This window comes from Ascaphus truei, chromosome 13, assembly GCF_040206685.1.
Source record: "Ascaphus truei isolate aAscTru1 chromosome 13, aAscTru1.hap1, whole genome shotgun sequence".
NCBI lineage: Eukaryota > Metazoa > Chordata > Amphibia > Anura > Ascaphidae > Ascaphus > Ascaphus truei.
The window spans coordinates 13,370,630-13,497,695 of NC_134495.1; the positions used below are offsets into that span (position 1 = coordinate 13,370,630).

Genomic DNA, 127,066 nt, shown 5'->3' on the forward strand with positions numbered 1-127,066 from the left:
ATTCCATGAGAAATATATAAAATAATATATATATATATATATATATATATATATATATATATATATATATATATATATATATATATATATATATATATATATATATATATATATATATATATATATATATATATATATATACACACACACACACACAAACAATTCCATGAGAGCGCATATGTACAGTATATGTAGATAGACAGCAGGGAATTAGCTGGAGCCACCTTAAGAAGCTGCAGTTCTGCTCACAGAGGGCTGGGTTATGTGGGGTGGGATTTCCTGTGCTTGCAGGTCAGCTGTTCTCTCTCTGTCTCTCTCTCACTCTCTCTCTCTCCCCCATTCACTCTCTTTCTCTCCCTCCTCTGTGGATCGTGCGGTCACTACCCCTCTCTCTCCCCTGGTGCCTCTCTCTTGGGATCTGATTAGTGATGTGTAACCTACAGAATGCCCAGCAGCACTGGAAAAAGATTTAAACCTACAAAATACATCCCTGTCTCCACTGCAGCTGCCTTATTGGTTGGATCAACCACTTTGTTTTTTGTTTTCACGTAAGTACAGCAGATTTGCCTCGGGTGGGGGGGGCCCTATGGGTGCAAACAGCTTGGGGTGGCACCATGCCTGGAGTTGGATGTATAAGGTGGCAAGAGTACACATCCCTGCAAGCCTAAAGGGCCACAGGCCTGGATTTTAGGATCAGTCCTATGTCCTAATGAAGCTGTGATTAGTACAATTTGCTGAGGTTGCTACAATGTGTCTTACAATCCTGGTCTGCTTATGGCTTTTTAATGTTCTATGCCTGTAGGGTCGGGCCTTCAATCCTCTTATATTTGAATTAGGCCAAATGCAATTAAAAGGGAATGATGAAATCATTTTTTTGTTTTTGTTTTAAGCTGCCCTTTGTTCCTCCTGGGTATTTGAAGGCCCTGTTTTGGGGGGGAGCACAGGGTGTCCTAATGTTTTTGTGGGACAGGGTTGCTATGTATAAAGGGCCTTCAGCCTGACCCTGTGCTGTAGTTCTTCTGTATAGGTGATGGTTTCTTATTGCAGAAAGGTTTTCCTGGGTTTATTCTACATTTCAGGTGGGCAGGATGGATTTGCATGGGGTTTTGAGCAGCTGTCACCTTTTTTTTTTACTTTCTGGGATAAACAACTGGCACCCTGAATTCTTACAATTGTTAGTAAATGAGTCTGTACCTTCTGAAGTGTCTCTGTTCAGGTGGGAGAACCACAAATATGTTTTTGTTGTTGCAGGTTTGTGGTTGTGTGATGTGTTGTAGGTACAGATGGGGTCAAACACGAGTGCGATTTGTTGATTGTGCTCATTGGACCTCTTTGTGTACCATTCCTGGTAAAATGCTTTTATGGCTGTGGGAGGGGACCTGGTGTAGTGGCTAAAGTGTTGGCTTTAAATACACAAGTGGTCTTGGTCCAATCATGTTATCTCCCTGTAAGTGTTTCTCACTTTGGACACAGCCATGGGTTTCACCTATGTGGTGGCTGCATGCATGTTTGGGATGTATTTCGGAATGTTCTGCGTTGCACAAGTTTTACTTTTGAATAGAATCCGGTTCCATTGAACTAATCTGTACGTTGACTTTTTCAAATGTGATTGTATCATTAACTCCCTGTATTCTGTCCTGTGAATTCACGTGGACGTCATAGACACCATTCATTAGATTGTAAGCTCTTCGGGGCAGGGACTCCTTTTCCTAAATGTTACTTTTATGCCTGAAAGCGCTAATTCCCATTATGTGTTATTTGTATTATTTGTTATTTATGATTATCACGTTTATTACTGCTGTGCAGCGCTATGTACATTAATGGCGCTATATAAATAAAGATATACATACATACTCAATATATTTATTTATAAAATGTTTTACCAAGGAGTAATACATTGAGTGTTACTTCTCGTTATCAAGTATGTCCTGTGCACAGAATTATGATGACAGATACACTAAATGAACAGGATTCATATAAAAGTTACATAATATCTGTAATCTGCTTTTTAGAAAGTACAGAGAAGTTCTGTGGTTTTCGGCCACTAAGTATATTATGAAGAATTATTTCACTTTCTGAACTCTGCAGCTACAATACCACTAACTTAGACCAGAAATTATCTCTTTTTATTAACTAGCTGTCATTCTTGTGCTTGTATTGTCCCTGGCACATTCGGTATATATTGTGAAATCGTTCCGTTTTTTGTTTCTTTAATATTTAAAGCCGCAATCTTTCCTAAAACCCAGATATTTTTCCGCATTCCGTGCTGTTTTTAGGAAACACGCGCACTCCGTGTTCCCCCAGATCCGGGAATATTCATCAAATAAAAAAAGAAGTCTGTCGGGGGGATCAGAACCGCGGTGCTTGTTAATTGCCGCGTTGATGGCGGGCATTGTTGTGGGACAGTGGTGGTCCGTGGCCTTGCAGTGCTATAGGACTGGCGTGGTCCTTATTACTGAGAACACCTCGCTTCAGATAATTGCAAAACAAATGTTTCATTTCTGCTTCAAATATCGTTGAGTGACGCCTGAGCCCCTTCCCCCCTAACCATATTATTCAACTGTTCAACGGACCATTTTAGGTATACAGATTAAAAACAGAATTGCAAAATACTCCTGTGCAATGCTACTGGAGGGAAAAAAGTGTTAATGCATATAAAAGCTGCCATCATGTACATAATTTTGGTGTGCCAATCCCTTTGTTATTTTTGTACAATACGTTATAGATAGCAGCACCCTCTCCATATACATGGAATGCCCTTCCCCTCAATATCCGACTAGCACCCTCTCTATCCACCTTTAAGACCCACCTTAAAACAAACCTCTGTAACGAAGCATATGATTAGGTCCGTGCAGACACACTTACCAGAACACCCTCCTACTGTCTCTGTGCGTTCTTCCTACTGTCTCTGTGCGTTCTTCCTACTTACCAAGTAGATTGTAAGCTCTTCGGGGCAGCGGCTCCTTTTCCTAAATGTTACTTTTATGTCTGAAGCAATTCTTCCCATTATGTGTTATTTGTATTATTTGTTATTTATATGATTGTCACGTGTATTACTGCTGTGAAGCGCTATGTACATTAATGGCGCTATATATACACACACATACATATACATATATACACACACACACAGAATTTGCTCCCGGGGTCTTCTGCCGTTGAACTGCACTATACATTTATCTCTGGAGACCCCCTGACTCCAGAGATACTTACAAATTCAGTTGCAGCCGTCCCTTCCGGAATTTGCAAAGATGGCGCCCGCGGTTATCCTGTAGGAAGCCGCCGGCTCAGCCCTCCGATGTTGCACCTTTTATATTGCCCCACAAAACCGGCAGCGGGGGCCATTTTAATTTCCCTAATGGGGGAGAAAAGCTGCTGACTACTACACAGTGGTGACCCCCTGGAAGCTAAAAACACCCTCCCCCCCGCCCCATCCGAAATATGTAATAAAAACACCAGGGGGAGTGGGGGGGGGCTGGGGAAGGATTTCTGCTTTAACAATGTAAGGGTTCAGCCCAATCAAAGTCTATTTCACATATTGTTGCCCTCGTGTTTCGGTTTCGGGGCCACAACTTGGAAAAACTTTTTAGCACATCTAGGATTCGGAAACGGCCGTTAAACGCGGTCGAAGGTGTTTTATTAAAGGGATGAGCGCTTTCACCTGACCTTGCTGAGAAGCCGGGGGGCTTGGGGGGGCAGAGTGACCTGGAATCAGTCTGCAGTGAGTGGGGTTATCTGGGGGTACGCCTGCCGCTGATCCAAGAATTACTTCCTTTTGTTTTACAGCGTTGTGTTGCTGAACATACAGGCAGTGAAAGGGTTAAAATGTGTTGCAGGTTATCGTTGAGAACCTAAAGTAAGCATCGAGGTACCTGCCCCCCTTCCGCAAGATGCTGCCTCCCCCCACCCCCCCAGCTCGAATGGATGGGGATAACAAGGCCTGCCTAGTGAGGGAGGGCTGCCATTTTAAAAGTGGTCCGTTGCCGCTCCATTTTTTTAGAATCGGGTATCTCCCGAGTAGTGAGGGAATCACTGCGGAAAGCATGAAATGCTGACTTTTTTTACGTTGGTTTCTGGCTTGAGAGCAGAGACCCTGGAAATGGCTGCAGTTGGCCGGTGGGGATTTTTTCCCGCGCTGCCTTTCCTTGCTTTTGTGCGGTGATGTGTGCCTTTTTTGGTGATGATAAATACTTCCTCGGACTGTGCCGTGCCAAAACATCGAGAGGTATTTTTGTTGTTCCGTTTACGTTTCCGCTTCTCCCTGATTTCGACCCCCCCCCCCCTGTCTCTTCCCGTCTCTTGATCTTATAATTACATCAACATCTCCCCATACAATAAACCCCTAAAGAGCTAATCCCGTCCCGTGGCCGATAAGACGATCACCCGGCTTTTTATAGAACATGCAACTGGATTTCTGCAGCTTGGACCGATGTTCGCAGAGAAACCTTCCGTGGGGGGACGTTTCAATGGAAGTGTTTTGTTGCAGGTATAAAGGAAGGAATAATTCCATTAGGAAGAATTTGTTACATAGTAGATGAGGCTGAAAAAGTACACACGTCCATCAAGTTCAACCTATGCTACATTTTAGACGCCAGATACTTTATCCTATATCTATACTTACTTATTGATCCAGAGGAAGGCAAACAGAAAACCCCAGTGACATATCATCCAATGATATCTCATAAGGTGAAAAATAAATTCCTTCCTGACTCCAAGAATTGGCAATTAGATTACTCCCTGGATCAACATCCTTCCCATGTATACTTATTTGGTATATCCCTGTATACCTTTCCTTTCTAAAAAATGGTGTCCAAACTTTATTGAACATATCTATTGTATCTGCCATCCCAGTCTCCATGGGTAAGTCAATGTGAATCCCACATTGTAACTGCCCTTACTGTAAAGAACCCTTTGCTGAGGGTGAAATTTGTGATTTGATTACGATTCGGGACAGGTTTTTAGGAAGAGCTGTAACCTACACCCAGCGGTTTTATTGCTGTCTTCCTCCCTCTTTTTCACAAAACGGGTTCTGTATATTTGTATATATTCATTATTTTCAATACTCTCTCTATAAGATTTCACTTGGGTTTCGAGTATCGCCCTCCTGTTACATATTCGTGATAAGGAAGCACTGGTCCGTTTTGTGCGTTCTCGATATGTAGAATTTCCGAGGAACGCAACTTGGAAAATAAATGCACTTTGTTTTGACTAAACTTTGGTACTTGGTAGCAGTTTTTAGTCAGCTGGTATTTGCTAAGTTTTAATTTTAAACAAAGGGGATGAAAAATGAATTTGTGGTTTTTTTTGTTTCTTAACCCTTTTTGGTGGGATTGTCCATTTTAATGTGTGTTTGCACTGGTTCCCATGCATTGCCGAGGTGTATTTGGTAAATCTTCATATTTGGTCTCAGTGATGTTTACACCTAGGATTAGTTCTGTTCCCCGTCGCTCTTATAAAAAATATACAATGGTGAACCAGTTTATAAACCGTGGCCTCCAAGAACCCGTGAAGTGGATCTCAGACTTTTTTTTTCCCCGGGCAGCGAGACACGTTGTTTACACGCGGGCCCACACGCGTGTTGTGTGTATTCCTTGTGTGCAGGAGGAAGCTATAATTGTTTGTTACTGGGTTTCATTCAAGTTTGTTTAATCGGTCTCCCTGTTCAGTGACGTTTGCAGAGTTCTGTTCCTCTCTGAGCTTTCAGCCAATTCGTGTGTGTGTGTGTGTGTGTGTGTGTGTGTGTGTGTGTGTGTGTTGATAAATGAACACCTCGTACATAATAAACCTTGGCCCCTTGCAGGCGCACTTACCAGAATACCACCCCAATGTCTCTCTACGTTCTACCTACCAATTAGATTGTAAGCTCTTCGGAGCAGGGACTCCTTTTCCTAAATGTTACTTCTATGCCTGAAGCGCTTCTTCTCATTATGTGTTATTTATATTATTTGTTATTTATGATTGTCACGTGTATTACTGCTGTGAAGCGCTATATAAATAAATCATACATACATAATGTGTGTGTGTGTGTGTGTGTATATATATATATATTTATATCTATATCCCTGCATAACAATATAATCTGTGTGTAGAGAGATTGTATTAATATATATTTCTATGATAGGAAGAGGTTACATTGTTACAGTAATGAGGCCGTTTCCTTAGGTATTTGTTGAGGTAACAATCTGCTGGATGGCTGCTAGTTTCTTTTAGTGGGTATAACCGGCTGCGAGTCTGCGAGTGACCGGCACTGGGCTCCGTCCCACTGTTGTCCAGCTTCTACTGGTCTACCAAGCACATCTGGGCCTCCCCTCCCCGCTCACTATCTGCCTCCCTCACAGGCCCCCGCTGTCCAATCACAGACCAGGAAAAGGGGATTGGGGGAGTCACAGGTGACCCCCTCACATGTGGGGTTAATCGTTCCCAGCTGTGCTCAGAGTAACCAAGAGTTTCACTAAACACCCAGTTACCCTGCAGCATCAACCTTCCTGGGAATCATTTCTATGCTACCATGCTACTCACGTCATCTGCATCACCGCCCGTGTTTGGAGCAAGATGGTACCGTGTGCGATGGAGTATCGCTGCTTTTTAATTACACACCGACAACAACCCTACTTTGTATGTACACGCTTACCGTTCCACTTTTAAATGACATTATTCTACACCGCTTTGGACTTTCCTTCTCTTAGGCTGCGCTTATAGTGCCTGGCCACATGTGACTTTCTCTAAACCAATCGCAGAGCGCCTACTGCACTCTGCCCCGCCCCCTTCGTGATGTCACTGGCCTTGTCGCCAGCGACGTTGCTCAAAACTAAAGTTCAACTTTCGCCGGTGGCGACGAGTGACGTCATCGGTCGTGTCGCCGGCACTGTAAACGCAGCCTTATAGACTAAGAATGATATATATTCTTAAATAAGCTTTTGCTCCCATTTTTAATAAATGTATTTATTTTTCTTTGTCTGGTACATTATCACTACTTTTTCTATACACACTTACAATTCCACGTTCATTTTAACACTAGACTATTACTCTGGAGTGTTTCTCCCTCTCCTATTTTTCTAGCACAGGAATGATATAAATGTCTTAAATACAGTCTATTTAGCCTTGCCCCAATGTTTAATAAATGGCATTTTTTGTTAATCCCGCACAGCACCAGTAAATATTGTACCCCTGTTTGATATCATCTGGTACTGCTCATTAATTAGTGTGTTATATGGCAGAGTTTTCGGTACCTGCACCGCTTGTAATTGCAAAATGAGATTGCACCTTTTTAATGTATGAAGTAGAAAGATTTTGACAATCGCTCCTTTTATTCCCCTAGATAAATCTGAGGCTGGCAGGATATGAATGTCTTGCCCAGGAGGAAATGATCGGTGTGTTTTCTCGTTTTAATCAGATATAGAAAGGTCAGGGGAATATTTAATATGGTTGTGGGGCGATGGTGGACTCCGTGTTCTAGGGAGAAATAATTGTAATAATAAATCGTTCTTGCTCTTCCCAAAAAGAATTATATATGTGTAACAGGCGCTCTTATAGTGTGTCTGTGCGAGGATATATGGACAGGCACTTATATTGTATGTATGTGTATGTATGGATAGGCACTTACATATAGTGTGTATGTGTATGTATGGATAGGCACTTATATATAGTGTGTATGTATGGATAGGCACTTATATATAGTGTGTGGGGACAGGCACTTATATAATGAGAATGCGCCCATCGTGGACGAAAAACGTTGGTTCTGCTTTAATAAATCTTTCTCACCATATAAGTGCCCGTCCATCCAACTGTATGCGTCCTTATTACCGTGCACCCAGACATGTTTTATCTCTTATTACCGTGCACCCAGACATGCGGTGTACATGAGACACAAATACAGGAATATATATTATATCTCTTATTATAATTATTCTCCGTGTCCTGTAACATTGCTGCTTTTTCACGCTGTGTGGGGGGGGGGGGGCTTTTTACTTTTATGATCGCCCCAATAAATAATACATAGGTCTGCATCCTGACAATTACACCAAGTGTCCAGTTTATTCCTTTGCATAGTCACACTGACCTTTTTTCGGTAGTTGGCTGCAGAAGATGAGGTGTGTGTGTGTGTCTTTCTCCCCCCCACCTCATTTTCTTTCTGTCCGCCCCACTATTCCTCTTCTGCCTCATACAGGAGAAACACACACACACACACACGTCTCCGTGGGGTGTGGGAGCCTGACTGCGATTTCAGGGAGCGTTGGCAGCCATGGAGCTTATCGGTCGTGTAACAGACGTCCCGGATTCTTCCTTAATCACCTGGATACTTACTAGCGCACACTTTGTTCTGATTTTGTCTTGTGTAACTTGGCTGTTATACCCAGTACAGCAGGCGGTTCTCCTCTCCAGTCCCCAAGACACCCCCGTCTCCCCCAACAGGTCAGGTTTTCAGGATATCCCAGCTTCAGCACAGGTGGCTCAATCACTGAGCCTCTGATTTGAGCCACCTGTGCTGAAGCAGGGACTTATTGAGCCACCTGTGCTAAAGCAGGGATATCCTGAAAACCTGTCCTGTTGGTGGGTCTTGTGGACTGCAGTTGGCCCACCCCTGCAACACTGTAATATAATTTTCACATTACGATGACTCCCCCCCCCCCCCCCTTAACCCTGTATGGTTTTAATAGATTTGTGAACAATTCTACACTGGACGATGTTAGTATTCGTTCTTTTAATCCGAGTCCCCATTATCACATCGTTTTTGTCATTATCTCATTTTCATGCTGCACGTCGTGGCTTCTGCTCGACCTCCGATGGTATCGCGGGGTTAGAAGACGCTGATTTCAAATGACAAAAATGGCCACTTCCCCACTTTTTTTTTTTTCCCCAAGTTTTTTTTTCTTTTCTTTCTCTCCTGACAAACCAAATTCTAAATCATATTAAAAACCAAGAACGTGCGCTGTTCTCATTAATAGTCACAATCACTTTGCCAAAATCCCCAAGTTTTTGCAATTTGTATCTTTTTTGTGTACGGCAACTAGGACATTAAGAAAATAAATCTGTCTTTCCCAGTAAATATTTATTAAATACAATACAGACAGCGCGTTCCAAGCTATTCTGGAACGTTACTATCCCGTGCTCCGTCTCCAGGGGATATTATTCTGTAGCAGATGTGTTGCTGACGCAACTTTTACAGCAACACGATGATTTTCGGTCGCCTGCAGCAGTGTGCTGAGCTGAAGCGTGGCGATGAGATGCACACTGCTCTGGCACTGCAGGCGTTACGTTATACTGAAGGGATAGTGATGCCGTATAAGCCTTGAGATTGTTATTGACCTTGCTGCATCTCCCCTTTGAGACTCTCGCTCCGTTTGACCTTGATTTAATCACTTAGGGCCATTTTACTAAGCGGTGCTAACCTGTCGTGTCTTAACACCGCCCCCTGTGCTAATAGCAAAGATTGTAAGGAGCGTGGAGCAGGTTTCTTCTGTCTGTATTGTTCTAAGTGGATGGCAGCTTTAGCAGGCTGCCCCAAGTACAAATAAAGTGTTATCTAGTTAATGACAGATCTGTATAGGACGGAATATCCGCTTACGTTCCAGGGTGACTGTGTTGAACTTGATTCCACACTGGGCAGTGCCTGTGTATATATAGCAGCTGCATTGCTACAGAGGATGCCAATAATGATTTTTACTCCGGAGCGAGACTTCAGCGCCCGCCCTCCGCCTGCCTCCTACCCGGCACCACGTACGGGACCCTTCTGAATTAAAGCAGCGGTCCGCGACGATCGCCATTTTTGTATTTCTTCTTTTTCTTGCCCTTTCCAAGACGGATAATGCGTGATGGGCTTTGATGGAACCTCGACGCGTTTTGCACGTATTGCGTGCTTCATCAGGGGCCCCCCTGATTTTAAGCACGTTATGTGCGAAACGCACTGAAGTTCCATCACAGCCTATCACGCGTCACCCGGGCCGCAGACAGACTTCCCGGGGCCCGGGACTACAGTTCTGACCGGGCCTCCCCTGTCAGCAGTGTTGCGAGCCCCATTTCAGACCTTGCGAGCCCCATTTCAGACCTTGCGAGCCCCCCATTATATCCTTCCCTCTTCCCATATATTTATCTCCGTCTCACCCCTCACTCTACCCCCGTCCATCAATTACCCCACGCTCACTCAATCCCTGCCCTCCCGCCTGGCATGTATTTCTCTCCCCTGCGTCTCACTCTTTCTCCCTCTTTTCCTCACTCGCCCCCTCTCTCCTCTCCCTCCGTCAATTACCCCAACACTCACTCATTCCCTCCCCCCCCCCACTATTCCCCCACCCACTATTCCCCCCCCCCACTATTCCCCCATAACAAAAAACTTCCCATCCCCAATGCAAAAAACTTCCCACCCCTAAACACATACAAAAAAAATCCCCCCCCCCCAATATATACAACCTCCCCCCCAATATATACAACCTCCACCACCCCCGCAGATACATACAAAAACCCCACCTACCCAATACATATAAATAAAAACAGTACATATAACCCCCACAGATAGATAGATAGATGTAGAGGTATCTGTACCGTGTTAGCCGAGCTTAATAATCAAAAACGAATAGGCCCAAACCATCACACACGGAACAGGAGACGGTCCTGTCGGCGGTTATTTCTGACTGGCCATAAGATGAACGAATTGAAGGTGGCCGTACTCAAAGGTAATCTTAGAACACCGAAAGAGAGACGGTTGCATGAATACAAATGTTTGCAACTGTTCGGGACACTTGGCGGCACACCCCCAGGAAGAAGATCACTCGGGGATCGAAACGCCTGATGTTTTGTGTCTGTTTCAATACATTATTTTGCTGACTTACCTCGGAGTGCTGTCTTTTTTCGCTTCATTGCATCGCCAGTTAACCAACCCCACACTGATGAGACCCATTAAGGTCGAAACGGCTGTCTGTGGGTGAGTTTTCTGGCTATGCATCTTAACCCTGGCTGTGCTCAAAGCTGTGACCATGCAGCAAGCTTAAGCCTATAGGGAACCATATATAAAATGGTTTTTGAAGCAAAAAGTGGCACTGTGTGCTCATTTGCATGTCATTTCCCAGAATCCCTTGCTGCAGTGGAAGTGCTGTGTGCTGGGTGATAATGGTGAAAGGCGGAGTTGCAGACCTGCCTAAGACATGCAAATGAGCATACAGTATATTTACATTTGCTATATGCTTTGCTGTGGAGGGTTTTTGTCACTTTTTTTACTCACCATAACTTAACTGTGTGTGTGTGTGTGTGTGTGTGTGTGTGTGTGTGTGTGTCACATGTATTATGCTACATCTGGTACATATAGTCACATGAAATTTCTTTGTGATTTTTTTTTCTATATGTCTTACAGTGTTGGTATTTAAGAGTTTAGTGTTTCTCTTATTGTTTTATTTATATTTTAATTGTTTATTGTTTTTTCTGTGTTACTAATAAAGTCCATCCCATTTTTCTCCAACTTGAGTGCTTTGTAAAGGACCTCATGTTTCTCTTCTGTGGTTCTGTATTATTCTGGTCCTTTAGCTCCACCAGAGACTATACTTATACCTGACCACGGGTCTTTTGTTTTACTTTAAGATTTTAAATAGTGATTCGATTGTGTGTGTGTGTGTGTGTGTGTGTGTGTGTATATATCTATATCAATATCACACACCTACAAAAGACCCCAATCGATTAAAATAAATAAAACTATACATATAAAAAAAAACCTCCCCAATACATATAAAAAATACCCCAACCCATATAAAAATACAGACTTACCTTGGGTCAGGCCGGGCCTGGTGTCTGCGGGGGTCCGCTGGCTGGGGGTGGGGGCCCGCCCGGTGCTGAAAATTTCCCCCGACCTCTGGCCAGGCCCTGCTGCCGGTTGTGGCCGGGCCCCAACTCTCAGCTGCCTGCAGGACCTTTCCTCTCCCTGTCCCACGCCGCCGAGCTTCCACTGCCGGCGCGCGCTCCGACGTCAAGCTTACTTCCGGCGCGCAGCTGAGAGACGGCCCAGCACATCACCACGTTAACACATTCTGACACTTCCAAGTTCTCGCTTTCGTAGTGCTGCGCGGTATCGATCAGGGCACCGCTGCACCTGCTCCTTGCTCTATACCATCCACGGGCCTACTCTCACTGGAAGAACGTGGAGCCTACTTTTACAGTTCTAATTGTAAGGTTATGCTACTCGTTGCATGGTTGCATAGTAGATAAGGTTGAAAAAATACATTGTGTGTGTGTGTGTGTGTGTGTGTGTGTGTGTGTGTGTGTTTTTAATGCATTATCTGCTATCCACTGCTGCTGTGCTGTGTCTTCTTGTTGCATTTCACTGAAGATCTGGTTGGGTTTTCCGTGTGGGCGAACGGAGCGCCCATTCCTGACTTATGCTGCAAAGAAGGGATTCTACCCCCAGTACCATGCTCGCGTTCATTCGAATTTTGTGATGGTCTCCGTGATTTGGGACTTTCTTCTCTATGTATGTATATAGATTTATTTATTTTAGATTGTAAGCTCTTCGGGCTGGGCCTTTATCATATGTTGCCATTTATTTGCTGCTCATCTATTGTTTTTGTACTTTTTTTTTTTTTTTCCCTGCATCCTGTCCCAGCCTCCAGGTCAGATTGTACCAGCGATCCAGTCCTGGTTTTGTACTCCCCTACGCTGGTCTGCTGGTATTCTGTAGGGTAAGGTCCCAAAGAAAGACCGGCATGGATCCTCACCCTCATCCCACTGCTGAGCGGCAGTCAGCGGGCACTTTGAGGGACTTTTTCTCGGTCTTTTGGCAGCGCGGCTGTTCCCTGCTGCCTGATAAATTCATTATCTCTCTCTCCGACTGGCTTCTCTTTCCTGTGCACGGCGTCTGCCAAATGAAACACCCGCCCCGCCCCGAGCACTGGGTGCAATCAAGGCCTTCAGGTCTCGTCCAAAAACAAATCATTTATTTATTTATTTTGCAACTCATTCCTCATTCTCCTTTTTTGCGCCTTTATATTCCAGTGGGGGATAAATTGACACTTCCACGCGTTCTTTATCTGCGGGGCCTAGCGCGATGACGCAGAGCGGCTAACCTTCCTTGTAAGGGCTCGCTCGGACAGGCTGCTACGGCAGCGTGCTAGCGTTCGCGCCCCCGCCGCGTGCTACTGCAGCACAGAGATCTCTGCTCAAACTGCAGGAGGCAGATTGCGGCGTTGGGGGCATTGGGGGGGGGGGGGGCGTGCGTCACGGAGCTGGTTCGCCTTTATTGGCTGAACCAGCTCGCGTCACGCGACCGTAGCACCAAATTTCAATTTGGGTTGTGCCGGCAAAATGTCGCAGCGTCAACGCTGTACTTTGCCGCCGGTGGAGTTTTCAGTTTGAAAACTCCCACCGCACAGCCCAAAATTGCGACGGACGGTTGTGCGCGCACACGGCGCATCGCCTTCTGTCTGAGCTAAGGCTAAGATCTCTGATCACAGCGCGGCTCGCTGTGTATCCTTCCGACACGTGAAATGATGTTCATTTCGTGGAATTAACCCCTTCGGTGCTGGAGGGAGCAGCCATGCCTTTTCCCTGCTCACGGTAGAGCAGGGGTCGGCAACTCCAGTTCTCAACCCCTTCTCCCCCCCGCAAACAGGTCGGGTTTTAAGGATATCACTGCTTCAGCACAGGTGGCTCAGTCGAAGACTGCACCACCTGTGCTGAAGCAGGAATATTCTGAAAACCTCACCTGTTGGGAGGGAGAGGGGGGGGGGGAGTCTTGAGAACAGAATGTAAGAACCTCTGCTGTATTCTATCCGTAACTCTCGGAGGGTCCCCCAGCCTCCCCTCCCCTCCCCCCCCCTTCACTGAAATATTGTACAATTACAGGTATCTTGGGTGTCACTTTTTGCTTCCCCTGCCAGTGGGATCTGCAGATCCTTGTTGCAGCTTAAAGGGGCAATCGCTCCTAGGAGCCAACGTGAGCGAATTCCAGTGACCTGTTTAGGGGGTCTCACCTGGGTGACCAATAACTTTGTTTTACCCAAATCCAACACCTATAAGTCATTTCAATGTATTTGATTAAAGTGAGACTTGAGACTTGGGAGGGGGTTTGATTCCCTCTGGCGGCTCCCCTCGGTGTGATGTCACGGTGTGATGCCATGGTGTGATGTCACAGGGTGATCAGTGAGGCTTGTACAGCCAGACTCCCCCCCCCCCCCCCTCCTTTATCTCTATTGGCTCTCAGATAAGGACAGGGGGAGATAAGGGGAAAGACAACACTTGATTGACAAACACTTCCCCATTCAGAGGCCCCTTAGAAATTGAATTGATCGACTATGTGGAATTGCACCTTTTAACAGTTTGGACCACTAAAGCTAGGATCATGCAGCCAGTATATCCTGTTAAGGTGGTGGTGCTGGATTTTTTTGGGGGGGGGGGGGGGGCGCGGCGCGGGTGCTTGCAGAGGCCCCGTGCGCTTCCCCCGAGGCATTTAAATTAAATGCCGGGGGGATCGCGTGAGGCCTCTGCAACAATACAACTTACGCTGTCAAATGACGCCGCGGTCTCATACGGGGTGACGTCATGCGGCCGTCTCCAATGAAACGGGGTCACGTGACGCCACGACACAAGCGAAAGGGGGGCGCGAGAGCGAGGGGGGAGCTGGCAGAGGGGCGCAGCTCAAGTTTGCGCTCCCCTGTGTTAAGGGACAGCAGTTCCTTCTCTTGGATGCCCCAGCCTGAGCTTGGCTGCTGGTTCTGCATTGTGAGCCTATTACATATTGCATGTTTGTTTTGTGGTTTTTCTTTTATAAACATGGGATTGGAGCAGTGGGTCTCCGGAGCTGAACCCCATTCATTTCAGCTGCGTGGACCCCCTTCTTCGGGCGATACTTGCCTCCCGTAGGGGCTTGCCGGTAGTCGCGCCGCTCGGCTACCAGGGTTCACATAATGGCCGCTTTTCAAAAGCTCCCGCTCCCTACGGGCCAATATGAAGCCGCGATGTCGTCATCCGGTGCGGCTTCTTCTTGGCCCTGTGGTGCTTTAAACATCTCCTGATGAAGCACGTTGTTGCGAAACGCGTTGAGGTCACGGGGAGCCATTCAACGTGTTGAGGTCACGGGGAGCCATTCAACGTGTTGAGGTCACGGGGAGCCATTCAACGCGTTTACTGATTGGCTGGGGCGGTGTGTTCCAGGAAGTGTCTGCTGTGATTCCTTCTCCGTGGCTGGCGCTGTCCGGACTTCAGTGCGCCTGCCAGCGGTTCCAGCTTCCTCTATCTGGGTCAGTACTGCCTCCCCCTTTCAGCTCACTCTTCCGTGCAGCGGGGGCATTTTATTATTATTAGATGCACTCTTAAGTCTGATGGTCTTGGGAGACTGTTAAGTCTGTTATTACTAATTTTTGTTATTTTTATATGATATATATATATATTTTGTGTTTGCATTTATGTATTTATTGTGCTAGCCAAGCGGTTTTGGAACCGCATGTGTGTGTGTTTTTTAATTGTGACTGGAGTTCAGACCTTTTTATTAATAAATTACCAGTACACCTATTGATAGTTTTGATTTTGATCATTTTAGAGTGTTTCTGTTTTGCTCCTTTAAAGTGTGTGTGTGTGTGTGTGTGTGTGTGTGTGTGTGTGTGGGCCCCTACCCAGCGAGGGGACGCGGGTATCCGTCACATGCAAACACAGAGCATCTGTCTGCTGTCGTTAAAAATAGAAGCCAGCGGGAGAGCGGTCAGCCTGTCACAGGACATCAGGCGGGGGCCCCCCTGTTTGGCGAGGGTGCCCCCCGGTGTTTGCTAATGCGGCCCCTTTAAATCAGCTGAGGGCATCTCCTGCCAGGGAATTGGCTCGAGCTGCTGGGGGTCCTGCGTTTCTCTCTCTCTTGTCTTTCTGCCTTGTGACCGCGCTTTGTTAGCAGGAAACCTCAGCAGTAGGTCAGTGGGATATGTAACAGTCGCTGTGTGTATAAGGGTGTCGCTCTCCCGACCTGTGACGTATTCGGGGGGGCAGATGCGATGCACAGGCAGGATTGTTGCAGAGGAGTTAATCTGTGCTATACAGCTGCTAGTCTCTATTGATATTGGGTATTTAGTCGTGTGTCTGTAAAGCTATTGTGGCTAATAATAAGTTTAATTTAAACCTGAACCCAATGACTGCCAGAGGCGTCTGGTTCTTGTATATATATATATATATATATATATATATATATATATATATATATATATATATATATATATATATATATATATATATATATATATATATATATATATATATATATATATATATATATATATATATATATATATATATATATATATATATATATATATATATATATCAAAAAATAAATAGATGATACCGTTCTGTGGCTAATGAAATGCTTTTATTTGTGCGAGCTTTATACACTGATCTCTTCTACCGGCGATGTTACAAAAGCTCGCACAAATAAAAGCATTTCGTTAGCCACAGAACGGTATCATCTATTTATTTTTGATTATTGAAGCTCGGCTAACACGGTACTGATACCTCTACATAGATAGAGATTATATATATATATATCAAAGCGTGTGCACGTCTCATAAGCCAGTCCTCAAGCCCCAACAGGTCAGGTTTTCAGGATATCCCAGCTTCAGCACAGGTGGATCAATCAGAGGCTCAGTCGAAGACTGAGCCACCTGTGCTGAAGCAGGACTGACACACCTCTGCTGCCAGGACCGTTCTAGCACTTAAGTGGTTTAAAAGGGGACCAGCCTGCTCCCCTTTCTCCTGAAGAGCTAGCGGCTCTCGGCACAGAAGGGGTTAATAGTGGCAGAGCGGCCTCCCCATTTCTGTTTTAACAAGCTGTGAAATATTCCAGACAGGGTCAGGATTGGGTTTCAATGAGATCACAGCAGCTGCTGGAGGCACTTTAACCCTTCACTGCCAGTGGAGGGGGGGGGGGCGGCGGCGGCATCGCGCCTCCTGCCAATCCGCAGGCCTACGGCGCAGTGCCACTTTAGCGGCGTCCGTTCAACGCAGCCAAGTCCCTGCCACGGGACACGTGCAGCAAGCAGGCCTCGTGTGGCCAAAGCCTGATGATACTTGGGTGGGGGGGAGGGGATCGGAAGGTGGGGAGACGAGGGGGCTATGGGGGGGGGTGAGGGGGGTATGGTGGGTGAGAGGGGATATGGGGGGAGAAGAGGGTGTATGGGGGGGAGAGAGGGGGTATAGGGTATCGCTGCTTTCATTTTCTTTAAAAACTCGCAGTTCCGCTTTTTTTTTTTGTAACTTAAGTTTTTATTGAAGTTATTTGGGGGGGGGGTACAGAAAAGAATAAGGAATATGAGGGGGGGAGCAGAAATCATAAGGGGGGGGTGTACATATTGCATTCATCACAAGATATGGATTACATATGTTACATAGCTGATCTCTCGTATTTGACCTTTACCCTTGGGCGCTCAGAAATGAGGTCTCGCACTGTGGGTCGCGTTTGTCTCTTGGTACCGTGTTGTGTGGTAGCTTGGATTGGACCGGCCCCCTCAATGGTCAGTTCCACTTTCAATGTTGGTGATTTTGCTGCTGACCTTCAGGGCCGGGCAACACCTGTCCTCAAGGGCCACCAACCGGCCAGGTTTTCAGCATATCCCTGCTTCAGCACAGGTGGCTCGATACGTGTTTCAGTCAACGACTGCACCACCTGTGCTGAAGCAGGGATATCCTGAAAACCTGACCTGTTGGTGGCCCCTGAGGACTGGAGCGGGTAACCCCTGCCCTAAAGTAATGAAGCTGCCATCATTACCCGAGAGACACGTGAGCGAGGGAAGACTCTGGGGGGATAATCTCCCTGCAGTATACAGGGATTTACCATATGGGAGGTGTGGTTGTATAGGCGGCAGGGGGTCCCCACAGGTGACCCGCGTTAATGTCGGCTCTAGGGACCCCCTGCCTGCGGTACTGTCCCCCTAAGGGGCAAACAAAGTTAGAGGTTGAAAGCTCACTCCAAGACTGCACCAGCTGTGCTGAAGTATATCCTGAAAACCTGACCTGTTGAGGGGCCTGGAGGGCCGGTGTCGCCCACCCCTGCGTCCTATTATTAGCAGAAATCTCGCTGGCGGGCAGCTTTTACCCATTTACATTGTGGCTCTCGTTAAGGGATCCGGTTTTGTATGTGCCGGCCGCGGCGGCTCCAACGATGCAGGGATTGCAGAACCGGACATTAACCCCCTGTTGTCGCTCCCGGGCGGGCATGGGGCCCTAACAAGTTGCACCAAGGCTAAGTGCTTTTATTAGTGTGGCTCTGCCGCTTTAAGACGCTGTAGTGTGCTGGTACGGTCAGATGTTGGCGTACGCCGGCGAGATCAGATCAGACTAATCATTCCATAGGAACCGGATATTATCCAAATCTTCGCTTCTCCGCATAGTTTCCATATTATTCACCGGTTTAGTAGGCAAGGGGGAAAAAACTTTCCATTACTCTTAGAAACACAAAAAGTCATATATACCCACTATAGAGAGAGCCGGGGACGGGGGAGAATCCTGTTGGGAGGAGGGGGGTCCATTCTGTGTTTGTGGCTTTCTCCCCCCCCCCCCCCCCATTGGGTTTGACTCCGTTTCCTGCACTTTCGGTTATTCTCGGCTGGAAACGCGGGGAATGGTTTTTTTCCTGGGCTCTCATTGGTTGAGGCTTGGAGCCTTCAGCTGGGGGAAGGGCCACTTTGTGTATAAATTACAGTACATTGACATTATCAAATCTATATGCACAGTATGTCTGGAATGTGTTTACCAGAAGGCATTTCTCAGGAGTTTCCTCACTTAAACTGAATAGTTACACGTGTGTTTGTGCCCCACAATCCCCCTCCCCCCCCACACACACACACAATCTCCCCCCCCCCCACACACACACAATCTCCCCCCCCACACACACACACACAATCTCCCCCCCTCCACACACACACACACACACACACAATCTCCCTCTCCACACACACACACACACACACACACAATCTCCCCCCCTCCACACACACAATCCCCCCCACACACACACACAATATCTCCCTCTCCACACACACACACACACACACACACACACACACACACACACACACACACACACACACACACACACAGTCCTCCCCGCACACAATACACCCACACAAAATCCCCCCTCCACACAATACACACACACAACCCCCCTCCACAATATATATATATATATATATATATATATATATATATATATATATATATATATATATATATATATATATATATATATATATATATAAAAACAATCCAAGGATAGGAGACGGTGCACAGCTGAAAAAACGGGGCCAGCACCAATGCTATGCTATGAAAGTTAAAATTTAATTTATTGGAACAACATAGTAACGGGGAACAAAAAAAACACCCTTTAACGCGTTTCAGGCAAACACCCTTTCTCAAAGAGTACATCCGCATCTGATCGCACTCCCTGTCTTATAGGGAGTCCCCCGCCTTCAAGCGCTGATGTCACAGTATGAATTTGGCGCGAGCAGCCTATACAGCAATCCTTTTGGTGGAGCTCCCTTCCAATCGGCTATCTCCAATGGAAGGCGCGTCCTGTGTGGACGGGGGAAGAAACTAAAGACACAATGAGAGCGGATCTATGGCTCTAACACAAAATAATGATACACACATAGCCATAAAATAAGCACAGTAACATACATAACAAAACCACATGATATAAACTAGCGAAATCGGTTTCCTAAATAGGTCAAGGACACAGATAAATGGAATAAACAATTACACTGGATATATAATAACCAGTGAGTAATAAATATTCAAAGTATGTGCATACAGTACAATTTACATATATAGAAAAACTAACCATATACATAGTATGTAATTAAGAGAGTCTAATGATAGCCAGTTTATCAAAAAAAATGCATTATAATAGAGAGTAAACAATGGAGTGACGCAATATTATGAATAGCAACATTATAATAATATTAAGCAATAATAATATATATACACTCACACACAAAATCTCCCCCACCACTTGGGTGGAGCTGGGGCCCAGCAGCCAACAGAGGCCCGCGGAAAGCCGAACTAGGCCCCGCAGCCTCTGGGACAGTAATCCCAGCTCCCCCTGAAAATTATTCAACAGGGGTGTGTGGGGAAAAAGGTGTGTGTGTGTGTGTGGGGGGGGGGGGGGGGGTCCTGTGTGTGTGTGTGTGTGTGTGTGTGTGTGTGTGTGGGGCCTGTGTGTGTGTGTGTGGGGGGGGGGGGCCTGTGTGTGTGTGTGTGGGGGGGGGGCCTGTGTGTGTGTGTGTGTGTGTGTGTGTGTGTGTGTGTGTGTGTGTGTTCAACAAAACATTCGCAGATCTTTAAAAAGTAAAGCAAAAAAGTTTTTAAGGCAAACAATTGATTTATTTCCTTTACTTTTTAAGACCTGTTTATTCTCATTTTGTATGACCTATTTTTACATAGTGCATGGAGGCACGACATTTCTGTCTGTGGATCGCCGCTTTTTCTCTCTTGTATTGTATGTCTTTATTTATATAGCGCCATTTAGGTACATAGCGCTTCACAGTAATAATACACGTGACAATCATATAAATAACAGATCAGGGGAATAAGTGCTTCAGACATAAAAGTAACATTTAGGAAGAGGAGTCCCTGCTCTGAGGAGCTTACAATCTTTTGTGATATACAGCGGTGAGAGCGTTTGTGAACCCTAATGATAATTACGGGAATTCCATAGTTTTTTCCATGATAACCTTCTTGAATCAAAATCGGTCTCTTCTTATATATCCAATAGGGTTTATATTAACCAATTCCATGTCTTTTGAAACAAAATGATGTATGAATACGACAAATAATGAGTAAGAGACAAGTGCAAAAGTAAGGAAAACCCTGTTTTTTTAAGCTAATTAAAGGGGATAATTAGAATGGGGTGTTTAAATAATGAGATAGATCTTCAGGGGTGATTTTGGGAGTTCCCCACCCTATATAATGATTAGAAACTTTGTGCATTTGGTCTTCACCAGACAGGTGTGTGAAACCACGTCAAGCTACTACCAAAATATATTTCTGGGGACCTCCAAAAAGCAGTTATTGATGCTCATCAGTCTAGAAAGAGTTACAAAACCATTTCTAAGGATTTGTGGCTCCACCAATCCACTGTCGGACAGTCTACAAATGGAGAAAGTTAAAGACCATTGTCTCTCTACCCAAGAGCGGTCGTCCTACCAAAATCTCTCCAAGAACAAACCGGAAAATCATCCAGGAAGTCACAAGGAACCTCAGAGTAACATCCAAGGATCTACAGGTCACTCTCGCCTTGGCTAATGTGAGTATTCAACTCAACTGTCAGAAAAAGACTGAACAAGAATGGTGTTCATGGAAGGATAGCCAGGAGGAAACCACTGCTCTCTAAAAAGAATATTGCTGAAGATCGCCAAAGAGCACATAGATGATCCACAAGACTTCTGGATTAATGTTCTCTGGACAGGTGATTTAAAGGTAGAACTTTATGGCCTTAATAAGAATCGTTACATTTGGCAAAAACCAAACGCTGGGTTCAAATAGAAGAACCTCATACCTACCGTCAAGCATGATGGTGAGAGTGTGATGGTTTGGGGCTGCTTTGCTGCCTTAGAACCTGAACGACTCGCCATCATTGACTATGAATTCTGGATTGTAACAGAAGATAATGGAGGAGGTCAGGCTGTCCGTAAACTTAACCAAAAGTGGGTCATGCATCAAGTCCATGATCCTAAACATACAAGCAGATCTACAAAAGAATGGCTGCAGAAGAAGAAATTCCATGTTTTTCGAATGGCCTAGTCAAAGTCCGGACCGAAACCCCATTGAAATGTTGTGGCAGGACCTGAAGTGAGCTGTGCATGCAAGGAAGCTCTCAAAACCGAGACACTGACCAGCAGTTACAGGAAACGCTTAGTTGAAGTCATTGTTCTCAAGGGGGCGCCACCAGGTACTGAATGTAAAGGGTCACATACTTTTTCACACATTGATATTGAATGTTGAATCATTTGTGGATAAATGAATGTTGAAAACGTTGTGACATTTGTTTATCTGTTATTAGGACTTGGATTAAAATCGAATAATATTTTAGGTTTTAAATATGTGGAAATCCTAAGGGGTTCCCAAACTTTTTTTCTTGCCAATGTGTATACAGGCATACCCCGGTTTAAGGACACTCACTTTAAGTACACTCGCGAGTAAGGACATATCGCCCAATAGGCAAACGGCAGCTCACGCATGCGCCTGTCAGCACGTCCTGAACAGCAATACCGGCTCTCTACCTGTACCGAAGCTGTGCGCAAGCAGGGAGACTATAGAGCCTGTTACAAATGCATTATTTACATCAGTTATGCACGTATATAATGATTGCAGTACAGTACATGCATCAATAAGTGGGAAAAGGTAGTGCTTCACTTTAAGTACATTTTCGCTTTACATACATGCTCCGGTCCCATTGCGTAGGTTAATGCGGGGTATGCCTGTATACACCTTTTTTTATAAATGAATCACGGAGTGTAAGCTCTTCGGGGCAGGGTATTCTTTAGGCTCATGTTGTCATTCACCTGTCACACTTTTTATCCCATTGTGTGTAATGTATTTACCTCCTATTGTAATGTTGTAAAGCGCTGTGTATGGGTAACGCTATATAAATTAAATTGTGTGTAATATTTATATGTATACAAACGCAGCACTAATTATGTGTGTATAATTTTATATAGAGGTATCAGTACCGTGTTAGCCGAGCTTCAATAATCAAAAAATAAATAGATGATACCGTTCTGTGGCTAACGAAATGCTTTTATTTGTGCGAGCTTTCGAGATACACTGATCTCTTCTTCCGGCGATGTTACAATGAATGAAGCAAAAGGTATACTTAAAAACAATGTCTCTTGGAATGGTTATTGAGGCAAAAAGTGACACTGTGTGCTCATTTGCATGTCATTTCCCAGAATCCCTTGCTGCAGTGGAAGTGCTGTATGCTGGGTGATAATGGGGAAAGGCGGGGTTGCAGACCTGCCTAAGACATGCAGATGAGCATACAGCTATATTTGCATATATATATATATATATATATATATATATATATATATCACTTCTGTAGTATTAGATCATACTTACTGCAAAACAATTTTTTATTCAGCCCTTAATGCCATTTTTAATGAGTTTTAATACTGAGCATCCTTTGATTTCTATAGCAGGTTTCAGCACATCTCTCCAGCAGTGCAAGATCTTTGTAACACTTTCCTGTTTGTGATCATGTGCTGCCAATATTCCCAGCAGTTTGAGCTGCAAACTGTAACACTAGATAGTGTTACCTTCGTAATATAAGAATACATTGTAGCTGCTGAGTTGCACTGACTGAAGGATTGATTGAAACTGAAAGGCAGACATTCTGGGAAGCAGGATTTTGCTGATCGATCATGGGAGAATTAATCGATCGGCTGCTTAAGTATTAGTTTTCAATAAAGGTAATCAAAGGCTGCATATATTAATAGTTTTTTTTTTGTTTTAACTGCCGCTTGGATTGTTTCTTTAAGCAAAGGCAGGTGGCTCCCACTTCAGAGGACAGCAACTAATCCTTTCACAGCCACGGGCCTGCAACGCATTGCAAGCTCGTCACACCAGAAACCCAATGTGTTAGTACAGGGGTGCGAAAAGTTTTGGAGCTGCGCCCACCCCACCCCCCCTGTGTGGCAGCCCAAGCGCTCGCGCCCCCCCTTCTCTGTGACCCGGCATCAAATGACGCCGCGGGTCATGTGATGTCACGTGACCCCCACAGCGACATTTGACGCGCGTTACAACGGCAACGAGTACGTCACATGACCCCGCGGCGTCATTTGACTCCGCATTGTCATGGCAACGCGTCCAGAAGACTACATAACACCGGTATGTTGAGGTTGCAATGGCCTCACGCAGACCCTCTGCAATTAACTTAAATGTATGTGACTTTATTTATATAGCGCCATCAATGCACATAGCGCTTCACAGCAGTAATACACGTGACAATCGTATAAATAACAAATAATAGAAATAACAGATCATGGGAATAAGTGCTTCAGACATAAATAACATTTAGGAAAAGCTCTGAAGAGTTTACAATCTAATTTGTAGGAGGAACATACAGAGACCAGTAGGAGGGAGTTCTGGTAAGGGGCCAAGGTTTATGTAACAGGTGTATAGTGTTAGAAACGGAGCTACCCATATGCTTCATTAAGCAGGTGTGTTTAAAGGTGGATAGAGAGGGTGCTAGTCGGGTATTGAGGGGAAGGGCATTCCAGAGGTGTGGGGCAGTCAGTGAGAAAAGTTTAAGGCGGGAGAGGGCTTTAGATACACGGGGTAGAGAGAAGACATCCTTGTGCAGAACGCAAGAGTCTGGATGGTGCATACAGTGAAATTAGGGCTGAGATGTAAGGAGGGGCAGAAGAGTGTAAAGCTTTAAAAGTGAGGAGGAGAATTGAGTGTGAGATGCGGGATTTGATAGGAAGTCAGGAGAGGGATTTCAGCAGGGGAGACGTGGAGACAGATTTAGGAAAGAGCAGAGTGATTCTGGTAGCAGCATTTAGGATAGATTGTATTGACAGGGAGAGGCAGGAAGGCTGGACAGCAGGAGCTTACAGTAGTCGAGACGGGAGAGAATGAGGGCCTGAGTCAGAGTTTTAGCAGTCGAGTAACAGAGGAAAGGGCGTATCTTTGTAATATTGCGGAGGAAAAAGCGACAGGTTTTAGATACATCTTGAATGTGAGATGGGAGTCGAGTGTGACCCCTAAGCAGCGTGCTTGGGCTACTGGGTGAATGATGGTACTTCCAACAGTAATGTGGAAGGAGGTAGTAGGGCCAGGTTTGGGAGGAAGTATGAGGAGCTCTGTTTTTGCCTCTGGGAAGAGCGCGCGGCTGCTGCAACCGCCGAACCCCCCAACAAAATCCTGCGCACCCCATTTTGCGCACCCCTGTGTTAGTACATGGTAGGATAACTTTTATTCATTCGGGCTGATGTCACTGCTGGGCCCTATGACATTACTGGGATATACAAATATACAAAGCAGCACATTGCACTGGATAATCCTCTTAAATTGAAAAATGTTGACATTTTCACTCTTCCCCCATGGGGTTCAGCTAAAATGTATGTATGTATTCCCCCACTTGCCCTTCTAAATAAAACAGATAATTGTGTAAAAAAAAAAAATAATAGATTAATTAAAGTTGCAGTTCATTCAAGCTGCTGTTTTTTTTTTTTTGTTTCTCCCCCCCCCCCATTCAATATGTGCATCAATACAATCTGCACACTGATAAGTGATTAGCTAAGCTGCCGATCGACCCGTTCTCCTGTGATCGATCGCTTTGCTCTGGGTTATTTCATTCACTGATATTGCTGCCACAAAGTGGGGAAGATCATGTGACCAGGCAGTTACTAGATACAATTGGTGCACTGCTAGAGAGAGAGAGAGGGCGGGGCTCAAGAGCCAGGCCCTGTCAGAAGGGGAAGGGGATGTGACTTTCTAAATGGTTTCTATAGAAACAAAAATGCCTGTTAAATTACAATACATCAGTGTTTTTTTTTTTTGTTTGTTTTTTAATAAATGCTACAAGTATTTTCTCATAGTACAGAACTGATTTATTTAAAAATACTCACATGTAGGATATTGCTTGGACTGCAGTTTTAATGGGGAAAAAAAGTCTCCTTATGAATTCCTATAAAAAAAAGAGTTGCATGAGGTAAAGGGCGCAGGGGATAATGTGCCACAGAGAGACGATGATGCTGCTGCTGCAGGGAAGCGATTTATTCTGTAATTTCCTTGTGTTCCCCCTTCCAGAAGTGGCACAACCTCGCACACCCCACCCCCCCTCACCCCCCCTCACCCCCCTCTCCACCCGCCAGCTCTTATCTAACAAACAACGTAGCAGCTTAGGGGGGGGGGGGTGGACAATGTGACCCTTGTTTAGCTGGTTAAGGGCTATTGACCTCTTCCAGGCCAGAGGCGCAATGCGTTGCAGACCCCTCTGGCGCTGAAGGGGTTACGATCTCCCCATAAGAGGTGGGGCATGATCTACACAGGAGTAAATTGCCGCGTCCGTTGTAAGGAACCCACCTACCTTTTTTATTTTGAATTCTCCTTAAACCCCCCCCCCCGTATCTGCGGGCGAGATGGAGTGTAACAGTTGCATGTATATCTTCATTTATATACAGTGCCCACCCGTGTCCTCCGCACTGCACAAAATAATGCAGGGAATTGCAGCGCAATAAGTAGAGCAAAAGAAATCCCTGCCCCGCAGAGCTTACAATCAAAGTGAAAAAGTTCCCGACGAGCATGGGATAGTTCCAGCAAAATGGTATCCTTTTTCATCCCTATTTAGAGCAGCACAGACCATATTGAAAACGCCAACATCGTACGCATTCTAATTTTACAGCGTGAACCATCGCGTACGTTCTCCCGGCCTACTGTGGAATATGAGCTCCTAAATCACTTCCTGTCTTATCTGCCACTACTTGGGGTTTATTTGGCCCTTATTTAGTATGCCGTCTTCACACCGCTCAGGAAGATTTCAGCCCCCATTCGTTTGAATTCTTTTGAACAGAGCTGCGATCTCTTTTTTTGGGGGGGGGGGGGAAAGCGGCTTTGCCGCACTTCAATCCGGCTGGATTCACTAGGCCAGGAGTAGCGAAATCCAGTCCTCCAAGGGCCACCATCAGGCCAGGTTTTCAGGATATCCCTGCTTCAGCACAGGTGGCTCAGTCATTCTGACTGGTTTAGCCACTCCTGTACTAGGCCATCAATACCAGATCATGCCGAATCAGGGGGTTCAGTACCCCGCATCGCGACTTGGTGAACCTGGGCCCTTGCGCGTCTTCACTGCGTTCGCGGAAATAAAGCAGTGCGTCCCCAGCGCCTGCATGCAAAGCCTTTTTCTACATTGTCCAGTTTTGTTGGTCAAAATTACACAGGTAAAAATGAAAGAAAATGGAAACGGCCGATGCTACTTTCTTAGAGATTAAAATTCCAGACGTGCAGTCTCACTGGTTTTTAGTACGTGCATCTCACACCGACGTGATGTCTCGCGGATGCACTTGTCTGGCAACATGCAGTTTCCCCCCTGTCACCCTCCCCCCCCCCCGGGAAACCCCCACATTCTGCTGATTGCAAATCACACTGCAATTTGCCCATGAAATGGAAGGCTTTTTGCATGAACTCGCTTACATTTGGCGGGTTTGATAAAGTTCTAAAACACAGCGAATGTCACTTGGCGTTATATAAAATAATAATGCACCGCAAATAAAATTTTCTGACAACTTGGCAACCCTGCTTTTCCCCATCATCTCCTAGCATACAGTGTTTCCACTGCAGCCAGGGATTCTGGGAAATGACATGCAAAAGAGCACACAGTGTCACCTTTATAAGCTTATGCCTGCCGTATTCGTGGCCCGCATACGCTTATAGGCAGGGCTCGACAAATGCACTCGCCCACTCACCTGGGGCGAGTGCCTTTGGCCCGCTGTCGAGTGCTTACCAGCGACGGGTTCAGCATTCTCCTGGCATTCTTCTGAAAGTCCTGTGTCTCCCCATCCAAGTCCCGGCAAAATGGCTGCCGCCATTGGGAGCAGGCGGGGTCTGGGAAGGCTGAAATGGTGATGCTTGACAATTAATGTTTTATTGTTTTGGGAAGGCGGCCATTTTGTTAGCGGCCGGTAAGGCTGAAATTTTGAACGGTGAGCTACATTTTGTTGCATGAAGAGTGTTAATGAAGGGGTACAGTTGTGCGGGAAGGCGGCCATTTTTGTGAGAGCGTGGACGGGTAACAGGGGGGGTGGACAGAGAGGTGGGTTAAACTTACCAAGGTGGGTGTCTGTTTCCGCAGTGGTGATCCCAGGTGTGTAGGGTGAGTCTGCAGGGAGAGAGTCTCCGAGGCTATTAGGCTTCAGAGTCTCGGGTGACAGTCTCAGGGGGTATGGTGAGTCTGCAGGGGTGAGACTCTGTGGCAGTGTGTGTGTCTGTGTGTGTCACAGTGGAGTAGGTGTGTCCGTGATGTTAGCGTACCTCTTGGCCAATGAGACCCGTGGGGGAGGCGGGGCATGGGCGGGCGGACCGAGGGACCAATGAGAATCCCCACATCTACTAACAATCAAGCAAATTTCATTTTGATGTAGATATAGATATAATACATACATTATACATATATAATATGCGGTTGAAAAATAATAGCACATTTAGAATTTGAGACTTTTGAATTTTCTTAAAAGGGGTAAAAAAAAAAACGTATCCTACTTTTTGACCGTGAATTCCCACGCAGATTTGCAGTGCAAACTTATTTAGTCTTGCGTCGCCCACTTCAAAGATAACGAGGCCCTGTCTTTCTTTTCATGTGTTGGTATTTGCTGAGCCGTGCTGGGATGACGGTCGCCCCTTTGTGTTCCATGAGGTCAGAGTACCCTGTCGTCTGTCTGCCCGTCGGTATTAATAATAACGTTCTCGGGATCTGCGGGCCACTTGCACTGCCTCCTTGGGCTCCGTGTGGCATTTCTCCTGCGATGAGAAGGTTACAATTGTCACAATCCATTTAATTCACCAGCCGGCCTCCCGAGTAACATTTTGTACGGGGTTTGATTGCCTCGGTTTATTCTCCTAAGCACTATTTCCCCCCCCCCCCCCTGCGTCCTTTTCTTGTAATTACCTGAAAAGCCACGGATATCTCTCAAACAATATGGGGAACATATTGAAAGACGGGGGTGGTGGGGGGAGAGGAGAGGTTTCGTAACCCTTTCTCTGCCAGAAAGTCCTCTGCCGCGTCGACGAGCCCAAAGCAGTGAAGAGCTAATGGGAGTTAAAGGGTTAAGTGCATGCAAGACGATGCCTACCCCGCGGGCATTGAATGGGTTAATGTAAAGGTTTTGGATACCTTGCCCCCCTGATGCGCAACAACAAACAGAACCCCAGCAAGCTCTTTTTGGGAACCCCTGAGCCCCCCACAAAATATATATGTATATGTGTCAAAAAGGAGAGCTATTGAGCGTGGCAAATGTAGCAATAAACTAGACTGCAAGCTCTTTGTTCTAGAGATTTTGTATCTGTGCAATTGTGCAAGTTAGGGCTGGCGTTCTTAAAACCGCCACGCAGTGATTCAGCGGAGCTTGCCGCTTCTGTTCGAGGCTGTGCATGCGTTTCCATAGAGCCCTCGGTCAGCAAGGCTCACCCATCTCTTCATCTGCCTCCCTGGGTAATTCCACGTCTGGATTCATTAGGCTGCTCTGTGATCTGTAATTGAGGCCTCCCCTTGGGATCAAAGCTGCAACTCGTGTTCAGGGAGGAAATGTTCCCTTCTTGAGAATGAACATGCTGCTCCGTATAATGACACCAAGTATGACTAAGCCCATCGGAACACCGCCATTTATAGCAGCAGGCATAAAGGTACAATTTTTTGGGAGGAGGGTGAGCCCTTCCCTGGGGAGCTTCACCGTCGAATTGTCACGCTGGGAACCCACTTGGAGAATGTTGTGATCTCGTTTATTTGAACGAAGCTGAGATCTTTTCCAGCACTGGGAAGGGGCCAGTAAACAGAAGTAAAGTTTAAACCTGTGCAGTGATTTTAAACGGGTTCCTAGGATCCCTAAAGGGTTCCCTGCAATTATCAGGTCATTTGTAAAATAGAGAAGAATTTACAATGCATCTGATCTCAGACGCGCTATTAGAGAGGGTTGGGGTTCCTTGCAGTGCATCTGATCTCAGACGCGCTATTAGAGAGGGTTGGGGTTCCTTACAATGCATCTGATCCCAGACGCGCTATTAGAGTGGGTTGGGGTTCCTTACAATGCATCTGATCTCAGACGCGCTATTAGAGAGGGTTGAGGTTTCTCAGAATTTCACAATATAATTATAGTGTTCCTTAACCAAACAAAGGTTGAAAAACACTGAACTAGTGTGATGATTTTTAAATCTGCATCCGGTGCAATTAACTTCACTCGCCGGCTTCCCCCAATTAACCGTGCGCAGAACGCGGTGACTGTTCCTTCCTGTTTCACCTCTGCTTATTATGAGGCTGGGAGCGGGGTTCATTCCCCCTGCACGGGGTGATTTCACGCTCCGCTCACCCGGCGCCCTTCTCTTTCATTGCAGGTGTCCCTGGCTGACCAGAGAGATCTCCCCAGCGATCCCGGTGTACAATGGGCTCGTGTTCCTGTTCGTGTTGGCAAACTTCAGTATGGCAACTTTTATGGATCCCGGAATCTTTCCACGAGGTAAGACGCCCCCTCCCCACGGTCGTCCTGCGTCTATTTTATCCGACTTCCACATTGGATGTATTTCAGTCCCCAAGGGACACAAAGGGGTCAGGTTTTAAGGACAGCCCTGCTTCAGCACAGGTGGCTCAGTCATTTTGGCTGAGGCTTGGGGTGCCTTACACTGCATCTGATCGCAGACGTGCTATTAGAGAGGGTTGGGGTTCCTTACACTACATCTGATCTCAGACGCACTATTAGAGAGGGTTGGGGTTCCTTACACTGTATCTGATCTCAGACGCACTATTAGAGAGGGTTGGGGTTCCTTACACTGCATCTGATCTCAGACGCGCTATTAGAGAGGGTTGGGGTTCCTTACACTGCATCTGATCTCAGACGCGCTATTAGAGAGGGTTGGGGTTCCTTACAATGCATCTGATCTCAGACGCGCTATTAGAGAGGGTTGGGGTTCCTTACAATGCATCTGATCTCAGACGCGCTATTAGAGAGGGTTGGGGTTCCTTACACTGCATCTGATCTCAGACGCGCTGTTAGAGAGGGTTGGGGTTCCTTACACTGCATCTGATCTCAGACGCGCTATTAGAGAGGGTTGGGGTTCCTTACAATGCATCTGATCTCAGACGCGCTATTAGAGAGGGTTGGGGTTCCTTACACTGCATCTGATCTCAGACGCGCTATCAGAGAGGGTCGGGGTTCCTTACAATGTATCTGATCTCAGACGCGCTATTAGAGAGGGTCGGGGTTCCTTACAATGTATCTGATCTCAGACGCGCTATTAGAGAGGGTTGGGGTTCCTTACAATGTATCTGATCTCAGACGCGCTATTAGAGAGGGTCGGGTTCCTTACAATGCAACATAGGATTCCTTAACCAAAAAAAGGTTGGAATCCACTGGCCTAGACTTTCCAGAGGTAGAAAGTGTTAAACTATTACAATGGTAGAAAGTGTTCCATGGCTGGATGCTTTCACATTAAGGCAGAACCCCAACTAGTACTAAGTGAGGCTACACTGTATTTATATTTCAAACACCAGCGAGTGCCTCGAAGAGCTAAACGGAAATCACTGTGAGATCCCTAATGTATCCGCGGATTGAGCCATCTTGCACTTCTTTCCTTGTGTGTTTTTACTTTAATATGCTGTTTTATAGAAAATAAAGGACGTGGGAATTACTCTAGATCAGGGGGCTCAACTCCAGTCCACAAGACCCACCAACAGGTCAGGTTTTCAGGATATCCCAGCTTCAGCACAGGTGGCTCAATCTTCGACTGGGCCTCTGTTTGAGCCACCTGTGCTGAAGCTGGATAGCCTGAAAACCTGACCTGTTGGGGGGTCTTGAGTTAAGCTCCCCTGTTCTAGACCAGGAACGCGCAAACTTTTTACGCAGCGCGTCCCGCACGGTTACACCAGCGCGCCCCGCGCGGTTTACGCGTCGCATCTGCTGTGGCTCTGGCAGCATCTGTTGCAATTGATTTCCATCGCCCGCTAAGACAAGTTTTTAAGCTGCACGAACATCCCAGGGAGACCTCGCTATGATCTGCACACTTACATCATCCGATCAATATTAATATGACGGGGGGGGGGGGTCCGCGGGGTCTGGAGCGATGGTGCTAGGCAGCTGTCCTTTTACACATCACAAAAATCACTTTTCTGCAGATCCTTGTGACTGTATGTGTGTATATATCCTTTATTTATACATAGCGCCAACTATGTACACGGCGCTTCACAGCAGTAATACACGTGACATAATGTAACACATCATGGGAATAAGCGCTTGACGTAAAAGTAACATTAGGACAAATGAGTCCCTGCCCCGAAGAGCTTACGATCTATGTGAATGCATTAGCTCTTTTGTAGTCCGCAAGCAGTTAAAGTTACATCTTGTGTTTGTATTAAAATAAAAATTAAAATGAATGGAACATATTGTAACCCTTAATTCCAATCAAATGAAAAGATATTTTGTTTTTGTTGGGCCCTTTTAGAATGGGGCAGATCTTGTTGTCAGTACAAGTGTTTAATAAGGATAGGGGGCTTTGCCCGTGCAAACTCCTGTTCATCACCTAGGGACCTCACACAAAAGGTGGGTTGGGGGGGGGGGGAGGAAATCCAGCTCCTGCCAGGTGTCCACTCCTGCCCCTCGCTTCTCCGCCAGAATGCGTCCCGCAAACCGCCGTCGGATTGCCGGTCCATGTTAATCGGCGGCGGTGATCGTCGGATAAGCGGTGCCCGACGTGGGTTAATGCGCCCGGCAGACTGCATTACGCGGCGGCAGATAAGGCGTCCGTCGGTGAGCGGGATGTCGGACACCGAGGACTCGCTGCGCTTGTCTGACTTTGTTGGAGAGAAAAAAAAAAAAAACTTGGGTTTTACCTGATAAACTTGTCACTTTGGTGCCTGTAACGCCTGGGAGGGACTAGACCGGGGGGGGCTAACGTCAGTCCTCAAGGGCCACCAACAATGGAGCTTTTCGACATATCCCTGCTTCAGCACAGGCGGAGCTGCAATTATGACTGAGCCACCTGTGCTGAAGCGGGGATATCCTGAAAACCTGACCTGTTGGTGGCCCTTGCCGACTGAAGTTGGCCACCCCTGGACAACACCCTTTAAAAGTATAATGTACGCGTCGCATCTTCTGTTGGGAAACCGTCGCCGTTGGCGTTTTCTCTCCGTGCTATGATGACGATCTGTTCGAGATGGAAACGTTGGTTCTGCGTTGACACCTTTTTTTTTAATCTTGGTTATTTCCCCCCCCCCCCCCCCTTCCTCCTCCCCGACAGCTGATGAAGACGAAGATAAGGACGACGACTTCCGAGCTCCCCTGTACAAGAACGTGGAAATCAAAAGAATACAAGTACGGATGAAATGGTGCGCCACGTGCCACTTCTACCGCCCGCCACGCTGCTCGCACTGCAGCGTCTGTGACAACTGTGTGGAGGTGAGTGTGACGCTGAAGCCCCCGGACACGGGGTGGGGGGGGGGAGGAGGGGGGCAAGCGAGGAGGGTTTTTGCCCTGAACTTGATGCGCTCGGCTGTAAACCATCCAGTGACTGTAAGAGAGCGGTGTACCAAGCAAATACCGGACCAGGCCATATACCGGACCAGGCCATAAACCGGACCAGGCCATATACCGGACCAGGCCATATACCGGACCAGGCCATAAACCGGACCAGGCCATATACCGGACCAGGCCATAAACCGGACCAGGCCATAAACCGGACCAGGCCATATACCGGACCAGGCCATATACCGGACCAGGCCATATACCGGACCAGGCCATATACCGGACCAGGCCATATACCGGACCAGGCCATATACCGGACCAGGCCATATACCGGACCAGGCCATATACCGGACCAGGCCATATACCGGGCCAGGCCATATACCGGACCAAGCAAATACCGGACCAGGCCATATACCGGGCCAGGCCATAAACCGGACCAGGCCATATACCGGACCAGGCCATATACCGGACCAGGCCATATACCGGACCAGGCCATATACCGGGCCAGGCCATATACCGGGCCAGGCCATATACCGGACCAAGCAAATACCGGACCAGGCCATATACCGGACCAGGCCATATACCGGACCAGGCGGATTCCACAGCCGTCTGTGACATCACGATGGGGGATGGGTGGGAGAATCAGAATTCTGCATATCCAAACTTTTACCCCAGCTGGGGCAATTGCACAAACATGAGGGGGGTTTTTTGTTCCTTTTTTTTTTTTTTCCAAATGACCCTTTCTCATAATGTTTACTCTTCTCATTCTTGGTGTCCCCTAATCTGTATTCTTATTCTCTCTTTACAAGTGATCGTTTAAATTTGCTGTATGCTGTACGGTGGGGGTGGGGGGGGGGGGTGTATTCGACACTTTTGTACCCACCATTACTTATTTAATGTGTAGTTGACATTTATCGCAGCTTCACAGTGCAAAAGCCAGTATAGCCAGCCTCACACGGACGAGAACCATAAGGTCGAAAAAGCTGTCTGTGGGTAGGGTTGCTGGCTCTGCACTTCTATAACCCAGGCTGTGGTGAAAAGCTGTGTAATGCAGAAGCTTATAGGGGCCCCTGTTTAAAAATGGTTAGAAGCAAAAGGTGACACACTGTGTGCTCATTTGCATGTCGTTACCCAGAATCCCTGGCTGCAGTGGACGCACTGTATGCTGGGAGATAATGGGGAAGGGCAGGGTTGCAGACCCGTCTGAGACGTGTGACTGTACTCACATGCGGGATTTTTATTTGCTGTTCTCTCTTATACACACACGCACACATCTTTCTTCTCTCCCTATAGGATTTTGACCATCACTGTCCCTGGGTGAATAATTGCATCGGGCGCAGGAATTACCGTTACTTCTTCCTCTTCCTGCTGTCCCTCAGCACCCACATGGTGGGGGTCTTTTCCTTCGGGTTGATATTTGTCCTGAACCATCTGGAGATGCTGGGAGAGACCCACTGCAGCATCACGTATCCTTTCCACGGGGGGGGGGGGGGGGCGTGGGAGGCGAGCGGCTCATTGGTTTACTACGAGTCCTTCCAATCTCCGCAGAGTCTGCAACACTTTGAGCAAACCCGGAGCATACGATTGGTTGGCGCCTTTCCTGGCACACGTTCACGGTCTTGCTTTACTCAACCCATTTGAATGTGTTTTCATTTGACCTCTGCCAACAGCCAGCAGTTTAATTGGCCGTGCCATGCATGCGTACACAGGCATTGCAATCTCTCTCCTTCAGGGAATAGAAGTGAGACGTGCTGTAGGAGGTGCGTGCGGAGGTGAAAACAGGAGACCGTTTGGGGGGGGGGGGGGAAATCGGTGTAGGCCTTTATTCAGCCAAAATGCCGTGAACAAAATCTCTGGCTGTTCCTCAGCTCAGATGCAGCAAAAACCGCTTACGTTTAGCCTAAGGGAGCAGCAAAAACAAACATGCCTAGCTCCTATCTGGATCAGAGAGCCCTCAGACTGCTCTGATCCAGGCTTACAAACCCCCTTACGAACCAGGTAAGCCGGTTAATTACCTCGGCCTGTTCTCGGGGCTGAGATTAACCGGCTCACCACTGGACTCCATAGCTACACCCATGCTTTAGAAATCTTCAGAAAGCTTGGGGAGCGCAGGTACCGAAAGGGGGAAAGAAAGTTAACACAATAGTGCAATTTTGTTTCTTCCGTGTAGGTAGATGGAGTGTGTAGCAGTATAGGAATTGCACTCACATTTTGGATAGATTAATCGAGCATGTATCCATCGCGGCGGGGAACAAGAGACAAGAAAACATACAATGGTGCAGATGGTCAAAAAGGTCGGTTTATAAGTCAAACGGAATGACAGACGGCTACCGACGAATGCGAAACGCCTTGTGGTTCTTTTGGCGATGTTCTAAGAGGAAGGAGCAGGCTGTGTGATCTCTGCGCTGTATCTTCCTGCATCCGGGTGCCATCTGCCGGTAGTGACGCGGTGATGTCACAGGTGAGACGCCGAGACCAGTGAGGCGGTGAGATTGTGGAGAGACTGTCTCCTTCCACCTCCCCCTGTTTTCTCATTTCTTAGATATTTGTGTACTAAAGCTGTCCTACTTCTTGGAGAGTGTGAGTGTGCACTCTTGTCATTGTGAGTGTGCACTCTTGTCATTCCGATTTGCTTATAAACCGACCTTTTTGACAATCTGCACTATTGTATGTTTCCTTGTCTCTTGTTCCCCGCCGCGATGGATACATGCTCGATTAATCTATTCAAAATGTGAGTGCAATTCCTATACTGCTACACGCCGTCTACCTACACGGAAGAAACAAAATTGCACTATTGTGTTAATTTCTTTCCCCTTTCGTTACCTGCGCTCCCCAAGTTTTCTGAAGATATGTACATTATATATTAAAAATGATTTTGAGCTGCATGTTTCTTTTAATTGGAGATCACTTGTTGTGCACCAATTTAAATCGAATAGCTATTGTACCACTATTATTCACGTATAAATCGCAAATTATGTATCACTTGTTTTTATTATAATATATCACTTAGACTAGAAGAGCCGGTCTACACTTTTTTTTTGCTTTTTACACCAATACTTTCCCGTGCATAGCTATTGGGCTGGGAAACCACCGTATCACACATACTGAGTGAGTGTGTGTGTGTTGCATAAATATATCACATTATACAACGTGTAGACCGTGCTTCACAACACGGACATTAGAATTCCCGGAGCTACAATGCAAGCCGTGAGTCAGGCAGAAGATCGCGCATGGCTCCCCGCGGTGGAGAGTTGAAGAAGAGATGTTGGGAGGCCACAGGAGTGGGTGTGGGTGCAGTGGGCTTGTAGTTCCCTACGATCTTTAGATACATGGGTGGGTTTCTCTCTTGGGTTGATTCGGAGGCTACGAGTCTTCACTGGCGTCGGTGTCCTTAGCGCTGCTGTGCAGGATATCGGTGATGTGCGTGGCTGGGCTATTTTTCATCCCGGTCATCGGCCTGACTGGTTTCCATATGGTTCTAGTGGTACGAGGACGAACGACCAATGAGCAGGTAAGAACGACGGAGGGACTTTTAGTACGGGAACTAAAGATAAAGTGACTTGCTCGGGGTCACAAGGCGTGGACACTGGGGTTTAAACCAAGCTGTGCGGGAATTCGTAGTTCTCTGAGGTGTGGATTAAACGTAATGAGCTACTTATGATGGGATTCTGTTCCATGCAACAAAGATGTACATTTCCCTCGAACTATACCATCCTCCAGCCTCCAAACATAGAAGTATTTCTTTTACACCCCAAATTATTTTTGCTGCCATTTTCGTTTTACCATCAAAGAATCCACCAGAATAGGTAACCAAACTCTTGCAGTGCCTTTATTACCATGCTAACATTCTACAAATACTTGGAAGTCGATTTTTGTTTTTCCCCAATGCCAGAAATATGCGAAATTTGGTTACAACTGCAATCCGTAGTACAACAAATTCTACAAATATCGACGCATTATTTCTATTTTCTACATTTTTATTCGTTCAACTTTTTTTTTTTTTTTTTAAACTTTAGAATACATTAAATATGATAAAGTTGGCAGATTCTTGGTGGAGGCAGCCATCTTAAATGGGACACCTGAGGTTTTGTTTGAATTTTGGCTCGGTGAGTAAAGGCACAGGAGGAAACGGTGACCGTGTCTTTGGAGCAGGGGGACTTGGTATCAATCCCAGTGTCCACTCTGTTTGACCCAGGGCAAGTCACTTGATCTCTCTGTGCCTCGGGCACCAAACATAGATGGGGCAGGGATGCATTTTGAAGGCAAAATTCCATGTGCACTGTTGCGTACCGCTCACTATGCAGGTGGTACCGCTCACTATGCAGGTGGTACCGCTCACTATGCAGGTGGTACCGCTCACTATGCAGGTGGTACCGCTCACTATGCAGGTGGTACCGCTCACTATGCAGGTGGTACCGCTCACTATGCAGGTGGTACCGCTCACTATGCAGGTGGTACCGCTCACTATGCAGGTGGTACCGCTCACTATGCAGGTGGTACCGCTCACTATGCAGGTGGTACCGCTCACTATGCAGGTGGTACCGCTCACTATGCAGGTGGTACCGCTCACTATGCAGGTGGTACCGCTCACTATGCAGGTGGTACCGCTCACTATGCAGGTGGTACCGCTCACTATGCAGGTGGTCCTTGCTTACCGATGGATGCCTTATCTGACGCCGCATTATCCGACGCCGGACCCGCTTTTCCGACGGTCACCGCTGCCGATTAACATGGGACCCGCAATCCGACGGTCCGTTAACCGACGGCGGTTGGCCGGACGCATTCCATCGGAAAAGCGAGGACCGCCTGTAATTGTAATTCTGCGCTTTGAGTCCCATTGAGAGAAAAGAGCCATATGAAATCGTTTTATTATTATTCTTCAGGGTCCATGTTAAAATGGACAAGAAGTGAAAGGTCACTCGGTGCTCATTTGCATGTCATTACCCAGAATCCCTGGCTGCACTGTTTGCTAAGTGGTAATGGGGAAAGACAGGGTTGCAGACTTGTCTGGGACATTGGGATGCACCACACGTGGTATTTTTATGTATTATTATTAGAATGATAGAGTTAATAATTGTACTATTTTGCACAGGTTACTGGGAAGTTCCGCGGGGGGGTGAATCCCTTCACCCGGGGGTGCTGCGGGAATATACAGCATGTGCTTTGCAGTCCCCTGTCTCCCAGGTAAGTGAGGAGAAAGGCTAAATAGGTAGGTGGCTGTGAATATCAGTGTGCAGCTGTGTAGCTCATGATCTCCTAACTGCTACACAAACATAGGTGTGCGTTCCCTGTACGTGTTGCTAAGTGGGACCGGCGCTGTTGCAGAGGTTCACAGGGGGGGTTACGGAGACGGACAGCAGGATGACCTCTCGGGGGCCAGTTCTCAGGGCTCCTCTCTCTTGCCCCCCAGGTATGTGGTTGAACCAAAGAAAAAGCAGCCGGTCATGCTGAAGCCTCCATTTATCCGGCCGGACGTGTCTGAGCGACAGATCACGGTCAAGATCAGTGACAACGGGATCCAAGCCAATCTGCACCGCTCCAAGGTACTGTCTTCGGGCAGCACTACAGGTGTTGGGTTACTGCCAGTGTGGGAGGAGGAGACCTCCGTCTGAGACCCTGTGTAGGATTCTTGTCTTTCTCTGTACCTCAAGGTGTTGGACACCAATTCCAAATTGCATTAATAATCTATTGTGTACTCCGTGCTACATAACACATTCTAAGCCACTCGTGCACACACTCGTGCACACACTCGTGCACACACTCGTGCACACACTATACATTTTGTTGTGGCGATATGGTGCTCAAAAGTACTAGGACCTATGAACCAGATAATGAAGGGAGAATGGGGTCTACTGGGGAATAATCAATAGAAAGTACTAAACCTATAATGGGGCTCTAGTCACCCTGAAGGTAGGGGTAGGTGCACGGAGACACCCTCCTTTACCTCATTGGGCTGGCCCCAGGTAAACGTACTCACAGCTCAATGCCTCCAGTAGCTTTCTCCATCAGCGTGCTGCTGTATCCTTGTCAGGGAAATCCAATGCAGTGTGTGTGCAGCGCACAGCCAAGAAGGGGGATAAGGAGCAGGTCTGGCAAAAAAATCTTTATTCTGAGTCCATAAAATAGAGGGTTGCAAACCTTCTACGCGTTTTGTGCAACGCAGGCACTTTAATAAAGATTTTTTTGCCAGACCTGCTCCTTATCCCCCTTCTTGGCTGTGCGCTGCACACACACTACACTATACATTTTGGGCTGTTGCGTTCCCAACTTCTCGTCACAAATCCTTGCTGATCTTGGGTAAATCACGAATGGTGGAGCAAAGCAAAAGCCACAACTGGTTTAGTGGGCAGGAATGAAGATGGCGTGGTTTATACAGTGGCACTGCTGTCTGTGGTGATCAGACATTTCTGTGTTTTGTTGCCATTCTTCATGGTCTCAGCCGGATGGCGGCGCAGACCGATGAGAGAATTCTTGTCTGCCGCCCCCCTCCACAGCTCGGATCACAGGGGGCTTGTTAGAGCAGCCGGTCTGGTGTATTGATGGCATAATTACTACATGTATGCTCTCTCTATAGCTGAGATCAGTGTATTGTCAGAAGCCAGTGTATTCTCTGCGCACTCTCTCTGCGCACTCTCTCTGCGCACTCTCTCTGCACTCTCTCTCTCTGCACTCTCTCTGCACTCTCTCTCTCTGCACTCTCTCTCTCTCTGCACTCTCTCTCTCTCTGCACTCTCTCTCTCTGCACTCTCTCTCTCTGCACTCTCTCTCTCTCTGCACTCTCTATTATTTGAAGGCAGCAGTTGAGGCTGATGTTCTTCTCCTTTCAGTCCAAGGGGAGCCTGGAGAGACTGGATGAGAAGTGCATGGATATCCAGCCGCCTCTGCCCCCCAAAGGAGATCCCATCAAATACTCCGACATGAAGGGGCCCCTGGGAGCCACTGAAGGTAATCACAGCTGGGGCAGTGACCACACCCCTGGATATTGCACCTAAAACTTGGGAGGGTTCCATGAAAGTCTAAGGAGGCAAATTTATTTTTACTGTTGGGGGACAATCTGAGATAATTGGTCCCAATTACTTCCATTTGAACCTGTTACATAGTTACACAGTAGATGAGGTTGAAAAAAGACTTCCGTCCATCAAGTTCAACCTATGCTAAATTTAGACAACAGATATTTTATCATATACAGTATCTATACTTATTGATACAGAGGAAGGCAAACAGAAAACCCCAGTGACATATCATCCAATGATATCTCATAAGGGGAAAAATAAATTCCTTCCTGACTCCAAGAATTGGAAATCGGATTAATCCCTGGATCAACATCCTTCCCATGTATACTTATTTGGTATATCCCTGTAAAGGCATACCCCGCATTTACGTACGCAATGGGACCGGAGCATGTATGTAAAGCGAAAATGTACTTAAAGTGAAGCACTACCTTTTCCCCACTTATTGATGCATGTACTGTACTGCAATCGTCATATACGTGCATTTACTGATGTAAATAACGCATTTGTAACAGGCTCTATAGTCTCCCCGCTTGCGCACAGCTTCGGTACAGGTAGGGAGCCGGTATTGCTGTTCAGGACGTTCTGACTGACGCATGCATGAGCTGCCTTTTGCCTATTGAGCTAGATGTACTTACTCGCGAGTGTACTTAAAGTGAGTGTACTTAAACCGGGGTATGCCTGTATTCCTATCTAAAAAGGCATCCAACCTTTTTTTTAAACAAATCTATTGTATCTGCCATCACAGTCTCCAGTCTGTTGCCATTAGTTCACTTTGATCTTCTCCTTAAATACAATGCGGATACAGTTTCTGTCTCCGTGCAGTTTAGTAAGTGTGTGAAGCCTCTTACAGTGAGTATGATCAGATGGCTGGCTATGAAATGACATTGAGTGGTGGACCCTCCAGTTATGCGAGGGAAGATGGAGAGATCAGGGCTGATTTCATTGCTCTGCTAGGAAGATTTTCTATCGGAAGGCATAAGGGAGATTTGTTTAGAAGCAGTGGGATATTTGTTATTCCTTTCTCACATTTGTGATGTTATCTGCACATTGTGTTAACCAATTAAATGCTGGGCTACAGAATTCTCACACTATAAAAGTATCATCATCATAGCATCCTTTTTTTTTTTTTTTTTACATTTTATTATTTGATTTTGTCATCCCCTTAGACGGCGGCCTGTCTCCGAAAATAATGAGCCCCTCCACGCCAGCCATGTACAAGTATCGACCGGTGTTTAGCGCCAACCCCAAAGTGCACTACCATCCTGCATCAGAACAGGTGAGATTGAGAGAGGTCCTCTCTCTGAGCTGGACATTTGTGGCTGATGAAACTTGTAATGCTGCCAGGTTGAAGTTTGACTTTACGATTACACTTTAAATCCTTGCACCATGCAGGAAAACCTATGTATGCCTCCGGAGTTGGCCTGCTGACCCAATACTTTGTCAGCGTAAGATACCTCGAGTTTGGGGCTTTACAAATAATTGGTGCATAACTCTAAATGGCTGTTTAAGTGTCCAGCTGTAATGGGGGGGGGGGGGGCTGAAACGACTTGTGTAGGGAGTTCTTACGATACTCGGGGAGGTTTGGCACTCAGGGATAGCAAGGGAATCACCCCAACCCACACATTTGGAAGCTGTTACATTTAAAGCGCTAATTAGGTTTTCTACGTTTGTATTTTGTTTCTATCAAAATCATTAAACAGTTATAATTTTATATCTAGTGGAGGTAGAGATTACCCAATGGGGACTCCACCTCTTTCCAGTTTATTGATTACATTTCCTACATGCAGTGGAGGTTGAGTGCATTGCTAAGGGATCTTTTCCTTCTTTCTGCCACCAACATTAGATTGTAAGCTCTTTGGGGCAGGGGAAGCATTGTGGCTGCAAAATTCTGCATCCACTCTCGGCGCTAAACAAGAAAATCAATCAATCGATTTAATTGTTACTATTCCGATGCATTACAAATCCTGTATTGTATATTTGCTTTTCAGATTGCTATTCAGGAAGGTCTTAAGGACAGCAGGTACCTGGAAGAAGATTGTCGGAGTCACGATTACCAGTCGGAACCCAACCTGGACCTCCCCGAGTATCGTAAGAACTCCCTACACAAGTCGTACCAGTCCTCCCCTCTACAGCTAGACGCCTTCACTGCCAACTCGCGCTCCCTCAGCCTGAAGAACTCCGGCCACCGGGAGTGTGAGAAGGTGCCTCTCCAGCTTGTAAAATCGGATGGCGCCACCCCCGCGGCTTTCAAGAGTGTCTTCTCCCCCAACGCGTTGTCCAACCGCAACGGGAGCCTGTCTTACGACAGCCTGCTCAACCCCATGTCGCCGGCAGCTGGTAAATGTGTGGCGCACACAACAGCCGGCTCGGTGGGCTACCACTCGCCCTACATGTCCGCCAAGATGTGCCACATGCGGGGCGGCGAGCGTCAGCCCGCGCAGGGATTCAGCCCCGTGCTGGGCAGGGTGGCGGCGCACCCGCGGGAACCCTCTCCGGTGCGCTATGACAACCTCTCCAAATCCATCATGGCGTCGATACAGGAGAGAAAGGAGATGGAGGAACGGGAGAAGCTGCTGCATTCTCACACGGACTCTGTGTTTGCAGACTCTGGGGTCTACGATACCCCCAGCACATACAGCCTGCAGCAGGTGAGCTCGCTCTCCGAAAACCCGCGTGCCGCATCTGGCCGTTACGGGTCCAGGGACAATCTGCTGGCAGGACCCCCCAGCTTCAGCTCCAGAAATCCTGTCCTACAGTCCTCCGTGTCCTCTCTTTCCAGCGCGGTAACCCGAGCCCCTAGGACTTCCACCACCTCCTTGCAGGCCGACCTGGCCAATAACAATATCCACAGCCACCAGCCCCTACAAGGGAGGGTGAGCAATGGGTCCTACAAGTCTCCCGGCCACCAGGCCCCATCTTCACCCTTGGCAATGCCCAGGTCGCCCTCTTACGGGGGAGTGAAGGCCGTCACGTTCCTCAACACCATGGAGTTTGTGGAAGGGCCATCTATGGGAGTCCAGAGGTAAGAGGATCTGTATTCATTGTGATACATTGAGGCTGTGGGACTAAGCAATGTGACCTCCAGTGACACTTGGTATTTGGTGCAGTCCTATTTGTATGTGATGCAACCTGTTGCAGTGCAGAATGATACACATTTCAAATGGTAACAAGATTTCAACACATCAGAGTGTCTGTCTGTCTGTCTTTATTTACATGGCATAAAGAGAGGTTTAATAGGCGGTGCAGCTGCCTTGGAGGGAAAAGTAGAGACCGGACTGCTATCTCCTCGGTACAAAAAGATTTATTGAAGGCACATAAAGTAGCAAGAGAGAACTCCTACGCGTTTCGTGCGGTTCACCGCACTTTATCGAAGATAAACTTTGATAAAGTGCGGCGAAACGCGTAGGAGTTTTCTCTTGCTACTTTTTTATGTGCCTTCAATAAATCTTTTTGTACCGAGGAGATAGCAGTCCGGTCTCTACTTTTCCCTCCAAGGCAGCTGCACCGCCTATTAAACCTCTCTTTATGCTGAATTCTCCTGGTAGGAGCACGCCGACAGCACCCGAAGTCCCGCGGCGCAATGAGTAAGTAACCACTACACCAATGTACACCTGTTATGTGTTTAGCTATACATTGCAACCAAGCTACACGTACACTGCAAGTTCATAGAAGATCTACCTGACATACAAGGCTATCGAACCTGCATATGAAGTGGTGTGATGTGAGTGGTGAGCAACGTGGGATTATACCTCAACGGGTTAAATCATGCTGTTTATCGAGTGGGATCAAGACTTTCATGTGCTACACTTTGCACACCTGTGCATCGACATTTCTGGTTAGTGTTGCAGGGGGTTTGTTCTCCCACTTTTCTCTATTTATATAGCGCCATTAATGTACATAGCGCTTCACAGCCATAATACACGTGACAATCATATAAATAACAAATAATACAAATAACACAAAATGGGAATTAGCGCTTTCAGACATACAAGTAACATTTAGGAAAAGGAGTCCCTGCCCCGAAGAGCTTACAGTCTAATTGGTAGGTAGGAAGAACGTACAGCGACAGTGGGAGGGCGTTCTGGTAACTGCGTCGGCAAGGGGCCAAACTTTAGGTATCAGGTGTATAGTATTAGCCACGAGCTACTCATGCTTCCTTAAGCAGGTGTGTCTTAAAGGTGGATAGAGAGGGTGCTAGTCGGGTATTGAGGGGAAGGGCATTCCAGAGGTGCGGGGCAGTCAGTGAGAGGTTTAAGGCGGGAGAGGGCTTTAGATACAAAGGGGGTAGAGAGAAGACATCCTTGATCAGTACGCAAGTGTCTGGATGGTGCATAGCGAGAGATTAGGGCTGAGATGTAAGGAGGGGCAGAAGAGTGTAAAGCTTTAAAAGTGAGGATGAGAATATAGCGAGATGCGGGATTTGATAGAAAGTCAGGAGAGGGATTTCAGCAGAGGAGACGCGGAGACAGATTTAGGAAAGAGTAGAGCGATTCTGGCAGCAGCGTTTAGGATAGATTGTAGGGGAGACAGGTGAGAGGCAGGAAGGCCGGACAGCAGGAGGTTGCAGTAATCGAGACAGGAGAGAATGAGGGCCTGAGTCAGTTTTAGCAGTCGAGCAACAGAGGAAAGGGCGTTAATGTATGTGTTGTTAACATTAATATTTTTGGTATAACTTAAAAACATTACAAATAGACAGAAGAAATACTTCAGAAATGTAGAGTGTGTTTGTCTTCATTTGATAAGTTTATGAAAAGGAGTGTTATTATTATATTGTCCAGGTTTGGTTTTTAAGTCCTATCCGTTGGCATTCTGAAATGTGTAGTCTTGCTTTTCTATATATGATGGACTGGACGACGCATTGGCTGCAATTTGTGGGAAGTCCAAATTACATTTTAATAATACACATTTCGCAAGATTTATTCATTTATGAACAAGGTGCTGATTTTACTAGCAATAACTACACAATATCACAATACACCAGTTGCAAGGAACAGGGTTTCTCCTTCGTGCACAAAATACCCTCTTATTAATTAAAAAGTAGGTGCCAGTAACCTTGCTCTCTAATTGTGGATTATGTAGGCAGATAACAAGGGAACCAAAACTACTCCTAGGTCTTAATGTAAATGATCAAACATATGCAAGAAGACATAAAAATACAGTTTGAAAACTTGATGATTTTTTATTTTTTTATTTTTTTTATTAATATTTGAAATTGGCAAGATTTCCCACTGAAATCTCACACCTGCCAGGACTTCATTAAGCTCCTAAGCAGCACTGCACTTTTATACTTTATACCTGCTTGGGACAGGGAAGGCCACTTTATAGCAACAGTTCAAGCTGCCGTTTAAAAAAAAAAAAAAATCCTTTAATATGTGCATCAATACAATCCACACAATAAGTAATTAGCTAAGTTGCCGATCGATCCGTTCTCCTGTGATCGATCGGCGAAGAATCGGCTCGGGGGTTCACTAAATGGCTGTCGGTGCAGCAGAAGAGAACCAAAGATGCAAAGTTCTGTGGGGAAGATCATGTGACCAGGCAGTCACTAGATACAGTTGGTGCGCTGCTAGAGAGAGGGCAGGGCTCAAAAAGGGGTGTGCCAGAGCCTGTTTCATAAGAGGAAGGGACGTTGTAAATGGTTGCTATAGAAACAAAAAAATGCTTGTTACTTTATAATACTTTAAAAATGTCTTTCAGAGTCGTTTGAGAAAATACCTGCAGCATTTTTTTTTTTAATAGTACAGAATTGATTTATTAAAAAAAAAAAAAGAACACACATTTAGGATATTGCTTGGTCTGCAGCTTTAACACCTCTGTCTTTTGCCTTGCAGGGAGGAGCTGCAGTTGAAGGCACCTCACGGTAAAATAAATGGACAGCCAAAGGTGTTATCCAGGGCCGAATGTCGCCTGGGATCCACTTCCAGCTCCCAGGGCGCCACTGTGAGCCCCTCCAGGCATTCTAGTGTAAAGAAGGTTTCCGGAGTGGGAGGCACAACATACGAGATATCGGTGTAGAAGAGAGAACAGCCCCAGTGCCTTGGGCACTGTGAGGACTGCAGGCTATGAACCAACAAAGAACAAGAGTACAAGGCATATTTGTTTTGGCCAATCAGCTGCAGTGTTTATTCCTAGGATTGGAATGCACGAGCAGCCAATGGGGGGGAGTCTTCAGTTTGGCGACCGAAAAAGAACCTCCGTTTCTCAGCAACCGCGGAGACCAATGGGACACGAGAGGAAGTGCTCAAAATAATAAGCCATTGTACGTATGTCTGTCCAAACAACAAGAAAAAAAAAAAACACCTCATTGTTTTAGAAGTTGTGATGTGAGAGCAGTTGGGACAGCCGTTTTTACATTATTTTTTTTAATGTTATTTTTATTTTGGTTGGGAAGCCGCAGGGTGCGTGAGGAACGCGCCATGTTGGAAATGTGCAGCCCAGGAACGACAAATCAGGACTGAAAAAACGATTGCAAAAAAACACTAAAAAAAAAAACCTGCCGGCTTTCATCAATTGTGGTGCTGGCTCGGCCTTCCCCGTGCGGGACTGGCTCGGCCTTCCCCCGTGCGGGACTAGCCTCTTCCTTCGCCACATAGTACCCGATTTTGCCTAGAGCTGCGTGGTGTATCTGTCTGCGTGCGTGCGTGTATGTGTTGGCATCGTTGCAAGAATCTAACGGGCACTGTTCTACATTTTGCTCCGATACTTTTAACCCCTTTCGCTGCCGGAGGGGCCCGCGATGCCGGGCCGAGCTCCGCTAACCGCTTTTATAGGCAAACTGAAACCCTCCTACAAAGTAACTTCCGTGTTCTCTCTCGCTCTCTGTCTCTCTCTGTCTCTCTCTCTCGCTCTCCAATAAACCGCTATTTAGCAGCTGATCAACTATTTGTAAAAAGTAGCATTAAAATGTTGTGATCCTTTTACACCAGCAGAAACGTGTGAGATTCAGGGTAAAGTATTTGCTACATAGCATAGAGGCAGAAGAACATCAAGGCCCCTTTATTCTGTAGAAAGCGGGCATTCAGGACCAGAGCCCCATTCATTTCTGGCTGAAAATGGCCTGACCAGACTCTTTGGACAATATAGAATAAGGCCCTCTGGGATTACATGTGAATCTCCGTGTGCTGCAGCCTCTTGACATCCCTACAGGGCCCCCAAATGATATCACAAACGATTAACTGCACCCGGCAGAACATCGTGGGGATGTCACTCTGATTTTAATGCTGTAATGGGTATCCTGCTGTAACCCCCTTGCAGTGAGGGGGGCAGCACTGCATTGCAGGGGGTGCGGGGGGGGGGGGGGTACGTTCAGCGTTTTACTTGCCTTAAATAACACCTCCAGCCTCCTTGAAATGTTTGTCCCAGGACCAGCAGCTGAGAGATTTCTAAAGGATGGTAAAATATATATATAGTGAAGGCAAATGTGCTGGTGCTTTCTACACTTCCCCTTCTGCAAAGAAGGGATTAAGCTAAGAGGTGCAAGATTTTTTTATCTCTCTCTATGTAATGGGGGTTTATTTAAAAACCCTTTTTCTGCCAGAGGGGCCTGCAAACGGGAGATAAAAATGGCAGCCACGGAGCCTCAATGCGGCCAACTACTGTGCATCGTAGAACTTACCTGTGCTGCAGTCACTGGGTCCAGCAGTCTTAAAAAGAGTAAGTGGTACCGAGTCTGGTTTCAGGGGATGCTAATCGGGCATAAATCCACAGACCTGAATGGAAAGCTTAAACGGAGGGAGACAATCGGATCAACCTCCTCCTTGCAGTTAATGCTCCTTGTAGTAATCCCTTTGCTGCTGTTGGGTGCACTGTTGTTTCCTCCAGCAATATAGGGGTTAAATATGCGGGGACAATGTAACCTGCTGCAGTATAAAGCAAGCCTGGGTATGACCATACCAGTGGTGGCCAATTCCAGTCCTCAAGGGCCACCAACCGGTCAGATTTTAAGGATATCCCTGCTTCAGCACAGGTGGCTCAGTCAATGACTGTGCCACCTGTGCTGAAGCAGGGATATCCCAAATACCTAGCCTGGTGGCGGGGACTGGAGCTGGCCAGCCCTGGTCTATACCCTTCCAACTCTTTGGATATAAAACCTGACGATCTCTTGTTATTACAGTGGCCGAGCTCTGCTCCCCGCCCCTCCCGGCCCTGCTAAAGTGGGATCTGTAAACCAATGTAGGGGATTTGTAAACCTTTTTATGGGATTCCCCATTGTAGGCCTTTTACAGAGGTAGACACTACACAAAATAAAGGTGACAGAGGGGACAAGTTAAATGTCACAGCGCTGCAGAGAGAGAGAGAGAGAGGTCCTGGGAGAGTATAGTGATACTCGATATGGTTATACACTGCAGCATGTTAATTTTTTTTTATTTTTATTCAACATGAAACCGTTCTTTAAAGGAGAAAAGTAAATGTTAACACACAAACCTATTTGAAATGCTGCTGTGTTTCTATGTGGTTACGCGTTTCAGTATTACCTTGCACAGCTCTATATATGAGAAGCTCCCCTGGTCTGTTTTTTTATTTGCTCTGGTTTTAATTTTGTTTAATCAATGTGTCCCTGGATTTGTCCAACGTGATCTTTTAGACAGGAGAAAGAAAAAGGATGTTAAAGATTATATGTACTGTGTGACATCAGGGGTTATAAATTGATTAAAGAAAGATGACCCGCCCCCCCCCCCCCCACCCTTTCAGCAGAGGGGCCCACTTGCAAAAAAAAAACCTGAAACAAACAAATAAAACAATTTGGTGACGCACCTTTTTGTGATTTCGTTTTATCACGCAGGAGATTTCAGTTGTTTTTTTTTTTTTTTTTCCGGGCGGTAAAAACAAAAGATGGCTTTCGTTTTCCTTTTTCGTAGAGAAAATAGGAACGAGGCTTGCACGGATGAATTGAAATGAGAAGGGGAAAAATAATTGGTCAATATTTTGGAGGTTTCCTCCACTTGGGGGTGGGGGGGCTGCTTTTTTTTTTTTTTTTTTTTTTTTTTTGGGAAGCAGAAATTGCTTTGGGATTATTTGCTTCCCCCATTCTCACTGGGAAAATAGTCACGCAGCCCCTGTCTTTATTCCATAATATACAACCGTGTCTGCGAGTGAAACACCTGGATTTGTGTCTGCAACGAACGGGTTAAAAATAGTGACCATGACCGACCCAGTCCTGGTTCACATACATACATACATACATACATACATACATACATACATACATACATACATACATACATACATAGCAATGCAGATGCATTCCTGGCCCCTCCAGGAGCAAAGGGGTTAACATTCGAAATTTCTGGACAGGCAAGAACGACTCATTTTGCGTAGCGTGAACGCTCGTTATTAGACAACAGTTTTAGTAAGTGAATCGTGCCCGGCTATAGGGGTTTCTTCTGAGGTGTGTGTGTGTGTGTGTGCGCGTGTGTGCGCGCGTGTGTGCGTGTGTGCGTGTGTGTAAATACGAATTTGCATGAGCTAATTTAACTGTTTTAAAGCAAAAATATTTATTTTCTCTCGTATTAAAGTGCAAATATGCTTCTTTGTTTTCAGATACCTGTAATTAACCTGACAATGTAACTTTGTTTTTCTTTTTCTTTTTTATTTCGCTGTATCTTTTCCCTGTAATTTGTTTTATTTTTTAAGAAATGTTTGTTCTCTGTATATTTTCAGTTACGCCCATCAATAAATTGTTTTTTTTTTTTTTCTTCCTTGTTTTATTCATGAAGTGTTTTTAAGTTGCCATTAAAAAGTTTACAAAGGGCCCATGATTTTTAAACCGCGACGACGACGCCCCCCGCCCCCTCCCCCTCCCGAAAGCCTGTAGGAGTTTGACTCCTCTGTTATCTTGAGAGAGGAGTACTGGCGCACAGTCAGCTCCTTGATAAAGTGTACGGGTGTACACGAAACGCGTAGGAGGGTGCTCACCTCCGTTTGCTTTATGGATTAAATAAAGGATTATTCTTCATCAACCTTGGGACCCACTTTTTTGACTGTGCGCCTGTTCTCTCTCTACATTGCACCAACATTTCTACTTAATAATAATAGCATGTTCTTGTATAGCGCTGCTAGTTTTACGTAGCGCTTTACAGAGACATTTTGCAGACACAGCCCCTGCCCCGTGGAGCTTACAATCTATGTTTTTGGTGCCTGAGGCACAGGGAGATAAAGTGACTTACCCAAGGTCACAAGGAGTCGACACCGGGAATTGAACCAGGCTCCCCTGCTTCAAACTCTCAGTGCCAGTCAGCGTCTTTACTCACTGAGACGCTCCCTCTCCTTAGGGAGTACTTGGCAGTACGCTTTTCAGGACATCAGATCGGGCAATAGGTGAGTAATGTAATGTTTATCTATTATTTTGTCATATTGTGAACCAAGGGACCATCCCTATGAGGATTACATAGGGGCTTCATTGCTAACCCCATCTTCAGGGATATTTTGGCCCCACAGAGGACAATATTTTCATTATCTCACTAGCCCTATTCTCTGTACCTATTTGTATTTTATGAACAAAATTGGATCCAGAGCTGGAGCGCGTTAGTCACTATCTCTCCTCTGTTATCTTGCCTCCTGCCCAAAATAAAACTGTTAAAAAGAATGGCCAGCTGTGGCTTTTGATTCCATGTTAACCTTTTTAGACTTCACTGAACTCTGCGGAGAATGTAGTTTTAAATTCTGGACGCTTTTTTTTTTTTAGGGACCTATTCTCGTCGCTCCAAAGTTGTTAATGCCAAACCGCGCGGTTTGGCATTTTCCGAAGTAGCGGAAAACCCTATTCACTATTGCAACCCGCATCTCCTAAACCGCGTGTATAACAAGCGCCAAACCGCCAAACCGCTCGGATTGTACGCGCTCTAGAAGCGGAATGACCGGAGCTGCTAACTTTTATCCCCAGTCTGATTCATGGGTTTTGTTCTCGCAGCCAAACCCACATTTCAGGCTCTGGATGTAACGCGCAATATCGATCTCGCCCCCCTTGAGGTGGCGTGAATTTTTTTATTTTTTTTTAGCAGTTTGCATAACGGAGCTACTACTATTTGGTTAAAAATAAATAAATATGCAAGTTGGAGGCTTTTGTGCCGATCGGAAACCGCTGCTAAAAGGATTTTTTTGGGGACGCGGATTGGACATGCGAGAAGGGTTTATAGAATAGCAAAGCGTGCTAATCTGCTTCAAAGGGGCACTCTAGGCCGTGATTATACTAGAAATTGATGGTGGAGCTGTGCGGCTGGAAAACAAATAGCTGAAAGCTGATGAAGGGTCACACACCAGCGCGCCGCCTGGAGCTGCAGGGCGGCAGTCTCCTGAAGAGATTTTCCTAATTGTTTTTGGCAGGCGACGGCCGCGTCACGTGAGCGGTTCAGCCAATGAGGGTGAAACCGCTCACACCTTCGCGCCTCCACTGTATCTCTTCTCTCATGTCTCCCCTGTATGATCAAGATGCCGCTCGGCGGCGGCGCAGGGTGACGTCACCGGATCGCACTGCCGCTCAGCGGCATCTGGTATAATCGAGCCCTCGGATGCGGGTTGTCACACTTCTGATCTACTAGAATTGGGCCCCAATGTATTTCATACGTTCATATCTACTTAACGAACCATCAGATTTTTAAAATAAAAACAGCGTTGGAAAGAGCTAGAAGGCAGCTATTAAAGTAAAATAAGAAATAATGGCGATCCGTGCGGGCTGCTGCTTTAATATATAAAGATGTAAGAAGCACTTTTGTTTCTGTAGCAACCATTTACAAAGTCACATCTCCTTCCTCTTCTGAGACAGGCTCTGGCACACCCCTTTTGCCCTCTCTCTAGTAGGTAGTGCACCAATTGTATCTAGTGACTGCCTGGTCACGTGATCTTCCCCATAGAACTTTGCGTCTTGGGTAATCTTCTGCAGCACAGACAGTGATATAAAGAACCCTGATCCGAATGTTCGCCGATCTATCACATGAGAACGGATCGATCGGCAACTTGGCTAATCACTTGTCAGTGTGCAGATTGTATTGATGCACATATTGAATGGAAATATATATATATATTTTTTAAAACTGCAGCTTTAAGCGCCAGTCCAAAATATATTGAATTTAACCTTTATGCTGCCTTTGAAAATGTTTTCTTTCCAACAGGGCCACAAAATTACCATCTTCTCAATCAATGATGACATCATAGGAAATTCCCAAAGTAATCAAGAATAGATAGGGAGGTGACATTACTTTAGGCAGGGGTGCTCAACCCCAGTCCTCAAGACCCTATCCCCCCTCCCCCCCAAGTCAAGTTTTCAGGATATCCCGGCTATAGCACAGATGATTCAATCAGTTGCTCAGTGCCTGTGCTGAAGCAGGGATATCCTGAAAACCTGACCTGTTGGGCGGGGGGAGTGTCTTCAGTACTGGCGTTAAGAACCCCCCTGCTGTAGAACATTTCCATAAAGATCTTACTATGTACATGGAGAATCTTTAAATAATTAAACGTAACATTAGAACAGATTTTAGTTTTATTCGTTTTTTTTTTGTTTGTTTTTTTTAAACGTTTGATCACCCCAATGCAAATTGGTGATGTGCTTGAGACCCCCACGTATCGGGTAACATTCAAAAAGATTTAAAACATTTACTCATCGGAAGCAAACTAGGAAAACAATTACTTTTAAGGTGATAGAATTTAGCTGAGACGACAATTCTCTATACATTATTTAGTTGTGCTGGTTATGTGCGTCTGGCTGTAAAATTACAATTATGTGCAACCCCCTGAGGCCTATATATGAGTTTAACTACTATAATGTTATTATCTTCTTCCCTGCGTGTTAAAAATCATGGCTGACTTAAGCTCTAAATTCTGGGGTTGCCATGGTAACCTATAGACTGTAATGAGTTCCTGGGGGCGAGGGACTCCATTTTAACATCCCGGACACGTAATATTTCAAACGCTTCCATCTCCTGAATGAAGCGCCGGATTTAAAAAAAAAAAAAAAAATTGCGGTGGGAAATGTAAATTAATATGGCAATTCGCGTGCACTGCTGCTTTAAAAGCCGTGCTGTCTGTCAGACCCAGGACAGAGCAAAATACACACATGCACGAGAAGCCCGACAGTAATGAGACTAATTGCGGGCGTCTCGCTGCACATTGAGACGGATTTCCTGCAGTACAGAGCTATAATCAGCGGTCAGGAGCCGCCTGCGTCCTGCGTCCTTGTCATTCCGCCGTGGGTAATGGGTAATTTAATAGCATAATTAGACCTGTCCTCAAAATCTCCAAAGCAGACAGTAAATTGGTCCCTACTTCTGCTGACTCGGCCTCCTGTAATATTAACCCCTTTCATTTTCTGCTGTGCAGCCACAAAGCGTTTTCGCTTCTGTTTTGCAGTTAAATGTTGCACTGCATGTACAGTGCTGTGCTATATTCCAGAAAGAAACCAGTACATTACAGGGTTGCCTGCAGCTGACATGAGCCCAGGGCCCAAGAGATTGCCATACAGAGCTGCTGAACCACAAATGGCACTTTGGTACTGGAATGGCCCATTAAAATGGAGTACATTGCATGAAATCTGTATTGTACTTCTCTACGGCTGCCAAATCTTTGCACAATAACTTTTGATTTTAGAAATGTTTTTTTTTTTTTAATTATTATTATTGAATTATCTTTTTCGATTCAAAATGCCTAATAAAAGCTTAACAAATATATTTATTAAAAAAAAAACACAAAATGAGTGTTTAGCAGAATAGCTCAATGGTAATATCGCAGATCCACCAAAGTTTTGTACACACAAATACTCCGTACTCGTGCTGGGTGGAGGTACTTTCAATCGATTCCCATGGAAGTCTCCTGTCCGCTGCAGCTTACCACACGCAAAAACGTTCCTTACATGCAGGGGTGCGCAAACTTTTCCCTCTGCGCTCCCCCCCTGCTTGCACCCCTCCCACCTTACCTTGTCTCCGGCGTTCTGACATAACGACGTCACATTCCCATGGCAACACGACATCGTGTGACCCGTCGCGTTGCCATTTGACACTGCGTTGCCATGGCGATGCGTCGCCAGAGACAAGATAAGGGAATTCACAGAGGCCTTGCATGCGATCCCCGACATTTAATTTAAATGCTTCGGGGAAGAGCGCATGACCTCTGTAAACGCCACGCCTCCCCACCTCCCCCACGAAAATATTGTGCGCCTCCCAGTTTGGGCACCTTTGTCTTACAGGACCAAAACACATGTAGTGTACCTGCAAAAAAGGCTATGATAGCACTGCTTCGTAAATGGGTGCACTTAGTTTGATCCCAGTGTCAGCTCCATGTGAACTTGGGCAAGACCCATCTTAAAACACACCTCTGTAATGAAGCATACGAGTAGCTCCGTGGCTGATACTACACACCTCATGCATAAACCGTGGCCCCTTGCAGACGCACTTACCAGAACACCCTCCCTTCTCTGTGCGTTCTTCCTACCTACCAATTCGATTGTAAGCTCTTCGGGACAGGGACTCCTTTTCCTAAATGTTACTTTTATGTCTGAAGGCGCTTCTTCCCATTATGTATTATTTGTTATTTATATGATTATGTCACGTGTATTCCTGCTTTGAAGAGCTATATACATTAATGGCGCTATATAAATAAAGATATACATACATACATACATACATACATACATACATACATACATACAAGTCCCTTTGTCTCCCTGTGACTGCAAAATCATATGTATATTCTGCAATAAAAAGTATATTAGTATGATAAGTCTAGTATGATAAGTGTATCTGACCTTATTTCTGCCCTATCTCAGTGCCCCCGTGTCAAACTAGATTTATTTAAAGAGATTTATTGTTAAAAGCAATTACATCACTTAGTTACAAAAAGCTCATAAAGTCTGCCCCTGGCATTAAAACACTTGGTGGGACTACTGCTGCACCCATGTGTGCTGTGACCTGGGGGGAACTACAACTCCCAGCATGCCATGCGGGCGCAGTGTTTCCTCTCGGGCCGCCGTACCCTGCCTGTGCGCTCACTCCCCCAGTTTATGGAACTACAACCCCCGGCATGCCATGCGGGCGCAGTGTTTCCTCTCGGGCCGCCGTACCTCACCCCAGTTGATTGTATGTCCGTCATGTCTCTCCGCCGAGTCTTGCTGGCCGGGGGCTCGGCCGCCGCCGCTGCTCTTCTCGCCGCCGTGGCCGTGGGCAAAGCTCGGGGAGACCGCAGCCCTGCTCCTCGGATCGAGGCCCCGCCGAGCAATGGGAGCTGGAACCGGAACTGGGACCGGTGAGGCGCATGCGTGGGAGGAAGGGGACACTGCAGGAGTTGGGTAACCCTTTTTCATCTCTTCGCTGCCAGAGAGGTCTGGCAGCAAAGGGGTTAAACAAACCAAATGAGCCGGTTCCTTTTTTTTAAATATATTTGTAATTATTTTCTTGGGAGGAAGGGGCATATTTTCTATATAATCATCAAATGCTTATATAGGGGGGACGTGAGACCACTGCTTGTGATCCTTCAGAGTGCGTACGTACATTGTGTGTGTGCACGCGCGCATGCACAGTGTGTGCGTGTGCACGCGCGCATGCACAGTGTGTGCGTGTGCACGCGCGCATGCACAGTGTGTGCGTGTGCACGCGTGCATGCACAGTGTGTGTGTGCACATGTGTAGGTACACACTATGTATGTACATAGGGTGTACCTACACACACACCCTATGTACGTACGTACACACCGTATGTACGTACACACCGTATGTACTGAATCACCACTCTCGATTAAATATCAAGTGTAAAAGCTTGAGGGGAATCCCTCTCCATAAATGTATTTCTATTTGTTTGTGTATATCTATATACAGTGGTCGACAAATCACCAAAAAATCTACTTGCCGAACAAAAAAATCTACTCGCCACCTAGTACCACACATGTGCTGCTTGGGCCAATAGGAGCTCGCCATGATGTTAAATCCACTCGCCTGGGGCGTGCAAATGTATAGGTTTGTCGAACACTGTCTATATCAGATAGTCGTGACACTCCACCAATGTTAAATTAAGTGCTTGGGTGCAGACTGCAGCAAAGGTAATAACTACAAAAAGATGTCTTGCTGACGGGTGTGCCAGCGCCTCCTAACACCCCCCCATGTTAAAGTTGTAAAATTTGCAATGAATATAGAACATTTAAATATCCCTTGTATGCACATTCCCACGTCTGACAGGTCTGCAACCCTGCCTTTCCCCATTATCCCTCAGCATACAGTGCTTCCACTGCTTCCTGGGATTCTGGGTAGTGGCATGCAAATGAGCGCACAATGTGTCATCATAAATATTTATAAAAAAAATAATAATACTTGTCCATATAGTGGAATGGAGGTTGCGACACTTCCCTAGTTCATCTATGTGTATCTAGTGCCGTGCGTTACTCTTGTGTTTCCACGGGTACCGACATTAGGTACACTTACAGAAGGTCCTTTGTTTCGCACTGGACGGAAGACGACGTTGAACAAGACTGCTACTTTTGTCACTGAGAGTAGAGAGACTACTTCCATTCTACTATATGGATAGGCATATTTGAATATACTTCTTACTAGCTGAAAGTGCCCCACGTTGCTCAGGAGTTCTAAGTAACCAACCTCATCCCTCCTCCTCACCCCCTCTTCTCTACCCCTCATCTCTCTCCCCCATCACATTCCTTTAAAGCTGCAGTTCAGTCTTTTTTTTTTTTCTTTTTAATTTATTTTTTTACTTCAATAGTTTCATGTGGGCAATCTCTAATTACCTAAAGAACTGCATAGCTGCCGGTCAATTCGTTCTCCGTCTATTGATCGGCAAAGTTTGGCGACATCTTTAAATATGGGGAATGGAAATCGTTGCTATTGGAACAAGCATGCTTGTTAAAATAGAATACAAGAAAATTGGTCTTTCAAATGTGTTTTTTTTTAAAACAGAAAATGCTAAAAGTATTTTTTCTTACTACAGAACTGATTTATTAAAAAAAACACACATGCAGGATATTGCCTGAACTGCAGCTTTAATACCTTACGATGTCCCCAACTCGTTCCGCCTCTCTCGTTCTCCAGCATTCTTACTTTCTCCTCACGCGCCAACTGACTTCCTCTTTCTTTCTTCGTCTGCTTTCTGTGCAAACTTTGTAGCTATCTGACTTGTCATTATCTGCCACCAGGCTATGCGCATTATGTGAGGAAAAAAAAACAGAATAAATAAGGTGCGCTACTAAAATAAATAAATAAAAACGGTGAAAACCGTGATTAAGTGACAACAACCCAAAAATCTCAACATTGAATATGTGAAAAAAATGACACGTAAATCAATGTGATGTTGAGAAACTATACATGACCTGAATCAGGTAACCGTGAAAGTGTCTGCAGCTGTTAACAAAGGGGTGGCTCAACACCCCCAACATCTAGAGAAGAAAAAAGACAAACAGCGCCGACGCTCATAGTGTAGTATTTAGTAAAAATATGTAAAAATAAAAATGTAATAAGTTCTGCGTACATCAATGCATGAAAGCATTCCATGTAACGAGACCTGGATTACCACATGCCGAGCCAGCGGGTAGATGGAAGCGTTGACGTCTCGATCGCCCTCAATGGATTTGGGGAGATGTCGTCCGCCTGGAGGTAAGTGGCCCCTCACGTGGCATCACGGAAGATCTTCCTTGGAGTTGAGTCCCGTTGAGTGTTTTTATATAAAGAAGCACTGAATGTGTGTGAATGGGACTCAGGAAAGTACCGTGGTATTGCCAGAAAGAGCCTTTCCCTCCAGCACAAACCAGCGTCGCAGTAAAACCGCGACCTGTATGAATCAGAGCGGGGGAAGGTTCCGATGGAACGGCCTACACAAATAGATCCCGGATGTACACTGGCGCATCAGTTCGAAGACCCTACAGCTCAAAGAATACACCGATGGTGTAGGGACTGGGTGGTGACGTCACTGCATGGGCGCCACTATGTGGCGATTAGCGCTGGAAGGTTTATCAGCCAGGCCAAACACATATGTTGGTGCTAGAGCTTCACAGGTTAAAATATCAATAAAACAACTGAACTTAGTATACTCTCTTAAAACACTCAACGGGACTCTCAACTCCAAGGAGGATCTTCCGTGATGCCACGTGAGGGGCCACTTACCTCCAGGCGGACGACATCTCCCCAAATCCATTCTGAGGGCGATCGAGATGTCAACGCTTCCATCTACCCGCTGGCTCGGCGTGTGGTAATCCAGGTCTCGTTACATTAAATGCTTTCATGCATTGATGTACGCAGAACTTATTACCTTTTTTTACATATTTTTACTAAATAATAATACACTATGAGCGTTGTGCGCTGTTTTTTTGTTTTGTTTTTTTTTGTGTCTTTTTTCTTCTCCATGTGCATTATGATGTCGCCAGTATGCTGCCACGTGCCCGATACATAGAATGTGTCCAATTTCCAAATATACCCAGAAACCTGCTGCTGGATCTCTGGAACCATCGTGCAAAATTGGGTTAGGATATCTTAAGAGGTGTCCAAATGCCAAGTGAACAGGCACACAACTTTCCAAAGTGTGTAGCAGATGTGTGTGTTAATTACCTTTGCATCATCTGAAAGTTGTGAATACGCGATTACTGTTTTTTGGGGGGGGGCTTGTTGTTTTTTCCATTTCATTTACTACAGAGTGGGGGAGTAAGGCATTCCCTATCAAGAGAAGCAGCAAGTAAATGTGTTTCCTTTATAAGAGGAACAGTCCCTGGGAACCTACATCGCTGACATTTGTTTCCTGGAACAATAACATTGTGTGACAAGTATATTTATGTCAAGACAATAGGGAGGGGATCCCTGCCCCCAGGAGCTGACAATCTCTGTATTTCTACATGAAGTGTGGCTGTAATAGTGCAGACCACATGCCCAGTGTTTCAGCGAGTCTCAGATATGCTCTACCACGTGATGTCGTTGCGGTCACATCTGGATCTGACCCAGACACACACACACGCAGGTGAAATGTTCTGTGTTCCTGAGCCAAAATGAATAAGCTGTAGAGCCAAGCGCGGCTTCAGACTCCTCCAGCCGTGACTCACTTGCCTCACAGTGTTATTTTCCTGCCGGGTTTTGGCAGCCGCAGCGTCTCGCACGAGGGATCATTGTCCTGTGCGCTGCTTAATCAGCGCAAGGTGTCTGCCCTGAGTCTTGGATTCCCTGTGTCTGTCTGAGTACAGCTTGTGTTTACACAGCACGTCCGCACTTCCTCCGGGGTCTGACCCGCAGGTCTGCGCTGGCCCTGTAATCTCGGCGGAAAGCACCGGTGCTAACAACTAATACAGCCGAGTTAGCTTAGACAGAGGCTGATGCTGATTTACAAAATATTAGAGCAGGGTTATTCAGATTTTCCAAATCCCCCAATATTTACGAGCAGAAGGACCGCGAACGTCTAGTAATTTGTGATACATTAAGAATGATGCTTTTTAAACATCTGTACCATATGCATTTAAATTACAAGGGAGTTTCAGTGTGACAAACTGCACTTGGCTGCTTAAGCGACTGGTATGAAATTATCAGGGACAGAGTCCAAGGGCCACAATAACCCCCTTTGGGGCTGGATTTGGCCTGTGGGAGATGCCAGCTGAAGAGCCCTGACATTGTGTCAATGGCAGGAACTGAAACTACATGCACACCGCCGACCCTTATGGCAATCACAAAAACCAGAGCAATAAAGCAATGTCTTCAGATCTGGAATCACAGGCCCCAAAAATAACTTGCCTTTAAAGGAGCAATTTGTGATTTTGTAAAAAAAGAATATTTTTTTTTTTAATTGACTGTTTTTATCATAGGTTAGAAGCAGGGGGTCTATGGAGCAGAACCCCCTTAGTTATCAGCTCCAGGACCCCCCCTGCTTCCCGAGATACCTCCACAGGGGGTGCCGATATCTCTGCAAAGTTTAAAGCTCCCGCGTCACGTGGGCCAATAGGAAGCCGCACCGGATGACATCACTGATTCCTATTGGCCCGCAGGGCGCGGGAGCTTTGAAACGCCGCATTTACGTGAACCCTGCTAGCCGAGCAGTTATTGGCACCCATTTACAGAGGTCTGTATCTCCGGAAGCAGGGCGTCCTCGCAGTTGAAACTAATGGGGTTCAGCTCCGGAGACCCCCTGCTTCAATCCTGGTATAAAAAAAAAATCCCTTAGTCTGCGTCCATAGCAGGGGAAGCCGCGCAGACGCTCCGCGCTGAGCCCCTGCATCCTCACTGAGGATGTCTTTAGAGGGGGCTCACGCGAGCGTCCGCAGGCGTGCTGAGGCGTTGGGATTTTCAGCCGACAGCAGAGCCTGTTTCTCAGCGCGCTGTCGGCTGAAAACCTCCAATCACAGCAAAGCAGCGTCAACGTCACGGGCTATTGGCCCAGCGACGTCACTGCCCCGCCTCCCGATCGCGCACGCTGGCTCGTCTGCCAGTCCATGGGATCGCTCCTGACCGGGCAGGAAAGCGTCAGCGCGGAGGAGCGCGGGCTGAGGCTCTATGGACGCAGCCTTAGGGCTCGAGCGCTCTCTTTATTAAGTCCACACAATAAGCAAAATGTTTCTAAGTTGTACAGTGAAACGGTTAGTGATGCCTCGCCCCATTACCTGCCACCTTACCCCATCGCTATAAATAAGTGAATGAGAGCTGTGACGGCTTTCTTCTTAGTACCTCTGGAATTTTGATTCATTGATTTTTTTTGTTTTGAAGGCGAGAGCCGATGTCCCTCATCAACCTGCGGAAAGTGAATACGGAAACGGGGGAGGAAGAGCTGGGGCTGCAGCTGAGCAAGCACAAAGCCAAAGCAACCCGGCACATTTTCCTGATCCGGCACTCCCAGTACAACCTAGAGGGCCGCACCGACGCAGAGCGGACCCTCACCTCCCTCGGTGTGTATGTTTACGAAAACGTTTACCCCCTGGCGTGCTGCAGGGGACGGCCACTCGTTGCCGCGGATGGGGTTGTTAATATTACTCCCAGCACGTGCTGTGGTTTAGATTGAAGCACGCCCCCAGTGAGACCCCATGCGTTGACCTCTCTTCTGCTTTGAAGGTCGGGAGCAGGCGGAGATGACAGGGCAGCGCCTGGCAACTTTAGGGTTGAAATACAGCGAGATCGTTCACTCGTCCATGACCCGAGCTACAGAGACGGCGGATATCATCAGCAAATACCTGCCAGGTGAGATCTTACCGCAGCGGTGAGAAGAGAGTGGGTCTGCGGTTGGCTGTTTATTTGCCCTCAGTTCTACCTGCAGCCGGGTTCCCCAATCCAGGAATGATTACATACACCTGGTTGTAATTCAGTGTAAAAACAAGTAAAGGGTTTGCGAGGACACTTTTCCCATAAGGTTATCACTGATGAGCATTTGTTATGGTGTTGAATTTGTCTGCTCACATTATACGGTGCATTTTCGTGTTCTGTTTGTCGTTCTCGGACAGCGTAGAGACTTGGGAGGACGGGATGACCTAACTCTGTGCTTTGTATGACCTCCTGTGCGTAGCAGAGAAAATCTCACTTTAAGGGGTGGCAAACTCCAGTCCTCAAGGGCCACCAACAGGTCAGGTTTTCAGGAAATCCCTGCTTCAGCACAGGTGGCTCAGTCAATGACTGATGCACCGAGCCACCTGTGCTGAAGCAGGGATGTCCTGAGAGCCTGACCTGTTGGTGGCCCTTGAGGATTGGAGTTGTCCACTCCTGCTCTACACCGCTGTAATCATGAAGAACTACTTAGTGTAACCCAGTTAGTTACTTATCTATTCCTCTGTTCTAACGCACAACGTTACTGAGCAGTATTACTGCAGTCTCTGTATTCACCTCATGCCAGGGCTTTTGTTACAATGCTCCTGTGGTCCCTTTATCCAGATGTGAAGAAATCCAGCACTGATCTGCTGCGGGAAGGAGCCCCCACCCAACCGGATCCCCCAATCTCTCACTGGAAGCCGGAGGCCGTGGTAAGAGGAGTGTACTCCCGGTGCTGTAATGCTGGGTCAGGGGGCGTTGGGTGGTGCTGGGTGTGGTTGGTACTGCACAGGTTACGTTCCCGATGTGTCATGTACATGCCTCCAGCAGTATTACGAGGACGGCGCGCGCATCGAAGCCGCCTTCAGGCGTTACATTCACCGCGCGGATGCCAAGCAGGATGAGGACAGCTACGAGATCCTGATCTGCCACGCCAATGTCATTCGCTACATTGTATGCAGGTGAGGGTAATGGTAAACGGTGCATTCCACTCCCCCCCGCCCCCCTCTCTCTTCATGGCTAAGCAGGGGGGTCCCTGGAGGTGAAAGGTAGCGCCAGTACGTCTGCATGTTTAAATCTCCCATGTCAGGCAGTCCAATAGGAAGAAAAAATTCCTTTCGAGGAGCTACTGTGCAGAGCAGGGACGTGCTGCCTGTATCGCCCCCCATGTGCGGTTAGATATGGGCATAAGAAGGGTGCACTTAATAGCATGTTGCGGGGATCGCGACACAACTGCTTTATGTGCACAGAAAAGTACCAGCTGAGGAAAGGCCCCTTTAACATGTTGGCGGTTCTGATTTGTAATGTTTGATGTGGGTGCTTTTCTTTCATACCCAGACTGAAGGTTTGCAGAGGGTGAGAGTAAAGTGCACTGGTATTATAAATTTAAAACCAGAGACAGAACATGAAACACAGACAGAGCTCAGTGCACATCCAGTGAAACCTATACACCGTACAGTGCCTAAATATATATGTATAGATATCTATTAAATAAAATGGTCTTTTAGTTTAACATTTTGGCCAAAGTGTTGTAAGCCCCTGAGCCACTACACGGCAGACCACATCTCAAGGGTCCCTAACACTAATATAAATTCTTAATAACCTGTGCATTGCCAGGAAGAATGATTTATAATAAATCTGTCAAAATGAGTTGCATAGTTCTAAGTCTGATTGAAGCTTTTATTAACCTGTACATTACCAGGAAAAGCACTCTGTATTAGATTTGTCACAATCAAACTGCAAGCAGGCAAGTTCCCCTGAGAGTGGGAGATGCAATGGAGTGAGCTTTTAACCATTTAAATGTGGGAGGGGGTGAGCTTCAACTAGGTAGGAGGAGCCACCCTCCAATCAGCTAAGACCAGCTGAACAAGAATTGTAAAACATACAGGACACCTATAAGCTCATATTGAACCCCCAAAATAACCACAACATATGTACAGTATAAGCATATAAGTGTCACAGAGGAGTGCTACTGAGCATGGCTATATATATTTAAAACCAGAGACAGAACATAAAACACAGACAGCTCAGTGCAGATCCAGTGAAACTTATACACGGTACAGTGCCTAAATATATATGTATAGATATCTATTAAATAAAATGGTCTTTTAGTTTAAGATTTTGACCAAAGTGTTGTAAGCCCTTGAGCCACTACACGGCAGACCACGTTTCAAGGGTCCCTAACACTAATATAAATTCTTAATAACCTGTGTATAAGTTTCACTGGATGTGCACTGAGCTCTCTGTGTTTCATGTTCTGTCTCTGGTTTTAAATATATATTGCCATGCCCAGTAGCACTTCTCTGTGACACTTTATATGCTTATATACAGTGTTCGACAAACCTATACATTTGCTCGCCCCGGGCGAGTGGATTTAACCTCCGGGCGAGTAAATATTGGCCCAAGCAGCACACGTTTGGTACTAGGTGGCGAGTAGATTTTTTTGTGTGGCGAGTAGATTTTTTGGTGATTTGTCAACCACTGTATATATATATGTTGTGGTTATTTTGGGGGTTCAATATGAGCTTATAGGTGTCCTGTATGTTCCGGTATTATAAATACAGGAATTATTGTAAGAACCTCAGCGTGGTCATGAAAGAGTTAAGACGGTTAATGATGGCGTTTAACGCGGCAGTCCGCTCCGATTTGCTATTTTGTTCTTTCATGTAATCTTCTTAGTTCAGGGGGATTTCCTCTTGCCATTTCCAAAGATGTTTTTTGGGGGATTCATTCAGGACATAGAATTCTTGGTCTGGGAGGTTAAAATGGAGTTCGCTGCAGTCTCACGGTCACCATGTTAACATCGGGCGCCAGAGATTAAGAAAATAATTTTTTTCAAGAGCACATTATGCTCAGGGGAGAAAGATACTAACATTGAGTTAAACGCCTAAAGGCCTCCGGGGTATAAGTGGTGCATTGTGCACGCTCCATGCTGTTCCAATCAATGCTCTTATCTCTGCGCAGGGCATTACAGTTTCCCCCGGAAGGCTGGCTACGCATGTCGCTCAACAATGGCAGCATCAGCTACCTGGTGATCCGTCCCAGCGGCGGCGTGGCGCTGAGGGCGCTCGGCGATAGCGGCTTCATGCCCCCGAGCAAAATAACCCGGACGTGAGAGTTCAGTTACCATCCCCCCCCCCTCCACCGCCCCTGACGAAGCTTCCTCACTGTCAGCCATAAAGATGCTGCACCGTACGATGTCACCAGCATCCTGCCCTCTCTGTGCCACCTCCTGGGGGGGCGGGCAGGGGTAATACTCTTCCACTCCCTTTAACCCTTTCGGTGCTGGATGGGACATACAGCAGAGAATGTTAAGACAACTCCAGCAGTGAAGGGGCTAGAAGCAGTTTGTGTGGGACCTGTGCTGCAGTATAGAGTGTTACTGATGCTGAATACACACAGCCCAAGCGGAATCGGCAGAGAGAAAGGCAGCACCAAGCACATGATGTACAGCTGTACCCCCCTTCATGCTGCCCAACGCACAGAGAAGGTGCCCTTCTGTTTTGGACGTGTGTACTTGATCAGAGGCTGAACGCTCGAAATCGGACGGAAAAAACCACATCAGATTTTCTCATTAGAAAAAGTTACAATGTGATTCGATCTGGTGCCGTTTTGGCCCAGGACAGCATGAGGGTTTTCAGGGAAAACGGAAATTATACTAAAATCTGAACGTGAAACTTTTGCAGTTACAGAGATAATGTACAGTGGGCATTTACCCGAGGGTTAAATAAATGGAGTCAGTATTTGGGTGATATTACACAACGGACCTTTTCATTTTAAATAAGCACAATAAAGGGAGTCCCGATGTGGGTGAGGAATCTTTACTGCCAGAGGGAGCTGCTATCTGCAGAATGGTAACACATGGTATGACTTCTGGTTCTATGTGCAGCTCAGGAACATGTCAACTGTCAATTTAGGGGGGGAAATCTAATTAAAGCCACGCTGATGATGTCACTGAAAAAGATATTAGTGTTGCATAATTGCTACAGAAAATAGGACTGGGGATATCATTCTGTAATAGGAGAATATAAGAACACCTTCCGCATCAGTGGGCTGTATTGTGTCGGCCATAGTACTGAATGCAGCTGATCCTTTGGGGTTAAATGTCTGGTATTTTTGAGGGATATTTTGTTTCTGATGATGATTGTACCTATCCACTGCCTGTCTTGGATTTGTGAATATTAATGCATGGGGATTCCCTAACCACTTCTATGACCAACACAAGGTTGTAAAGAAAAAGATGAAATCTTAACGGATGTTACAGGTGAACTGCAGATCTGTTTGATATTCTACAAAGTGGGGGAGTGATTTTAAAGCTGCTGACCAAGCAATATGCTACATGTTTTTTTTATTAAATAAATCAGTTCTGTACTGTAAGAAAATACTTGTATTATTTAAAAAAAAAAAAAATCTGAATGAGTTTTAATGTATTATAATGTAACAAGCATATTGTTTCTATAGCAACCATTTACAAAGTCACATCCCCTTCCTCTTCTGAAACAGGCACTGGCACACCACGTTTTGATCCCTGCCCCCTCTGCAGCAGTGCACAGTATCTAGTGACTGCCTGGTCACATGATCTCCCCCACAGAACTTTGCATCTTTGGTTCTCTTCTGCTGCACTGACAGCCATGTAGTGAATCTTCACGGATCAATCATCAACCTAGCTAATTATTTATCATTCTTTGGATTGTATTGATGTACATATTAATGGGAAAAATACATAAGGAGTGGCTCAGTGAGTAAAGACAGAGTGGCACTGAGTTTGAAGCAGGGGAACCTGGTTCAATTCCTGGTGTCGGCTCCTTGTGACCTTGGGCAAGTCACTTTATCTCCCTGAGCCTCCGGCACCAAAAATATAGATTGTAAGCTCCACGGGGCAGGGACCTGTGCCTGCAAAATGTCTCTGTAAAGTGCTGCATACAACTAGCCGCGCTATACAAGAACACGCCATTATAAAAATGGCAGCTAGGAAATTTTAATCAGGAACCTCAGAGCTTATAAAAAGCATTACAACTTTCACACTTTTTGTGCTGTTTTGCCCAGGACAAACTTAATTTTTAATTAGAGTAAAATGCAAAAAAATTAAATACTTGTTTTTAGTAAGTGCAATTTGTTTTTCGGGGAGGAAGGGGCTGACACTAATATTTAGCTCGTTTAGTTGCAATCTTAGCCCTGTAGCTCTGTAAATGCAGACAATGTACTATAGAGGTTGTACCTGTTCATTATTAGCAAATATTTGCTATTGGAGTGATGTTTGCAAGGAAATTCTTGTTTTCTCTAGTCAATTTATAGTTTGATTTTAAATGCAAATGAAATGTTATTTCTTGAAGACTTAAAGCCAATAAACAGATGTTTATAACAAACACTTAAATTACCAAGGCAAAGAAAGTGTTATTTGAGGGTTGAGATCAACATGGGTTAAAAATAAAAAAGTCTAACTTTTACATTAAGTGTAAGGAGCTGTATTTGGGTATTAAAAAAAGTTTTCCAAAAAGGACGTTTACCTTTGGATGTCGGTTTCTTCAAGTCCGATGGCAGCCATTACTCATGGGATAGTTCCTCCTTACAGCTGGTAGGAGAAGTACTTCTCCTGCAAACTCTGAGCAGGGGTTACACACTCTCGGTCAGAGCTGTTTAAAAGGAAGCTCTGGATATAAGACTCAAGGGAGGGAAGTGACCTGCCAGAGGACTTCAAGAAAGCAAACTATCGGAAGGTACACTTTCTTTCCTTCCGCCAGCCAAAATACTGACGATGTACTAGGGCAGGGATGGCCAATTCCAGGATCATCATATCCCTACTTCAGCACAGGTGGTGACTGAGTCACCTGTGCTGAAGCAGGGATATCCTGAAAACCAGACCAGTTGGCCCTTGCCTGGAATTGACCACCCCTGCCCTAGACAGTTGAGGGAAGAAAAAAAATATATATATATTTCCCCAGTTGGAACAACTGCTTGAAGCACCATCTTCCAAATATCACATGGGCTGATGAATGAACAGCCAGATGGTGATGCTTGGCCCACTTGCCAAGACTAGGCTGCTGCTTTACACATTTCCTGGGCAGAGGCCTGAGCTTTTTCTGCCTGTGTATGTGACATCCCTAGGAGAGTGGGGCCCTTCAACCCTACAGGGATTTTCTCCTGCTATGCTGCCTTAACCCATCTGGGGGTAACTGCAGCTCCGGCCCATCCCAAAAAGGACAAAACATCTTAGTTTTTCCCAACACAACCAGTCCTTTTGCACACGTGTTAGGGCCCTAACTACATCCAGATTGTGCCACTGAAGCGCTTTGTCGGGTGCCAGCACTAAGAGAACAGCGTCAAGGTTATCACAAACATGCAAGCAGAGGTATTTATGTTATTGCTTAAAATGCAGCATTCAATTAACCATGAAATAATTCAATTTCAAAATGAAAGTCTTATAATACAATTGTGTGACAAACTTGTGTACATTTCCTTTATTAACCAGCACATTATTATTATAATTTTTTTATTTTTTTTTTACAGTTAGAGCCATAAATTATATTTAAAACTTGTCAAGATACAGAACAGCGCAACACACGAAAACAGAACGCTGTTGGCACTTTGATTTAAAAAAAAAGTGTAATAGTTACAAGGAAAAAATATATATATTCACATATTAAATACAATATGCCTGATTTCCCTTTTATTTGTGAATACGAGAGACTTAGCGAGTTATTTGTCAAAATTCCTCAGCTGCAAAACCAGGAACAAGAATCTTAAGACTGGTAACTACATTTACTCATCGAGATCCGGTGCAATTCTCTTGCAGCTGGAAGACTGAATAACCCGGTTAGTGTTAAGTAACTTGCAGCAGTTTACTGTTCAGCTTTTTCTGAAACCTTTCTTTGCCAGAGGGAACAACATCAGGGCGATCTAGCAAAGAGGTTTCCATTGTTATTTAAACCTCTTCAGTGCAGCTGAACTACCCAGCTCTGCAAGGGTTGCAGGCTTCAATCCCTAGAAGGGAGTCCTATGAGAGACACGTACTTTGTTTTAGAAAATTAATGCGCAATTGTTAAATGTTGCGCCACTGTAACAAAAGCGGCAACCCCCATTTTGTTTTGGATAGGATCTAGCGATTTCCCAAGCACCGAATCCTTCCATGTTCAGTTCTGGGGACTCCAGAGATAGTTGCCAGTATTACGTTGATTTTATTATAAAAGGTGATTTAAATTTCCATCTAATAGGAAGCTGCATCAAATATTGTGGCTGCCTACTGGGAATACTTATTATTTTGCCAATTAGGCCAAGATTTGACAGCCTGAAACTAGCATGCAGTTCATCTGCAGGTGACACCCCCCCCTCCCCTCCACACGCTTACCATCCTGTAGGGGAAAAAATAAACTGGGATTGCTGCTTGAATATGATAGACGAGTGCACATTTCTAACATACACAAAAAGCAAAACTACTGGCAAGCCTTGTGATTACAGAGGCCTGGGGCAGCGAGAGGAGATCAGTGTGCCCATGTTTATAGAAAATCAGTTATTGCAGGTATTCCATGTGGAAATAGGACATAATCCCTGGTAACAACGCCAAATGTAATCCAACAAAAAAGGAGACTTAAAATAAAAAGTCGCAGTTCATCCAGAATCGTAACAACTGCACGAAAAAGCCGGATACTAACACAGTGTTAAGGGAAACCAGGAAGTGAGGATCACGGTTAAAAAAAAATAAACACAGGGATTTCTTTTATGTGACTCCACACTTGGTTGCAACAAATACAAAATGTCATTAGTGACCAGGACTGGTTTATTCTTTGCTACCCATCAAAAATGTATTTAACTTTTTTTTTTTTTTAACTTTAATACTTGCACTACGAAAAAAATATATATATATTTGAAAAAACATAAAAATATATATTTAAGTCATAAAAAGCCACAAAGATGAATTTAAAATATATCTTACAAAAGACACAAAAATAAAATAAAAAACAAGACACAAAAAAAAAAAAAAAAAAAACTCCAGGCAGCTGCTAAAACATTGAGGGCAATCGGGGGGCTTGTGATAGAGGTGGGAATGGATTGGTTTGCGTAGGGCTGAAATGCTGCATTAGTGCAAAGGTTTTCCGAACCCCACATTAACCACCAAAGTAGCATCGAAGAGCACACCCATTCAATTATCCTCATTAAATATGCAAGTGTTTGCAATACCTTTTTGCATTAAGGCAGGTGCCCAACTCCCATCCTCAGAGGGTCAGGTTTTGAGGATATTCCAGCTTCAGCAAAGGTGGCTCAATTGACAGCCTCTGAGCCAGCTGTGCTGAAGCAGGGATAAATGGGGGGGGGAAGGGGGGAGGGGGAGAGAGGAGATCGGAGGACTGGAGTACCCCTGCATTAAGGAATGCGTCGATTCTACTTGCACATAGGACTATTTTGTGTATTTGGTTGTAGAACTGTCTTAGCACCCAATGTTGTTATTGTTTTAGCTCATTTTCTTTGTTTTTTTGCGGTTTGTATTGTACTAGACAAGTGAGCAGAGATGTACTTTCTTAGCAACATCCCCAGCACCGAGGAAGGTTTTGTAACAGGTTGTAACCCTCTGCTTGTGGAGTGAAGGAGAACCAAGAGCCCTTGACACGTCTGACGGAAACGGTTTGGCAATTATTGCTTCTATGTGCTTCGTGAGACACTAACTAGGCATATACATCACATCTGCAGCAAAACAGACACAAGTGCCAAATAGTGGCGCGTTTCCTGACTCTGACAATTACAGATTAACATTGACGGTGTCACAATGACCGAATTTTAAAAAAAACACCAAATCGAACATCTCACTTTTATAGATTAACCTCTGCCATCCAAGCCTGGATGGAACGAGCAGTCACGTCAAACCTTCTGCCAAGAGTACCCACAAGGAAAGTGCGGCTTCTGCCCCGACATCTTTTTCCACATACTCCAGGTGTGGCAGAGAACAGGTTATCTGCTGGTTAATATGGTGAAGGTTCGCCCCTATGATCAGGTCAATTTGAAGGAGGCAATCACCAATGCGACGCTGTAGGGCGCTGCGTCACAGATGCGACGTGTGCAAGTTCTATATCACCGCGTGGTCGGGGGGATTGCGTAGCCGCAGCAGCTGGATGTGGCTGGCATAAGCTGGGCTGTACCTGCCCGGGCTGCTGTAGTCGGAGGTGTTGATGCATTTCCCTGGGCTGCCTGGTACGGGACTGTGCCGACCGGGAGTAGAGAAAGCGGGGGTCCCGGGAGAACCGGTGCTGAACAGATGGGACTTGCCTCTAAATGACAGAGCTGCAGGACTTGGCCAACTACAGGTGGGGGGGGGGGAGAGAGAAAAGAGACATTAAATGTATAGCGCCGTTGGCTTTGGTAGTCCCTGTGCAAGTTCACATCCATGGAGACCTACACACCCCTGGGATGTACTGCCACGGAGGGATGGAGAGAAAAAGTGCAAGCTCAGATTTCCGACCTCAAAACCCACCAGTGAAAAAGTACAGCACTACCCGAAACATCCCAAATAAAAGGGCAAATACATATGGATTTGTTACACAGCAGAGCCTCTAGCTCCTGTACCTCCCCCCTCTCCTGAACCATTACAAATACAACAAACAAAACTCACCTTAACTCCTCACCTCTGGTACACATCTTTCAAACATGCACTCATCACTCCCATTCTAAAGGAACCCTCACGTGACTCAGCCTCCTCCAACTACCGCCCACTCCTCTCCCCTTTGCCTCCAAGCTACTTGTATGCAACCACTTGACTCTCCAACTCCCTGCAATCTAGTTTCTGTCCTCTACACGTCACTGAGACAGCACTAAGAAAAGTGGTCAATGAACTGCTCACAGCCAAGTCTAAGGGTCACTTCTCCTTACTAATTCTCATGGATCTCTGCTGCCTTCGACATGGTTGATCACCCCTTCTCCTGAACACTCCATAACACAGCCTTCTCCTGGTTCACGGCATACCTATCTAACCGATCCATGAGTTTCCTTCTCTGGTGTCTCCTCTTCACTCCCTCTTTTTGTCGGAGTCTCACAAGGCCCTGTCCTTGGCCCACTGCTCTTTTCTCTACACCACCTCTTAAATTAATACAATATTTGGCTTTCAGCATCTATATGCCAATGAAACCCACATTTAGACCTTCCCTGTCCCACGTCTCCAATTGTCTCTGCAATCTCCTCCTGGATATCTCAGTTACATGAAGCTCAACTTGTCCAAAACAGAACGAATATTCTCCTCCCCCCCCCCGCCCCTTCCACTGCCACCGTTACACCAACGCACACCCTTACGGAGAACACCACCACCATCTCAACACCTCAAGCCTGCTGCCTAGGGGTTATCTTTGACTGATCTCTCCTTCATTCCTCACATTCAGTCCCTCACGAAGTCCTGTTGTCTCCACCGGCAAAATATCGGCAGAATACACCCCTTGTGTCACTCATGATGCAACAAAAATCCTAATCCACCCACGTCCTGCCAACACTACTGCAACCTTTAGTCCTCCTATCACAACGCCAACCCATCCATCCAGACTCCTCTGCCTCCCTCACCGGTACCCTTATCCCTACCCTGGCTTCCCATAATCAGAATAAAATGTAAAACCTTTGTTATGACTTAAAGGTCTTAACAATGATGCTCCCCTCCCACCTTACATCTCAACCCTCCTCCACAAATACACACCTAAACGCCCCCTACGTTCTGCCAACATCCACCTTCCTACCTCTTCACTCTTCTGAAGACTTCGCCAGTGCTGCCCGCTCTCTGGAATTCCCTACCGCGCACCAGACGCCTCAATTTCAGACGTTGGTAAACTCCATGAAAACTCACATTTTCAACAAAGCCTACCTGCCATCCAACTCCCCTCCACCCCCATTGGGAGCAGCTGTGTGGCTTTAATCTCCACCCTATGCAACATTTCCCGCCCCCCTTCCCCATCTGAAACCTTAATTTATTCAGCTCTCAGACTGGGCCATATTCTAACCTGAGCTACACCACATCCTGCAACAAGCAGCCACCTTACCTTCTTGTTTCAAAGTTGTCCCTCATTCCCTTTACATTGCAAGCACTTACAAGCAGGGCCGTCATTACCTGTGTGTGTGTGGTGTGTGCACATGTTTGTTCTCCCCTGTATGGAATGGTTTATGCAATATACATAGGTCTGTACCCCATTGTACCGCCCTGCGGATTATATGTTGGCACGTCACAAACAATCGATAATGGAAAAATCGCTGCACGACAGCTTAACCTGTACTAAACAACTACACAGAGCTGGAAAAGCCCAGGATAAAACGAATTGTAATTGAATAAACAGCAGAATTTGGGATTCTCCCGAGAGAAGACACTTGTTATTTGGGCCCACAGTGACAGCAATATTCTAGTGCATTCCAGGCTGATCTGGTAGGGCACAGGCAGCACAAATAAGAGTTTGTTTTTTGCCCAACTTCATACCTTTGCCGATCAGTACTGGGGTAAGAGAGCACTGCGTGTATCCACTTGGAAATACCAGGGTATTTATGTGCATCAAGCTCCACACTTTCCACGGCTGATAAAACATCAACGTCAAGTTTAGAAGGCTCTTCCCTGAAATAACAAAGGGCCATGAATAGACATGCGAATCCTCCACACCGGAACACATTGCAATATGGTCATTCTTCATCTTTATTGCCTGCAGCAGCAAATACTACCAAATGTACTATGTGAGCTTATGATAAAATGTCAATAAGTACACACTTTTGTACAACTCCTGGCCAAGTGGCAATGTAGATAATTAATCCTTGCCCAGGTATTTATAATCTAGTTACCAACATATAAGGGCACAGGGATTTAAGGTCACAGGTCTGGCCGGGGATATTCCCTTAGAGACAAGTCTACTCCTCCACCAAACCACCCATCAGTGCCAACGTACCCCAGCAGGAAATGCACCCGTGTGCTTTGGTTCCTGGGGGGAGTCTTCATGACAAATCGTTGGGTGGGAGAAACGGAAGAGGAGGCACATGTAGGTGACAACTTGGTGCTGCTCTCTAGTGGTGAAGCGTTGTCCTGCAGGCTGAGCTCTGGCAGCAGCTGCTCAACTTCTGGCACCCTGGAACGCGATGTCCTTGTTGTGGCCTCACCAGGGAGCGAGTCCTCATGTCCCTTAGAAATGGTCACCTGGCTCAGCCTTTGAGCTATTGCTCCCTCGTCCCTACAAGGCAAGGCCTCATTGCTCGGCATCTCCTTGCCGTCTTCCTTTGGCTCGGACACCGACAGTTTCTCAAACTCTGCCATGAGATTGGAGACTGGCGACAGCAGTCCTTTCTCCAAACCCTGCAGGCGCCCTCCGTCTCCGGGAAGGATCCGGTCATTGCACAGTGGGCTGCAAAAGCCAGGTTTGGCCCCGTTCTGGTAGAGGTTGCTGGGAAGGGTGGAGGTGTCCATGATGCACTCTGGCATGGCGATGGTGTCTCCGGAGGCTGGTAGGAGGCTGTGCTTCAAAGCTGCGTTCTGACGGTTTTTGATCTCTTCAAGACTCATGTCTTCTTCGTCGTCCAAAAACGCCCCGACCGAAATGGAATTACAACACTTTTTGCTTTTGCCTGTTAGACATAGAGGGGAACAGCCAAAGTTAACAGATCTACGCTGTGCATAATGCAAGTTTGGGCAAACAGGACGAGAGAAAATACTTTTGAATGGGTGCACTCCTGCAGGAGTCTCACGTGAGTGAGGTAGTGCTTCAAATTGTTAATCAGATATTAACAGACAGATCCATGCATACATACCAGATCCATTAACTGAAGGACAAGTCTCAGTTTAGAGCGCGCGTTTCTTATCTACTGTTTCTATAATGCAAGTTAATCCATCAAAGCTCCTATCAAAGTTAGGAGATTTCCATCTCCTGATAGGAGACAGACCGTAGAATTTGCATCACCCAATTAGGTACATATGGTGAAACTGGCAGTCGGTGGAATTCGCAACAAACTTTCACTGATATAGTTTGGCTTTCCTTATTACCCAATTAAATAAAAGCCAGATATAATTAATTTCATTATAAAAAAAGGGCTTTATATGGATTAAAACGGCAACTAAAAAAAAAAAAAATTATATACATATTTGTTTTAATATATGCAGCCTGATTACTTTAATTGAGAACTAATTACTTAAGCTGCCGATCGATTCCTTCTTCCGGAATCGATCAGCAAAGATTCTGCTTCTCAGGGTTCACTAAATGGCTGCCTTTCATTTGCAAATCAATCTTTCAGTCAGTATAACTCAGCAGCTACAATGTATCCTTATATGACTACGGCAACATTATCTATTGTTACAGTTTGCAGCTCAGTTTGCAGGGGGGGGGGGAGAAAATTAGGATATTTCTTGGATTGCACCTTTAAAAAACAGTGATAACAGAATTCATGCCCTATTTCTAGTGGCGACATCTGCCAGCGTAGCATGAAAGGGTTAAGCTGCCCGAGACCTACAAACGCATTGAAATAATTTGTTAAAAGAGTCACAGCCACGCCGCTTCTGCGCCCTCCTGGGAGGCCAGGTCCCACCCACCTGCGGGGGGCGGCGTTTTGTATTTGTTACAGGTCTCGTGGTCCGGTTCCTGCCGCGTACTTTCGCTCGCCTCACTCCTGCTCAGATATTCCTCCAGCTTCTCCAGGCCTTCCGGGCACGAAAGGTCGGTAAAACAGGACAGGAAGTCCCAATACTCCACCCATGGGACATCAAACTGGTGAGCCAGCTGCCTGCAAGGAACACACCGTGGAATGGTTCTTTTCTTGAGCAAACAATGTGACAAGTCAAACAAAAAGGAAGCGACAGACTATGTAACCAAGTAACCCCCATTTAGAGTGTAAGCTTCTGAGACAACCTCCTAATCCAGGGCTGGACAACTGCAGTCCTCAAGGTCAGGCTAAGGATATCCTATAGTCTATGACTGAGCCACCTGTGCTGAAGCAGGGATAACCTTAAAACCTGACCTGTTGGCGGCCCTTGAGGACTGGAGTTGCCCACCCCACCAAATCCGTTGTATTAAATGAATACCAATGGTGTTTGCCACATTGTTATTTCAGCACTGCACCTATGGCTGGGATTCATCAAGCTGCCTGATGGTGTGATCACCACTAGATAAATCCAGGACAGTGTTCGTTACCCATTGGCGCTCGTGTTCGGGTGAATGGGAGGGTACTTTCTCTCACCTTCCCACTCTCTCTGCTCCTCTCTCGGGATCAGTTTTCCGGACATTGTGGAAGAAGCCGGCCCTCTCCCGTGGTGGGGTTTTCCACTCCCTTCTGAAATCCTCCGCCTGAGAGCACAACAAACACCACCCCCCCCCCCAAAAAAAAATGTTTCAGAAATGTTTGCAGCCTACTAAATAGATCTAAACAAAATGTAAAAAAGTACTAACGTATATGAAAAAAAAAAAAAAAAAGTTTAGTTTTGGGCTCTCTCTAAAATGGCAAATTTATTTAAATATTGACTTTGACATTCAAAGCCCTATATGACCAGGGCCCAGCTATCACAGATGACGGACTACTAACAGTTCCCAGAATCTCCTTGACTTGCTTTGGGGCCGGAGATTTTAGCCACGCTGCTCTCACCCTGGAACAGTCTCACAGTTCGAGAGCTCCCCTCTTGGAACCTATACAAACAGGCTCAGGACCGACCTGGTTACCCAGGCATTTAATTAATGACCCACAACCTGTCCGGCATTGAATAGCTACAGCACTGTCCCATCTGTCCTTGTGTTTGGTCCCTTATAACCTCAAATGTTTTCTTTTCCCCCTTTTTTTGTAACTTAAGTGCCAAGTCCCATTGGGAGAAAAGCGCTATATAAAGTTATTATTAATATTATTATATGCGCACAGGACGCAGCAATGCAAAATTAGGGGAAGAGTTATCAAACTGGTTTTTAGAAAATTAAAGGAAAATCATTTGTAAAGAGGCCTCAATATTTCTTTAAAAAGCGAGTGATTAGGGAAAAAATCAAAACATCAATTTATAAAGGAAAGAAAGTTCTGGATCAAATAAGACAGCAGCCTGCACTTTTAACCTATACAAGAAGCACCAAGTGATGAAGATTTTTCCCTGCCGAAGTTGTTACAATATTACAGCGACTTCCTCGCACATGTGGGAATTTCAGGACAAGGGTGATGGGAAATAGAAAGCGTTAAGCTCACCTTGGAGGGGCTCATCGGACCAGCGAATGCTCTCACTGCTAGCAGCGGATCTTTGGGGCTGCCACAGAACCTGGTCAGGCCGGGCTGGAAGAGCAAATCCGGCTTCTCTGGCGACCATGGGGCTCCGATGACTGGGAAGGAGGAGTTATCCTCGGCGCGCAGGAGCGGGACGTAATAATGACCTGGACGAGACCGGACATTTGTTCACACGCAGACAGTAAAACACAGCGAAGCCAATGCGGGGCAAGATCTGAGGGCGGGGCGAGATCTGAGGGCGGGGCGAGATCTGAGGGCGGGGCGAGATCTGAGGGCGGGGCAAGATCTGAGGGCGGGGCAAGATCTGAGGGCGGGGCGAGTTTGAGGAAGACCTGAAACTCTTTAGCGTTTTACAGTCCAAGAGATGTAAATGATTGGCAAGTTCAAGGGCAATCCTGCAATGTACTGCCAGCCAGCAGAACGGCTAGTGGTAGCCAGGGCCACCGAAAGGGGGGGGAGCTGGGACAAGAAGTGTCCCGGGCACAGAGGCTGCGGAGGACCTGGCTGCCGCCGTGCCCGGCTCTCCCTCACTGACCCACGCAGAGTTTCTGACGCTGGTGGGCGCCGGTCCTCTGACGGCAGCACACGCCGGAAACAAGACGGGCTCAGCTTCTGCCGCGCACCGGCATCAGAAGCTCGGCATGGGACAGTGTTAGTGAGGGAGGCCTGCAGCAGGGGAGACCCAAGGACCGGCCAGAGGCCGGAGACCAGCCCCAAGGTAGGTAAAGTTTGGATTTTTTTGGTGCGTTTTTATTTTTTTATAATTAATAGTTATAGTTAATATTTATTTGGGGGGGGGGGTTGGTATGTATTTTGGGAGAGGTTTTTTTTGGGCATGTATTTGGGGGGTGAGGAGGGTATTGTCATGTATTTAGGGAGTTTTTTTGTTTTTGTTTTTAAGTATTTGGGGAGTATGATTTTTTTTTGTATGTATTTGGAGGTGTGGGGGGTTGTATATATTTGAGGGGTGGGGTTTTTTGGTATGTGTTTTGTGGGGGGAGGGAATAAGTGAGGAGGGGGATTGAGTGAGTGGGGCAATTGATGGGGGGAGAGTGAAAGGAGAGGGGGTGTAAGTGGAGGTGATGGAGGGAGTGAGGAAGAGGGAGTAAGATTAGGGAGAGAAATCCATGCGAGGCGGGGGGAGGGATGGAGTGACAGTTGGGTAATTGATTGAGGGGGGGAGGAGAGTGAGGGGGGTGATTGAGGAAGAGGGAGCGAGACGGAGGGGAGAGAAATACATAGGAAGAGGAGGAAATAGAGGGGGCTTGAGAGGTGTGAAATGGAGCTCGCAAGACCGCCAACACGGGGTGGGGGCGCACCGGTCGCAACTGGTCCTGGGAAACCGCTCTGCGGCCCTGGTGGTAGCCGAAAGATACCCCGCAGTGGAAACCCATCCTCATGCGGCACAAACCTTTCAGATATTCTCGGATCCGGGATTTCAATTCCGCCGATTTATTTTTGCTTCTTTCGCAGATCACCTGTGTGCAGAACGTTTAAATGTTTTAGAAAAGCAGAACAAACACTCCGCACCTCGCATTACTGTATCGTGCCAGCTTCAGAGAAATGACAATATTTTATAAAGTGGTTTGCTATGTTCCGGACGAGTCCGGCAATGTGACTGGCTGCAGCAGAATATTTAACGAGTCTCCAAGCTCAAAACCTAAATGAGTATAAGGAAAACCTGTCTAATAGATGCTAAACCTGTGTTAGAGGGAGGTTAGGGGGGCGTACCTCCTTCAGAGTATACTCAAACTTGTATTATAGGGGGACAACTACTTACCTCCTCTGGAGCATGCTCATACCAAGATTATAGGAGAGGGGGCGGGGGCGAGACTTACCTCCCCGAGGTATGCCCATACTTATATGGGGGTGGGGAAGGAGAGACTTACCTCCTCCGGAGTATGCTCATACGTATATTATAGGGGGAAGACTTACCTCCTCCTGGGTATGCCCATACTTATAGGGGGAAGGGGAGGGGGAGACTTACCTCCTCCGGGGTATGCTCATACTTATAGGGGGAAGGGGAGGGGGAGACTTACCTCCTCCGGGGTATGCTCATACTTGTTCTTAGAATTTTTTATAATGTCTGGATGGGAGCTCAGCACGTTCACCATCTCTGCGTTGCCGAACTTGCAAGCGAAGTGCAGAGGAGTATCAAATCCCTAAGGAAGATCACAACACAAAAAAAGGTTCAACTGTTTTTTCGGAGGCTTGTTTCCTGCCCCTGGCGAGGCTCGTGCACCCCGCTTTTCTTCAGCGCTCGCCGGGAGGGTTACCATTTTATCGGGGGTGTTGAGATACAGATCCACGATGTAGCGGATGCGTTTCTGCAGCATGAGCGCGCCGTCATCTGGGTACATGAGACGCATAAACTCTGGGTTCTCCAAGGTGTCCAACACCAGCTGGCAGATCCCAGGCTGGTTCTCCTTGGCAGCCACATGCATAACATTGTATCTGCAACCTTCCTGCAGTGGCAAAAACCTCAGTCACTTCTAATACAAGAAGATTGCATACTTCCTTAGGAATGCTGCAGCCAGAACAGGCTTACATAAGCGATTGCAACACAATCACTGCAGATGGGTAGGGATTGTATTATTGCGTTACCAATAACTGCTCTATTCCCATATTACTTCCCTCTCTATGTCCTATTTCTGCTTTGAACCCACAGGGCTTCCTGGTTCCAGTCCTACACATTCTTTAAATCCATTCACATATACCACCTAACCCACTACTCTACAAATCCTATTTAATGCTGGAGAAAGGACATACAAAATTAGGATATGCTTAACACCTTTCAGGGATACTGCAGATTTACCCTGCTTACATACACAGTACTTCAGCCAAGAATGGAACACACTGTTTTTACTTTGTGCCCTATATTTGCAGATTTTAAAATATTGGGCAAGAAAATTATTATTGGAGACCATGTACCGGAACGGGTTTGGGGGGGGGGGGGGGGGGGGGTTCACAATATGTAATCAGAACCAGCAAGAAACATTCTGCTCTCTACGACCAACTGATGGAACTCTGCTCTATAAACGGAATACATACAACAAGGAATATTAAAATCAGAGCAGCACAAGATCTGTGCGTGCGCGAGGCGTCCCACCTGTACCACAGTTGGGTTGTCGCCGGAGCCTATGAGATAACGTGGGTTACTCCAAATCAAATCTGAAAAGGTGGCTAGGTCGCCTTTCTCCACAGCCTTCCGCAGCTTTGCCGTCAGGTCTTGTGTCCTGGGGCTTTTGAAGCTGTTCGCTTTCTCTTTGTTAAGACTTTCCACCTCTGGAGAGGAGGCTCCATCTATTTCAAAATAGAAGACGTGTCTTAATAGGGGTGACCTCAGACATGGGACAGTGCAGACTCCATCCCAAAATACAAGACATTTAAAAACAATAAACAAAAGGTTTTAAAAAGTCAGAAGTGAGCTGCTTTGAGGCATGATCCCCACATAAAATCAAAGTACCCTCAACAACAAAAACAAGCAGAATTAGATTCTCCTTTGAAATCTAATGCACATTGGAGTCCGCAAAAGTCATTACTTTTTAGTGGATGAAATGGCATTTGCTACATTTCAAAGAAAAGATGGAAACATCTCTAATAGCACAGCATAAAATGTGCAGCAAAAAAGTCCTTTAAATAGCGGATCTGAAGAAGCTTATGAGATACCGACCATAATTATGTCCCAGTTCACTCCTCAGAAGAGCGGGTCCGAGTTTCACAGGTGACGGGGACACTGAAGACTTGGTGGGTGACGGGTAGTAGTCACATATTCCCCTGGCAAACTTCTCGGCGTCCTCCCTGGAGGGGAAAGCCTTGAACCTTGAGCCCTTCATCATCTTCACAACCTGAAGAGCTTCTTTCTTGTCCACGTAAATGTGGACCTTTTCTGCAACAGGACAAAAACAGGGTTTTAGTCCCAGGTAAATGGCAGAATCGGTTAGTGTGTGTGTGCATGCACCTAATGTTTATACAGTTCACACTTAAGGATTATACATGCGCATTAAATATATTCTTAACTCCTCTATTGCATCACAATACCTTGCACACCCACCTTTAACAAAGTGGTATTTTTAGGAACTGGCGGAATATTACAAAACAGGAATCAGCGATCATTCAAGTTGTGTATGCGTTTGTCTTTTAGGCTCTGATTACTATGAAGAAATCTTACAATCTGAAGCCACATCACCTTTAATGTGTAGGTTCTCATTTATATGCACAAATTGTTCAGTACAGCTCATTTAATTCACTTTGAAGATTTTTAATTTGGCACATCAGCTTTGTTATAGGTTGGTTGCATGCAACAGCGGCGCAGGATTGTAACACCACATCACTGTTGTAGAAGTTTGCTTTAAAAAGAAGCCAACTTACCATTTCTAACTAGGATGTCGTCATACACTGGGCAAATGCCATAGTACAGAGATGGGTCCTTAGAGGGGGTCTGGATGTAGCTCTGAGAGTCATTAGCAGATCTCCCGGTGGCCGCAAAACACTCACTGGTTAGAGCTGCATCTTCTTCTGGTGGGTTCAAGCCAACGCTGTACCCAAAGTCCCCATCTTCCGAGCAGTTTGCTCTGCTGCCTCTGATGCTGCTGGCACAGCGTGTGTGTTGGCTGTCACCAGCTGCTGCATTTCCATCGGATGGATTTAAAGTCTCCAAGTCCACCCCTTGCTGCTCCAGCAAAGCACGAGCTAGTTTCTTCTCAAAAATGAACCTGGTGGTGGATGTGATTGGCCCGCATGTGAGTCCGGCCTTCAATATCTCTTCTCGGAGCCCGTCTGGGTCTAGGAGCTTCAGTTGGCTGAGGATTTTGTCCATGCTCTGCTCCACTGGAAGGAAGATGAGATGGACAGGTTAGTGACTCCCACGTACGCCACCCCTAATATTGTACTGCATTCAGGAAAGGCGAGATATAGGAGATATACGTCATGTTAGAGCTCAATACTACGGTGTTAAAGCTCATTTCTGTCATGTATGCTGCTTTTACTTCTAGGCTCTCAGCTAAGAAGCACGAGGCTTCCATTTTTCTTAATGGGGGCTAGGTGGAGATATTAAGCAAAGAGTTCAAATAGCCACCTTCTCACAGTACAACCTGGGATAGAAAGTATGCGGTGTGTGGGGGTACATGCTTTTTAAGTGAAACATGTGTTTTGTCACAGAAATTGTATTTGTGATGTTCTTACTTCAATGAAAGATTTGAATATAATTTATTTTATTTGTGTTGAAATTTCCATACTATCACTTGGAATACATGATATTGACTTATGATAACTATAGTAAGATACATATATTTTGGATGAAAAGTATATAAATGCCGTTACTCAAGTCTTTCATTCAATGTAAAATCATAAAAATCAAAATAATCAGTGACAAAATGCAAAGAAGTTTGACTTTGAAAGCGTGTGCTTGGCACCCCTTGTTTTTTTGATAATCATTACAGTTACTATATTATATTAATCTATATACGATTCATGTGTTCTATGTTTAAACACCTTGCATCTTTTCCACTTCTGTTTGTTTTTATGATACATTTCTAGATGTTTGCGATTTGCACTTGTATATTTATACTCACTGGGAATTCCTCTAATAGCAGTGTTCCTTTTGTTTGTTTGTGTATGTGTACACAGACCAGAGGGGTATGTGTTTTTTTTTTTCCTTGGGTCTGCGCATGCGTGAGGAACACGTCACTTCCGTTACACACTTTCGTAACCATGAAGATTTGCAGGTGCCACTAAAGAAGTTTCACTTCAAAAGTCAAAAGATGCCTCTAAAGATCACAAAAAGTCTGAGTGTTGGTGGCATCTTACATCTACAACACAACAAACCACATAACTATTTCCTCTGAAGCACACAAGTGTGAGTCAAGTGTTGCTAAGCCGCCGTTTCGATTAAATACAAATAATTGTAGCCGTGTTTTCCAGGGCTGAGAAGGGTATTGCTCCGCTTTCTGGAAATTCAATGCTGTGACCTAATGCTGTGTAATATCCCTGAAGCAGAACTGCAAATCATTGTGGAAATGAGGCCTTATGCAAAGATACAAGATGGTGGTACAAGATGGAGCATCCTGCTCCTAAAAGTAAGCCGGTCAAACACTCGTACACCCTGGGTGTTGTCGAATTGTTTAGGGTGTGCACCTCAGGCTCTTCTTGCAGCAAACAGTTAAAGCATTTTGCTGCAAAAGATGTATACATACAGCATGTCTTTGACGCCCAGATATAGGTCACTAGTTAACATGCAACAAGATACTCTACCAAAAGAATAAAGCCAGCCACTCAGTTGGAGCAGTTGCAAACAAAAGGGTTTCATTACTGTGCTACCTTGGGCGACTGCAAAAGACCACCAATGCCTCTGGCAACCAATACGTTAAACAGGTGGCGTTTTCGATTTTTATCAGAACTTTGAGTATATCTGTGCAGCTTTCACACTTGAAATTATTCCCCCTACAAATCAGCATTGCTCAAATTACTACGCGGTTTATGCAGTGCCTGCAAATCTTGCCTTTCTAATCCCTTACCACCCAAAGCCACATGGCACGATTCCAGATTTACCCAGGTCAAGAGAAAATGCTACCAGGTATAAAACTCCCTGCAAAGAAAGTACTGGTGGTGGTAACAGAACCAATTACAGACACTCATGGCACCAAACAGCCGTTACAGGAATCCAATGTTAGCTGTAGCGCCAAATCTGATTATTTTGCCATTTCCAAACAGATGGTTTAACTGACATTTTGGGATGAGATTTCTGCCACGACATGTTTATAAACTAAAAAAATATCTCCTTTCTGCGACTCATTCTTGGGAACTTTGCTGCATTCCTTCTTTGGATGGACGAAGTCGGTGCCAGCATACATTTTCCGTAACACAGCCGGTCACAAAAAGGGACGTTTATTTTACTTGGGATTAAATAGAAGTCATAAGTGTTATGTTAGAGTTTGTTCCAACTACATTGCAAATTTTAAAAGGACACTGCAGTGCTGCTCAATGAGCGTTTACCGCACAGGATCTACAGTAATCTGTAAGTGTGCTGTCAACATATGTATGCAGTTAAAACTTAATAAGCAAGAGTAAGGTTGAAATTCAATACACAGTAGAAGTACAGGAGTCACCCTGTAAAAAGAACTATCGGGGACAAGAAAATCTATCAACTTGTTTGCAGCAAAAAGCAGGAGTAAGGCCTCGTTCAGGGTGCCCGCTACGCGACGTGCGCGCGCCCGTCCAAAACAAAAGTATTTAAAGCCAATCAGTTGTCAGGGTAAAAGCTACCTTGTCGCCAAAGAACGGAGTTGACGCTTGCTACAGTTTGCATAAACAACTCAAGTTGTTTTTTCAAGCTGCAGCAGCGTCAGTGGTACTTCGGCAGCCAATGAAATCATTCTTGAAAATTATTTTAACAGCACAACACCCATCCCTAAGCTGAGGTCTGTAGCCCCGCCTCCTCAACACTAGCAAAGGTCTGCTGGGGATGATGTGCGCACACCACCCACAGCAGACCGATGCGCGCACGCGCGAAAGTGCGCCCTCCACCTCCTGTCTCTGCCACCCTGAACAAGTCCTAAAGCTGCAAATCACACAGAGTATAACATATACACATTGCTCCAATGATTCAGCATCAACAAGACCATTAAAGTGTGAAGAAGCCTATTTGGTTCTTCATACAGAGTTTGTGTCTCAGAATATTAGTGACTAACTGCTGAAGGACACAAGCAAGGTCATTACAGTCTATATAAAAGGCCTATAATAAAAGGTCTAAAACTCATTAAGCACTTGCACAAGCCTCACCACATTAGCACTAGAGCTGAAATCCAGTGATAAACTCCCTTTGTAAAATGAATCCTTCACGTCACATCTAAACTCTTAATAGTTCTAGGATGCATCTGTTAAATGTAATACAAATACCTCCCTCTGTCCCCAGCACTGTTATTTCAATGTGGAGATGAAATGTAAAGCTCATAAAAGCAATTGATACGGTGGAAAAGTGGCAGGTCAACATTAAGCACCTTTGAGTCACTCCAAGAACTTTGTTTATTGCATTTTTCTACAGCAAAACTGGGCCTGAATTGAGTGAAGGTACTAGGCCAGGGTTTACATTTAAAAGATTTGCAAGAGTTAGGCCTCGTTCAGGGTGCCAGCTGCAGGACTCGGAGGGAGGGCATGAGGGAGGCAGTGCTGCAGTTTGCTGGGCGATCTGTGTTTATCCCCCAGCAGACTTTTCAGCGTTGGGGAGGGGGCGGGGTTACACACAGCAGGGTAAGTATCGAGGTTGCAGTCATGAAGATTTCATTGGCTGCCTAGGTCCCTGTGACGCTGCTGCAGCTCCAAAAAACGAAATTTTCGTTTATTGAAACTGTAGTCAGCTTCAACTCCTGGCTTCGGAGACAGGGCGGTTGCTACCCTGACAACCAGTATTCAAATTGAATACTTTGTTTCTCACGGCAGCACGCACAGCAGCACGCCATCCCTCCGAAGCCAGCACCCTGACCGAGGCCTTACTGCCGGCAATGCACTGCTTTGCCAATGTGCATCCTCTGCAGCCTTAGAAAACTAAAACATTTTTATAAATGGGTTGGACATCTGGGTTCTCCGTGAAGAGCTACTGTATATAACAGCGCAAGAGAAGCGACTGAATACAAGGTGATAGAAAACAGTTATCCAGTGTGAAACATCACAGAGCCATCTCAGTTTGGCAGCTGGACTGTCACACACTGTATACAAATATAGGTTATATGAAAGGAGTGTTGCTGAAGCAGTCTCCTCACCTAGCAGCATCTCCTGGCCAGGCTGTGGGAAGACGTGAGGCGGCTCGGAGTGAGACCGCTGGCCGTGTCTCCTCTCTGCCAGGCGGAAAAGCCAACCCACCAACGCCACCAACACACAGGCCAAGAGAGCCGGCCACCCCCCCACAGAGTCCCAGCTGGACAGGATCCCGGACAGCGGCATGTCTGACAGCACCAGCCACAGGGTCAACAGATGGTCACACTTTGTACAGCACACACTCCCACACAACTCTTCTCTAAATGACCACCTGCCTGTCCCAGTGTCTCTCGCACTTAACTGCCCACTTCTCTTACCAGGCAAGTTCTCTCTTACGAGGAGGGTTCTCTCAAATCCCCAGCTGTCTGCCTCTCTCCCCCCACCTCTCTAATCCGAGATGCCACTTTCATGAACTCAAGCTCACTTTCTCACCCGGACTGCCTAATGACCCTCTGCCTCTTGTGCCCCCTACCCCAGCTCTTGTGCCCCCTACCCCACCTCTTGTGCCCCCTACCCCACCTCTTGTGCCCCCTACCCCACCTCTTGTGTCCCCTACCCCACCTCTTGTGCCCCCTACCCCACCTCTTGTGCCCCCTACCCCACCTCTTGTGCCCCCTACCCCACCTCTTGTGCCCCCTTCCACTCTTAGTTACCTATTCTCACCAAGTTCTCTTCTGCCCCTCTCCACCTATCTTGACCCGTCTCCCTTATGCCTCCTCTACCTGTGTTGCACCCTGCCGTCTTTCCCCTTCTCCTTATTGCCCCTGCTGTATCTCTTCCCCCTCTCGTTATTGCCCACTCTGTGTTGCCCCTTGCCGAATCTCTTTGCCCCTTCCCCGCTTGTGTTGCCCCCTGCTTTTATCTCTCCCCCCTCTCTCCTTAATGCCCCTGTCTTTTCTCTTCCCCCCCTCTCCCGGTCACAGTCACTCCGCGCTGGGCCTCGTTCGGTGCACGGTAACAGCTCCCGCTACGGATGCCGACTCGGGCCTCACAGTTACCTCCTCCGCCTTTATATGAAGGATCCACCCGAGGCCACGGCGCAACACGCCTGCGACACTTCCGGTCCCGCGAGGACCCCGCCGTCGCCAGGCAACGGGTCTGCCCTCGGCGAGCCTGAGAGATCTGACTCCCCCCCATCCCCCTACACAACTACTGACCCCCCACTCACTTAAACTGCAGTTGCCATATCAGCCACCTCTCTCCTGTGGGAATCAGTGTGTAATGTCATCCTTGCTACTCAAAGACGTATGGAGAGATGCATGCTGGGTATTACCTGGCCAAAGAGCTGACTATCTAAATGCTATGTTGGGAGGGTTACAGACACAACATGAGTACAATTACAGGCAGGGAGGTCAAGGGTCTTACCATATATGCCTTGTTTGTCTCACACAGTGTTAGGCCGCGCTTATAGTGCCGGCGACGCGACCGATGATGTCACCCATTGCCGTCGCCATTGCGATAGTTATATTTCAAATGTAGGCGACGTTGCTGGCTACAAGGCCAGCGACGTCATAAAGGGGGAAGGCAGGGGGACGGAGAAGCTCCTGTTTAGCCGCAAGGGGAGACCGTCGCCGGAAAAATAAAATAACAGTGACTACCAGATTTTTTGTAGCGCCGTCGCGTGCACTATAAACGCCGCCGAAGGCGACAATGCATTTGTTTTGACGCGACGGTCGTGTCGCCGGCACTATAATCGCAGCCTTACTGTCCTCCCTCCCACGCAGTACTGCGCTGCGTAATATGTTGGCGCCATACACTTAATTGAGCAGGGCGAGATTTTTCGTGCACTGTTGTTTGTGTAATTCAGGCGCTTTTTTAGGGATGAACAAGAAATTCCATCAAGTAATTGTTAAATTATTAGGACATCAAGCTGGAAAACTGACCCGAGGAGTGTTGAGTTTTTTTTCTACATCATTTCTATATTTAAAGCCAAATTAGGTATTGCATTTTAACCTGACTAACCTTAAAACTCGCCTCACAAATCAAGCATCCCAATAGCCGGCACTCATGTCTATTGTCCCACACCCACAATCACTCCTACCAACCATTGTGACCAAGCACTGAAATCTACAGCACTTATTCCCTCACCTGCTGTCTCTGTAACTCTCCCATCATACCACTTAGATTGTAAGCTCTTCGGGGAAGGGATTTCCTTTCCTATTGTCTGATTTTGCTGCGGTTATTGTATTATTATAATTCCCTGTACTGTATTCTTTGTGAAGCGCTGAGTACACTTTTGGCGTATATAAATACAGATATACATACATACATATTGCAGTTAGGATTTTAAATGATGTTTTCTTTGCGGAGCGTTTTGGTGACTTTCACCTTACAAAAACTCCACTGGGACCAGTGTGTGTCCCCGCAGTGGACATGCAACTTCAATTGTCCCTGAGAAGTCAATTTGCAAAGGACCCAAACTAGTGAGATGTAGGGGACCTGAGTGAAAGATGATAGCAGTTGAGATTCTTTATCAGTGAGACTCTAATGCAAAATACCAGTGAGATCCACAGAAAAACTGATAGGAGAATTCAGACAAATGGGTTTGGGCCAAGAATATCTCAATCTGAAAAAGTCTCCTTTAACCATGCACTGTCAACTGTCTGTCATTCATACAAGTATACGGCCCCTGCATGCAGGTATAAACAATGAACTATTATTGACCGGGTCAGTGTGGTGAATAGGTTAATTAGAGGGGGGGTGGGCTCATCTTATGTATAAATTAGTAAAAAAATTAATCACGGTGCACGCAGGAATATGATGTAGAAATAGAGGTGGTGAATAGGTTACCCTGAACCCAGATACAGCTTTCTGGACTCCGAGAGTTTAACCACAAACCCAGAAATTATAAGTTCTCTCACATATGGTAAAGTGTGACTTACAGGCGTCAGAATTCAACCTTAACAGCTAGTTAGCCAGAAACAGGAACCAGCTCAATCGTTCTTCAAAGAGGACCAAAGATGGAATGCTAATGATCATGTTATAAGCACATGGAATATGAAAAATTACATCCTCACACCAGTATCGCATAGAGCAGTGGCAAGCAACATGAAATCCTTTAGGGCCGCATGTGTGGCACTTAAGCACTCAAAAGGGATATATACGGTATATCTCTCTAACAGGACAGACACTCCTATGTCCGAATCAAAGAGATTTTGTTAGCTCAACATCTCCCCTCCCTCTGCCCTGTGGAGAGAGGGCTGCTGAGATGACCAGCAGGTGAGGGCCACAGGTGAGGAATACCTTGAAGGCCACCTGAGGTTCACCGATGATATAGAGCATATATGAAGGGTTCCACACATATTTTGGGGCTCACAGACCTAAAGGAGGGTCTCAAGAAACCTCATAATTTATTTTAAAAAAAAATAATAATTAATTTACTGAGATATATAATTTGGGTATGAAAATATTCATACAGTTATACAAAGGAGAAATACTTGGCTGATGCAAATGAAAGTTATTAGCACAGGCATAAGCAGTCATATCAAAGACTGGTAATTTAAGGAGCCAATTACGTACTCTCTCGTGCCACCTAGTGGAAATCTTTTTTTGTCACAGGAGACCAGGACTATCACACCAGGAATCAATTCGCCAGACACAAGAGTTTATAAAAATAAATTTATTGGAAAGACAAATATCCACACCTATACAGATAAACAGACAACACATATCCAACCGGGGATACCCTGCAGAACTAGCTGCAGGGACCTCCTTGCAGAGATTGCCCCTGTCCTTCTTTCACAGTGCCGACAGGGACTGGTTTTCAGGCTTGGGACCGGCACTGGAGCTCTGAATACGCAACTGGAATTTACCACCAGAGCTGGAGCTCACTAGGGGTCTCACTCCCACCTTTTTATGCCTTAAGCCCCAACATTGCAACATTCAAGACCAGATGCTGTCTACATTCCCAGCCCCTGATTGGTGGGTTGAAATGCAACTTAACATTAGTTACATGAAAACTGTTACAGGGAAAGGTCACATACAACCTTTGCAACATTCCTCCTGAAACCAAAATTAACTCCTGGTCCCTGAAGTAATGAAACCAGGTTAAAAACATAACACAGCAAGGCACCGCGTCTCGGCGATCCGCTGATACGGCGGCACCGAGAAGGGGGCCACTATGCCTCCTCAGAGGCTGTTGCCAACAGCACGCATGCGCAGAATGTAAGTCACGCACACACAAGGGGGAAATTGTCGGGTTGCGCATGCGCACAAGGGGGAAATTGTCGGGTTACGCATGCGCACAAGGGGGGAAATGACAGTTTGCGCATGCGCACAGCTGAAAATCGCCGGTTCCACTTTCTGGCCCGGGGCCCTGCTGTACATAGATATACATACATAACATAATACAACTGTATTATTGACCGGTAGGGGTAATGAAGGTCCTGCCCTTTAATAGACGCTGTCACATCTGTCACCGATGGCGTTTTACTAGAATAATAAGGCAAGTCCTTTAGGAATTTAGTAATCCCCTTTAGGTAAATTAGGTAAGGCAGGTCAGTCCCTACATCACAAGCCAGTTCACCCCTTGGCGTATGCCAGGTAAAAGGCTTCCCAGACAGCCAGCTATGTATTCCTGGCCTTAAAATGGTGAAGTGTATGTCTGCTTCAGCTCTTTTAATGCAAACTGTTCATCCTTCAGATGTCTCTGGCAGCTGTCCGTCCATCTCTCGTCTGGTGTCTCCCTTCAGATAACAGGAATCTTGCAAAAATGCAGCATCCCAAATGCCGGAGCAGTGAGTTTGTGCGAGGAACATGTGATGTGTGCATAGGGACAATAGGTTAGCTGTAAATAAAAATGTTTGTTCAGTTTCTAGTATTTGTTTGACAACATTAGAAATCCTGTTACTTTATTCTGCCTCCAAATACCTCCATAGTGTTCGAAATTATATTACATTAGAATAATCTGTAACTGGTATCTCTCTGCCAAAACAATTGGATGCAACCTATGTACTAATTAGGAAAACATCCTTCTCGCCCCCCTTTAGACTGCAGTTCTATTTGATTTCGAACACATATCAATTTGTATTTCTAGCTGTTGGTTTAAACCCAAGCCAGCTGTATTTTAATAGAACGCTATACTGGAAAACGTGCATAAATAGAAATCGTACAACTTTTACCAAAAATAGTTTATTGCACAAAACTTTGAAATAATTCTTATGCACATATTAACCTTCACATGCTTTACACTGCAGTATCTCCTATGTACAGTACACAGTTTAACATGTTAAATGATTTAACTTTATATTATATAGGGATATGCAGAGTTTCATAATAAACTTGCTTCAGATACATTTTGTTGTCTTTCCATAAATAAAAACCACATTTAAAACAGTGTTATTGGAAACATTTCCAAAACAATACAATACAATACGTCTTAAAGCAAACTGTCAGAAAACATGGTCAGTGATTCCACAGACGTGCAGAATAACAGCACGAACCATTGGGTCATACAAGTTTTGCCCTTCTGCTCAGCAATGCAATGTAGCCTCTGCAAACGGGGTCCCTGTAAACAAAACTTCAGTACAACAAAACTGTCCTTTATATTTTATGGATGGATGAAAATGTCAGTGCCACTTTGCAGATGCACCAAACCAGTAGTACTTACTGGGGCACCTTACTTGGTGACATGGGTGAATGGGCACTGCAGAATCAGAAAGTGGCTCAATAGTTATCCATTTCAACACACAAAATAGTACCATAAAGCCAACAGCAGCTATAGAACGCTAGTGTTGTCTACATAATCTTTACAACTGGAAGTATGACGTCGCCCACATCTCAATAACGTCATGTGTTGTGCCTGGCAGCTCAAGAGGCCCACAATGCATTGTTTTACAAATGTGTTGCTAGAACTCGTGGCAGCAACTGGGTTCAAGAAATGTATAATATACGTAGAGGGGTCAGCTTCCATGTCAGAAAGGAATGCTATTCCCAAAAGATTACCATATTTGAAATTAAATCATGTGCGGTAAAGGAAGAACAACCCTTTAACTCAAGAATATCAATGCATTTTAAGTCCCATCACTGTACGACAAAAAACAAAATAAAAATATTAGCGTGTAGCTATACAATGATCAACACACGTAACCTAATGATCTCACGGAAAACATCCATGGGAACAATCCCGTCTTATGCTAAAAAGGGGACTTTAATGCATTGCAAACCAATATGGCACAGATGGGTCTTAATGTAGCTCGACAGCGGAATGGTTCTGCTGGACTCTAGCGTCAATCCAGAATAAAGATTCTGCACACAAAGTGCGGAACAGTTCATTGGTTGGCACGAAGAATCCCTGTAACCGTTATCCATTAATATAAGACTACAAGTAAATAGAAACAGCGGTCAGGGTAGTGGTAAAGTGGGAAGTGACAAAATAAAAAAATGACAATGAAATGGGTACAACATAGCTTGGTCTAATAACGACTATGAGGCGTATAGTTCTGTGCTATTTTGACGCCCCATATGGGATGTCGTCTTTATGTAAAAGGTTTCAAATGAAAGCCTAACCAGGCACAACTACGGGCACTCAAACATTGGCACAAGCGAGTAATACTAAATGATTTGTATCGTTTGTATTGTGTGCTTATATAGATTTTGGTAATATCCTTAATAATGGACCGGGTTGCCACCTCCCAAAACAGCAATTCTTTACGTGCCAGATTTCAAGCAAACTAGTTGATCAGAAATCCTACTTCCAAGTGGTCACAGTAATTCCTTTCCTTCATATCTAAGTGAGCTGGAGCCAAAAACTACGCGGCAGAGAAAAGAGGAGCGTGGAAAGAGGTCAAGATGAGAGGAATTAAATACCAGATGCAGGTACGCATACAACGGAAGCCCTGCGAGCAGAATACCTGCCAATAACATCCAAGGCAATTGTCTATTGTCTTTGTGTTTCAACCCAAAACGAAATAGACCCGGTTGCACTCCCACAAATGTAAAAAGGAAACCGCAAACATTTTGTCAACAACAAAATGGCGCAGTGAAATAGGGAGAGTTCACCAACTACGAGAGATCAAAGAACATAATGGCGCAGTGAAATCAAGAGAGTTCACCAACTACGAGAGATCAAAGAACAAAATGGCGAAGTGAAATAAAGAGAGTTCACCAACTATGAGAGATCAAAGAACAAAATGGCGCAGTGAAATAAAGAGAGTTCACCAACTATGAGAGATCAAAGAACAAAATGGCGCAGTGAAATAAAGAGAGTTCAACAACTATGAGAGATCAAAGAACAAAATGGCGCAGTGAAATAAAGAGAGTTCAACAACTATGAGATAAAAGAACAAAATCATGGCAACTGAAGGTAAACTCCTTAATAGATTGTGTTTCGGCACACAGTACAATGCTGCAGCTCATAGCTATGAATCAAATGCTGCATCCTGGCCTCACCTTACATTATATAACCTCAGCCCTGGGGCACGCAGTCTCCTTTAACAAAATCTATCTGCCATCGGGAATGCATCTTTAGAGTAAAACTTCCTTCAAGGCAACAGAGACAAAACCAACTACTGGGATCCCCTGCCCTTTGTAATGACAGCGGCTGCCTCTCCCTCCCCAAGTTGCAAACACCAGAGTAATGAGCACACCATGACCAGTAATGACCACATCACATCATGTTCGGTATTACTGTGGGCTCCAGGAGAAGCAGAATGAACATAGGGGATCTACGTATGCTTTCTACTGTGGCCGCTCTGACTATATACATTAGGTTGCGTCCATAGTGCAGGATAAGGCGCGAGGACGCCAATTCATACGTGCATAGGGTGCGCACTGCAGGAAGAGCGGCGCTTCGCAATACAAACAAGTTTGTACTTCAAGCGCGACACTGGGTCACGGAGGAGCGCGGAAGCTAGCGCGTTCCACTATGGACGCGGCCTTAACAAGAGCCTTGGGGAACTGGGCATATACAGCGATACCCAGTGTCATTATAGGGTGTTGCATATGGGATGAGTATATCCCCCCCCCCACCCCACCTTATTAAACAATAAGGCCCATATTTACTAAGTGATGCTAAGCCATAAAGCCGCTAATGGCTTTCAGATGAAGAGGTTGTAAGGTACCTTACTGCTTAGCAGCGCTTACAGCCTAAATATTTTAATAGAAGCACTAAATGGGACAGGTGACATGCCGACACTGCTATACACTGGCCACAGCGACACTATTTTTAAATGTGAAAAAAAAAAAACGATGCAGGAATTAGGCAGATGAAAAAAAAAAAAAAATTATATGGTATAATATTAATATTTTAAAAGGGCAGCAATATCAAAGCCTATTTAGAATACATTCTCCTTTAAAAAATAATCATTAAAGATCTACAAAGCAGGGATTTATATATCTGCATACAAAACACGTGAACGCCAGTAACTTGATATTGAGATTAACATGAACATGTTAAAAGCAATATTCCCAAATGTTAGTTACATGTGGCTGTGTGTCAACAAATGAAAAACATGGCGCTAAAAAGAAGACTCTTTTTTTCACCATGATAAACTGCTGTGCCCCCCCCTCCCCCCTCCAGAACAAACCCTCCTTGTGCAAACTGTGCTTTATAAAGACCGCGCTGCTCCCGACTGCTCTTCCAGCTCTGTCTAACGAGAAGGTATGGCTTAGGTCAGGGGCGGGCCACACCAGTCCTCGAGAGTCACCAACAGGTCAGGTTTTCAGGATATCCCTGCTTCAGCACAGGTGGCTCACTCAATGACTGAACCACCTGTGCCGAAGCAGGGATATCATGGAAACCTGTCCTGTTGGTGGCCCTTGAGGACAGGAGAGTTGCCCGACCCCTGACATAGGGTTAGAATTTAAGAGCAGTCACTTTTAACCCTTTCGCCAACTGAGGTGACCTCCACAAGTTGCTTTGCAATACGCTGTAGGCCCCTCCGGCAGCAAAGTGTTAACGAGACCTACGGAGATTATCTTATTCTTTCCTAAATATCTCTAGTTAGCACCCCCTGCTCTGCAATACATTACCGTGCGCTCCATCACTTAAAGCAGGGGTGGGCGGCTTCAGTCCTCAAGGGTCACCAACCGGTCAGGTATTCGGGACATCTCTGCTTCAACACAGGTGGCTCAATCAATGGCTCAGTCTTTGACTGAGCCACCTGTGCTGAAGCAGGGATTTCCTGAAAACCTGACCTGTTGGTGTCCCTCGAGGACTGGAGTTGCCCACCCCTGACTGAAAGGCTGCGGATAACCCTGTATACTGGGATATAACTGCGCTGAGGCAAGCTGTGGCTACTTATTTATATATGAGGTCCGTCTCTTTGGCGTCCTCTGCTGCTTGGATTTTTCTTCTTGCCGGAGACAGAATTTCTTCTTGCTTTCATCCAGCATAAAACGTCTCTTTATATCAAGCAGCGTTATCGCCGGGACCACTTGCGGTTAAACTAAAAATCGGTGTCCCCGATACGGTTTCTAAACTAGAACATAAAATAAACTGCCGGAGACACAGACATCCGCTCTCCTGCGCCACCATGGCGCCCCAAGCGGTGCCAGCGCAAGATCACTGCTCTGCACTTTCTGGGTCGCGGTCGTTGGAATTCTGGTCCTTCAGAGAAATGTTGGAAGTGGCCACGGCTTGGGCTCCGGGTTCTGGGGCAGTCAGGTCCTGCAACTGCCCCTCAATCTGGTTCCATGATGTCATGGATTCGTGCACGGTAACTGTGTGCTCTTCCATCTGTCGCTGGAGGCTGTCCATTTCCTGCCTGCGGAACGGCAAAGAACAAAACAAATCAACGATATATTGTTGCCTCTGTCGGGCTGACCGTCTACGCAGCGCCGTAGATAAGATTTTACAATCTAACTTTGTCGCCTGTGACACAGGGAGATCAAATGACTTGCTCAAGGTCACCAGGAGAGTGGACACTGGGATCCGAACGCGGCTCATCCGAAGGCAGGCACATTACCGCACATTACGCCAAGGACTTGGCAGTACATCTATTCAGTGCTCAGCAGAAAATATCTTCTCAAAGAAGCCTCATCAGCAAACCTCCCATTCGTCCATAACCTCCATGCTGCAGCAAGTACACCTCGCTTACTTGTCTCATTGTGTCTCCATGTGAACCAACAGAGCATTGTTAGAAGAACTTGTGTGTCTTTGGAGCACCACTGCCTGTTTAAATATGAAATACAAAAAGGGGCGCCTGTTGCTCTGACAAAGCCTCTCTATCTTTCAATTAATTGTATTGTGCACTCAGAACGAAAAGCTTGCTCTCATCTATTGTGTTCTTTTCCAACATTAGGCAATGTGTAGCTTTAAATTATATTATGGTCACGTGTCTAACACACACACACACACACACACACACACACACACACACACACACACACACACACACACACACACACACACACACACACACACACACACACACACACACACACACACACACACACACACACACACGACGCTCAGATTTGGATCGCCTGTAGAAGGGGACCCCAGCATTATGAGGAAGACCTCCGCCCCCCCACCCAGCCCCCTCCAAACATGGCCAGAGATTAAATGTTCTGCATTAAGCCTGACTACCAACAGGAACATCCCCCAACACACCCTAATAGTGACCGGGTCGTAGGTAATAGGATGTTTTGCCGCCTACGGTTTCTGTAGCTCAGACAGCTGCTCGCTATTGGACCATGAATAGGTACGGCAGGTGGCATTACAACAGCCTCTCTGCTGCTAGAAGTGGCGACAATGTGTTGAAAAACAGGGGAGAGGGGGTGAGGAGAACCTGACTGAACCCCCGTGCTCGGTATTTTCGGCGAGGAAACGGTCTACAGAACTGCAGTCCTCAAGACCCTCCAACAGGTCAGGTTTTCACGATATCTCTGCTTCAGCAAAGATGGCTCAGTGTGCTGAAGCAGGGATAGCCTGAAAACCTGATTTGTTGGGGGGGGGGGGGGGTCTTGAGAACCCCTACAGTAGTGCATGTGTTAGTGGCGCATGGTGGCTCGGGGTATTACTTGAGTTGGCGCAGACAGCTGTTCAGGTTATTTAGCGGCTCTTTGCTGATAGCAGATGGAGGTCTCAGCAGCTCCTCCAACAGAGAGGCTGGAACTGGGCAATCTGGTATCTTCACTGGAGTCACCGGGCTGGAGTTCGTCACGTTCAGATCCTTCCGCTGTGGGAAAAGCGCAGAGATGGGTCTAAATGATGCAGAATAACCGCCTTCATTGTATACCGAACCAGACTGGAGAAGTTATACCTTTAATGGATAAACGGATTGTTAAAAAGACTGCACGTTTCCAGTCCAATTAGGTCCAAGGTTTTCCTGGACGCATGCACATGTTTTAGCAATTAAATGTACCACTTATAGTCTTTGTTCTGTCCGAACGTGTGTGTGTGTGTGTGTGTGTGTGTGTGTGTGTGTGTGTGTGTGTGTGTGTGTGTGTGTGTGTGTGTGTGTGTGTGTGTGTGTGTGTGTGTGTGTGTGTGTGTTTTGAACTTTGATGCATTACTAGGCATGCTGACAAGTGCTCCATCTCCCAGCATTGGTTCGTTTCACTATGAGCTTGTTTCACTGACCCAAAATAGGAATCACAAAGGCTTGTAATTGCAATGTACAGTACAGGCATACCCCGCATTAACGTACGCAATGGGACCGGAGCATGTATGTAAAGCGAAAATGTACTTAAAGTGAAGCACTGCTTTTCCCCCACTTATCGATGCATGTACTGTACTGCAATCGTCGTATACGTGCATAACTGATATAAATAACGCATTTGTAACGGGCTCAATAGTCTCCCCGCTTGCGCACAGCTTCAGTACAGGTAGGGAGTCGGTATTGTTGTTCAGGACGTGCTGACAGGCGCGCATGCGTGACCTGCCGTTTGCCTATTGAGCGAGATGTACTTACTCGCGAGTGTACTTAAAGTGAGTGTCCTTAAACCGGGGTATGCCTGTATTACCTATTTCAATACAGCAAATGCTGCCACGTAAGCCTTCAGAAACAGGCACGATTTACCATTACAGACAAAACATTGACAGTGGATGTCGGATAAGGATTCCTTGTGCTTATACAAAGCACTTGAGATGATTTTACAGTAATTGCCTCCATAACCTATAGCAGGAATATGCTGCATGAATTCACCAAATCTTTTCAGGCAAAGGGGGACTCTCTCACTAAAGTCCATTAACTCTTACTGTATAGGATTTTACATGGCGAGAGGTATCAACGCTTGTTTTACCTTTTTAATCCGGCCCTGTCTGAGGTCCAATTTCAACTGCTGGTTCTGCTGCAGCAGGGTCTTCATGCTGTTCTTCAGCTCAGTCACCTTCGCCTGCAACATGAACTTGTCCTTCTGGGTGACCGTCAGGTCATCACGTACGACCTCCAGCTCCGCTTTGACATTCTGAGGACAGAGTCAAGGGCAGAGAAGGTGAAGGTCACGGCAAGGTTACCGCGAGCAAACAAAGGCGAGATTTGAGCTTCTAAGGCTACGGCCCCAGTGCCTGGTGACGCGTTCACAGATAAAAGCCGCGATCTGCGGTCTGTAGGGGAGCGATGGGATGCGCGGCCATGGGGGGGGTGGGGGGTGCAGCCTTGACGGGGCATATCTGCCCTTCCATTGGATGCCCGCCGACCACGTGATCGCCTAGCGACATGAGAAGACAAAATTCTTGTTTCTTTATAATGCCACGCCACGCACCTGCAGTAACGTCTGAACGCTGTCCAGTTCCCTGTGGTTGCGCTGTTCAGTCATATCCAATTGCTGCCTCAGAGACTGAATCTCGCGCTCATTCTGCTCCACCTCCCACTTCAAGTTCTCCACCTGCAGAGAAGAGAGACGCGCCAGGAGAGAGAAGCCGTGTAATGAACTCACGCTCAGTCTTGCCGTCAGCACATAGGTTAAACAAAATCAGGTGTATCCTGTCTGCCGGGATCTACAATAAAGGATCCCTATTGCTTTGTGCTCAGGTGCAGATACTACAACAAGTTCAGATTTAAAATCAACTCCGGCCGAATACTTTAGAACTTCAAAATACAAAGCTGAAGAATGTAACGGTCACTTTGAAAAGATGGATCTCGTGTAGGGAAGAAGATGTGCTGCAGGCTATTTAGCCGCCGTCAATTCTACAAATGATAGATTTACTTCTACTATATTATTGTGGGGGGGGGGGGGGGGTGTATGTGTGTGTGTGTGTGTGTGTGTGTGTGTGTGTATTTGCAATCATTGCCCACACTTAAGAATGTTTACCCTCAGATTGCAATATGAGCAAGCAGTGTGTAGTATCTCTTTTTACAATACCTGTGAGCAATGTGTAGGATCTTTTCTAGAATACCTGAGTAATGTGTAGTATCTTTTCTAGGATACCCGAGTAGTGTGTAGGATCTTTTCTAGAATACCTGAGTAATGTGTAGTATCTTTTCTAGGATACCTGAGTAATGTGTAGTATCTTTTCTAGAATACCTGAGTAGTGTGTAGTATCTTTTCTAGGACACCTGCAAGTAATGTATAAGACTACCTTAGTAGAAAGTGAGCAGCACACAGTGCACAAGGCCCGTTACCTCCTGACTGATCGCCGGCTTGCTGCTCAGCTGCTCGTCCAGTTCCTTCTGCAGGAGCTGCAGCTGAGCTCGGGCCTCTGCCAGGTCTTGCTGGAACTGCGACAGCTCCTGGGAATGTTTCTCATCCTGTGACCTGCAGGAGGAAAGACAGATTTTCAAGACCAAGTTACCCCAAGCTCACGGGCCGGATCTGCAAGACGGACTTTGCGGAAAGCCTCTGTGTACTCTACGGCTGCGTCCATAGTGCAGGAGACGACGCAAGCTATTTAGCTCGTGCCCAAAACAAACACAAGGATGACAATGTATTAGTGCATAGTGTGCGCGCGCGCTAGCGCAACAGGGAGAAATTGGTATTTCCCGCGCGATGGCCGGGTCACGTGAAGTCACGGCCGCGCCCCCCTTTCGCCTCTGCCTGCAGGACAGGAAAGCTCTCCTGCTGCAGGTGAGCGAGCGCTGTGTCGAGGAGCGCGGGAAGCGGGCGCTTCCACTATAGCCGAGGCATAAGAACACGATAGCGGTGTACCCAACCGCGCAGATGTATACTGAGATACTGGAGGGCATTAGGAGTGGGTATTGGGGGGGGGGGCTGATGTATGCGGAGATACTGGAGGGCATTAGGAGTGGGTGTTGGGGGGGAGCTGATGTATGTGGAGATACTGGAGGGCATTAGGTGTGGGTATTGGGGGGGGGGGGCTGATGTATGCGGAGATACTGGAGGGCATTAGGTGTGGGTATTGGGGGGGGGGGCTGATGTATGCGGAGATACTGGAGGGCATTAGAAGTGGGTATTGGGGGGGGGGCTGATGTATGTGGAGATACTGGAGGGCATTAGAAGTGGGTATTGGGGGGGGGGCTGATGTATGCGGAGATACTGGGGGGCATTAGGAGTGGGTATTGGGGGGGGGGGCTGATGTATGCGGAGACACTGGAGGGCATTAGAAGTGGGTATTGGGGGGGGGCTGATGTATGTGGAGATACTGGAGGGCATTAGAAGTGGGTATTGGGGGGGGGCTGATGTATGCGGAGATACTGGGGGGCATTAGGAGTGGGTATTGGGGGGGGGGCTGATGTAAGCGGAGATACTGGAGGGCATTAGGAGTGGGTATTGGGGGGGGGGGGGCTGATGTATGCGGAGATACTGGAGGGCATTAGGTGTGGGTATTGGGGGGGGGGCTGATGTATGCGGAGATACTGGAGGGCATTAGGAGTGGGTATTGGTGGGGGGGGGCTGATGTATGCGGAGATACTGGAGGGCATTAGGAGTGGGTATTGGGGGGGGCTGATGTATGCAGAGATACTGGAGGGCATTAGGAGTGGGTATTGGGGGGGATGGCTGATGTATGTGGAGATACTGGAGGGCATTAGGAGTGGGTATTGGGGGGGACGGCTGATGTATGCGGAGATACTGGAGGGCATTAGGAGTGGGTATTGGGGGGGGGGCTGATGTATGCGGAGATACTGGAGGGCATTAGGAGTGGGTATTGGGGGGGGGGCTGATGTATGCGGAGATACTGGAGGGCATTAGGAGTGGGTATTGGGGGGGGGGCTGATGTATGTGGAGATACTGGGGGGCATTAGGAGTGGGTATTGGGGGGGGCTGATGTATGCGGAGATACTGGAGGGCATTAGGAGTGGGTATTGGGGGGGGGCTGATGTATGTGGAGATACTGGAGGGCATTAGGAGTGGGTATTGGGGGGGGGGGGCTGATGTATGCAGATACTGGAGGGCATTAGGAGTGGGTATTGGGGGGGAGCTGATGTATACTGAGATACTGGAGGGCATTAGGAGTGGGTATTGGGGGGGGGGCTGATGTATGCGGAGATACTGGAGGGCATTAGAAGTGGGTATTGGGGGGGACGGCTGATGTATGCAGAGACACTGGAGGGCATTAGGAGTGGGTATTGGGGGGGGGGGGGCTGATGTATGCAGAGATACTGGAGGGCATTAGGAGTGGGTATTGGGGGGGACGGCTGATGTATGCAGAGACACTGGAGGGCATTAGGAGTGGGTATTGGGGGGGGGGCGGCTGATGTATGCGGAGATACTGGAGGGCATTAGGAGTGGGTATTGGGGGGGGGCTGATGTATGCGGAGATACTGGAGGGCATTAGGAGTGGGTATTGGGGGGGGGGCTGATGTATGCAGATACTGGAGGGCATTAGGAGTGGGTATGGGGGGGGAGCTGATGTATGCGGAGATACTGGAGGACATTAGGAGTGGGTATTGGGGGGGGACGGCTGATGTATGCGGAGATACTGGAGGGCATTAGGAGTGGGTATTGGGGGGGGGGCTGATGTATGCGGAGATACTGGAGGGCATTAGGAGTGGGTATTGGGGGGGGCTGATGTATGCGGAGATACTGGAGGGCATTAGGAGTGGGTATTGGGGGGTCAGCAGATGTATGCGGAGATACTGGAGGGCATTAGGAGTGGGTATTGGGGGGTCAGCAGATGTATGCAGGTACTGGCGGGCATTAGGAGTGGGTATTGGGGGGTCAGCAGATGTATGCAGGTACTGGCGGGCATTAGGAGTGGGTACTGAGGGGTCAGCAGAAGTATTTGTGCGTAGAACCCACCAATGTTTATAGGTTTCCATTTTATATGTTCAATGAGCTTTAGATAGCGTGGTTTAGGTAGTTATACTCGGTACTTCTTTACATTAACAGTGTTTACTTTCACAGAGTATTTCTTCACATAACATGCATCTTGAAATACGATCTGTGCAGGGGCCTACAGCGGATTTGCTTTTAGGCGCTGAATGGGTTAATAGATCCTTTAACCATTTGGTGCCGGCCAGCCTGGGAACGCCCTGCCCTTTCTCCCACCGCGCCCCGGTATTGCCTGCACTTACTGCAGCTTGTCGGCTTCAGCCTGCAACGCCTGGACCAGCTGCTCCTTCGCCTGCAGCTCTTTCTTCACCTCACTCAGCTCCAGCGCCGCCGCCCTGTAATGCCGGCGGTTGTGCGCCGCCTCCGCTTTGGCGGCCGCGACCTGTGAAGAGAAAAGGGATCCGCCCTCGATCATCCCGGCGCAGCTCCCAAGTTCATGGTCAGGAGCTCACTGCGCCTCTAAACCCAAGGCGGCCAACATCCAGTCCTCAAGGGCCACCAACAAGTCAAGTTTTCAGGACATCCCTGCTTCAGCACAGGTGGCTCAAACTGAGTCACCTGTGCTGAAGCAGGGATGTCCTGAAAACTTGACTTGTTGGTGGCCCTTGAGGACTGGAGTTGCCCAACCCCTGCCTCAGGCTCACTCCTGGGCGGCCACGGCAGCTGCCAGTAGCAGCGTCAAACAAAATGTTCCTTCAAGACCAATAACCTACACGCATCTGGCTGCATAAGATGGCAAAACTATTGCCCCCCCATCCGTTTCACCAAGTACACAGGGCAGTGTTGCTTCGGCACTTGCCGGCAATTATCCACGTATTGCAGCGCTATAGTGTTTATATTTAGCTTACTACTGTATCTTACGGCAAACCACTTCAATTGCAAGCCGTTTGGCAGGCGGATTCTACAAGCGGTTATTTTCATGCCGCGCGGTCGTGGCTACCCGGGGTCTCCGCGTATATTTTTTTTTACCTGGTCCGTCAGGCTGCAGACCTTCACTTTTTCCTTCTCCAATGCGCCCTGCAGGGTCTGCACGAGTTGCTTCATCTGCCGGTCTTCCTCCTCCTTGCGTTTTAGGACCGCTTGTACCTGTCCAATACAAATACCAAAATCGATTACAGCCAGGGCTACCATTAGCACCATTGCAGCTCTGATGGGGTTAATGGGCTAGGAGGCCAGACTTTCCTGATTAGTAGCCAGAGAAGTAGTAATTCTCCCTCTCACCTGGTCCTCTCCTTCAAGATGCAACATTATTACACGGGCTTCTCCGTCTCTCAGGTGTACTCTCACCTGGACGGGTCTCGTGCTCCGCTCTGGGGTTACCCCTGTGTCGCCAACCCCTCCCACGACGCACTCTCTGGGCTCAGTACGGGATTGTTATATTGCCCCTGAACACTGCTGTACTTTACATTGCACAAATGCTTGTCGCAGAGCCCTCTGGCGGCAGAGAGCAGCATTAAATAGCAGTAAGCGCAGTTACCTGCAGGTTCAGCTGCACCAGATCCCCCTCTCGCTTTGCCAGAGCAGACTCCAGGATGTTGTTGTGCTCCCGCAGGGCGGCGTTAGACTGTCCGAGCCCCGTCAGCTTCCCGCGCTCGTGTTCCAGCTCCAGGGTCAGTTTCTTGTTTAGTTCTTCCAGGCGTTTAATCTTCCGTCTAAAGCCACGCGATTCCTGGAGCTGTGGCGCGTGCGTGTTAATTAGGTCGCTTACCACGTTAATAGTACTTTATATAAAACCAGTGATTCCCAACAGGGGGGTTCGGGAACCCCTAGGTGTTCGGAAGGTGTTTCCAAGGGGTTCAACCTAAAAAAACGATGTAATGGCGTCTCCCAGGCAGTATAGCGGGTTCCTGAGCCCGTGTGGGGACTGCGCACTTAGTAATGCCGCAAACTGCAGCCTGGCGTGGCGAGTGCAGTCGTCAATTACAGCAGGAGCTTCCCAAGTCACTCTGCACAATGCTTTGCATCCACAGCAGCAAGGCATTGTGGGTCGTGACTTTGGAAGCTCCACCAGTGAGTGACAGCTATACCCCCCGCCCCCATGCTGCCTGCACACACTGAGGGGCAGTTTGCAGCCTTATTAAGCGTGTGTTCCCCCCACAAGCCCAGGACACTATACTGCCTGGGATCGCTCACACAGGTTTGTTAGCGATAGTCTGATGAGTAGCAAGAAGATTAATTAGGGGTTCGCGGAACAAATGTTTTCTAGCAGGGGGTGCACAATGTAAAAAAAGATGGGGACCGCTTAAAAAACCCTTTACGTTTGAGGAAAGCCTCCAGTTAAAAAGTAACAACTTCATCTTGTTACCAAGGCTTTCTTTGCATATTTTGCCACGTAGCAGTCTTGTGTAACCCTTTCGCTTCCAGAGGGGGAAATCACAACAGGCAAGCCCCTCTGGCAGCAAAAGGGTTAACAAGAAGAGATGCTGCATTAAGCCGGGTGCGGTAATCACGGACGGATGTTCCACATCAGGTTAAGACAATGTGCTCGCCCCTTGGAGAGGACATTACTGACCCTTACCTCATCCTCCAGCTCAATGACTTTCTCCCTGTATTCCTCCAGCTCCTGGCTGGTTAGAGATATGACCTCCTGCAGCTCACGTTCCAGCATGGACTTGCTGTGGCGGACTCCCTGCAGCTCGCTCTGCAGACCTTGCATCTTTTCCTGCACACAAGAGATTGAGCCGTCAGCCACCAACGCATAGGATTGCATTTAAATATGGCGGAGTTTTAAAGCAGGGGCGGCCAACTCCAGTCCTCAAGGGCCACCAACAGGTCCGGTTTTCAGGATATCCCTGCTTCAGATATGTATAAACCAAGTATCATCTGCAGATTATAGTATTGGCAGATATACCCTGCTCAAGCGAATGAAGAGGGATTAATACCCCAAACAGTATAGGGGAAGGGTGGTGCTCACAGGGACGTCACCATCACGTGACGTCGGAGTGGTGAGGGCTTGTGTACCGTCTGGGTGCTTCGTAGACTGCATTCGTGGGCAGCAACAGCACCCAGACTTTAGTGTCAGTCAATGTTAAATAAAGAGTTTGTGTCCAAATATATTGAGTTAGAGATCAGCTACTTAGACTTGGGGCTATTTCTATAGCTTCCCTGAACATATGTCTCTATCTGTATAGCTATATTCATTCGCTCCTTTGTAAGCTTATGGTTGCTCCCACAAAGGATCAGTGATATAACATTATCCTCACCTTACTTACCTGTGTGATACTTCTCTAACACTTACAACCCATTCAAGGGCTAACAGACTGACAATAGGGTTTATATATAATTCCCCTATGTACTACCCCACCTCTCCGGTTTTTTATTTATTTTAATAACAATTTGTCCTGCATCTATGGTTATTCCAAACAGTTATCATTTTAAGATTAATCAATAAATATTAAGTTTTAGCTTGGGTGCACTCCCTAAGTGCCACAATATAGGGATTCTTTCTTTCCTCTCACTTAGTCTATCCCTGCTTCAGCTCAGGTGGCTCAGTCATGGGCTGTCAAAGAAGTGGCCAACTCCAGCCCTCAAAGGCCACCAACAGGACAGGTTTTAGGGATATCCCTGCTTCCGCACACGTGGCTCAGTCGTTGACGGAGCCACCTGTGCTAAAGCAGGGATATCCTGAAAACCAAACCTGTTGGTGGCCCTTGAGGACTGGAGTAGGCCACCCCTGGTTTTGAGGCACAGTGAGCTCTTGACATGAACTTATCTCACTTATAGTATTTGTGTCACAGGGATATTGTGACTAACACAGTAGCAGAGAGGGAACTACGTCTCAACTACGGACTCTACAGCCGGCAGTGCCAACTTCCAGGCTATTCCTGCTGTGATCCCCTACCTGGAAGGCTTGACTGTTGCCTGTGTCAGCGAGCTGTGCTTTCAGCTTGCTCAGCTCCGATTCGGCGGTTTCTTTTGCCGCCAGCGCTTCCTGCAGCCGGCGACTCAGGATCCCCACTGCGTTCTCGTACGATTTGTGTTTGGCCTTCATCTCTTTCTGAGCGCTGGTCAGGTCAGAGCCTATTCTCTTCATCCTCTGCTTCTGCTCCGTAATCGCCCTAAAAAGGAGAAAACCGTGGTAAGGTTGGGAGACCGCTACTTAGCCAGCAAAGGGCTGGGTACCATATGGCTTTTGGGCCATGTACAGCCCATCACCACCCAAAGATCTACTCTGCACCTTCACTCTCAAAAGAAGCTGCAGCTCATTACATTCTGTTATTCTAGTGCAGGAATAAGTTGAGCCTTAGGACGGACTCTCGGACTATCTGAAGATTGTGGCACACTTACTTTTTGGCTCCCTCTTGCATCTGTTCCACTTGCTGTTTCAGTGCAGCGTTGTCTTGCGTCAGAACGGTTATCTGGTCTTTGTCAAACTGCAGAGACTGCAGAAGAACAGGGAAAAAGATTAGATTGTAAGCTCCTCGGAGCAGGGACTCCTCTTCCTAAATGCTACGGGCAGAGGAACTGACCTTTCATTACACACAGAGGCGACAAATCATCTGTTTGAACCTCTGATCACCAACATTTACAAGGGTTTTTAATGTGAACCCATCAGATTCTCCTTTGCTTGGATTCTTGCCTTAACAGGGGTCTCTTCTTACATTTTTTTTCAGGGGGGGGGGTGGGGGGATGGAAAAAATATCACCCGATTTTCAATAGAAAACGGTGGCCTTGCAACCACATTTGTAATGTTTAAAGTAGGAGTGTAAAGGAGGAATGTCACAAAATGACAAATAAGTTGCTAAAGATTTGTAGATATTATATTTATATTATTATATTATATAGGGATTGCAACTTTAATTAACACCGTGGATCAGGGAGGGGGGGGGGGAATATCTAGTAATACGCACCTGCAGCCGGCTCTCCGTTTCGTCCCTCTCCTTCTGCGCCGCGTGGAGATGATTCTCGAGTTCCTCCATGTGCTGACGGAGCTGGGACATCTCCTTCCTTATCCGGGCGTGTTCCACCTCTGCCAGCGACTTCTCGCCCTGAATCTTCAGCAGCTCCTGCCTTAACGCCTTCACCTCCGAGTCCAGCTTTTTCTTGGTGGTTTTCAGCTCGCTGATGAGCTGGTCCTTGGAGTTGGCGTCTCTGCGATACGCCTCCACCATCACCTGCAGCGCGCGTCACGGGGAGCATCTTTATCTCTGGATGAGGCACTTCATCGCATTTATACTTCTAGCATTAAATAGTATACTCCCTTGGCAGCAATTGTGCTTATAATTTACAGAGCTGCAACAGCATTGTGAAAAGTAACAGGAATAATGCATATTCAACCTGTGTCACTGAGTTTTGCATTTATTATTCTGTGAATGAGCAAGAAATTGGCGAACATTTATACCAGGTATCTCAAACTCCGTCTTCATGGGCCACAAACAGGCCAGCTTTTATGGATATCCCTGCTTCAGCACAGGTGGCTCAATCAGTGGCTCAGTCAAAGACTGAGCCATCTGTGTGGAAGCCGGGATATCCATAAAAGCTCGTCTGTTGGTGGCCCTCGAGGACTGAGTATAAGACCCCTGATTTCAAAGGGGTTTGCAAAAGTCAGAATTAAATCTCTGCCTATAATGAAAAGCAAATGCAGGTGGCGAAGCCCAAGCATTGGGATTACAGGTTTAAATTACACAAGTTAACTCTTTAACGGAGCATTGGAAATTACAATGTATTCATACTGCAGGAGTGGCCAATTCATGTCCTCAAGGGCCACCCAGCAGATCAGGTTAAGGATATCACTGCTTCAGCACAGGGATATCCTTAAAACTTGACCTGTTGTTGGGCCTTGCGGACTGGAGTCAGCCACTGCTGTTATACTGGATATCTTATCAAGATTGTATCGGTTTAATAAACTCTCACTTTCTGCTGGAGGAACTGTTCCTTCACTTTCTGGGTTTGTCTCTTCAGATTGGCATTTTCTTGCTGTAAAGTTTCCACCTACAAGGCAGTAGCGAAGAGAGGGAAGAGAGGCAGATAGAGGGGGGTGGGAAGAGGGAGGGTGGGGAAGAGATAGAGGGGGGGGGGGGGGAAGAGATAGAGGGGGGGGAAGAGATAGAGGGGGGGGAGAGATAGAAGGGGGGGGAGAGAGAGAGACGTTGGATTAAGCAGGTCTCTGCTGCTACAGAGTTACAATGGAAGTTAACCAAACTCTGAATGACAGCAGTATCAGTCACTAACTGGTTACATTCTCAAAATGACAACGTTAAGAGCGACAAAACATCAGTAAAAAGAACAATGTCCACTAATCCTCCCAGACGCTGCACTGGGTTACCTGAGCCGACTTGAAAGCGAGATCATTGCGGAGTTTTTCCAAGGCTTCCGCAGCAGCCTCCGATCCCTCTTCTAAGTGTTTGGCCCCTAGGTCCAGCCCTTCCTGCTCCACCTTAGCTGCTTGTAAGGCCACCTCTAGGACAATCTTCTGGTGCTGCAGATACTGGATGGTGTCGTCCTTAGAAGATGTGTCGCTCTGGAGCTCCGCCAGCCTGGCCTCCACCTCGTCGTATCGCATCTGCAGGTCGCTCAGGGACTGGTCTTTGGTGTGAATGGTCTCTTGCGTCAGGGTGAGCTGTTTCATGAGCTCGAGGTGCTCCTGCTGCAGAGCTTCAAGCTGCAGGTCCCTCTGGTGCAAAGTGAGCTTCACCTAACGTAACACACGCAAAGACAGAGGTCAGTTCGGGTTACATCTTCCACTTCTCAGATGGCCGCGATCTCTCCCGGCTGGGATTTAAATCCCCCCCCCAGCTCCTCGCCATCCCCCGCTCGCGCTGGCGGGAAGGAGAGCGGCCAGGGACCCCTGGGAGGTGAGGGAGAGCTTAGCCCCCCATTCATGGCAGCTGGGTGGGCTGCTCACTACTCAGCCAGTCACCCTCACTCTCCAAACCTAGCGCCCTCCATGTGCGTTACCCAACGCACACCACACACTTATTATGAAGCTGCCTAATCGGTGGTGACTGAGGCAGGGACACAGAAACCCCAACAACTCACACGGATGGGATTCCACACAGTACCTGCTCAATCTCACGTTCCAGAGTATTTGCAGAGTCTGCAAGTTTCTGCAACTGCTCTTTCTCCTCCTCAAATTCATCCAGTTTCTTCTGTAGATCCTCCTCCACCATGCTCTTCGCTTCCTGAACCTGCAGGAACGCAGCTTCATGGTCCATCATGTCAGCCTGATAAGAAGAAGACATATCATGGCTGGATGGTCACTCTGTATTGAGACACACACACACACACACACACTTCAGGAAAAAAGGGACCCCTTTCATTTTTCTTCATTTCTTATATATTACTCACTCCCCGTGAAACATCGCACAATTGTAGGTCTGTTATGTATTGAGGTCACTTATGTCAACAAGTACAGTACCAGATACACTGCGGGAGGTACATGTTCATTTAACGAGAAATAGAAGTTTTTCACTTCGTAGCTCGTAAATGTGTTAAACTGTTGTAATCTAATCTGAAAAACTAAGATTACTTTAAAGTTTGAGTTCACAGTATGGTTCAAAGTGTGTGTTCAAAATGTCCTCCAAAGACGACAACGCCGCTGTCTCATAAATCGATAACGCGGTGATCCAGCGTCTCCCACTCCTGAACGATACGAATTAGTTTTTTCAGTCCTCCTAGCGACAACTCTTCATCAGGAAGCATTTTAAGTAAGCGTTTTGGACTATAATTCTAGATCTATCGCAAGCATTTTATAACGTGCTTATCTTCTGCGCTAAACACCATTTTGTAACTATGTACTTGATGAGGCCATCACGCTGCCACTAATTCCAAAAGAATATTTATTAGATTATCAAATAATTCTTAAAATGTAATCTATTGTGACAGACCTATAATAAAATGGGGTCCCGTTATTTCTGAACAGTGTGTAGCGTCCCTACTTTAGAGATACTCTTGCATCTTCCTCTGGGGTGGAGTCTAATCTTGGCCGACATTTCAGGTCTACTTAAACTTCCCCAAAAGAAGCAGCGGAGAAAGGAACACAATGGATCTCCCATACAGTACCTCGATGTTCTGGAGCTGCGCAGCAATGCGCTCCTTCTCCTTGATGGACCTGTGCTGGGTCTCTGTCAGCTGGTGTGAGAGGGTCACGTTCTCTATTTTGAGGTGCTCTAGAACCCCAGCCTGGGTCATCTGTCCGGCCTGTCAAAAAATCAAAGACGTCTCATGACAGATGTACATCCGTTTTACTCGGCTGAAAGCAGACACGGTTACAGGTATTTTTTCAGTGCACTTCAATTAATGGGTCATGCTACTTACCAAAACACCTAGTATTCTCGAGGACCAACATACTTTGATGGGTTAACTGACAATCAAGATATGTCACCATACAGTAACACAACCCACAGTGGCTGTTATGGTTTGGTATTCCCACCTTGTGTGCGCTGTATGTAAGTAACCCTATTAGTGCTAAAACTACTGAAGGGATGTGGCTTGAATTTGAGTATTCGTGCTAAACAATAGTTTCATAGCCACCACATGTACAGTATGTGGGATAAACCACTCAACTCCTTCTGTACCCAATTACCCTTCTCCACATCACTGACAGTAATACCTCGAGACGCGTAAGGAACCCTGCTGTGCTATACTAGGAAGGGGGTGTAAGCCATGTTTACCTGGATGTTCGCCATCTCGCTCTGCAGTCGAACCCGCGCCTCTTGCGCCAATGTCAGCTGCTGCTGGTACCACTCCCGGGTCTGCTGCAGGGAGGTGATTTCTGTCTTGGAAGCCTTCAGCTTGTTGGTGAGTGTGGCGCGGTCCAGTTGCACCTGCTGCAGCTGGTACTGCAGGGAGACGGTCTGCTGGCGCAGATTGTGCACTATGGTGGAGGTGAAACAGAGGTAACCATGTCTTTCAACACTTGGAGTTCTCGGAGATCCACAGCGTATTGTTCTGCAGCAGTAACAATATGTCGGGAACAGCAGTACGGTAATGGTTTACAGGACGCATTAGAACTGAATGCGGTTAAAGGGCAGAGTAAAAGCTCCTCAAATCAGCGTGCTTCTTGCTCGTCCAAGCCCGGCTTTGTAACTGAATAGAGCAATGTATTGGAACGCTGACCCGTATCACTTATATTTACCATGAAGACGGAAGTAATCATTGGGATTATAATAATAATAATGTCTCTCCATTCCACAGTGCTTTAAAATGCAAGTCATTTGACCAGGACCATAAACATTTCAGGAGGTCAATGTGTGGATTAAACCAATCACGTCATTAACGCAAGACCTGCATCACACCCATTAAGTCACTACTCCTCATGGAGAGTTAATGTATAGGCAACGTGGGGCGGGGTGGAAGGGGACATGTTTCAAGAAGTTGGGCTGATCTTATAGCAGGAGAGACGGAAGAGATCCGGAGAAACAGCAATGAAGATAGCATCCAAAAAGTTACGTGGGAACCCAGGTAAGTGGAAAAATGTAAATGCTACTTTATTTGTATGTCCCAATAAAGCCTAGTCTCAAGGGAAAAAACCCCACGCATTTCACGCCTGTGTGGCACTTTCTCTAGGAGTTCTCCTTGTCAGAAGGACACAATATCAATTAAATAAACTCACCAGCGTTGTCTTTTTGGATGATGGTTCTCTGCAACTCCTCTACCTTGCCCATCAACCGCTGGTACTGCTCCTCCGCCATCTGCAGGTCATTGCCCAAGGAAGCCAAGCTGATATTCTTGGCGTCCAGGCTGATCTGCAGGTCCGCCATGGCTTTCTCCAGATCCAGGCACGACTTCTTCAGGGTAATGACTTCGGAGCTCAGAGATTCCTTCTCCTGCCTCTTGGCCAGGCTGTGCTCGACCTCAGCCTGAAACTTGGTGCTCACTGCAGCCAGCTGTGCCTGGAGCTCGGTCTTCTCTTTCAGAGCCTGGAAAAGAAGGTGGTTGTGAGGAGGATTCTCTCCGAACACGTGTGCGCCAAATATTGCAGTGCTACAAAAAAAATACATAAGTTACATAGTAGACGAGGTTGAAAAAAAGACACACGCCCATCAAGTTTAACCTATGCTAAATTTAGACGACAGATACTTTATCCCATATTTGAACTTACAGTATATTGATCCAGAGGAAGGCAAGCAAAAAACCCCAGTGACATATCATCCAATGATATCTCATAAGGGGAAAAATACATTCCTTACTGACTCCAGTAGTGGCAAATCAGATTACTCCCTGGGTCTACATCCTTCCTACGTTTACTCATTTAGTACATCGCTGTATACCTTTCCTTTCTAAAAAAGATGTCCAACCTTCATTTGACAATATCCATTGTATCTGCCATCACAGTCTCCATGGGTAATGAATCCCACATTGTAACTGCCCTTACTTTAAAGAACCCTTTCCTTTGTTGCTGGTGAAATCGCCCTTCCTCCAACCTTAAGGGATGACCCCGTGTGCTTTGTACTGCCCTTGGTATGAATAGTTCTTTTGAAAGTGCCTTGTATTGTCCCCGAATATGTTTGCATATAATGATCATATCCCCTTTCCTCCAACCTGAAGGTTCACCTCAGGAAAAATTCAGATCTGATGAATAACCAGGACATTGATAAACACAGCTAGGTACATGGAGTGGAGATTTGGCCAGTACAAGGCCAGGCTGAAGTTCCCTAATAAAAATGAAAGCCGTGTCTTTTTAGAGAGAGTCTAATCTTTTACCTGACTGGCTTCTGTAGACAAGGACTCCAACTGTCCCTCTAACCTCATCTTCTCCTTGAGAACCTGCAGCAGCTCATCATGAGTCCCAGCGATGGAACTTTCCATAGACACACTACGGGTCACAGCCAAGAGGCAGGGAGACAATAAGAGAGAGTGTGGTTAGGAGATTGATGGTACCATCTCTAGACAGGATGGATCCAAATGAGGAACAGAGACGATGATGGCCAAAACAGCAGCACTGAAATTAGCATTGGTTTTCGTATTAAAGCCCTACAAGATTTAAAGAGATTAATTTAAAGAGGGAACTGAAGAAATAAGGATCTGATCGAAAAGGTTTTAAACCACCTTAAGGTTATTAAAAAAAGGTATAGGAGAGAAAAAGAAAAAAAAAACTTAATAGGAAAAACTCAAAAGTGATGCGAGAAAGTATTGAAAGGTTAGTGGATACAGGGAACCGGTTCATAAATACATGGGATATACGTGAAAATGACATCTGAAGGTCAAGTAGAGTCTTGGTATTGACAGACAGAGTTATATCTAATCCAACCGCTACGTGAACTGCCAACTTTGCCCTCTCAGACCTGCTTGAAATGCTGTCTCGCCGGCTCCTGGGCTCCCCATTGGTCTCCTGTTCTTGAGCTTGATGCTCTGCTGCCGCTGCCTGTAGAACCTCTCTGAGTGAAGGATACTGGCCCACGTCCTCTGCTGCGATGCTCTGGCCGTTCACAGTGTACTCCTCTCCACTCCTGGGTGCTATAGCGTTCAGGTATGCTCTCCTCCCGGCCGACACGCTGCTGTGGGTGGAGCTGTCGCTCTCGTTCCCGTCATGCCGCTCCCCCACCTCGCTGCCGTCCAACTCGGAGCTGTTGTCTGCAACGTAAGACGAGCTCTCCAGGCGCACGCCCCCCTCCATGCTCATTTCGGACACCACCGATACCAGGCTTCCCCTGTTGGACTTTAGGGAGCCCGGGGATGAATCCTGGTAACCCATACTGGCACTGGTGGGGTCTGAGGCTTCTGCCCTGTAGTCTGCCAGAGAGCGAATCTTGCTGGAAGACTTGGAGGACTTCTTCTCTTTGGAAGACGATGGGAGGCCCAAGCTGCCCAGTTTCGGTCCTCGTGGCACACTGGTACGCAGGAAAGAGTACTCTTTAGTCATAGCCACGGTGCTAGCTCTCGACATGAGCTCTGGGTTGTACATAAGTTCGGGATCCAAGGTGCTACAGGGGCGGCTTTTGTGAGTGGACAGGGTGGACTGCGAAGAAAAGTAAAAATTGTCAAGAGTGTTAAACAGATGCCAATAAACACCAGGAAAAGGCAACCGTAAATACTTGGATAGAACTGACACAGTTACTGGCTAATGCAGGGGTGGCCAACACCAGTCTTCAAGGGCCACCAACAGGCCAGTTATTAGGGATATCTTTGCTTCAGCACAGGTGGCTTAGTCATAACTGGTCAGCAGCACTACTGTCTGCAATAAGTGTCCCTTAAATAAAAAGTCTCACCGATTCCTGGGATGAATGTCCTGAAAGACTTCAGCTGAAGTTCCACTTATTATTTTAGACGAGTCATTGAGATATAGATATCTATATCTCTATATCTATATACTGTATATAAAAAACTTTAAATGATAAATACACAGACAATACAACAGGGCTGGGCAACTCCAGTCCTCAAGGACCACCAAGTCAGGTTTTAAGGATATCCCTGCTTCAGCACAGGTGGTGCATTCTTCGACTGAGTCACTGATTGAGCCACCTGTGCTGAAGCAGGGATATCCTTAAACCTGACCTGCTGGTGGCCCTTGAGGACTGGAGTTGCCCAGCCCTGCAATACAACATACAGATGATATAAACACAAAAAGGTAGGAGCACCAGACATTGGACCAAATATAACTGAGAACGTCCTGAAGATCGTACACCCGGAGCTGTTTTTGTTATTTAAAGCACGGCCCCATTTTTGGTGCTAGGCTCCCAGGCCTCCCACATTAGGGCCTCTCCTGCGATCTCGATGAGAGTCACGGCGGCGGGAAGGAAAGTCCCAAAGCGCTTACTCTCTCCTGCCGTCGCTGCACTCTGTACTGCTTCAGCTGTTCCTCCAGCCGACGTCTGGCCTGGATGCGGATCTGTTCCTCTCGCTCCAAAGGAAGGGGAGCTTCGCGGGAGCCTGCAGGAAGGAGAAAAGAAACAAACAAACAAGTAGAAAAGCTCTTTGAGAGGTCAGATGCTCGGGGGATAAAAAAGGGTCACATGGCTAGCCCCAGCTCTACAGTTTGGCTAATATGAGAACAGTAATGAGACTGGCCATACTTAGCAAGAAGCAAGCACAAGCAAAGAAGGATTAGACAAGCAAGAGAAGAATTTCAGAATGAGGATCTTCTTACAGAGAGGATGGCTGTGTGTATTTGTTCATTGAAACAATTGCCATTATTTGTTCCCCCCCCACCTACAATAAGTATTTTAATAAGCCCTGACAACACTTTGGAATAACTGCAGCATTCATTCTATAATAGGTGTGGGCTCCTAATAAGCATGAAACAGATAACGGTGTATTCATATTTGTACTTTCATGCCTTCATTGTTAAAAGCTATTAAGCCTGGTTTAAAATTATGAATCAAGCCATATTAACGGTACAAAAAGGTTACCAGATGGCTTGGGTGCAACCTCAATAAAAGAGGCAAAGCGTGTTTAATATTGAAAGATTAAAAGCTTTGTGCTGCATCCAATAACTATTCTGTTATGCTTATAATGCGCAGCAATATAAATGCAGGTCCCAGCCTGCTTTATAGAAGTAAAAGTAGAGTTCTGGGGTCATTTGTGCCGGCCTCCTATGGGAATCAACACCTCAACCTAGAAACAGGAGATGGGCACTTTGCAGGAAAGGTTAGTACAGCAAAGCGACAGAGGACGTTGCCCTGTCCGATGGATGCTTACACAGGTCAGTTTCCTGCATGTGAAGGCTTAACTTCAGGGACTGCAAAGCTTCATTCCTAAGAACTACGCCCTCAGCGCTAGACTCCGATAGGTTGTCATTGAAACCAGCCACACCTGGGGGGGCCTTGGTGCGATGTGGGCTGCTGGCGGGGTCCGTGGGTGAAAGGGGTTCTGGGTATTGGAGCTCTGGTCCATTCTGGCACGCGTCTCCCTTGCTGCTAATCTCCATACTGGCCACTTCGTTTGGCAATTTGTTTGACACAATACTGGTAACTGGAAGGTGCAAAGAGAGAGAGAGCAGGAAGGGTTAATACAACAGCACTCTGGGTGCACTTGGGTATATAACTGCAAAGGTGCAAACATGAGGAAATACTTAGCAAAGTTTACTGAATCTTTTCTCTAGCCTAAAAATAATAACCAAGGCAACAACAGTTCTCTTGCCTAGTTTTAAAATAAAAACACAAAAATAGAGAGCGCACAGGACTGTATCAATAAAAATTAATTTATAAAGACAAATGAAACAAGTTAAAAACTTACATGGACATATGTGTCAGGCCATGGTAACTGTATGCATTATCACCATTGGTATCCATTATTGCCCCCATCATTCATTCACCCATATAAATCCTGCTGTATTTCTTATGCCTAGTTTGGTATATAAGTGCGTCACAGTTAGCATTAAACATGACCCCAGATGAAGTCCGGTGGGACGAAACATGTTGGGCCTTTTTTTGATGCTCTGAGGCCACTGCACCCAATCTCCTGAGAAGCCCTGATTGGAAGGAAACTGCTGAGACGGCAGTGACGCGGCGGAGTGCCCCCACTGCGGGTGAGAGACGCTGGCAGAGGCAATCGCGGTCTGTTCCTGACTGAGAAGTGGAGCGGTCGCATCGGGTGCTGTTATCTAAGGAGAAGAGTTGAAGTTCGCCCAAAGTCACTTCTTGTTTACTTACTAGCGGGGAGAGTGTGTTATCATCTTCTCTGTGTTGTTTGTCATCTTAAAGTAAATGTGAATGCACTATATCCTTGCATTTCTGTTTCTTCATATGAGGGTCTACAAAGAGTCTGCTGACCTGGAGAATCTTCTACTTGGAGTTACAGTATTGTGTGTTTTTCAGTGCCACCAACACTGGGATCATTTGCACATATTAACTGTTTTATCACTTTGCGCCATGAACACTGTTTTGTTTAGGTTTTAATTGGCAGTTTTGGGGAAAACCGCTGGTGTTTAGGCTGCAGCGTGAGTATGTGGGGATAGAGAACTTCTTGTGGCGCTAAGGTGAAGGGTGCCTTATAGGATGAGGAACAATTGTGGACAAAATCTCTTCTTATGGATGATGACCTCAAGAAACGGGAGACAAAACATATAGAACACTGCAATAGTGCATTAACCAAGGATACAAGGTAGAAGAACATAGTTCAGTAATAGTGCTCTAAGGACCTTAGATGTCAAGCATATAATGATCAATAATTTCTTGATTGAAGAAAGATAATAGGCTGGGTTGAGGTATATGAATGAGTGAGTGAGGTATATATGGGTGAGCATATGTGTCTGAGACCTGAATAAATGTCCTGGTGAGTGTGGGTAATGGAGATATATGAGCCCCACCCCCTCACTGCCAATGTGGACTGGTTCTGACAACCGGCTTAGAACACCAATAAAATACCTCTAAGTACTGTATAAAGTACAACCTCACGTGACCATGCCCATAGTGCCTTCTAAGATGCGTGCTTCTGCAAGTAGAGTGAAGATCAGGTAGCCACGAATGTAGAGATGCAGCGCACAGCAAAGAAACAGGATTCCACGGGACAGCAGCAGTATAATAAAAGTCCTTTATTTTAACGTCATGGTGCAGACAGGAGTGGGTGCAGGAAAAAAGCCTCTGTCTCTAACGCGTTTCACGCCTGTGTGGCGCTTCGTCGGAGAGTAATAGAAACATTATCTCAAATGACATCATTTTTGTAATTACTAACAAATGCAATTATTGGACAAATGCAATTCTTGGACATTCATAGATCCGACTACTAGGGAATTTTGTCACTTAAATGCTAGGTCATGTGATATATAGATGAATATTAGGATAATCAACTGATCCTTTTATAGAATTTTAGGATAACCAATAATTGCATTTGTTAGTAATTACAAAAATGATGTCATTTGAGATAATGTTCTATTTAGATTATCTAAGTAGGTCACGGCCTTTTTCAATTGATTCCATGATGGTAATTGAAAGAACTGGGGGTATAAATAGGAGGACACTTCCATGTAGCATTTATCCCTGACAAAGAAACTCACAATAAGGAGTTTCGAAACGCGTTGGTGGTTTTTGGACAAGCAGGGACACCGTAGCAGATACCGGAAGTGACGTCAGCGGAGGAGCTGATCGATGAGTCTCTGGTAGCGTTTGACTCCGAGCACGGACGACGGATCCCCTCGAGCAGCTGATTGTTGCCATTCCACGGCAAGCGGTGTCCTCAGGCTATAAAGATACCAAAAAACAATGCACATGTCCTAGCCCCCTTTGGTGAGTAGGATTCCAATTTTTCCAATACGGCGGAGCAAGTCTTATATTCTACAAGTGCAGCCGCACTTAGTCGTTTTTAATGATATAACAAATGTTGTCTTATGTTTTGCATTTTTATTAAATTGCTCTGTTTATATACCTTATATCATCCTTGGTTAATGCACTATTGCAGTGTTCTATATGTTTTGTCTCCCGTTTCTTGAGGTCATCATCCATAAGAAGAGATTTTGTCCACAATCGTTCCCCATCCTATAAGGCACCCTTCACCTTAGCGCCACAAGACGTTCTCTATCCCCACATCCCTTTCTGGTTGTGAGATAGCCAGAGGAACCTTTTGGGCAGCTCTAGGACTTTTTTTGGACTCTAACTCACAGGTTTTTCACGATTTATTTATTTAGTTGTCACGCGAGCGCTATTGTACACTTATTTATTCACTTGCAGCTTGAGTATATCACATTATTTGTTGCGCTTTATTTTTAGTTTTTTTCTCCTCTAAACAATATCTACATGCCAACCAAAGCCAGCTCTGGGATCCAGACCGTACTGTATTATACCCAACTTGCTAAACAGACCAACCAATTGGACTAGAAAACCAGGACTGGATCAGTATCGCACTGTGGACCCCTATGTAATTAGCACATAGGAAGCAAACGCTGAAAGCTCTCTCCGTCTCATGCAAATGGTGCAGCCCGGACTCAGCATGCACAGAGGATGTACAAATAGAAAATCACAGTAAACAATAAAAAGGTCTTTCTATGCACGCTTCAGGCCACACCTTCCCTTACAGCGCTCACTGAGGCTGGCTTCCTCTTCCCACACAGAGAGAACATATACTCATGTTCAAAGCAATCAAATACTGTACCTAGAGCAACAATAAGAACACATATTTGAGAAGGCCACAGTGTCATTTGGTTTGGGGACTAGTTGTGCTTTCAGTACAGAGGAACCCTATTCTGCGGAAGTGTTCAATGGGCGACGACAACATTCCTGCCATCTTCAAAACACCTTCTTATAAATGTGATTGTGTGCAAATCCCCTTGCAAACGAGGGTCTAAGCAATGGGCAAATTCATAAAACTATACAAAAAAAAAAACACAGAAAACTAATAATACATGAATTTAAAGTTGAAATTTACACAACCCCAAAAAACACAAAAAAGAACAGGAATTTGGGGTTTGAGACAACTGAAAACCCCCGTGCCTGCTGTATGTGCCCCCGGGCATGTAACCATTACTGTATTGCGCTTTATGTAATAAATGGATGACACTACAGTGGTGCCTGCATTATTCTGTAGTGTGGTATACACTGGTACGGAGTAATACGTCCTAATTCAGGACCATTTCACCCTATAATGGGATATGTAAATAGCTGGAGAAGGTGTCAGAGCAGCGGGCACACAGCTCCTGCAATCCTGGCTGCTAGGTGAGCCTTTGTTGGTTCTCCAGCCTGGCGTGACTTTGGAAAGGATATCCTTGTACAGAAGCACGGTGACCTGGATATATGATACCCATTAAAGATATGTTTATGCTTGTGGTTTTAGAGCCACACAACAATATTCTGCAGACTGTTTTGATGGTTTATACATTTATAACAAAATCGACGATAAACTTTCGAGATGGTCAGATAAGGGATGTCACAAAAATCCTATATCATATTAAACAAGAGCAGCAATCATTCTCACTAATCAGTGGAAACCCAGTGTCACACAGCACTTGAAAGGTATGACACAAAATAAAAAAAACATATATAATGCCTTATGTTGTACTGTTAAAAATATAATAAAGTCCAGGTGGATACTGGGGCTCATTTACAGTTAGGCCCGTTTTTGCCCCTTTGTTATGACAAAATTATAACAGAGTTACCCTCTCTACCTCATTTTTTCCATGGTGGTACGACGCAAACCCTACCTACTTCTGTTAAAAATACAAGCAGACAATAATACTAGCAAAGCGAAGAATAGGAGCTTGATTAAGGAAGAAATTAAAAAAAAAAAAAAAAGAAGCTATGACTTACCATTAATCCCATCCCCTCCCATGGGGGTGATCAATTTGGCACCAGAGGGAACCCCTGGACTGACGGAGACCCCGTTTCCTGTCCCACTGTCACGTAGGACATTTGGAGGGGCAGCTGAGGCGGCCATCGCTCCTGTGACTATACAATTAGAGATGGCTTTGTGAAGCTTTGATTGGGAATACGCTACAATGTCCTGTTCCCCGCCATCACAGGCCGCGCGGACTCGCTGGGGTTACTTCGGTAAACTTTCGCAATCTCCGATTCGCCACCCATAACCAAGACTGCCCCTGCCAGGCTCCGCAGCGAGGAGTCAGCCTGCAGCTACACAGCTACAAAACATGCGTCGTCTCTGAAAGACAAAAGGATTGTTTGAAGACAACCGAATGTGTTCGTGGACACAACTAGTCCACATTCCTGACATCCTTCACATGAACTGGGACTACGACCTGTGCAATGTCACTACATTTAATATATATAATTGCATGTGACATCACATCCATTTTAGACTATTGTTTACTGTGCCCCACACAGGGAATTCCTGGAAGAGAACAATGACGAGCGGTTGTTTTATTGTACATGCTCTGGAGTATACATTGCAGTGAGAGGGGTATGAATTGCATTAACCCTTAGATATATTTTGGGCACGGCATCTGTGGATTAGAAGTAGAAAGTGACAGGCAGGTTATGTCAGTAGGGGGCTACCTGAGGTGGACGAGGCTGGGGGGGAGGGGGGTGAGAAAGCGACAATGTGGGAGAGACGATAGAAGGGTGAATTGGTGACGGTGACAGGGGGTAATTGGACAAGGGGGGGGTATGTGGACATGGGGTGGGGGTGTATGTGGTGACAGGGGGGTATGTGGTGACAGTGACGGGTATTTGACAGTGACGGGGGGGGGGGGGGGGGTATGTGACAGTGACCGGGGGGGGTATGTGACAGTGACCGGGGGGGGGGTTATGTGACAGTGACCGGGGGGGGGGGTTATGTGACAGTGACCGGGGGGGAGGGTTATGTGACAGTGACCGGGGGGGGGTTATGTGACAGTGACAGGGGGGGGGGGTTATGTGACAGTGACAGGGGGGGGGGGTTATGTGACAGCGACAGGGGGGTATGTGACAGCGACAGGGGGGGTATGTGTCAGTGACAGGGGGGGTATGTGACAGTGACTGGGGGGTATGTGACAGTGACAGGGGGGGTATGTGACAGTGACAGGGGGGGTATGTGACAGTGACAGGGGGGGTATGTGACAGTGACAGGGGGGGTATGTGACAGTGACAGGGGGGTATGTGACAGGGGGGGTATGTGACAGGGGGGGTATGTGACAGGGGGGGTATGTGACAGGGGGGGTATGTGACAGGGGGGGTATGTGACAGGGGGGGGGGTATGTGACAGGGGGGGGGGGTATGTGACAGGGGGGGGGGTATGTGACAGGGGGGGGGGTATGTGACAGGGGGGGGTATGTGACAGGGGGGAGGGTATGTGACAGGGGGGAGGGTATGTGACAGGGGGGAGGGTATGTGACAGGGGGGAGGGTATGTGACAGGGGGGGGGGTATGTGACAGGGGGGTATGTGACAGGGACCGGGGGGGTTATGTGACAGTGACAGGGGGGGGTATGTGACAGTGACAGGGGGGGTATGTGACAGTGACAGGGGGGGTATGTGACAGTGACAGGGGGGGTATGTGACAGTGACAGGGGGGGTATGTGACAGTGACAGGGGGGGTATGTGACAGTGACAGGGGGGGTATGTGACAGGGGGGGTATGTGACAGGGGGGGTGGTATGTGACAGGGGGGGTATGTGACAGGGGGGGGTATGTGACAGGGGGGGTATGTGACAGGGGGGGTATGTGACAGGGGGGGGTATGTGACAGGGGGGGGGTATGTGACAGGGGGGTATGTGACAGGGGTGGTATGTGACAGTGGGGGGGTATGTGACAGGGGGGGTATGTGACAGTGACAAGGGGGTATGTGACAGTGACAAGGGGGTATGTGACAGTGACAGGGGTGTATGTGACAGTGACAGGGGTCTATGTGACAGTGACAGGGGGGTATGTGACAGTGACAGGGGGGTATGTGACAGTGACAGGGGGGGTATGTGACAGGGGGTTATGTGACAGTAGGGTATGTGACAGTGACAGGGGGTTATGTGACATATCTGCAGTGTCAGCTCTGTCCTCTCACCAGGGATGTCCGGTCCCTCGCCGCTGACCCGCTCTCTCTCCCTTCGGCCTCTCCCACTAGACGTGGCTTTTTGCGACCAGATTCGGTGTCCCTTAGTTTTCCTTCCCCACAGAAACGCACGCAGTCCGGAACCAAAACACTCCCCTCCCCCCTCCGGACTGTCCCCGGCTCACCTCCCTCCGGGCCCCGCCCAGACTCTCCGTACTGCTCCGAGTGCCTCTGATGCCTGAATCAGCGGTACAGGAGAGCCGATCTCATGGCTCTGAATTTCTTCGTGTTTCCGGGCGGAAGGGAGAAGATGGTGCGCAGGTCACTTCCGGTGACACCTGGAGGAGAGGGCGGGGCCGGGAGGTTAGCTAGGTTCCATCCAATATAATGTTATTATTATTCATTATTACTACTCCAAAGAATATTATTATTCATTATTATTCAAAATATTATTGTTATTATTATTATTCAAAATATTAGTATTAATAATATTATTATTAACATTATTATTATTATTCAAAATATTATTATTATTAATATTATTATTCAAAATAAAAATATGACTCATTATTATTATTCTAAATAATATTATTAGTAGTAGTAAATATATCAATAATATTATTCCTAATAACACATTCACATTCACCAGAGAACTATATTAATTCTATTGAAATAAAAATGTTTATTATTATTTTTAAGATTATAATAGCTATATTTAATTTTTACTAGCCCATTTTTATCAGAGAGCAATATTAAATCCCTCTAGAAATGAAAGGTGTATTATTATTAATGTTATTATTATGACCATTATAATAATAATAATTATTATTATTATTATATTTATTGATGGATGGTATGTGTAATCCTGTGTATAAGTAGATGGTTTGAGGGGAGTGCCACTCATTGGAAGGAAGTCTCATTATTACATTCAAAGAATGCCTCTCCAAACTGAATTATACCAGCATTGAAATGTCTCAGATTTCCTCATATGAATCGCTGTCGGCCATTGGCAGTTTTGGTCGTTGTTGGGTAGAGATTGTGACTCATAGTGAGTGCGGATGGAAGGCCTGTACTGGACCAGAAGAGGGCCTTTCAATGCTTAAGTGGAATAATTCTGAGCTCAGTGATGGAGACTTCACTGAGGATTAAAAAGTCATGATGTGACTGCTTCCCAGCGAGTGTGCCTGCCATCTGAGTGAGACTGCTTCCCAATGAGTGAGACTGCTTCCCAATGAGAGAGGCTGCCATCTAATGAGTGAGACTGCTTCCCAATGAGAGAGGCTGCCATATAATGAGTATGATTGCCATCTGAGTGAGACAGCTGTTCAATGAGTGAGACTGCTCCCCAATGAGTGAGGCTGGCATCTAATGAGTGATACTGCTTCCCAATGAGAGAGGCTGCCATATAATGAGTATGATTGCCATCTGAGTGAGACTGCTGCTCAATGAGTGAGACTGCTTCCCAATGAGTGAGGCTGCCATCTAATGAGTGAGACTGCTTCCCAATGAGAGAGGCTGCCATATAATGAGTATTATTGCCATCTGAGTGAGACTGCTGTTCAATGAGTGAGACTGCTTCCCAATGAGTGAGGCTGCCATCTAATGAGTGAGACTGCTTCCCAATGAGAGAGGCTGCCATATAATGAGTATGATTGCCATCTGAGTGAGACTGCTGCTCAATGAGCGAGGCTGCCATCTGAGTGAGACTGCTTCCCATTGAGCAAGGCTGCCAATCTGAGTGAGACTGCTTCCCAATGAGAGAGGCTGCCATATATTGAGTATGATTGCCATCTGAGTGAGACTGCTGCTCAATGAGTGAGACAGCTCCCCAATGAGCGGGGCTGCCATCTAAAGAGTGAGACTGCTTCCCAATGAGAGAGGCTGCCATATAATGAGTGAAACTGCTTCCCATTGAGCAAGGCTGCCAATCTGAGTGAGACTGCTTCCCAATGAGTGAAATCGCTTCCCAATGAGTGAGGCTGCCATCTAATGAGTGAGACTGCTTCCAAATAAGCGAGACTGCAATCTAATGAATGAGACCGCCATCTAATGAGTGTGCCATATAATGCGTGAGTCTGTTATTTAATGAGTGAGACTGCTATCTGATGAGTGAGACTACTTCCCAATGAGGGAACCTGCATGTGCTATCTATGAGTGAGACCCCTTCCCAAGAGTGAGGCTGCCATCTAACATGTGAGACATTCAGCCCATGGTTGAGATTTTAATCTAATGAGTCAGATTGCTGGTCCTGATTAATTAGAGCCTCTCCAGAACCAAAATGGTTAAAGTAATTAGACAAAACACACAATCTCTTCCATTTCCTGGCGGCTATGGACACCTTTTAGCCTTTTAAGGTTGAATATTTTGTATGGTTTCCCATCGTACGAAAGAAAATGTGAGACTGTATCCAGCACATGGCACTAAAACCGCAAGGGACGAAAAAAGCCATTGGATGGGTTTAAAATTATATTTCAAATATCCCCCCCCACTCTGTCCCTGTGTCACTGCCACCCCCACTCTGTCCCTGTGTCACTGCCACCCCCACTCTGTCCCTGTGTCACTGCCACCCCCACTCTGTCCCTGTGTCACTGCCACCACCCACTCTGTCCCTATGTCACTGCCACCCCCACTCTGTCCCTGTGTCACAGCCACCACCCACCCTGTCCCTGTGTCACTGCCACCACCACCCACTCTGTCCCCATGTCACTGCCACCCCCACTCTGTCCCCATGTCACTGCCACCCCTCCCTGTCCCTGTGTCACTGCTACCCCTCCGCCCCCCCCCCCCCCGCCCGCCCCCACTATGTCCCTGTGTCCCTTTGTGGTAACAATTGTGCATGGTTTTAATGAAGCATGACTAGCATGAAGGCGCATGACTTGGTTTCTCAGCCAGTGGCACTGCGGGTACAGACAATGTAGGTGGTATAGTTGTTAGTCACTGCAATGCCTTCCGAAGTTGTGCTCCACAATACTTTGTGTCTGCTGAGAGACTATCTCTGCACTGTGCTCTTCTGCACTTAACATCTCTTGCTGGTGATAATATCACAGCTCGCTACAGAATCTGGTGGTTCTTAATCTCTCTGTCACTTCTACAAGTTCCTCCAACCATATAAATCATATAACTGCTTTTAAGTGGCTATATAATACTCCAGAGTCCTATGAGTTATGTAAAACTTTGTTCAGATATCGTCTCTTCCTCTCATGCAGAATAACATTTATTTGCCGAAACGCACAGAAGCTGGACGATAGTCACCGAAATGTGAGTATTATTGAGCATATATCCCCTGTCACCTGTCTCCCCTACAATCTATCCTAAACGCTGCTGCTAGAATCACGCCACTCTCTCCTAAATCTGTATCAGTGTCTTTCCTGCTGAAATCCCTCTCCTGGCTTCCTATTAAATCCTTTATTACTTACAAAGTTCTCCTGCTCTCTTTTAAGGCTATACACTCCTCTGCCCCTCCTTAGGCCGAGTACATAGAAGGACAGGCCGCGCTGAGCCGCGCGGACGCTCAGCGCTGAGCCCCTGCATCCTCAATGAGGATGCCTTGAGAGGGGGCTCACGCGAGCGTCCGCAGGCGTGCTGAGGCTTTGGAATTTTCAGCCGACAGCCAAACTGTTTTTCAGCGCGCTGTCGGCTGAAAACATCCAATCAGCCTGAAGCAGCGTCAACTTCACGGCGCCGTGACGTCGGCACCGTGACGTTGACGTCAGTGCGTCGCGGGCGATTGGCCCAGCGACGTCACTGCCCCGCCTCCAACCACCTCCCCCCGGCTCCCTTCGCGCACGCTGGCTCACCTGCAAGTCCATGGAATCGTGCAGATTTCAGCAGGCGAGCCTCAGCGTCAGCGCGGCTCGGAACTCCTCACCCCTCTATGGCCCCAGCCTCACTCTAATCTCTCACTATACCCTCCTCTGCCCCTCCTTACATCTCACCCTAATATCTCACTATACCCTCCTCTGCCCCTCCTTACATATGACCCTAATATCTCACTATACCCTCATTTGCCCCTCCTTACATCTTACCCTAATATCTCACTATACGCTCCTCTGCCCCTCCTTACATCTCACCCTAATATCTCACTATACCCTCCTCTGCTCCTCCTTACATCTCACCCTAATATCTCACTATACCCTCCCCTGACCCTCCTTACATCTCACCCTAATCTCTCACTATACCCTCCTCTGCCCCTCCTTACATCTCACCCTAATATCTCACTATACCCTCCTCTGCTCCTCCTTACATCTCACCCTAATTTCTCACTATACCCTCCTCTGCCCCTCCTTACATCTCATCCTAATATCTCACTATACACTCCTCTGCCCCTCCTTACATCTCACCCTAATATCTCACTATACACTCCTCTGCCCCTCCTTACATCTCGCCCTAATATCTCACTATACCCTCATTTGCCACTCCTTACATCTCACCCTAATCTCTCACTATACCCTCCTCTGCCCCTCCTTACATCTCGCCCCAATATCTCACTATACCCTCATTTGCCCCCTGTTACATCTCAGCCCTAATTTCTCGCTATGCACCATCCCGACTCTTGCGTTCTACTCAAGGATGTCTTCTCTCTACCCCCTTTGTATCTAAAGCCCTCTCCCACCTCAAACCTCTCTCACTGACTGCCCCACACCTCTGGAATGCCCTTCCCCTCAATACCCGACTAGTACCCTCTCTATCCACCCTCCTAAAACACACCTCTCTAACGAAGCATGTGGGTAGCTCTGTGGCTGATACTATACATCTCGTATGCACTGACCTTGCCCCTTGCAGACACACTTATAATAAAACCCTCCTAAATTCTCCCTGCTTACCACTTTGATTGTAAGCTCTTCGGGGCAGGGACTCCTTTTCCTACTGTTACTTTCACATATGAAGTGCTTATTCCTATTATATCACGTGTATTACTTCTGTACAGCGCTGCGTGCATGGATGTCGCTGTATAAATAAAGATATACATACATAATGGGGGCAGCCATCATAATTGTGACCATCAGAAATGCAAATGTCTAAATGTATCATTATTAGAGCTTTACAATACAGGCACACAAACAGTTAACCCCTTTATCTGCAATGCATGACAGGTTCCCCCGACAGGAAAGTGAATGTCATACTGTATAAAGATAAAAGCATCAGGCATTAACGTGGGTAAAGTGAGATGGGTGTCTCTGGCCAGAAGAACTTACAATATAATTGCACATTTTTTATTTTGAAAAAAATATATATCATAATAATAATAATAATTAAAAAAAAAAATATATATATATAGCAAATGGAAATATTACTGTATGCTCATTTGCATGTCTTAGACAGGTCTGCAACCCTGCCTTTCACCATTATCACCCAGCACACAGCACTT

The 127,066-nt window shown here is 46.4% G+C and overlaps 4 protein-coding genes across 9 annotated transcripts; 2 read left to right on the forward strand and 2 right to left on the reverse strand.

Annotated features, from left to right (window-relative positions):
• The first annotated feature begins 276 nt into the window (after window positions 1-276).
• On the forward strand, window positions 277-49,883 carry ZDHHC8 (zDHHC palmitoyltransferase 8). The gene is made up of 11 exons (XM_075568589.1): window positions 277-548; window positions 30,058-30,179; window positions 32,953-33,110; window positions 34,470-34,642; window positions 36,585-36,687; window positions 38,269-38,360; window positions 38,587-38,719; window positions 40,004-40,121; window positions 41,356-41,465; window positions 42,178-43,211; window positions 46,021-49,883. Exons 1-11 carry the CDS (start codon window positions 445-447, stop codon window positions 46,202-46,204), a joined length of 2,331 nt encoding a protein of 776 aa, XP_075424704.1. The 5' UTR covers window positions 277-444; the 3' UTR covers window positions 46,205-49,883.
• A 5,319-nt stretch (window positions 49,884-55,202) lies between these two features.
• Window positions 55,203-66,821, forward strand: PGAM5 (PGAM family member 5, mitochondrial serine/threonine protein phosphatase). 3 transcript variants are annotated; one of them, XM_075568595.1, is made up of 6 exons: window positions 55,203-55,455; window positions 60,843-61,021; window positions 61,185-61,310; window positions 61,995-62,083; window positions 62,199-62,332; window positions 64,335-66,821. In XM_075568595.1, the coding sequence occupies exons 1-6, from the start codon at window positions 55,427-55,429 to the stop codon at window positions 64,483-64,485; spliced, it is 708 nt and encodes a 235-aa protein (XP_075424710.1). In that variant the 5' UTR covers window positions 55,203-55,426; the 3' UTR covers window positions 64,486-66,821. The 3 variants fall into 3 exon arrangements, with proteins under 3 accessions (XP_075424710.1, XP_075424708.1, XP_075424709.1); XM_075568593.1 differs by having other exon boundaries at window positions 55,205-55,417; window positions 64,335-66,818; XM_075568594.1 differs by having other exon boundaries at window positions 55,205-55,417; window positions 62,202-62,332; window positions 64,335-66,818.
• A 979-nt stretch (window positions 66,822-67,800) lies between these two features.
• On the reverse strand, window positions 67,801-86,408 carry ANKLE2 (ankyrin repeat and LEM domain containing 2). Of its 2 annotated transcripts, none has more exons than XM_075568591.1 (13): window positions 86,297-86,408; window positions 80,919-81,377; window positions 80,221-80,436; window positions 79,657-79,850; window positions 78,824-79,012; window positions 78,587-78,709; window positions 77,959-78,025; window positions 76,512-76,693; window positions 75,531-75,637; window positions 74,887-75,077; window positions 73,259-73,928; window positions 72,802-72,933; window positions 67,801-70,657 (listed from the first exon to the last, which is right to left on the reverse strand). In XM_075568591.1, the coding sequence occupies exons 2-13, from the start codon at window positions 81,364-81,366 to the stop codon at window positions 70,426-70,428; spliced, it is 2,751 nt and encodes a 916-aa protein (XP_075424706.1). In that variant the 5' UTR covers window positions 81,367-81,377; window positions 86,297-86,408; the 3' UTR covers window positions 67,801-70,425. The 2 variants fall into 2 exon arrangements, with proteins under 2 accessions (XP_075424706.1, XP_075424705.1); XM_075568590.1 differs by lacking the exon at window positions 86,297-86,408 and adding an exon at window positions 85,304-85,767.
• Window positions 86,409-94,428: 8,020 nt separating this feature from the next.
• On the reverse strand, window positions 94,429-122,000 carry GOLGA3 (golgin A3). 3 transcript variants are annotated; one of them, XM_075568597.1, is made up of 24 exons: window positions 121,884-122,000; window positions 119,531-119,879; window positions 114,993-115,265; window positions 114,112-114,224; window positions 112,640-113,313; window positions 112,059-112,170; window positions 110,968-111,274; window positions 110,027-110,229; window positions 109,416-109,553; window positions 108,416-108,577; window positions 107,680-108,048; window positions 107,268-107,345; window positions 106,265-106,528; window positions 105,702-105,796; window positions 105,256-105,472; window positions 103,933-104,076; window positions 102,892-103,089; window positions 102,384-102,500; window positions 101,657-101,796; window positions 98,807-98,939; window positions 97,947-98,069; window positions 97,485-97,649; window positions 96,261-96,418; window positions 94,429-95,002 (listed from the first exon to the last, which is right to left on the reverse strand). In XM_075568597.1, exons 2-24 carry the CDS (start codon window positions 119,655-119,657, stop codon window positions 94,801-94,803), a joined length of 4,512 nt encoding a protein of 1,503 aa, XP_075424712.1. In that variant the 5' UTR covers window positions 119,658-119,879; window positions 121,884-122,000; the 3' UTR covers window positions 94,429-94,800. The 3 variants fall into 3 exon arrangements, with proteins under 3 accessions (XP_075424712.1, XP_075424713.1, XP_075424711.1); XM_075568598.1 differs by lacking the exon at window positions 121,884-122,000 and adding an exon at window positions 121,711-121,867 and having other exon boundaries at window positions 115,107-115,265; XM_075568596.1 differs by lacking the exon at window positions 121,884-122,000 and adding an exon at window positions 121,711-121,867.
• Window positions 122,001-127,066: the final 5,066 nt, after the last annotated feature.

What these genes read in the sequence shown, in the direction of transcription:
- ZDHHC8 (XM_075568589.1), top strand. Translation starts at nt 445, where the DNA reads ATGCCCAGCAGCACTGGAAAAAGATTTAAACCTACAAAATACATCCCT. An exon ending in ACTTTGTTTTTTGTTTTCAC is followed by an intron (nt 549 to 30,057) that starts GTAAGTACAGCA and finishes CTTTCATTGCAG; the next exon opens with GTGTCCCTGGCTGACCAGAG. An exon ending in GACGAACGACCAATGAGCAG is followed by an intron (nt 36,688 to 38,268) that starts GTAAGAACGACG and finishes TATTTTGCACAG; the next exon opens with GTTACTGGGAAGTTCCGCGG.
- GOLGA3 (XM_075568597.1), bottom strand. Translation starts at nt 119,657, where the DNA reads ATGGCCGCCTCAGCTGCCCCTCCAAATGTCCTACGTGACAGTGGGACA. An exon ending in TGTCTACAGAAGCCAGTCAG is followed by an intron (nt 111,275 to 112,058) that starts GTAAAAGATTAG and finishes CTTCTTTTCCAG; the next exon opens with GCTCTGAAAGAGAAGACCGA. An exon ending in GCGTTCAGACGTTACTGCAG is followed by an intron (nt 97,650 to 97,946) that starts GTGCGTGGCGTG and finishes CTCTGTCCTCAG; the next exon opens with AATGTCAAAGCGGAGCTGGA.
- ANKLE2 (XM_075568590.1), bottom strand. Translation starts at nt 85,484, where the DNA reads ATGCCGCTGTCCGGGATCCTGTCCAGCTGGGACTCTGTGGGGGGGTGG. An exon ending in CGACATCCTAGTTAGAAATG is followed by an intron (nt 80,437 to 80,918) that starts GTAAGTTGGCTT and finishes GTCCTGTTGCAG; the next exon opens with AAAAGGTCCACATTTACGTG. An exon ending in ATGAGCATACCCCGGAGGAG is followed by an intron (nt 78,026 to 78,586) that starts GTAAGTCTCCCC and finishes TTCTGCACACAG; the next exon opens with GTGATCTGCGAAAGAAGCAA.
- PGAM5 (XM_075568593.1), top strand. Translation starts at nt 55,254, where the DNA reads ATGTCCGTCATGTCTCTCCGCCGAGTCTTGCTGGCCGGGGGCTCGGCC. An exon ending in GCGGACCCTCACCTCCCTCG is followed by an intron (nt 61,022 to 61,184) that starts GTGTGTATGTTT and finishes TCTGCTTTGAAG; the next exon opens with GTCGGGAGCAGGCGGAGATG. An exon ending in CATCAGCAAATACCTGCCAG is followed by an intron (nt 61,311 to 61,994) that starts GTGAGATCTTAC and finishes CCCTTTATCCAG; the next exon opens with ATGTGAAGAAATCCAGCACT.